The 136,383-nt window shown below is 47.9% G+C and overlaps 2 protein-coding genes across 2 annotated transcripts; one reads left to right on the forward strand and one right to left on the reverse strand.

Moving 5' to 3' along the window:
- Positions 1–4,027: 4,027 nt before the first annotated feature.
- On the reverse strand, positions 4,028–33,608 carry BPI (bactericidal permeability increasing protein). The gene is made up of 15 exons (XM_059897875.1): positions 33,479–33,608; positions 30,880–30,994; positions 29,487–29,615; positions 27,837–27,998; positions 26,293–26,356; positions 20,664–20,727; positions 19,201–19,292; positions 15,627–15,803; positions 14,546–14,605; positions 12,960–13,127; positions 11,784–11,851; positions 9,589–9,631; positions 6,714–6,777; positions 5,547–5,623; positions 4,028–4,066 (listed from the first exon to the last, which is right to left on the reverse strand). The coding sequence occupies exons 1-15, from the start codon at positions 33,606–33,608 to the stop codon at positions 4,028–4,030; spliced, it is 1,452 nt and encodes a 483-aa protein (XP_059753858.1).
- Positions 33,609–69,429: 35,821 nt separating this feature from the next.
- Positions 69,430–112,497, forward strand: KIAA1755 (KIAA1755 ortholog). Its single transcript, XM_059896979.1, has 14 exons — positions 69,430–69,535; positions 80,572–80,769; positions 84,434–85,757; positions 86,247–86,444; positions 94,146–94,269; positions 97,158–97,251; positions 98,167–98,253; positions 99,605–99,721; positions 101,626–101,724; positions 102,567–102,715; positions 105,736–105,874; positions 106,949–107,071; positions 107,723–107,941; positions 111,403–112,497. The coding sequence occupies exons 1-14, from the start codon at positions 69,533–69,535 to the stop codon at positions 112,102–112,104; spliced, it is 3,576 nt and encodes a 1,191-aa protein (XP_059752962.1). The 5' UTR covers positions 69,430–69,532; the 3' UTR covers positions 112,105–112,497.
- Positions 112,498–136,383: the final 23,886 nt, after the last annotated feature.

Genomic DNA, 136,383 nt, shown 5'->3' on the forward strand with positions numbered 1-136,383 from the left:
GGGCTGGCCACGAGGGCACACAGCCTCTCACCCCAGGGAAACTCTAAGGAACTTGAAAACCCTCCCATGTCTCCCTCCACCCCTTCTCCGCCTCTGCAATTGGCAGCATCTAAAATCCGAGCCATAGCCTCATTTCACCAGGTCTTAATAGCTTTGGGGACCCTAAGGAGCTTCTGTTAAAATGAAAATGTCTCAGCGAGAAAAGATTCTTTAGTATTTGCCAGAGTTCACTTTATTGGATTCCTTTCCTGGAAGTCCAGAGGGCCCTTGCTTTTACAGAAGGGGAGGCTGAGACGGAGGGAGGGAAGACCAGCCACACAGTGAATCCATCACTGAACCCAGATTTCCAGCCAGGCAGTGGTTCTGATTCTTGGGGTCAGGCCCAACCAGGCAGGCAGCCCTGGATCAGACTTTGAAAATCATGACAAAGTGGTTTTGGATTCAAATCCTAGATCATTTAAAAAATAAATATTTATTGAGTGTCACCCGTACGGCAGGCATTGGGAGAGAACTGTGGCAAGCCAGATATAGTCCGTACAGTAGAGTGAGAATTAGTGGGTTTATTAATATTTAGTGCCAACTCTGATTACTGCGTGTCAGATACTGTATCACAGATTTCACATAGATGTGATTCTCATAACAATGCTTTGAGATGGGTATTATTATGATCCTAATTTTACAGATGAGAAGACTGAAGGCCAGAGGCTTAATGGCTCAAGGTCACACAGCTGGTAAACAGCAGAGCAGGGATTTGAATCCACGGTGTCTGGGACCACAGCTTCTGCTTTTAACCACCATGGCATGAGCTCATCAATGGTACCACTCATTCCTCACAACAACCTCGCACCACAGAGGAGGGCAAGGTTTTACCTCTACTTTTCAGAGGAGGAAATAGAGGATTAGAGAGGTTAAGTACCATTTGGAAAGTTGTGCAGCCCAAGAGGGGTTGGGTTGACACCTCTTCTTCTCTCCCCCTGTAGGGTACCCCTCCTTCATATTTAAGTCAGCATTGCTAAAAGGAGCCCCAAGTGGGCAATGCTTAACCAGAAGTGAAGCTGCTCTGATGAGATTTTAGGCAGTCCAGAGTGAACAGTTCAATTCTTTTTCCTTTAACACCTTTATCAACATATTTCACGTACCATAATATCCACCCATTTCAAGTGTACAGTTCAGTGGGTTTTAGTATAGGGTTGGCCAAAAAATTCGCTCGGGTTTTTAATGGGAAAACCCGAACGAACTTTTTGGCCAGCCCTATATATTCACAGTGTTGTGCAACTCTCACCATAATCGAATTGCAGAAGATTTCCTGCACCCCCCCCCCCAAAGAAACCCTGTACCCGTTAGCTATCATTTGGAGTGAGCAGTGCTTAGCCTGAAGGGAGAAGCCGCTCCAATAGTGGTTTTGTAGGCAGCGCGGCAGATAATTGGGAGTGTGTTGGGGGGATGTTCCTCACATCAGACCTCCAAACAACTGCCTATTTCTCAGCCATTAGTAAGAGGTCTCCAGGGCACACTGTGTTCCACTCACCAGTCTTTTTTTTTTTTTTTTTCGTTGCTGTGCATGGGCTTTCTCTAGTTGCGGCAAGCGGGGGCTACTCTTTGTTGTGGTGTGCGGGCTTTTCATTGCGGTGGCTTCTCTTTGTTGTGGAGCACAGGCTCTAGGCACGCAGGCTGCAGTAGTTGTGGCATGCGGGCTTAGTTGCTCCGCAGCATGTGGGATCTTCCCGGACCTGGGCTCGAACCCGTGTCCCCTATATTGGCAGGTGGATTCTTAACCACTGAGCCACCAGGGAAGTCCCACTCACCAGTCTTTAGATCCAAGAAATAATTGCACTTTTTTCTATAGAAAGTGGGGCAGGGGCTGCCTGAATGTTTTGGAAAGTAGAGGGTAGGTGTGGGAAGGCCTGACCATCTCCAAAGAGAGGAAGTGAGGGTGGGAAAAAGCAGGGTTATGTCCCCTTACTTATCTGTTATGCTCCCACCCCAGCCAGAGGGGTCTTTAAAAAGTGTGAATTAGATTGTGTCCTTCTCCTGCTCAAAACTCTCCAATGGCTTCCCTTATTTTCTGGAACAAAATCCAGAGTCCTTAACAGTCTTCAAGGCCTCCCAGCCTCATCCCATGCTGTGCTCCATTCGCCCTCTTCCAGCCTAACAAGCTGCTTTTTTCTGTTCTCATTCAGTGCCTCCATTAGTCTTTGGCAAACAGAAAAAGTGCACCCTCTTGGAGGACAAATAAGAGAAAGGGTTTTGTTCCCTTAGCCTGGTGCCTTTTTACAGTGCACGGCCTAGGCAACTGAAACCATTAGTCCTGCCTTCAATATGCCAAGCCCCAAACAGGCAAGATTTGGACATCTGGGAGGAGTGGAAAGAGCATGGGCTCTGACGACATAAAAAGCAGGAATCCCAGCTCTGCCACTGACCAGATGTGTAATCCAGGGAGTGACTCAATCTACAAGGACTGAACAAATCTCACCCTGGGGGATGGAAAGTGCTGTGAGGATTAAATGAAATCATTAGTGTGCTATGCTTGATCAATGTCCCTCCCTTCCCCTGTGTGGCCCCAGAGTCTCTACCTCCATTTAACAGAGAATCAGTGGTGTTAGCAGAAGCATGTACATTTTTCTTTTAAAATTAAAAAAAGTATTTTATCTGCTTTCCTCACTGCAATATTTCTCTCCATTTTTACTAGCACCAGCCTGGATGAAATCTGAAGGACAACAGACTCCTAATTTGTGCCTACCCACTTCCACTCTTGCCCTTCTAATGTTTTCAGAAGTCACATAAAAAATTTTTTTAAATGAAATCTGGTCATGTCATCCGTATACCACTGCCTGCTTCAAACTCTTCTTCATTCTTCTGGTCTCAGACCAAATGTCAACAGCTAAGGAGGCTTTCCAGGAATGTTCAACCAGTTTCAAGTACAGTGCTATGAGGACCCATCTAATGGCCTGAGATAGCCACACCTGATGTTCCATGATAGGAAATGGCCCAAAGTCCCCAGGGAAACTCACCAAGAGTCCAACAAGAGTCTGGGCTGGTGATTGGGCTTCCACACCAGCCTGGAGAGTCATGGGGAAGTGTTAATTGCAGCTGAGAATGTGACTGACTAAAAACTCCAAAGGGCTCTGTCCCCTGGCTCAGTGCTCTGCTTTCGGCCCAATGGCTGGGCAGGAAAGCATGACTAAGAGAGCCATCAAGGTGGAGCCCAAGTGTGGGGCAGAGAAAAAGGGCTGTGCAGGATAAGCGCTCAACAGCGACCCTGTGTGGTGGTGACAGGAGCAACAGCCGCTGTAGATGACTACACAGGAAGACAATGGGCGGTGCGGAATCACTGTTCAACAGCGACGCCACGTGGCAGTGGCAGGAACAACAGCCCAATGGACAGAGCCACTCTACAGACCTCTGCCTGACATTAGGAAGCAAGACCCACTCCCTTTGGACTAAGTAAACCCCAATTATTCTTGGGGATTGTGGAATGAGGGATGCCCTCAAAAAGAGACAGTGGGAGTTTCTGCTAAGGAAGGCATGTTGCGGGGGGGGGGCTCAAGAAATTAATTAGAGAACTAAAAAGAGGTGATTGTATCTTGGCCACACTGGGTACAGCCAATGAACGAATGAATGGACATAAAACAAGAAGAAACCATACCATCACACAGAATTCCACAGAAAAAACAGGGTTTTTGTTTTTTGTTTTTTGTTTTTTTAATGTTGTGCGAAGCACAAAGAGAAATATTGTGATCACAATTGAAATGCAATTCCTGGAGGAAATGTCCATGCAGTCTTAGCCCTTGAAAGAAATTCATAATCCCTAAAATACACACCACACACTTTTCCAAGGAACAAGGTTCCCATGTTTAGAACATTTCTGAATCTGAGTTCAGGGAAGTTTGCAAGAGTCTCTGAGTCAAGAGCTAGAGAGGGAAGCCTGGAGGGAGGCAGCCCGTGCCCCATGGGGCCTGTCAGGAGCGGGTGCTGACAGCCCCTCACCTCCCGATGTGATTGACAGCCCCCAGCACCCATGCGGACTTCAGCCGTAGCGGACATCTGCACCGAACAGCAGGAAATCCTGGGGGAGAGATGAGAAGGCCGTCATCAGCCAGAAGAGTACCCCTCATTTGTGAATGTGGGTATGCTGGGTTTTTAGAAGGAAACTTTGGGAGCCTGTCTGTGGGGAAGGAGAGAGCGGAGCAGGCCTGTCTGCTGACAGAAAGGCAGGAGTGAGTGGGGCAGGGGGCACCTGGCATCCCACCCCTGGGGTCTGCCCATCAGTGGCTGCCAAGGCCCGTGAATCTGTCAGCAGCTTCTCTGCCAGCTGTTCTCTTCTCAGACGTGGAGACCCCCGGGCGGCTGGGAAGGCCTCCACTTGTCATCCCTGCCTCTTGGCAGCTCCAGGGAGCCCTCCTTGCAATCAAAGTTGCAAAACCACTTCTCTTTTGCTCCTTCCTGCCCTTCACTCAGGATTTTCAGAAATGAAGGAATTAAATTGTGCCTATGGGGTCATTTTTTTATTTTAAGGATGAACTTGGTAAAACGTGGGGAACGTGGGGATGCGTTTCCTCTGCTCGCTCGGCTATTTCTCTACTGTCTCTTAGCCCTGGTAGTTCTCCCATTAAGTTTAAAGAATCAGGGATTGATGGGCTGGATGTTGGGGGTGAGGGAGAGGGAGGAAGCTGGGTGGAGGTTTCCCAGGAGGGCCACCAGGTCATCAGGAAGCCATGGACAGCGGTAAGGAATGTAAGAGTGGGGGATGCTTTCCTTGCAGAGTTATCAGCTTTGTTGGGACATAGTGGGTTTAAGGATGGAGGCACCGAGGAAACCAGCGTAGGTACACTTCGGGCACGTAGAAGACACTGGAAGCACGGCCGTGTCACTGGGCGGCACAAAGGTGGCTGTTGAGCCTGAGTTGATGAAAGTGACCAGGGAAAGCAATAGTGGGGGAAGGGCGGAGGCCGGGGCAGGAACCCTGGAGAACTCCCACTGGTAGGGGAAGGAGAAACCAGCAAAGGAGACCAAACAGCCCAGTGAGAGGTGGCTGGAAAACCAGGAGAGGGAATCTTCAAAGCTAAGAGAAGAAAGCATGCCATGGATGGGGAGAATAGTGTCAGATGCTGTTGGGGGTCAGGCTGAGGGAAAGGGAAGAGGAGGCCGTCCATTATGGTATCTTAATCTGCCAGACCCTGCACTTTATACCCCAGGGCCTAGAAGGATGCTGGATGCAAAGGAAGGCATGTGACACCTATTTGTCAAGTATTTAAGTGCATCCACCTTATAAAAGAGGCTTTGGGGCCACCACATGAGTTCCATTTTTACCAAGTGGAGGGTGAGAGTGGTGCAGCCCATGGTTAAAAGCAGGGACCTGGCTTTGACTTTGGACTTCATGTAATGGCCGTGTGGCTTTTCTGAGTCTTAGCATCTGTTCTCTGTTTAGTAACAGCGCCCACCCTCTGGGATTGTTGTAAGGGTAGAAAGCGCTTGATCCAGAGCTGACATGGAGGAAGGTGGCTATTGTGATGGGAGATTTGGCGAAGGAGAGCTTGGGGACTCACCTGGTGAGGCTGAAACACCAGGTTGAAGAGCTGGATGGAGGCGGGCAGCGGGAGAGGGAAGCCTTTCTGCAGCTTCTCTGCATTGGAGGTTAAGGTAGAGGTTAAGGTTAAGGTACCTCCTCTGTAGGGAAGAGGGAGGTAGAGGGAGGGAGGGGCAGGGATCCGAGACAGCCAACCTGGCCTGCCGGCAGCTCCCCTGGCCCGGCAGCTCCCCTGGCCCCGCATGCCTGGCTCTGGGAAGAAACCTGTGATGAGGCTGCCTGGAGTCTCCCACTTTCTCCTCCACCGCGCTCCAAGCACCCAGGACTGGTGAATTCCCGCCCCCTCAGCCCCAGGACCACCCTCCTGAGGGTGGCCGGCACTGCTGGTGCACGCCCAGCCCGAGTGACAGCCAGGAGCGGCTGCTTGCTGGGCTGTGGAGGCCCCCTGGGGACATATGATGGATATGCACATGAAGCCCCTCGATGTTTAGGATGAAACCAGAAACGGGCTGTGGTCAGGGGCCAGCTCCCCCATCCCACCACATTCTGGTGTGAAACTCTGGAGAATTCTAAACTCCAACCTGGTCCCTCAGGTCATTATGAAGCTGCATTTGTCAAGGTAGGAGGAGAAGCCAGAGTCTATATGTAATAATTTGTTGTCTTCATTTACAATTTCTAAGTGTTCTAGTTACACAGCATGTGGGCCTCTATTTGTGCCCTTGCCCCTGGCTCTGCAAAGGTCAGGGGTTTCACCAGTGAGTGAGCTGAGTGGAAGCGTTAGCCCAGGTTCGTCCTTCTTCCTTGGTCCTTCTCTCTCGGAGTTGGAAAAAGACCTAGGGCTCTGGCTTCAGGGTTGGGATCCAATCCCAGTTCCATCTCTCACCTTCTCTGTGACCTGGAACAATCACTTAACTTCTCTGATCTCCCATTTCCTCCTACAAAAACTGATGACGTTGCTATCCCCTGTCTCTAGGGGCTGTCTCAGAGGCTGGATGGACACATAGGAGGAACTCAACCCTTTTTCCCGTCCCTTTTCTGGGTCAGGTGCCATTTGAGGTTCATTTGAGGGCAACACCTCCAGCTACCACAACTGGGGCTGGGTATTCAGTGGCTTCAGGACCGAACCCCCCCCCGCCCCGCCTCTTCCCCAGGACTGAAAATCAATCCTTTCTCCAAAGCTCCTTACTGTTAATCTTGGGAATCACGACAGTGGGCACAACGTAGTTCATGACATTCTGCAGCAATTCAACCTGGGGATCCGGAGGAGGATGGGACGCACATCAGGGCACTGTAGCATCAGCTGTCCTCCGTCACCCTCCCTCCCACCCAGAGCAACCTCGCAGCTGGGAAAACCGCTGAGAGATGGACACAGGGGTGAGCGAAAACTCTGAAGCTTGATCAAGGTCACCAAAGTGATCCCTTTTGCTTTAAAGGTTCCAGATGCAAATCACATTCTAGACTGTAGGGGGCAAGGCTGAGGTAAGGAAGGTCATCACAGAGCATTTAAATGTGAAAAACTTTGCATAAGAAAATGCACCCGCTCAGACACTGTGGGCTAGAGAGCAAATTAGTTCAAACTTTTGGAGGGCTATTCGGCAATGTTCATCCAAAGCCTTAAAAATGTGTGTGCATGGTGGGCCAGCAAACATGCCTCTAAGGCATTTATCCTAAGGAAATGAAGTAGTGCAATAAATAGGACCAAAACAATAAATTAACAGCAACCTACATGTCCAACAATTGGGGAATCATCTGGGGAACATGGTGGCACTTTGATACTAAGAGATACTATGCACCTATTAAAAATGATATTGTAGATATATAATTATCAGCACAAATTTTTTGTGATATATTTTTGAGTAAGAAAAAGCAGGCTAATGTATAACTGATTCACTTTGTTGTACAGCAGAAACTAATACAGCATTGTAAATCAACTATACTCCAATAAAAATTTTTTAAAAAAGAAAAAGTAGGCTACAGAAACCATGTAATTCCATTCTGTTATTAAATATTCATAGAAAAAAGTCAGGAAGGATGTACTCCAAATTATTAATTAAGTGGTGAAAACAGGAATGGTTTTTATTTTTTTTGTTTGTTTTGCAAATCTGTAGGTTCTGACTCTTCTATAATGTATATGTTTTGCTTTTGCTATAATAAAAAAAATTCAAAAATAATGTAACACCCTCAAGATGATTGCCTGTAGTGGTGGCATTTACAACTTGTAAATATGTACATTTTTGTTTCTAGAACAATTGAGTTTCCTTCCCCAGACTGTAATTCCCTGGGCTCATCAAATGTGGTGCCCTTTTTCTCATGAATCTGGGAACTTTAAATTTTTATTTTCTGTGGAAGCAGAAGTTAGTTACTGACTGAGTCCAGCTGCCACCATGAGAGCCTTGGCACCAGTAAATCCATGAAAATACAATGAGGGTGCTTTGGGCTCTTCTGTTTGTTGTAATCTTATCAGATGGAAATGGCTGGCTGGATTTCCATTGGATTTGGAGGGGATGTTGGGACTGACTTCAGTCAGTCAGTGGCTTATAAGGCACCCACTCGGTAGAAATCTTGGGGGGCATTTCAGAGATCTAAGGAAATGTTCTCCAGAGGTTTAGCAAGAGGCTCTCTGGAAGATTCGGGCCATGTGCAGTAAAACACTGTGGACAGAATTAGCACACTGTGGCTTCTAATGGAAGTCACAAGAGCGGTGCTCATTCAGGTCGGCTGTTGAAGTACACTTGACCTGCTATCTACAGGGGCAACTCCCCACCAGTGCCAGAGGGTGGTGATGGGGGAGCAGCAGGGGTGAGTCTATTTGATGACAGTCTGTGATTCCGGGTAGTGGAATCATCTACTTGGGCTGGCAAGACACCTGCCATCTCCCTCCCACCTGCCCTACTCAATCTCTAAGTGACTCTGCCATTCATTCACCCAGCTGCTCAAGCCAAAAATCTATGAGTCATTCTTCATTGCCTTTTCCCCCACTACACACATCAAATCTCTCACCAAGCTCTAATTCTACTTCCAAAGTGTGTCTCCAATCCACCATCTTTCTCCTTCTTCCTGGCCTAGACCCAGCCTCCATCATCTCTCACATGGGCAAATGCACCTGCCTCCCCAACGATCCACACGATCTGACTCTCGCCCCCCGTAATCCGTTCCCCCCATCCCAGCCAGAGGCATCTTTTATAAAGTATAAATCAGATCATGTCACTCCATGCATGAAACGTTCACCAGCTTCTTGCTGCCCTTTGAACACAACCTATTCTAGTCCAGAAGGCTCAGGCGAGCCAGCCCCTGCCTGCCTCTCTACACCCCCTACTTGCTTTTTCCAACCACACTGCTTCTCTGCATTCCCCAAACATTCCAAGCTTGTTTCACCACAGGGCCTTTTGCTCCTGCTATTCCCTCTGCCTGCAACAGCTCTTCACCTTGCAGGCTCCTTCAGCCCAAATATCACCTCCCCAGAGAGGTTTTCCCTGATCACATGGTCTAACCCTTAACCTCCCCCATCACTTTCTACCCCACCTCCACTTAGTTTTTCATAGCATTGATCTTGACTGAAATGATCTTCTTCATTTCTTATTGTCTGTTTCTCTACTACAACGTAGGCTCTAGAAGAAGTCACTTTCTTGTCTAATTCATCAGCACATTCCCACACCTGGGGAACAGTGCCTGCCACATAGTAGGTACTCAATAAAGTAATTAACTTGTTCATTCAACAAACATCTGTTGAGCAGATTTTCTGTACCTGACTGTGCACATTTAAGCCCATTTAAAACTCACCACACTAACTCAGGTGGAAAGGATCATCCCTGATTTGTGGGGAAGATATAAAGTTCACAGAGGGGGAGTGACTTGCCCAAGGCCCACAGTTAGTAAGCTTGGAGCAGCAATTCCAGCTCGGGTCTCTGTGCCCACAAAGCTCCCCGCATCATTACTTCACAGGCAAATTATATGCAAATGAACCAGTGGTCTGTTGAAATGATGCTATGAGCCCAGGTGCCCTCAGGACAGTTATCTCAAGATCAGAGGAAGGAAGGAGCCACCAACGGCCTCAGACTCACCGGGAAGTGGTCGATGTCTGAGTGCTTCAGTTTCAGGAGCAGCCTGTGAGAAGAGGAGGGGGAAGTTGAGACCACCATTAGCCTGACTCATATTAGAGTTCAGTTGCTGGGGAGAAGGGGCCCACTCTGGTGGATGCTGTCTGGTTTTCCCATCCTGTATCCATTCCCCCTTTCTATGGTGACCGCGCCCTGATTTTTCCTTTTGGACGGTCACCCATTCCCTACATTATTAATGCTGGGTTCTGGGGTGGGCTGGCCAAAGGGCAGAGTCTATCTCCCCTGCCATGGTGATTGCTTCAAGGATTGACCTCTAGCCCATGCTGGTCCAATGAGAGCTGGTCCCAGGACTTCTGCTGGAAATATTGGAAGTGAGGTATTCTCTTTTCTCCAGCAAAATTAGGGAGATGCTGGTAACAATTTTTGCCGTCACTTGGTGACAGCCTGCTGGGAAATGAAGCCAGAATAAGGGATAGTAAAGCCAAGAGATCAAGGGAGTCAGAGTTGTAAGGATATCATTTGAGCACTTGGATCCACCCTTGCCTGAAACCCTTGGACTTTTCAATTATTTGAGCCAATAAACAATCCCATATTTACAGACTTTATGGCATCTTAACAATGATCTAGGAGATAGGTAAATAAATGGCTATTTATTGAACCCCTATCATTCACTATGTTGGTTGCTTTATCCCACTGAATTCCTGTAATACCCAAGAGCCAAGGGCCATCACACTCCCATTTTACAGATGAGGTCCTTGACACTCAGAAAAGTCAAGCAATCTGCCCAAGGTCATACAGCTAGCAATCAGCCAAGTAGAATTTCAAACAGGTCTCCCTGATGCCAAAGCTTTTGTTGTCTCCAATACCCTACAAAGTTTGAAAACTCTTGCCCTATGGACTCTCACCACCCCCATCCCTGCATATTTTAGAAAGTCTGTGTTCAGCCATCACCCAGCTCTATTTTCCCCGGCTCCTCTACTTGAGAGGCCCATGGGTGTTTCCAGGAAAATTAAATCCACATGTTTCTAAAGCAGTAACACTTGTCAAAATGATGCCAGAAGAATTAAGTAGCACGTAAACCTCAGGAGCCAAACTCAAGGTTAAGAAGGACAGCTCTGTGCCAGAGAGAAGGCAGAAATGGGGAGGAATGCGGGTGAAGACTCAGGTTAAACAGTGTGAAAGTGATGAAGATGTAGACGCCAGGTTGGAATGCGGGGGTCACCGTATCGACTCTGTGCGTCTCCCTCACTCCTGATCTCTGTGTATCTCCTTGTCTCTCTCTCCTCTTTCCTCCTTTTGTGTCTCTCTGTCTCTCCTGTTAATGTGTCTCTCCATCTGTCTGTCTGTCTTGCTCTCACTCTCTCTTTCTCTGCGTCTCTCCCTCCCTCCCTTTGTCTCTCTCTGTCTCTCTGTCTCTTTCTGACTCTCCCTCATTTCTGGTTTTTTTTTTTTCTTTTTCTGTGCGCCCCTCTGTCTTTCTCTTTTCCTCTTGCTTATTGAGTGCTTATTGTATCCCTCGAAGTGTTCTAAGCACTGCAACACATATTAATACTTCATTTCACCCTCAAAATGATGCTGTTGGCAAAGAACAGTTATTGGGTTTATTTTACCAGCCAGGGAAACTGGCTGAAGTTTGGAGAGTTCAGTGCTTGCCAAAGGTGAGCTGTGTTTCCAAGGCAACAGGCTGAACCTCAGAGCCCACATCCCTAACCACAACCTCCTCTGCTGGGATTCCAACCCAGGCACGGATTCCAGGGTCTCCCAGCAGGAGATGGCTGACAAAGTCCCAAGGAAGGGTGTGAAGAAGTTGAAGTGTTCTCCAAGTGCCAAGGAAGGCCAGGGATGTGGAGTGGCTGGGGGCTGGAGCACGTTCATCAGCTGGCACTGCCCAGCCATGAGTGGGCCTAGGATGGGACGGGGGGTGACCTGGGCTGCAGGGCTTTCAGTGCTAAAACTGGGACACTGCAGACAAACCGAGATGGTCGGTCACCCTATAATGTGTGGTCTCAGGTCACTTCATCTCTGAGCATCAGTTTCACTGCCTGCAAAATGTGGATATTGTGCCCACCATGCGCTGTTTGAGGCTTAAATGGGATGGATAAACAGGAAAGCTTGGCACACTGTAAGGTCATTGCTAGCCCACGGGCACCAAGAACAGGTGGGCAGCCCCCTCCTCGCGTGCCCACAGGCCCACTTACTTGTCCAGCTTGAGCTCTCCAACAAGTCTGTCGGACCTGGCACGAATATCCACGGAAATGTTCATGTTCTGCAAAGAAACAATCCAGGAAGTGAAGGCCCCTGACCCAGGGGCTGGGGACTCTGCAAAGCCTCCAAGACCGGAAGGTAAGCTTCACAAAGGCTCGGCAGCGGAGCCCTCATTGTTGGGTCAGACCTGAGGGACCCACGGAGGAGAGGACTCTTCCTTTTGCAAACTTTGTGCTTGTTGATGAGTCCTGGCCTGTCAACCAATTACCATTTTCTCCCCCTGCTTCTGAGACCATTTCAGCGTTCCCAGGCCACTCCCGGGGACTGTGGGAGACAGGCTGTGGGGCTGGAGTCCAGGCCAGTCCTATTCTCACAGACATTCATTCATTCATTCATACAACGAATGTTTACTGAGTCAGGAAACCAAGACTCCCAACCTCAGCTTTCCTGCCTACTGTCTGTGTGGCCTTGGGCAACCCCCTCAGAACCCACTGAATCTGCAAAGTGGGGAAAATGGGCCTCAGCCTGAGACTGGGCAGACCTGAGTACCTCCTGGTGGGGAGAATCTGGCCCTCACCTTCAGTTGCCAGAGTGGGTGCCACCACATGTTTGCGGTGTGACAGAGTGATCAAATGAATGAATGCACGAGTCAATCATGGAATAAATACTTGAATAAGTGAAGGATTAAACTCACAAAGGACAGAATAAAGATATGCATGGATGAATAAATGATAAAGGAATGAATGAACAAACAAATATACAAATGAATGATCAATTGAACAAAGGTATAAGTAAATGAATAATGGAATAGATGAATGTATGTATGAACCAGCAAAGATATAGTATATTTCAAGATAGCAGTCAAATGAATAATTGAATGAATAAATGAATGAACAAATCCACAAATACATAATGGAATGACCAAAGATACAAGTGAATGAATTGGAAATAGTACGCATATTTCAAGCCAACGATGGAACGAACAATGGAATGAATGAATGCCGGTAGAAGTCAGAAGCAGTAGGACAGTGGCTCCAGTCTCAGGCCCTGGAAACACACAGTCCAGGTTTGAGTCTGGGCAGGACTCACACTGGTCCCTCTGACTCTGAGGGCCATGCTCTTGGCCCTGTCCAGGGCTCCCCATCTGCTCTCACCCGGGAGCAGCTTACCATCTCAAGCAGGAAGAGGGGGGCCAAGGAGGAGTCTGGGAGGACAGCAACGGCCTGGGTATTCAGGGAAAAAGTGAGGTCAAGGCCGGTGGGGCACACGGCGACGTTCGGTGGGGAGGGGGCCCAGATGAGGAGCTTCATCTTCATGTCAGGGAACATCTTAGCCACCTGCAGCCCCCAGCGGGGACAACCAAAAAAAGGGGCAATTTTATTAAAATGTTTCTAAATCCAATCTTGTCCTGGTCCTGCATAAACACCACCAATGTCTTCCCATTGCTTTTGGAATAAATCGTAAAGACTGCATAATTCAGCACTTGGTACCCTGCCAACCTCACGCCCCATGCTTCTACCTCTTGCCCTTTAACTCCATCCACAAGGGACTTCTCTTCCTCAAATATGACCTGCTCTCTTCCCATCTGAAACCCTTTCACTCTCTGTTCCCTCTCCCTGAATGCTTGTCCTGTATTCTTCCCTAGCTTCGCTCTTTTCCTTCCTTCAAGTCTAGAGAGCAGTGGTGGCTTCAAGGGGGAACAGAGGAGAGCTTTGGCAACACCCCCATCTCAGCTAGCCTCCAATCCTCCCCCAGGTAAACTCACAGTCTGAGTAAAAAGAATGCTATTGTTATGCAAATGAAGCTTCAAGACAATTCCCCTGGCTCCCTACCAGTCACTCCTCTACACCAGTACCTCCTGTATAGAAATTTCTGGAAGTGCCACCACCGAAGAAGAGGCCATTATGGACGGAAAGTTTGTGTCTCCCCGCCCCCCCCACCGCCCCCTGCAAATTCATATACTGAAGCCCTAACCCCCAGTGTGGCTGTATTTGGAGATGGGGCCCTAAGGAAGTAATTAAGGTTAAATGAGGTTATCAGACTGGGGCCTGGTCCAACAGGATTACTGTTCTAATAAGAAGAGACACCAGAGCTTTCTTGCTCCTTCTCCATGTGCTCAGAGGAAAGGCCATCTGAGGACACAGCAAGAAGGCAGCCATCTACAAGCCAGCAAGAGAGCCCTCACCAAAAACTGAATCTGCTGGCACCTTGATCTTGGACTTCTTGGCCTCCAAAACTGTGAGAAATAAATTTCTGTTGTTTAAGCCAGCTGGTCTGTGGCATTTCCTTATGGCAGCCCAAGCAGACTGAGAGGCCTTCCTCCGCGGCTTTGTCTGAAGTGACCTCATCAACTTCAGCCAATAAGTGCTGGCTTCACTTATCACAGTCTGCATTTTCTTTTTTATTGTTTTGGGTGTCTGACAATAATGTTCTCTCTCCACTGGACTGGAGCTCCAGGAGGGCAGGGATATGGTCTGTTTTGCTGGATGCCCAGCTCAGGGCCGCAGAAATGTGACGGGCCCTCAATGAATATTTGCTGAATGGATGAACCCTCAGCATCTACCCTCACACCTGGTCACGTGGGTGCTTGGAGCCTTCCTCTGCACTGGGGATGGGCTGCACAAAGCTATTTCCATACTCTCGGGCTGGGTTGCCTCTGGATCTGGAGAGGGGCGCTCTCGGCAGGCCACTCAGCGGAGGCCTGTCCTCCTCAGCTCCCCCAGGCCTGCCTAAAGGGGAGCAGATCCTTTCTTACCTGGGGTAGGAGGGTTCCAAAGAATTTTGTCGTCAGGAAGAACTTGGATTTCTTTGGAAACTGTAGCGAGAGAAGAAGAGAAAAGGATCTTGGAAGATTATGTCATAGATTCGGGGGCAAATTCCATATGAGGGGTGAGAGGCTGAATATACAAACAGACCATGGCCAGACCACATATGACAATAGAATGCTGACCCAGAATGGTCAGGGCATGATCAATGACCACCAGCTTCCCTATTTTTTGTATTGAAAAAGTCAAATATGCTCCTCAAACCAATCACATAGGATGCCCGGCTTCCGTTAGCCCACCTCCAGCTTCCCTGCACCAACAACCTCCATAAGAGCCTACCTGAAGCCCTCCCTTTTTTTCACTATAAAGCTTTCCTGCCCCCTGTCTGCCTTTGAGTCTCTGCCAAACGCAATTGATAGAGGTTGACTCCCTTGCCCTGAAGAGTTCTCATTCGGGTGGTCTTTCTTTATTTCCACAGGGGGGACATGTGGGGGTCAGCATTCCTTCGGTGCCTCTACAGAGAGGGAGGATCTGGCATCCCTTCAGCGAGCAGCGTAGGAGGAACCCTGTGTGGGTGGTGACCAGGGTGGGATCAGGTTGCCCCTAGACTCTGGAGAAGATGGTCACTTCCTCATTTTACAGATGGGTAAACTGAGGCCCAGAGCAGGACTCAGCCACAAATATACAATGAGGATGATGACGATAACGGTGATATGATGATAAGGCTGGATTACAGACCAACACCTGACAAGTACTCAGTCAACGTTGGCTGTTACTGTTAGTATTCAGAGGACTTCCTCCATGCTGATAAACCTGTGCTGGGGCTGCACCAGCATTCATATCTCATTTAACCCCTTTGGAGGAAATAGAGGAAACCGAGGCTCTGAGAGGCTGAATAACCACCTAAGGTCACCAGCTGGAAAAGAGGGGAGCCGGGATTTGAACTCAGGTCTGGTTGACTCTAGAGTCCAGACCTTGATCTCCCCAACTGTGAACCAAGACTCAGATCCAGACCGTCTACTGCACTCTGAGCCCAGAGCTCTTCACACATCTACCTCCACCTGGCCTTACCATGTCGTCGCTGAGGGTCAGATTCAGGACTCCAGCCTCTTGATACACGAGCCCGGCCGTGTTGAAAAGATATTCGGAGATGCCCAGGTACACCATGCGGTTGTGGTCGGTGGGAAGGGTCAGCGCCGGCGGGGCAAAGGGAGGGGGCCTGCGGTGGGCCAGCCTGAAAAACTCCCCCTGGGGGTGGAGGCGGCAGAGTGAGCCTGGGCATCCTTCAGGAATTACAATTCGATGTCTCCATTTCAAGAAAAAACGAGCTAAGGATACCAATCACGTATTCACAAAGGAGAAAGCCATGGCCAGAAACTAACAATAGCATCTCTCCTGGGGCTACTTTCTAAGTGCTTTTCCCACCAACCCTGTGAGGTAGGTGAGATTATACTCATTTTACAGGAGAGGACACTGAGGCTCAGGGAGGTGAAGTGACTTGCCCAAGGTCACTCAGAAGGGTAAGTGGCAGAGTCAGGAACTGAACCTGGGCGGCCAGGGTCCGGCAAGCACACTCCCAACCACGCCGTTGGCTCTGCCTCAACCTTGCAAAGAAGCGCAGAAATTCTCCTAAGAGAACAAGGAGGTTCTGTTTGTTTGTTTCCATCTATCAAATTAGCAAAATTTTCAAGAGAGAGGTAAACTGTTTTAAGTGTGTGTGTATTTTAAGCTCATACGACCCAGTTTTTGGTGAAAGCATTTACATGCTGCTGGGGATTATACGTTTATGTTTCTGAAGAGCAATTTGGCAACACATTGCAAAAACAGATCACTTATTTAGCTAAAAAAATAAGAATGTTGAGTTATAAAAAAGCAAATTGTAGATGGATACATATGTTAGAATACCATTTACATAAAATTTAAAGGCCTATAAAACATACTATATGGAGGATTACTGGACTGAATGTCAATACTATGACAGTATGAGTGTGTTTCGTGTTTGGTAATTGCAATCATTGTTGCTTTTGTTGTGGTCATCCATTTACAATGCTTGGTGTCAGTCTATTTATCTCTTGTAAAAATAGAATACAGTGTGTGTGTGTGAAAAAAAAACCATACTATATAAGAATTATTGACACACACAGGCAAGAAGGACACACAGGGACGTCATCCGTGTGATTCCCTGGAGGGTAGAGGGTCCCCAAGGGGGCCTCAGCTATTTATTTCTACAATGTTTCATTTCAAAAAAATCAGAGGTGAGTATGACAAAATGTGTAACATGTCTTAAATCTGGGTGGTGGGTACGTGAGAATGTGCAATATTCTCTGTACTTTTGGATCATTTCATTATTTACAATTAATGACTGTGACACCCATACTATAGAATAAATACCATATGCAACTCTTAAAAATATCAGGTGTAAAAAAAAGACAAAAAAAAAAAAAACATAAAAGACAAAAATAAAAAAAACAGGTGGACATATGTAGCAAACAGGAACCAGCTCTAATATATATCATTAGGTGAGAAAAGCAAGGGAAGAACAGTGTGTATTCATACGTGCGAACAGATTCTCAGCAAAACTAGATGGGCTTTCACATATGTATATGTGAATGCTTAGGACCAGGGGATTGGAGGGCTAAGACCCTCCAAGGCTGACGGCCATTACCTCTGGGCAGGAGCCCCGAGTGGGGACAGGGGGCAATAAACAGGACATTCTCATTCGCTAGGGATAAATAGGAATTGTTTTAATCTTTTATTCCATCGTATCACTTAGATTTTTAAAAACTATACTATTTGGTCCAGCAATTTCACTTCTAGGAAATAGTAAAAGATGGGCAGAGATCCAGCTATAAGGATATTCGAGGCAGCTCTGGTTAAACTTGTGGGAAAAATGGAAAGAGCACAGACACCCCAGAAGGGGGCACTGTCCATGTACCTTACCACAAGCTGTTCACCGAGAGACCCAAGAGCCAGTAAAAGGGCTACGGGAGGACATTTCATTGATAGATGTTCACATTATACTGTTCTGGTTTTAAAAGTTGTAAAACAGAATGTAAAATATGACTTGTATACATGCATGTGCGTGTATGTACTTCTATGTCTATATATGTGGTTTTTATGTGTATTTGTTTCTGCCTCTGTTACGCGTGTCTGTGTGTGTGTGTGTGTGTAATTTCCTGTGTCTCAGCAGAGACAAGGATTGGAGGGTTGGAAAACTGTAACTTGTGTGTCAACAGTGCATGTCTCTGAGTTGTAATATTAGGGTAATCTCTCTTTCCTTCTTCCCTTCCTTCCTCCCTTCCTTCCCTCCTATTTATTTCTCTGCTCCTTTGTGGTTTCTACATTTTCTTTTTGACATCAAATGTGCTTTAGAACAAACAAGTAAATAGTAAACAAACAAGCCAATCACCGATTGTGGAGGGACTGAGGTACATCCAGAGGGGATTCAGGGAGTGGGACTTATTCCAGCTGAGGAGGTCCGAGAAGGCTGCTTGGGGAGTGACAACCCAGCCCACATCCACTGGAAGATAAGAAGAAGCCAGTGGGGTAGAGGAGGGCATGGGAGGGAGGGGAGTCCAGACAGAGGGAATGCACAGGACGAAGGCCCTGAGGTGGGAACTAGCTGGATATGTTGAGGAAGTGCAAGGCCAGTCAGTGAGTTCGGTTGGAGGGTGGGGAGTGAGGGGGAAAGTGGCATGAAATGAAACTAACTCCATCTATCCATCCATCCATCCATCCAATACATATTTACTGAGCACCTATTATATGCCAAGCATAGTTTTAGGTGCTACACATACAGTAAAGAACAAAGCGGGCTTCCCTGGTGGCACGATGGTTAAGAATCCGCCTACCAATGCAGGAGACACAGGCTTGAGCCCTGGCCCGGGGAAGATCCCACATGCCGCAGAGCAATTAAGCCCGTGTGCTACAACTACTGAGCCTGTGCTCTAGAGCCCACGAACCACAACTACCGAGCCCACATGCCACAACTACTGAAGCCCGTGTGCCTAGAGCCCGTGTTCTGCAACAAGAGAAGCCACCGCAAAGAGAAGCCTGCGCACCGCAATGAAGAGTAGCCCCCGCTCGCCGCAGCTAGAGAAAGCCCGTGTGCAGCAACGAAGACCCAACACAGCCAAAAATAAATAAATAAATAAATTAAAAAAAAAAAAAAGAACAAAGCAATCACAGCCCCTTTTCTTTCATCACATTGAGGGAGACAAGCTTGCGACCGTGTGTACTAAGTGCTGCTGAGAAAAATAAAGCAGGATATAGGGGAAGAGGAGGGCGCTATTTTAGCAACAGTGGTCTGGGAGGACCTCTTTAGGGAGAGGATATTTGAGCAAAGACTTGAAGGAGGAAAGGGAGAGCTTCTGTGGATATCTGGGCCAGAGCCTCCTGTTTAGAAGGAGCAGCAAGTGCAAAGGCCCTGGGGAGGGAGCAGTCGTAGTGCATTTCAGGAATAGCTGGAAGGCCAGTGTGACTGGAACCGGGAGAAGATGAGGAGAGTGGACTGGGGAGAGCAGTGAGGATGGATAGGAAAGGGGTGGAGTCATAAGATCTGTCTCCAGGGATGATGGGGAGTCTGGGGGGGGAGGTGGTCTGAGGCAAAGGTGTGAGGGTGTATGATTCGTGGTGTAAGTCTTACCTTCAACAACCCATCCAGCCTATCAGCTGTGGCTTTTGGAGGTGCAACCAGAGAGTAATCGATCCCAGCCACGTTGTCTATTTTGGTTGTCACTAGGGGGAAAGAAGATGGACCATGAACTGGCTCCCCACGGCAGCATCTTTGGGGCCTGGGATGCAGGGGCAGCATCCCCTAAAGTTGAATCAAGACCTGCAGTGCTAATTCCGTTCCTACCTCCTCCAGGAAGCCCTCCCTGAGCTCTCCTTAAAGGAAAATGAGCCCACACCCCACATTCACAGATATCATCTCTCTCCCTTCTTCCAACAGCCCGGAGACGTGGCTGAAACACAGAGTCAAGGAACAGAAAGACCTGGGCTTGAATTGAAATCTATATGACCTTGGACAAGTCCTTTCATTTCTCTGAGCCACATTTTTTCATTTGTAAAATGGGGTACTACTAGTGACCTTGACGATGCCTTGTACCTGGTAGGAACTCAAAAGCCAGAAGGGATCATTATTAGCAGTGATAACATCCCAGGCTGAGCCCAGACTGGCTTCAGGTCTGAACGGTTTCTCTGTTTTCCAGCAGTAATCAATGAGGATTAAATAAATATTGGTTCCTCCTTTAGCCCTTCCTTCCCATGTTAGAGGGGAATAAACCAAGTCTCAGAAAAGGTAACTAGTCTAAGATGGCAAAGCTGGTGAGTGACAAGGCTGGGACTCAAGCCAAAATCTTTTTACTGCCTGGTGAGGCCAAACCTTGGACACTGCAACTGCACTGAACACGCCCAGGAAGGGCCCTGCGCCTGGAGGGGCTGAGGCGATGCCTGGGGAAGGGAATGTATCTGAAATGGACATGTGCCATGTGCCAGCCAAACCAGGCTCCACAGGGAGGCAACCCAGGCAGCAGTTTGGGGCACAGGCTTGCGATCCTGTTTCTGCATCTTACTGCCTCTTGACCTCAGGTAAGTCTCGGCTCCTTTCTGAGCCTCCGTTTCCTGGTGGTAAAATTGGGACAAAACAGTGATGTCAGCGGGGTGTTAGGAGGCCGAGAGGAAACCGTTCTGCTGGGTACATGACACATGGTGAGCACTTGGCCATACAGGTCCTCCCCCACCTACTGCAGCCCTTCACCGTTTACCAAGCATTTGGGGAAAGAGAAGATTGTCCCCATTTTAAAGATATGGGAACTGAGGCCCTGAGAGGGGAAGCGATCAGCCTCAGATCTCAGGCCAGCTATGTATCTCTGGCTCCAGAGAGCTGCAGGTATTTGTTGTTTGGCCCCTGCAGAGCTGCTTTTCCATTAAACTTCTGGACCTGCCACAAGGACCTGGCCCAATAGGGGATCTGATGCCAATTGCCATTTGAAAATAATCGTGCTACCCATTCCCACCCAAGCCCAGGCCTGCCTAGGAAAATTGCTGCCTCCATCACACTCTCCCTGTGTCCCTCACCCCCTCCCCCTTCTACCCCAGCCTCCTTACCTGGCAGTGTCTGGAAATAAGGTTGCAGCTTGGAGGATACGGCACTGGTCACTATCTCGCAGATCTGGGGAGAACAAAAGAACTGATCAGCAAAGCTTTCCTATAGTGGAAAATGTCCTCTGAGAATAATTATCCAGACATGTTTCGCTCTTCTTGAATGTTTCCTTGAAAATCATGTAACTACTCAAGTTTCCCTTTTCTCTTTGGCCACCAGGAAGCTCAGAGTTCAACATGTAACTTTATATGACTGTATGACTGGCATGTCTGCATTTTATTTCCTACTCTGGCATGGAGCTTTCCTGATGGGTATTTATGTTTTCTATTTTTTAATGTGAGATTTTGTTTGTTTGTTTTTGTTTGCACTCAGACCCTTTGTGGAATGAGGTGGTGAAAAAACGAACAGGAGGTGGTCAGATGTCAGCCTTCCCCTGTGTGTGCTTCTAGGAGCAAGGGGCAGACCCTCTGCTCAAGCCTGGGTGGGCACCCTCATCTTTGTCTTGTGTGGCCAGAGAAGACTTCCCAGCCATCCCCCTCCCATAACTCATAGGGGAACAAGCACTGGTCTGAGAAGCCCTGGATCACATGCTGATTTTGTCACTGAGGAAGTTACTCCATTTCTATGAGAAAAGAGACCCTTATTTTCTCATCTGTAAAATGGAGCGCTGTGGGTTATATTTTCCATTCCATTGCTCTTCTGGAATGTGGCCCTGTCACACCCATTGAGAGGTGGAGTCTGTGAACTCTCCCCTACAATCTGGGTGGGCGGGGTGGCTACTTGCTTCTAACCAATAGAACACAGTGGAAGTGACATTGTGTAACTTCCCAGGTGAGGTCACAAAAGGCTGTGCAGCTTCCACTTTGGTCTCTTGAGATGCTCCCTCTGGAACCCATTGATGAACTGTGCAAAGCCCCAGCCCCATGGAGGGGACACGGGTAGATGCTCCAGTCAACAGCCCCGGCTGAGCCGAGCATCACGTCTTCCCAGCCCAGGCATCACGGACGTGAGAGGAGATCCCGCTGGATGACTCTAGCCCCAAGCTTTGGAGTTTTCCCAGATGAGGCATAGACATCATGGAGCAGAGACAAGCTACGCTGGTCCCACTGTGCCTGTTGATTTCCTGATCCACAGAATCCGTGAACATTATCAAATGGTTGTTGCTGGATGACACTGTATTTGGGACTATTTGTTTCGAAGCAATAGCTGGAATAGAGGATTAAAATCACAGGCTTCCTTAATTTGACCCATTGGGGCTGATGGGGTAGGTGGTGCAGTAGGTGGTGGTGGTCAGATAAGCCCTGCCTTCACGATGTTGCTCTCCCCACGTCCTGAATGACCTCATTCATCCAACGGAGTCTCTCCTTACCTTTCTTGACTGTTGGGCGGCCCCTGGCATGATGTGCCACTCTCTCTGACTGAGGACCCTTCCTGCTCTCCACCTGGCCCTCTACTTCCTCTTCCTCGGACACCCTGTGAGCTCCTCTTCCCTCGTGAAGATGTTGATCTCCTGGGGCTCCCCGCTCCTTCCACCCACGAGCCCCTCTGGAGCCTGCCATACATGCCCATGGCCCCTGTGGGACATTGTTGGTCCACCCCGGGGGTCCCCTGGGCTTGGTGTGACAGCTCCCTACACACCCAGCAACTCTCCCTGCCTGAGGACTTTAATACCTGGACCTCGCTCCGAAGTGCCAAGGAGTTACAGCAGCCAGAAAGAGGGGTGAGAGTTGGTGGATAAATACCCAGCTTTCCCCACCCCTTTGGGACAGTTCTGAGGTGTGTGCCCCGAAGTCCCACAGGACTGGGCCCTAGCTGTCCAGAGCAGTAGCTCATTCAATAATGTTCCTGTCCCCAGCTCCCTTCCCCACCCCTCGCCCGGGATCCCCGCCCAATAAACCACTAGCACCTGAATCTTTGTCTCAGCCATGCCTGGGGGCGTGGGGGCACCCTGCTTGGGGGCCCCGCTCCACGTTCCCAACCTGTGGCCAGCACCCAGACCTTGGTTTGCAGCCAGACATCTCCCCTGAGCTCCAGCCTGAGGGTCCAGCTGCCTCCTGGACCAAGTCCCTGGATATCCCACAGGCCCCCAAGGCCAGCACATCTCAACCAAACCTGTCAGGTTCCCACTCCTCCGCAGTGCTGGTCCCCCATCTGCCCAGAGGGCAGATGGGGCACCTCCACACTTCCCTCCCGCCTTCCCCACTGTCAATCAAGTTATTTTATCTGGGGGGTGGGAGGGAGGAAGGAGAGGAAGGAAGGAGGGAGAAATTTTGGTTTTCCTGGAGTGTGTTTCTATCACATAAAACTCTGGTTGTCCCAAGGAGACTAAGAATGTCACTCTCGGAGAAACCCGTGCTTCTGCTCCAAGTGGCCCAAAGGTGAGAGCGGGCAGCACATCTGGCAGCGAGGGGCCAGCTGGACACCTGGGCTGCCTGCCCTCCGCTACTGCCCTCCAATGCCACTTACTAATGAGGGCCACCAGGGGGCTCCAAATCACAGCAAATCACACGGCAGCCTGGCGCCTGCCTGTCTGCTGCCACCCTCCTCCGCCCCCACCCCCATCCACACCCTACATAGACCCTTCCTTCCCTCAGACCCCCACTCTTCTCTCTGTATTACTGGGGAGTAGACTCCCAAACTCACTCCTCGCCATTTCCAGGCCTTCCTAACATCATGGACACCCTGATACTTCATTTATTCATTCATTCATCCATCCATCCATCCATCCATCCATCCATCCATCCATCCATCCATCCATTCATTCAGGCCCATACTCTCTTCTAAACAATATCTTGGACTGATTAAGAGCTTCACCTCTGAGGTGGGGCGGCCTGGGTTTGAAGTCCAGCACCATCACTTCCTCTATCTGTGTCTCAGAGTTATTATTGTTCAGTTTGGCTGCTCTCAAGGGGTCACTCTTAAGGCGTTAACAAGAAATAATCTGTCTTAATAGTCCTTTATGTTAAATACATGCTAACACTCCCCGCATACTATTACTTAATTACAAAGACGGTTGAGTTATGGTTGAGCCAGGCTGGTGGGGAGCCTTCACTATTTTAGTAATCCTTACAACGGCTTGGTGAAGAAGGTATCAATGTCCCCATTTTACAGACGGTGAAACTGAGGTTTGGAAAAGTCAAGTGATTTTCTCAACATCACACAGCTAAGCCCTGAAGCCACAATCAAAACCCAGAGACTCTGACTCTAAAACCTGTTTTATAATCTCCTCTGTTATGCATTTTGACCACCAGGCATGGATTTTTTTTTTTTTTTTAACTTTTGACAGAGTGCCTTCAGATAGATGATCTCATTTGATCGATGTCTCCCTACCCATGTTGTCAGTGCCTTTCACTGGGAGACCAAGGTCTCCCACCTGGAAGGCTGCACAAGCCTCCTCAGTGTCCCCGAGACTCCTGCCCCTGCTCTTGGTCCCTCCAGCCATTCTCACAGCAGCTAGAGAAATTGTTCTAAAGCACAGATCTGGCCAGGCCACCCCTTTGCCTAAAACCTTCAATGGCTCCCCATTGTCCTTTGAGAAAACTCAAGCTCACTTGTCTTGGGAGACAGGCTCAGGGGTTTCCTGGAGACTGATAGTTTATTAATGGAAAACTAGCCCAAGGAATGGCCCCTTTTCTCAGCTGAAGAGGTTGGCTTGTGTGGGGAGGGGGTTAGGGTGAAGGTAGGGTTGGGAAGCGCTGGTCCGTGTCTGTCTTTCATACCAGTTCCAGCCTCCAGCCTCAGGACATAGTTTGACCACACTCTAGTCTAGCAGCTTCATCAGCTGCACGTTTTCTGGGTGGGTATCACCACCAAGGGGGTTCGGGGGAGTGGATGGGGAAGGAGGCTGGAGGGCTATGAGGAGAGGGGCTCAGTGCGAGAGAACGGTAGTTTCTCTGCAGGGAAGAATGATGGGGGAAGAGCAGAGGTGGTCCAAGCACGGGGGAGTTTGCTGTGGGTGTATCACATGACCCTTTCTTAGTTTCTCACTGGATCCCCAGGAAAATTGACATGACTGATTTTTAGAGCTGGACATGTGCTTTCCAAGGGCTGTGGGGGACTGCTGAAGAGGTCTGGGTGAGAGCAGAGATAAACCCACGCACATATGGTCACCTTATCTTTGACGAAGGAGGCAAGAATATATGATAGAGAAAAGACAGCCTCTTCAATAAGTGGTGCTGGGAATACTGGACAGCTACATGTAAAAGAATGAAATTAGAACACTTCCTAACACCATACACAAAAATAAACTCAAAATGGTTTAAAGACTAAATGTAAGGCCAGACACTATAAAACTTTTAGAGGAAAACATAGGCAGGACACTCTATGACATAAATCACAGAAAGATCCTTTTTGACCCACCTCCTAGAGTAATGGAAATAAAATAAAAAAGAAACCAGTGGGACCTAAGGAAACTTAAAAGCTTTTGCACAGCAAAGGAAACCATAAACAAGATGAAAAGACAGCCCTCAGAATGGGAGAAAATATTTGCAAATGAAGCAACTGACAAAGGATTAATCTCCAATATATACAAGCAGCTCATGTAGCTCAATATCAAAAAAACAAACAACCCAATCCAAAAATGGGTGGAAGACCTAAATAGACATTTCTCCAAAGTAGACATACAGATTGCCAACGAACACATGAAAAGATGCTTAACATCACTAATCATTAGAGAAATGCAAATCAAAACCACAATGAGGTATCACCTCACACCGGTCAGAATGGCCATCATCAAAAAATCTAGAAACAACAAATGCTGGAGAGGGTGTGGAACAAAGGAACCCTCCTGCACTGCTGGTAGAAATGTAAATTGATACAGCCATTATGGAGAACAGTATGGAGGGTCCTTAAAAAACTAAAAATATAATTACCATACGACCTAGCAATCCCACTACTGGGCATATACCCTGAGAAAACCATAATTCAAAAAGATAAATGTACCACACTGTTCATTGCAGCACTATTTACAATAGCCAGGACATAGAAGCAACCTAAATGTCCATCGACAGATGAATGGATAAAGATGTGGCACATATATACAAGGGAACTCAGCCATAAAAAGGAACGAAATTGAGTTATTTGTAGTGAGGTGGATGGACCTAGAGTCTGTCATACAGAGTGAAGTAAGTCAGAAGGAGAAGAACAAATAACACACATATGTGGAATCTAAAAAAATGGTGCTGATGAACCTAGTTGCAGGGCAGGAATAAAGACGCAGACATAGAGAATGGACTTGAGGACACAGGGGGCGAAGGGGAAGCTCTGACGAAGTGCGAGAGTAGCAGTGACATATATACGCTACCAAATGTAAAATGAATGGCTAGTGGGAAGCTACTTCATAGCACAGGGAGATCAGCTCGATGCTTTGTGATGACCTAGAGGGGTGGGATAGGGAGGCTGGGAGGGAGGCTTGAGAGGGAGGGGATATGGGGATATATGTATACATATAGCTGATTCACTTTGTTGTACAGCAGAAACTAACACAAAACTGTAAAGCAATTATACACCAATAAAGATATATATTAAAAAAAGAGGTCTGGGTGAGAGCAGAAGTGTCCGGCGATGCGTGAGGTATGTGGACACAGAAGGCCCCACCCGCTCTGACAGGAGGTGAGACTCTTGAGCCCCTCATACCTTGCGGTTCATGCTGTTTCGGAGCGAAGACTCGATTTTTTTGTGGAAGAGTTGGATCAGCCACCTGGAGATTGACACGTGGGGACATGCATGAGGCTTCCCAGGTGTCCCTGGGATGCATTCCGAAGGCTGCCTCATCTGGGAAGCCTTCCTCCCTTTTCCAAATAAACCTAAACTCCCTCATCCCTGGGCTCCAACTCTGTACACCCCCATCAGACACTTCTTCCCCTGTGTGCAGTGACCTCATTCCTCACCACTCCCTCTCTCTGTACTCCAGCCACACTGCTTTGCCGTATCCTCCTGTGTCCTGTGCTTCCTCTCACCATAGGGCCTTTGCACATGCTGTTCGCTCTGCTTAAAACACCCATTGTCCCCAAGTTAATTAACTCCTACTTATTCTTTTCATCTCAACTGAAATGTCATTTCATCAAAGAAAATGAAATGGCCAGCCCCCAGACTAGGTCAGATCCTCCAGTTCTATGTGTTCATCGCACTTTGTACCTCTTTTTCTCAGTTCTTATAGCCTTTTGTAATTCTTTGGGAGCCATTCATTAATGCAGTGATTTGATTAATGTTTGTCTTCCCCACAGGCTGGAAGCTTCAAAAGAGCGGGGACTGTGTAGCTAAGACTCTGGGGCCAGCAAGTCCTGGGCTGAATCCCAATCCTTTCTCAATACTCACTAGGTATGAAAACTCAGGTTATATCCTATTCTTTCTGTGCCTTGATCTTCTCCTCTGAATATGGGGTAATAATTGACTAACTGCACAGAGTCATTGTGTGGATTGAATGAGACAAGGAACATGCTTGAAACAGTGCCAGGCATGCAGTAAGCCTCCAATCGCTGTTAGCAAGGCCAAAATTTTCAGTGACCACTGCTATTTCCTGAGTACAATGCACAAGCCTGGTGCATAGCAGATTCTTAGTCGATATTCGTTGGATGGATGGAGAGATGAATGCTTGAAGGCTTGTGGTAAGGATTGTATAACTTGGTGCACTTAAAGTGTTTAGTGCACAGCCTGGAGCATAATAAGTGCTCAGTAAAGTTTGCTGAATGAATATTGAATGAGCAAGTGACTCTTCAAGGCAGGGATGTTGTGTGTTCCATCTGTAGACCCCTGTCCCCTTACACCTGAGGCCTGGCATAGAAGTGGCATTTGGGATGTGTTTTCTGAATACAAGAATAATTAGGACAGGGACTGCCCTGGTTGGCACAGTGGTTAAGAATCCACCTGCCAATGCAGGGGACACGGGTTTGAGCCCTGGTCCGGGAAGATCTCACATGCCGCGGAGCAAGTAAGCCCGTGCGCCACAACTACTGAAGTCCGCGCGCCTAGAGCCCATGCTCTGCAACAAGGGAAGCCACCGCAATGAGAAGCCCGTGCACCGCAGCTGAGTAGCCCCCGCTCGCTGCAACTAGAGAAAGCCCATGCGCAGCAACGAAGACCCAACGCAGCCAAAAATAAATAAATAAATTTATAAAAAAAAAAAGAATAACTAGGACAATCCTGTCCCTCCTCCCATCCACAGCCCCAGGAGATCATACCCCAGGCTGCTGCGCGAGATGCGTACACGGACACTGTTGATGTGGCTGCTGCAGCTGGAGCAGGCGACGGTGGCTTGGCCCGAGGTGGGGTCATAACCCAGCTTGAGAGCAGCCAAAATGGAGATGCCCTCCACACTCAGGTCAAAGTTGCCGCTGACTTTGCTGAAGGGAAACAGAAAGAAAAGACTTGGAGCAAGCATTTTCTTCTCGCTGCCATTCAGACTTCACACCAATGCTGGAAGGCAGGTTTTGCTATTATCTCCACTCTGGGTGAGGAGATGGAATTCAGAGAGGGAAGGCAGCTTGCCCAAGGTCACACAGCAGCTGAGTGAAAGAGCCAGGATTCCAACCTGAAGTTTGAACCCATGTCTGCCTGGCAGAACCCTGCTCTTACCCACTGCCTCAGCCTCTGCCTGTGTGCTGTGTGGCACTGAGAGTGTTTCTCAACCTCTCTGAGCTTCAGTTTCCTTACCCAGACCCTGGACCAGCAGTGGGACACCAACTTTGCCACTAGAAAGCTGAGTTTGGGGGACCAATGACTTTAGTAAATGCCCTCATTCATTAAATGGGGTTAATAACTCCTCCCTCAGGGATGAAATGAGTTTGGGATAAGACAGTGGGTGTGAATGTAGTTTGTCAACTTTTCTATAATGTGAGGAAGTATTGTTATTATTTTGTGTGTGTGTGTGATCAGTAAGTGAAATGATAGATGTGAAAGAGCCCAAGTGAAGAATTAAGCAATTCTTGTTGTGGGGAATGGACAGACCCAGCAGTCCTTGTAACGGAAGGCAGACTCACGCCCCTCTCCTCACCAAAGTGTCTGTTTTCTCCCTGGATTCACCACAGAGGAGAAGTTGATAAACTGACAGGTCAGTCTGAGCCACTGTCACTGCTGCACAGAGTCACTGCAGTGAGAGCCCAATATTTAGGTTCAGAGCTGTAGTTTGGATGATCTGCCCCAATTTTCACCCCTCCCTGCATCCATACCCTCACCATTGCCTATCTTGGGGGGATATGTGTGTATTTCCATGTTCTTGACCTTGGACTTGACCACATGACTTGCTTTGGCCAATGGCATATGAATAGAAGTGATCATGGGCCAGTTCAGTCCCCCCCAGGCCTTAAGGGGACCTGCATGTTTCTGGTTGCCCTTTTTGCACCTCCACCATCACTAAGAATATGCTCTGGGTAGCCCACTGGTCCAGAGAGGAGGAGGAGATACATGTATAGCAGGGCTACCTCAGCTGAGGTCAACCTACATCAGGGAACCCCAGCCAACACATAGATATGTAAGTGATGATATATGACTTGTTTTAGGTCACTGAGTTTCGGTCACTGATGGTTTGTTACAGAGCGATAGCTAACTGATAAAGGGGTAAACTAAAGGTGCCACTTAGCCTTCCATCCTAAGCCACATGCACCAACTCAGCCTTGCCCATGCCCTGCATTGAGATGTGGGAAAATTCTCAGCTATTAACCAAGGGTTATGTTGAAAATTCTTCTGTGAAAAGTTCCCCCAGGAACTCTGAGGGGGCAAATGGTAATGGACCAGGCAAAAATTGGGCATTCGTGAGACCTTGGCTCTCATCTCCTCCAAATATCACCAAGAGCTCACCCACACACGCAACAACACTGAGCTTGGAAACGCACATGAAACTCTTTCGTGCCTTCCATTTTCCACTCATCTTGATACTGGCATCTTTGATGGAGAGATGAAGGCCTTGATTGGGCAACGGTCTTATCTGGGAATTGGGAAGCTTGAATCCATGAATAACCAAGCTGCAAAGAAGAAATGATCAGTTAGTCTCTAAGTGTCCCCACAAGGACTCAGTCAATGGTCAGTACAGACTCATTCCCCTCCATCCTGGCCCTTTACCCCAGTTATTCCAAAAGAACCCAGAAGTTATGAGAGCAGCCTGGGGAACTCTGTGACTAGGCTTTGAAGTCAGACAAATCTGCATTTGAACCCTGCTCTTCAGTTTACTATTGTGTGACCCTGGGCACATCACTTGATCATCCTGAGCCTCAGCTTCCTCATGTTGTAAAATGAGCACAGTAACCTCTGTCTTGAAGGGTGTGTGATGATCAGTGAAGATAACAAATGTTATCCCAGTGACTACAAGTTCTGTAAAGGGTGGAATGTGTCTGCCTTTTTTTCACTATTGTAGTGTAGCCTGATGAGTCAGACACATAGTAGGTGCTCAAAAATATTTGTTGAATGAGTGAAGGCATAAAATTCTTTAGAGGACATTTATGGATTTTTCTCCCCGCAACCCTCTCTTGTGATAACAGAACTGCCCTTTTACTTTGGAGGAACCCTTCCCCACATCTAGTCCTTGTTGCTCCAAAGAAAGTTGACTTCACCGCCATCTTCAGGGGGTGGAGCTTGAGACTTCAGCACAAGCTCATTCGTGTCTTCTATCCCCCTGACCACAGTGATTGGTCCAGGAGTGTGTACATAACCTAAGACGGACCAATCAGAGTGAATCTTAGGAGTTTTGCTTGAGCTGTAAGGAGAAGGTGCCCTCCTCCCACAGGGCTGGGAGTGCTGTGAAGATGCTGGTGGCCGCTTCGCGGGGAGGCCCTACCCAAGAATTAGCCCTCCCGAGGGACGCGGTGCTGAGAGGTGGCAGGAGAGAAACAGGGTCCAGTGACATATGAGCCTTCCTTCAAGCTGAACCTGAAGCCAGACAATTCCAGGGACTTGTGAGCCAATACCTTCTGGTTTAGGCCATTTTGGATTAGGTTTTCTGTCCTTGAAACCTCACCCCCACCCCTAATCCTAATTAACATGTGGGCTTGGCACAGAGTTTGGGGGTTCGTGACATCCCCGCAGGAGTCATGGTGAGTGCCTGAAAGACCGTTTGTGTGGTTTCCTCCACATGCAGCTTGGGGGATGGGCTCCCCTCGGGATGGTGTAAACATTAGCTTTGGGATCCTAATGTCTCTGAGTTTAGGAGCCTGTGGCTCTGTGAGTCTAGGTCTTGGTGGCCCCAACACACTACAGTCCTGCACACTGAGGACTGAGCTTGACGGACCTTACCTGTAGAAGCTGTACTTCCCTTTCCCAAGGGGCTTCACCTTAAAGCTTCCGGAGAGAGTGGGAAGTGTGATCTTCTCCAACTCCTTCTGCAGAGTAGCCACTCCCTGCTGGCAGGCTGAGGGGAAAGAGTGGGGTCAGTGGTCAGAGGTGTGCAGCCTGTTCATGGCAGGGACGTTGGGATTGGAAAGATCTAAAGCAGGGCTCAAGCTAAGGTTTTTGTCAAGGGCCCCAGAGCAAATATTTTCTGCTTCGTGGGTCTTACTGTCTCTGTCACAACCACTCAGCTTTGCTTTTATTGCACAAAAGCAGCCGTAGACAATACGTCAATGAGTAGGTACGGTTGTGTTCCGATAACACTTTATTGATGGACACTGAAATTTGAATTTCATATCATTTTCACATGGTGTGAGATAGGATTCTTCTTTTGATTTTTTCCAGCTGTAAAAGCCATGCTTAGTTCCTGGGCCATGCAAAAACATGTGTTGGTCCAGATTTGGCCTATAGGCTGTCATTTGCCAACCCCTAGTTTAAAATATCACCCCCTCCAAATACCCAGTCATGCATCCTGCGGGTGTTATTGAACATCTGCTCTGTGCTCTGCCCTCACAGATACTCTATCTCTCTGGCTTTTGGACTCTCTCGCCACAGGACCTTTGCATGTACCATTCCTGTTGCCTAGGAAACCCTTTCCTCTCATCTTCACCTGGTCGCTCTAGTCATCACTTCCTCTAGGAACTTTATCTGACTCATCAGATGAGAGCAATCCCCCTTGTTATCATTCTCATGATGCTGTGGGCATCTCTTTTGGAGCTCTCATTGCCGTTTGTAATTATGCATTTATTCATGTGATTTTTTTATTACTATCTCTCTTCCCTACTAGATGTAAGCCCCCCAAGGTCAGTGGTAGATGTCACGGACGTCCTCTATCTTTACCACAGTGACTGGAACTTAATACCTGATGGAGGAATAAATGAATGAATGTTCCAGGGTCAGTAATTCTGCCATCAGTTATTACGTGGTTAACAGCATCGAAAAACCAGTTAAAAGGCAAACACGTTAAATGAGAAGAGAAGTAGTAGGATGAGGGATCCCAGGAGCCAGTTAGGAAGTAGTAAGAATAATAATAGTAATAATAATAATAACAGTTATCAAGCTCTTACTCTGTTCCAGGCACAGTTCTGGGCTCTATACACGTATTAAGTTACTGAATCTGAACAATCCTGGGTAGTAGGTCCTGTTACAACTCCCAGTTCACAGATGAGGAAGCTGAGACTCAGAAAGGTGACCACACAGCTGGCAGGTGATGGAGGCAGGATTTGAATCCAGGCCTTCTGGTCCCAGAGCCTGTGCCTTGGGATAGGCCTTCTGGGGGTTCAAAAGTAAACAATGCATAGATTGTCACTGCCCGGAGGGAAAAGAAAATGTGGGATGGCCACGATCTGTGGGTCTGCAGCGGCCAGGTCTTGAAGGGTCTCTAATGCCAAGCCCAAGACATCCACTGAGGGCACTAGGGAACCACTGAACAGTGTAAGTAAAGAGGGGGAATGAGCAGCTTTGCTGTATTTCACAACTCTCACATGGGGTGTGAGTAGAAGGGAGAACCGAGGCTGCTGTGACAGAACATGAAGACTTCCGGGCTTAAAGGCCGAGCCCAAGCCTCTGCTCTCTGGAAGACTTCAGGACCACCCCAGCTCTGGGTATAGAGCAGGGACATAATCCTTTCTCCTAGCTCATGGGGAACCTTCCGTCTGCACCCCTGGGATTCAGAGGTGTCCTGCCTGGGCTGGGGTAGGAATTCAGGGGTGGGATACCAGGTCCCTTTGGTCCTGTCCTGATTCCCCAGGGGTCCACCACGGCTGTGGTTCTGCCTTCTGGGTCTGATTTCTCTGGCACTGGCTGTCCCCCACTGTTCTGCAGTTCATCTCTCTGCCACTGAGAGGCAGCATTGAGCAGCCCCACCCTGGTACATCTGACAAGACCAGAGCTCAGATCCAGGCCGCCCACTTCCCAGTCCCTCCTCCAAGTTTGTCTGCTCATCTGTAAAGGTCGCTAGTAACAGTACGTCCTTTCAGCGCAGTGCCTGGCACCGATCTGAGCAGGTCAGGGGGCTGCCTCATGCCAGTCTCTCCTCTGTCTGGGCCTGGATGCGTGGCCTGGGGGACCCTCTCTGGGTCACCCAGATGGCTAGTGTGCACAATATGGCTGCCAAGCCCCTGCCCTGGGGGAGGGCCTCCCCACACTGAAGACTGAGCCAGGGACCTTGAGACAAAAATCGGGGCTGAGAACCAGCTTGGAAGGAAGTGAAAGGCCTAGAAGCCCGAGTTGGGTATTGCGTAGAGGGAGGGGACCGTGAGGGACCTGAGCACTGGACTTGGGGTCCTCCAGGCCAGGGCTCCAACCCCAGCGCTGCCGCTTCCCAGCCCTGTGACCTTGGGCAGCTCACCTTACCTCAGCTTCTTCATATTAACACAGGGGTAAGAGGGCCTCCTTGGAGGAGCTGTGAGCAGGCCATACACTGGATTTAAAGGGCTGCACACAGCAGGTGCTCAATCAGTGCTCCTCAGAGGTTGGAGGGGAGAAAAGGAAGGCATCCAATTACCGTAGTCCAGGCCCTTCTGGGTGATCCTGGCCACGACGCCGGGGTTGGTGGTCGCTGTCACAGCTGTGCCCAGGGCGGCCAGCACCACCAGGGTCGCCCACCTCCACGTGTCATCAGGGCCCCTGGCCATGTCTTCGTCCTGCAGAGCTGCCAAAACCTCGAGGCCTTGGAGGGGAACCCGGGACCTATAAATGAGGCAGCTGGGGAAGCACAAGTCAGTGGAATGTAGAAAAGAGGAAGGAACACGAGCAGGGGCGGGAGAGGGGGTGGACGGCTGCCTGCCTGCGGTCCCCCACCATGGTCGGGGCCACAGCCCCAGGGCAGCCAGCAGCAGAGCCCGGGAGCCCTGTGTCTGTGTGTGCGGTGTGGCATGCTGTGTGTGTATGTATGTGTGGTGTGTGTGTGGTGTGTGTAGGTTGAGACTTCTGGCTCTGGGCATCATTCTCCTCTCTAAGCACCCCTTCTCCCTCCCTGAACCCTCACCCCAATCCCTTTATCTAAGGACTTCCTGGAAGCTGGGTGGTAGGTACATCAGTGTTCATTATATTTTTCTTTTCTTTTTTTTTAATGCTTTATTGAGGTATAGTTGACAAAATTGTATACAGTTGGCCCTTGAACAACACAAGTTTGAACTGCGCAGGTGCACTTATGTGGGGATTTTCTTCAATAAATACATAACTACAGTACTACACCATCCGTGGCTGGTTGAATCCACGGATGTGGAACCTCGGATATGGTGGAACCGCATATATGGAGGGCCGACTCTAAGTTATACGTGGATTTTCAGCTGCTGTCGGGGGGGTCAGTGCCCCAACCTCTGCATTGTTCAAGGGTCTAGTGTACATTTAAAGGGTACAAGGTGATAATTCGATAAATGTGTGTATTGTCAAGTGACTGTCACAACCACGCTCGTTAACTCATCCATCACCTCACGTAGTTATCATTCTGTGTGTGTAGTGAGAAGGTTGAAGATTTACTCTCTTAGCAAATCCCAAGTGTACAATAGAGTACTCTCAGCTATAGTCACCATGCTGTGCATTAGATCCCCAGAACTCATTCATTTTATAACTGAAAATTATATTTGTCTTTCTACTTTTGATTTCCTTGATGTTTTCCATAGTAAAACATTTAAGGAAACAGAACCTTTAGCATTTTTTTGTCCTGAGAGGCAAAAATGGTAATAATTAAATGCTTGAATTTTGGAGTCTGGTATCTTAACTGTGGTTTTAAATCTCAACTCTGCCACTCTGTGGTGGTTTGACCTTGGTCAAGCCCCTTAACCTCTCTGAACGTCAATTTCCTCTCTGTGAAGTGGGGATAAACAGAATACCCTCCCTCCCTGTGTTTTTGTGAAGACATAAAGGGCTTTAAACCACATAAAGCACCTAGCACAACACCCCTGCATGATAAGCCCACAAATGGTAGCTATTAATGTCACTCTGGCTTTAAAAGTAATCCATGTTCATTGACCAAAATTTGAGAAAGAACCAAAAAAATAAAAATTACCTGCAATACCTAATTCCAGAGAGGACAAGCAGAAGTGTATTTTAGAGTATTTCTCTCCCCTCTCCCCCCCTTTTGGTAAGCGTAGTAGAGTGTGTTTTTCAACAAAGAAATACAGAATCACACTGGTCAGTTCTGTGAAGTTCCCTTTTTTCAATGAACAGTATGTAGGGTTCTGTCTCCTTCTACCTGCACTGCACGGTATTTCATTGCTTCCTCATCCTACAGTTTTCTTCACCAAGCTTTTGTTTTTATTCCTTTTTACCCCTTCCTTTGACAGATGTGGAACCTGAGGGTTCGAGAGGGGAAGTGTTCTTCCCACAGTCACGCAGCTAGCTGCTAGCAGAGCTGGGATTCAAACGCAGATGCATCCCACACCATCCTGAGTCCTTCAGTGTCTTGGGGGTTGAGGGGGGCAGTGACCAGCACACACTCCCCATCTCCACACCAGCTTTCCAGAAGGATCTCTGTCTGCTCGACCCCTGCCCCTCCCTTTGCAGCAGCCTCAGGCCCAGTGTGGGCGGGAATCCCGCTGGGCAGCCGCACCGTCTCCATGGTGATTAGAGGAGGGGCGGGGCTGCAGAGGGGGAGGATGGCTTCTCTTCCGCTGAGTCCTCATCAGCCCCCTGGCGCCCTGTCTCCCCGACTCTGATTTCATGAAAGCCTAATGAAGCCCATTGAGCCAGGAGGACATCAGACCTGAGGTTTTTTTGGGTTTTTTTTTTTCTTTCTTCTCTTCCTCTGTATCTAAAAGGGTCTCCCTTCCTGCCCCAACCCGCCACAACAAGAATCCTTCTGGCTTGCTTAAGAATGAAAACAGTGACCATGTACAGAGCATCTACTATGTGGCAGACACTTTACATATATTGTCTCCAAGCCTAAAAACAACCTGTGAGGGTGGGATATTATTCTCCATTTTGGAGTTGAGGAAACTGAGTCACAGAGCGATTATGTCCCTATCAAGGTCACACTGCCTTTCATGGAGAGAAGAATTCTCCCCTCTACCTTTCCAAGAGGACTTGTCACCCTGGGTCCTCACCCTAGCTCTACCTTCCTGGGCCCCCAGACTCACATGTCTGTATCTGTACAAGGAAGATAGACGCCAAAACACATAGATCCATGACTTGTCAGAAAATTAGATTTTTGAAGAGTTATCTTACACAGTTTTGAACACCTGCAGCTCTAACTGCCCCAAATTCCTGAGTCCCCTGGGTCCAGGCAGATGTTGCATCTGTGAGGGTGTCAGACAGGAAAGAAGGATTAAGAGGAAACTCACATGACGATGACTTACACTGCCAGTACATCAGAATCTTAAAACCAACAGGCAAATTTTTGAAGCAGCCAGCCCCACTGGCTTCCCTCTGATGCTCGCGTTCAGTCAAATCCAGATGAGTCCATCAGCGACCCTCTGGCCTCCTCTTCAGCTCTGCCACTGGCCATGGAGGTGTCCTACTGCTTCAGGCCTGACTCTCTACACGGTATGAGTGACAATGTCTTCAACCCAAGGAATAGAAATCCCCAGCTCACTTTGGCTTCAACAATAAACACATATAATATCTCAGAGACCAAGTCCAGAGAGAGGGCAGGTTTGAGGTTCTGATTAATTCAACAGCTAACAGGACTTCCCAGAGGTCCAGTGGTTAAGATTCTGTGCTTCCACTGAAGGGGGTGTGGGTTTGATCCCTGGTTGGGGAACTAAGATCCCACATGCCGTGTGGCCAAGAAAAACAAAAACAAACAAATTTGCAATAAAAATGGGAATTAAAAAAAAAAACTCAACAGCTAACAGACATGTACCATCTCTCCACACCTGTCTGCTCTGCTATCCTAGTGTCTCAGATTTACCCTCACACTGGCTTCTTTCATGGTTGTGTGAAATCAAATTCACATTTAATGGCAAGACAAGAAAATTTAAACGTAAAAAATTTTCTCTGCCCTTTGGCCTCCTCTCTCCCCTCTACTGTGCATTGTGCATCTGCGTTAGGCATTGACCAAAACTTCCCCGTTGGCAGAAATACCTGCTCAGCCCTAAAGAGTAACATTTTCCTAGCATCACCAAGACAACTCCTTAAACATAACATTCCTTCTTGATCTTGTAAGGGGATCACATGGCCCATCACCTTGTACTTGCATATCTGGATTGTGTAAAATGTCAATAATACGTCATCTAATGTACAGCCCTCTGTCTCAAAAAACTTATGTAACTGTGTTTTGACTTCTGATGGGTGGAACAGTTCTCAGAGCTTTCTGAGATGCTGTTCCTGGGCTATTTTGTTTTTGTTTTTTCATTTTGTTTTGTTTTGTTTTAGATTGAAACAATACAAGCTTTATTCAGTGGCCAGAGAATGAAGAAGCAGGAACTAAGTTCACAGATTAACTTCTTCGGTTCCTGGGTTATAATCCTCAATTTGGCGTGAATAAAATGTTTCATTTCTTTCTTAGATCTACTGATTAATTTTTCATTGACAGTTGCAAGATGGTTGCAGCAGCTCCAGCCATTGCATCTAAACAGGCTTCTTCCAATGTCTCCTCCTCCTTTTCCTCCTCTTCTTCTTCTTCCTCCTCTTTTTTGGTCTTTTTATCATTATTGTAAAATACTTCAAACATATAGATAAGAATAGACTACCCAGGTTTATAAAATCTTAACATTATGCCATATTTACTTCTTATAGTTTCTTTTAGTTCTATGAATTGTAATGCATGTATAGCTATGTGTATGTAACCAGGATCACAATAAGAATACAGAAAAATTCTGTCATCCACTCAAATTCTCTCCTGCTATACCAACTCAGCATGGCTTAAATCATAGGAAAATATATTACCTCGCAGGAGTTTAGAGGTGGGATGGGTCAAGAGTGGTTAATTCGGGGGCTGGTTCTGTCTACCTTTCTAATCCGTGCTCCTTAGGATGTCGAGTTTTTCCAGAGGAAAAGTCCATTGGGCTTGGAGCCCTGGGTTCATAGTTCCAGCCAGGCTACCTGCTCTGGTCAAGTTATTTGATGCTTCTGAAATTTGGGTTCCTCATTTAAATATGGGGAAACAATGCCCATCATGGGGGTTGTTCTGAGGATTAAATGAGATAATAGGTGTGGATCAATTTGCATAGAAAAGGTGCTCAACAAATAGTCATAACTTAACCTTCATGGCTAGCTGGCTGGAGAGTCCTGGAGCCCCCAGGAAAACACACTAGGGGTACAACATACTGAGTGCTCGGTCCTCAGGTCTTTGGGTTTGGGCTGGACACGTGCAGAGGGAGAGGAATCCAGGGCTCCTATGGCCTCTGTGAGCCGCCACTCCCCGGCCAGGTGCTCTGGGGAGAAACACCCACTCCCAGCACAGCAAAGCATTTAGGAGCGGGAGTTGAAACCTTACTGATCTGGGTGCAAATTCCAGCTTGCCACTTACTCACTCTGTGAGTTTGACCTTGTCACTTAACCTTGCTGAACCTGTTTCCTCATTTGTCCCCACACTCCATCCTCAGGGGCAGCTCTTCATCAGGCTTCGATGCTCAGGTGTTACCATGAGGTCATCCTTGCGGTCAGTGGAGGCCCCATAAACTTCTCCCTCCCCCTCAGCCCCTGATCCTCCAGCTCTTTCCCTCCTGGTCCCAACTTCTCTGTGTGTCTGGCTTCTGGTGTATGTTGTCAGTTATTTTCTGATCCTGGATTGGGGATGCAGGAACAGGAAGGGGCTCATGGTGGGTCCGAGGGGTGGAGGAGAGGAGAAGAATAGGACCTCGTGGAGATCAGGCCTCAAGGTGTGTGGTATCTAAAAGGCAATCAGACTTTTTGTACCATGGAGAAAACCTCTTGAGAGGGTGTCTCCCTTATCTTGTTATGCTAAAAAAAATGTCTCTTTCTGAGCCTTAAATCTCAGAAAAAGACCCCTTTGGGTACCCTGGTCTTGGACGTGAGGGCAGGTCTTTCTCATGGTGCTGTTATTATTATTTTTTTTTTATTATTACTAGTGCAGTCCTGGAGTAGATCACAAGATATATTCAATAGTGAATAAATGAATACAACAAACTAGTAAATATAATATAAAAGAAGCAGACTCATGAGAACAAACTAGTGGTTACCAGAGGGGGGTGGGGAGACAATATAAGGGTGGGGGAGTGGCAGGTACAAACTATTGGGCGTAATGAGGCTCAAGGATGTATTGTACAGCACAGGGAATATAGCCAATATTTTATAATAATTGTAAATGGAAAGTAACCTTTAAAATTTTATAAAAATTAAACATTTAAGAAAACCAATGAATAAATGAAAGAAGGGTCAGAACCCAGAGCATAAATTCCAGACAATAAATGTATGTAGACTGAGAAGGACAAGCTCAGCCTGACAATCCCCCGAGGCTTCCAGGAGGAGGTGAGAATTGACCTTGGCCCTGGGGTGGCAGTCTTGGGGTTGAGAGAAGGAGGGCCACTTCTGAGTCTGAAGGCATTAGCTTTGCAAGAAGGACAGTTTTTGGGGAGACCTGAAGGCCGAGGGAAAGGGAAACAGAAAGCAATGTTGTTCTCCCAGGGGGCAGAGGGGAGAGAGAGTGTCACTCTTGCTTCTCCGTTCTCTCTGGAAGCTGAGAGTGTTGGCTCTAGCAGGCTGGGCCTCCTCCAGCCGCACGGCGGATCACAGGAAGTAAAGCAACACACAGTTGCCAAATGTCCAAGGAGCACCCAGAACCATTTTCCCTCAGCCACATTAGGAAATAGGTGTGTGCTCAGCCAGCCCCGGGGGACTGTGGCTGGTAAAGAGCAAACCGCTGCCAGCCTGGCCCTGCCCGATAGTGGTAAGAGCACGAAGATGGAGACACAGGCGGGCTGGGACCACGGAAGGCCTGTGAGGAACGGCCTGGCTTTGAGCCCTGGCTTGCCTCTACACGGCTATGTGAACTTGGGCGAGTCTTTGCTCCTCTCTGGGCCCAGGGTCCTCATCTATAAGAGCAGCCCCCTCTTTGGAGGGTTTAAACCACACTGGCAACCAAGCCAAACCCTTGGCTAACATTCCCTTTTAATAATCCTCACCCATCTCTGAAAGTAGGTAGCACTGGCTCCATTTCACAGGTGAGAAAATTGAGGCTCAGAGAAGTTAAGTAGCTTGCCCGAGGCCACACAACTGAGGAATGGCACATGGGTGTTGAGGGCTTCAAAAAGAGGGGAGGGAGCACTTCCTGTTGGGTTGCATGATGGAGTTGACTCTGCAATGTCAGGACTCCCTGAGAAACACATCCCCTTAGCCCCCTGAGCGTCTTCCATGGACCGTGTTGGGGGAGGCCAGGTGGAGGGAACAGGTAAGCAAAGGCATGTTGTGGTCTTGTTCTCAAAGCCCACTGACTCCCAAGTTTTTCAAGTATGAAGGTCCTCCGTGATAATAGTTAAAGTTTGCAACCAGGAGGTTGAGGAAAAGCCAATGCAAATTTAGCCACTCTTTTAAATGAATTTGCATTTTTCGAGCTCAGGGTTTACAGACATTTGAGATGAGGAGCCAGAGGCACATTCAGATGATAGTTGATAGTTTGGCAAAGGGACCTCTAAACGCCTAAAACTTCTGCTGCCAGCTCCCCGCCCCCTGGCCCCCACTACACCTGGGACTCTGAACTCAGAGACTGTCAAGCTCAGAAACAAAGTACTGATTCATTGTCAGCTGGGCCAGTGGCCACTGGCTGAGCCTGGCCAGGAGCACGGAAGCCAGGGGGACGGGTCTCTTCCCATGGCTCATCCCGTCCCCTCCCAGCCTTTGACTGACCATATGGGGGAGAAATCCCAACAATGGCTGGCTTGCGTGGAGAGAGAGGGGGGAGAAAGCCAGAGTGAGCTTGGGTTTGGCTTACTGGTCACAAGGCACAGAGCAAAAGAACAGAGAAAGGACACTTGGGTGTGTGGCCCTGTAGCCCCAGAGACTCCTGCCCACCAGCAAACAAGAACCCATCAGCATCCTGGAATCCAGCCAATTGGAGTAGCAATTCCAAATTCCTAGGGGAGGGGGAAAGATGGCGAGAGCAGGGAAGCTGGTGGGGTTGAGAGCATTTCTTACCCTCCTTGGGGATGTGAGCTGGCTTCCAGACAGCGCTTCCTGACTATCTGGGTTCACAGATCCTTTGAAAGAATTCAGATTCTCCATCCCCACCTGCACCGCAGCCCGAGGCCAGGACTACCTTGGTGACAGTAGGAGCCATTAAAGGATTTTGAGCAGAGGTGTAACGTAAGATTATTCTTATCTTAGATAACATTTATGGGGCACTAACTCTGAGAAAGGCACAATGTTATGTGTACCTCTCAATTCATTTTAATGAAGTTCACTCTGCCTTCACAGTAAAGGCCTGGAGATTCCTGTGATTCTGTGAAGCAAATTTTTTTTTTTTTAATTATTAGCACCTTTAATTTTTATTTATTTATTTATTATTATTATTTTTTTTGGCTGTGTTGGGTCTTCGTTTCTGTGCGAGGGCTTTCTCTAGTTGCGGCAAGTGGGGGCCACTCTTCATCGCGGGGCGCGGGCCTCTCACTATCGCGGCCTCTCTTGTTGCGGAGCACAGGTTCCAGACGCGCAGGCTCAGTAGTTGTGGCTCACGGGCCTAGTTGCTCCGCGGCATGTGGGATCTTCCCAGACCAGGGCTCGAACCCGTGTCCCCTGCATTGGCAGGCAGATTCTCAACCACTGCACCACCAGGGAAACCCGGCAGGCAGACTCTCAACCACTGCGCCACCAGGGAAGCCCTGTGAAGCAAATTTTTATCCTTTCCGTACATTTCTTTTCCTGCTCAAATCAGCCACAGTTGCCTTCTGTTGCTGTTAGGATCCCTGGTTAGAACAATATCCATAATTGCGTCGTGTGTGTGTGCGTGTGTGTGTGTGTGTGTGTACACAAGCTTGCATGTATGGATCTGCAGTGACCTCAGTGATAAGAACCACTAGAAGCAGTGTACTGGGTTCTGTTCCCGCATGTCTGATAGCCTGAAGGTGGAGGCTTTTTCTGAGAGAAAAGGGCAGACAAACATTAACAAAATGCATCTGTGTACCACCTTTCACTGAATCCTCTCCACCCAGGAAGGGGTTAACATTTGTATTTTTTTATAGAAGACACTGAGGGTCAGGAAGGTTGTCAAGGCTACAGCGCTACTGAGGGTGGAGCTGAGGACAAGTCCAAACCCTGGCCTCCTCCCACCGTCCCCACTGTCTGTCCCCTGGAGCTCACAGGTGTATCTTGAGGACTAAACGTGTGGCAGACTGGCCAGGTGGGGTCTTCAAAAGGGGCAGAGTGCTCTGCCGGCGTGGGGCACTGTGATTTCTGTAAGTGCACAGAAAACCCTGGCTGGGCTGGTGAGTCCCACCCCCTGCCCCACACACCTCCCCAGCGTATCAGTGGATTCTGACGTGGGCCATCCATGGCCTCTGAAAGACATCTGTCCATGGGGTGCCCTACAGGGCCCCGTTGGCCACCAGGAGCCTACTGCGTGCCTTGCCCTGTGGTGTACCTTCCCCGAGGAGTGAACAGCAGTGGGACCTGTCCTGGAAGTTGCTGTCAGTCCAATTGGGGTTGAGATGACTGCTGTAAAATGAGGCCACCATGGCTAAGCCTTTCCTGTGTGCCCAGCCAGAACTGGAAATCTCCATCTGTAATGGACATGGCTGTTGGTGACTGGAGGTGCCCAGGCTCTGCTTGAGCCCTGCCTGCTAAAGAGAGGCTGGCTCAGCTTTTTCCGGTCCTCCGCCCTCTGAAGAGGGAGCTGCAGGGATCTGGGGGTTCTGAGTGGTAAAATGATGAAGCAAGGATGGGGGAAGAAAGAAGGAAAATACCAGGTTCCAGGGCTAGCTCTGGGGGATGGCTCTGTAATCTACATATGGATAAAAGGATTCTTATCTGTTTTGCTCCTAAGTACCTAGACTGGCTTCTGGCACACAGTAGGTGCCTGTTGGCTGAATTCAGGGAGTTTGGAGAAGGGAGACCTCCAAAGAGATGATAGTGGTGGTGGTGAGGGATGTGAACCGTTGAGGAGAGGGAAATATTACGAAGTATCTCAGGAGATTGTGCCTATTCCTTTCTGGGTGCTCTAAATCACAATGAGTTGTTTAAAAATTATTTGGGGGATATCAGGACAGTGACCCTGTGAGCACCACGTGCCCTGAGATGGGGCCAGTAGGCTCATACATCTATCAGCGGGATTTTCACAGCAATCCTCCTAATCATTTGCCGAGCACTTAAATGGTGCCAGGCATCGTTCAAAGCCCTTTGCACATGTGTGCGTGCTCATATACACATACGACATCCTGATGAAGGAGGCACCATCTTTATCCTCACGTTACAGAGGAGGACAGAGAAGCTGAGTACCTGACCCAGGGACACACAGTTGATAAGTGATTAATTGGGAGTCGATCCAGGGGGCACCAGAGCCCACCCTCTTGACCTTATCCTCATGTACTAGAGCCCAGGGTGTAGGGCCCCTGCCTGGGAGACGGTCAGGCTGCCTTGTGGCAACTGAAGGGGGCTTCTGGGTCTGAAGTTCTGCCCCCCTGTCCCAGTCTCCTGCCTTGTCTGCTCAGGGAGGAAAAATAAACATTGACAGGACGGGGCTCAGGGTTCCTGTGAGGGCTGCTGTTTTCCCAGCTGTGGAATGGCCGCATCCTCCCAGCCTCCTGGAGCCAGCCCTGGACTCCAGTGGTTTCAAGGAGCCAGGACAAAGCGTGGTCATCGTGGGAAAATCAGCAAAAAGAGGAGCAAAAGAAAATAAAGATCAGCTGTGACCCCTCCACTCGGAGAGACGTGGACACCATTTCTGGTGTTGAGCCAGCAGTGTGTCTTCCTACCAGAGTGTGCGTGTATGTGTGCATTTGTGTGTATACACATTTGTGTAGACACACATATACACACAAGCGGATGGAAGTCTATTACTTAGTTGTGTGCCATGGATATTCATTTGACAATGTTGGAAATGTTTTTCCATATCATTAAATGTTCTTATACAGCGTATTTTTTCTAGCTTTCACGTGGTTGGCTTGTTTAAATTTATAAAGGTATTATACGCATCACATTATACGCATCACCTTTTATACTTAGCATTTTTTAAATTGAGGTGTAATTTGCATAGTTAAGAGTCACCCTTTTTAGTGTTTATGTCTGAGTTTTGACAAACCCATAGCTGCCTAATCACCACATAATCAACATACAGAACAGTTCCTTCACCCCCAAAAGTTTCTTTGTACCTTTTTGCAGTCAGCCCCTCCCACCAGCCCTACCCTGGCAACCTCTGATATTTTCTTTTTCTGTACACTTGCCTCTTCCCAAATGTCATAAATGGAGCGTATAGCCTTTTGAGCCTCGCTTCTTTTACAGAATGGAGCATGGAGGTATATCCATCTAATAGCAGTGTTTTGATTTTTTTTAATTTCTGAGTAATATTCCATTGTATGGATGTATTACAGTTTGTCCATTCACCAGATGAAGGAATCTGTTTGTAGTTTTTGGTGATTATGAGTGGATCCGCTACAAACATTCACATACAGGCTTTTGTGTTTAATTTTTTATTTCTCTTGGATAAGAACCTAAGAGTAGGATTTCTGGGTCCTACTAACATATGAAACATTATTTATTTTTTAACATAGGAAAAGCTAATTGTGTGTTATTTATGTTTGTCTGATAGCACTGTGAAAAACTCGAACAATACACATAAACTGCTGGTATTTTAACAGAAATTCTTCCCCTTCTTTGAAATGTATCTATGAACAGATTATATAAAGAGAATTATACTATATATGTGGTTCTACAGTCTGCTTTTCTCAGTATTTCTTTCCATGTGTGAACGAAAAATGTCACCTGCCATATCAGTGAACAAAGGAGGTTGTGGCCAGCAAGCCATCAGCTACTGCAGCGCCCCCAGCTGTGTACCCTGAGGGGCTTCAGGATGGAGAAAAACAGGATACTGGCCCTAGATAGATAAGGTGCATATCAAAGGAATGATTTCAATGAACCCAGACTCTTGCATCTTCCCATACATACAAAAGCACTAAATTCATTAAGTTGAGATGTTTGTTTTTTCTTTAATTAACAGTAATCTTTTGATGTTCTGACTACCTGGTTTTTGTTGCAAAATCTCCTATATATCCTGGCTTCTCCCTTACCTCTTCAGAGCAGTCCCTCAGAGCTATCTGAGAGGCTGCCTCCCGGGCTTAAGTCCTCAGCAAGTCTGCCAAATAAAACATAATTCTCAACTCTTAGGTGGTGCATTTTTTTTCAGTCAACATATGTCACCACATTAAAAACTACCACATCTTTTTAGATTACTATACAGTGTTCCAATGCATGGATGTACCATAATATATTTAAACAATCCCCTCTTGTTGGATATGCAAGTAGATAGTTTTCTTTTTTTTTTTTTTTTTTTTTAGGTCTTATGAACAACATCCTTGAGCTACGTGTTCTTTTGCATTTATAGTTGTTCCTTTAGGATAAATTCCTAGACGTGGACTTGCTGGGACAAAGACTTGCATGCCACTTTATTTCATTCTACTTTTTCCTTAACACTTTTTTTTCCTCATGCATATATGAAAAGTTGGTATACAACACAACCTGCATTGCAAATGCAGAAGGAAATATTGGTCTTTCCAATAAAGTGCCAGAATAATTGGCTATTCATAAGGAAGAAAATGAAAACGATTCCCTACCTCATGCCATATATTAAAAACCCATTCCAGATGAATTAAGAATTTAAATGTAAGTGGTAAAGCTTACAACTTTAGAATAAAATGTAGGAGAGCATCTTTATGGAAAGATCCTTTAACCAAAGCTTTTAAAAACAAGATACAAAAGGTTTAAACCGTAAAGGAAATATATGATACGTTTGACTACATGAAAACTGAGAACTTCCATTCATCAAAAGACCCCATTAAGAGAATGAAAAGACAAGTCACAACCTGCTATATTTGCAACACACATAACTAACCAAAGAGTAGCAACTATAATATGTAAAAACACCTATGAATCAATAAGAAAGAGACTAATAAATAACACAATAGAAAATGAGCAAAAATATGAACAGAAATTTCAAAAAAGAAGCAGAAATGATCCATAAACATGAGAAAAGACACTCCACCTGTTTTGTGCTCATCTCAGTCTATCAATAAGCAATGTGGTTGGACTGGCCTTTGTGGTTCTTATTATGATTACAAGATGTCCTTCAGAAATAGCCATCAGGAAACTTTGAGAAAATAAAGGTTTATTACTTACGGGATCTGAAAGTACACAGCACACCTGGGGCCACACAGCAAGGCTGCAAGTAGCAGGAGAGAGAACACATGTGAGGGCCTGGGGTTCTGCTTTTATTGGGGTAGAGGGTGGGGGCTTCGGGTTTCCTGGGCTCTCTCTCTATTGGTGAATTTAAAACATAAAAGCGGGAATGTAAAGTGCCGGAAGAGAAAAAACAAGTGGTCCATATGGTCAATTATTGAAATTAACCAGGATCTCTAAAACAAAGGAGCCTCAGTAGGGGATGTGGGCCTTGCTCTTTATCTAGTTGTTTATTCAAGATAGCCCTCTTTGAAGCGGATGCTTGGGCAGTCACAGCTTGTCAGGCACTTCCATTACAAAAAGAAAAGCCAGCTGTCAAGGTTTACACTACAATGTACCCTGTGATGTGGAGGCAACAGAGTCAACAATGAGTCAACTAACTGCCTGGACAGCTGGATGCTAAAAGTCAGGGGTAGGGCATGTTTCAACCTAGAAATTACACACCTAAATAGGATTATAGTACCAAATCCTACAATAATTATACAGCCAATAGTCTGAAATCCAGTTCGTGGCCATTGTCTCAAACTTGAAGGGCCTCATGATGGAACTAAGTCAGTGATCTGGGAGCCCTAGCAATCCGTTCAAAGATTTGAGTAGTATTATGAAATATTTTAACATCTTGGGCCATTTGGTATAAGTAGGTTTGAACCTGTCCTGATTTGGTAGATTGCTCCATATCTAATTGAATCAGTCTCTTAGTCCTGACAAAAGGTTGCTTCAGTTAAAGGGTTGTGTCTTCAGTTGGCTGTGATGCAGGTGAGTTCTCCAAGTTAGGCCAACAATGTGCAAGTACTTGCATAAGAGGCATTTCTATGGAAACAAAAGATTCTAAGTTTTGAAGGCAACCAGTTGAGAAGATTTCTAGATGCTGAGCTTGAAGCATCTACAGATGGAGTGAGGGCAGGCGGTGGTGGTCTGACAGATTTTCCTAGTTTGCAGTTTGAATGCCTCTGGTGATCTTTCTACGGGGCCCACATAGCAACAGTCATGAAGATCATCCATACATGAGCTGCTGTGGTGATTTCTCTGAAGTTTATTTCAAGTTGTTCCACTTTAGCTTTTGCGACTTTGGGAAAGGGCAGTTTTAGTTCCCAGTGGTTGCAAGTCAGAAAGGGCGAGAAAAATTGGAAACATTAGTTTGGAGAGTTGGAGCCAGATATCAGAGGAAATGAAAAGGGTTCAGTATCCATTCCAGTTTACAGGTAGAAAACAAAATCACAAAGACCACTAACAGAACTAGAATCTAGTATCCACAAGTGTGTATTATAGTTTCTACTGAAACATAATTTTTTCTCTACGGTCACCCCTTTTTCTATCAGAGACAATCAAAGTAAGACTAATTTGTTCACAAAAGAAATCTAGTCTCATTAAACTTGGCCTTATTATTCACATAAGTGCAGCAAGAATAGTGATTGACCATACGGACTCTTTTATGTCTGATTTGCTGGAACTTTTCATAAGGAATCTCAGATTGAACTCTTAAAGGCTAGGAAGCCAAGCCAAACATTTACCATCAGACTTTGCCTGCAATACCTATAGATTTAGATGAATTCCTCTCTTCTCAAGGTCTCCCAAATATCGTGAGGTTCCTGGGCCTGCCAGGAAGTGATCTTTCTTACCCACTTGGTAAGGCTGCCAGAAACCCTATAAGAAAGGTGCCAGGCTGATTTTCCAAGGGACTGTTACTGGGCAAGGGCTCATGTGCCCCTGGTGCAGAAAGCCAAACTCTAACAGTGAGTGTTTGCAACAAAATAAGGGTTTATTTGTCAGGCACCAAGCTAGGGAGTGGGAGACAAGTCTCAGATCCACTCCAACTTGGTCTTTGAGTTAGGGATGTATTAAAGGGGAAGAACAAAGAAACTGGGATTAACCATCATGTTGGGACATTTCTGTGACATTTCTTAATCATAGTTTTGGAAGTCAGGATGTCTTTGGTTTACAATTCTCAGGTCAGGTGGTCCATGGCTTGGGGGTCTGTTAGTTCATCTTGCCCTGGAGAAACAAACTGAATTTGTGTATTAATGATGATACTATAATGGCAATTTTAGTACATTAATGAAGTTATTGACCACAGCAATCTTAGTCATCTGACTCTTGTTGATTAGTGTTTGGTTAACACCGGATTGAAGTCAGAGGGGACGAGAAAGGGGTTGAGGTCAAAGGAGACAAGTAGGGGAATAAAGTTTTGGATAGAGAGGTTAATCATACACTCAGTAAGGGCACTCAATTTTAGGGAGACTTGGTATCGGGCTTTACTGGCTCAATATGGTCAGCCTTAGTTCCTTAAACCTGGTCGCGTGTATTTTTATGCACATTCTCAAACACGATGTTCCAGCCAAAGCCTTGGTAATACAACCAATAATTCCAATTGTATCCTGTCACAAGGAGAACAGATTCTTATTGAACTTATGCAAATAATTATACTGCTATGAATGTAAGAATACTCAATGAGAGTTTCTAAATTCTGGAGGGATCAGGTAGTGAGAAAAAAAAAGTACAGTTGACCCTTGAACAACACGGCTTTGAATTGTGTGGATCCACTTATAATCTTAAATTACCTCCTGGGGTTTTAAATTTCAAAGACATGGGGAGATTTATATCTTCAAGAGACAGAGAAAGAATGTAAGTTTTCTTCTAGAAGTTTTAGTGTCCTTTGGATGGTTTTGACAGTCCCAAAAAAAGGTAGTAGCATTGCCCTGCAATTAGGGAAGGCCCCTGTAAAAATAATTCCTTGGATTCAAGGTCAAATGGGGCCTCTTCAGGGTTGGAAGTGAAGAGGGGGTCTTTTGGCTCACAGTGGTCATGGAAATGATAAACCCATTGGACCAGGTCAACTTTGTGCACCAGGAGATAGGTCTCATCTTATGTTTTTCATTCACTGTGAGCCTTAGCAGTGATCCTCACTGGAGGCCTCAATAACCCTGCCAGCTTTTCCCTTGGTGGCAGGGACTCCTAGTGAGGCGTGTTTTTTAGTTTTGCCCCATTCAAGGGAAAGCCGAGAGGACTTAGGATCTGTGGTATCTTGAAGACAATGAGCATGTAGCCTGGATGGATCTTTAAGAAAATTATGGAATTTAGGGTCCTCAGAGATACAAACCAGTTGATGCATTTTGGCAGCCATGAATAATAATCCAGAGCCCGTTTCAGACAAACAAACAAATAAAACCCTACAATAGCCAATTAGTTCCTCTCTCTACTTCCTGTTGCATAAAATCTTTAAGAAAGGTTTGAATTTTGATTAAGGTACAGTTTCTGATCTCAGTTTCTACCTCTTGATTTCTCCTGTTACCTTAATCTTTTGTGTTGTTACTGGCAAATTTTGGATGACATCACTGTGAGCCCTCTTTCACTTCTTTTTTTCCCCCCTAGGGTATCCCAAGAGACCTCTTAGGGATTAGCTTTTGCCAGCAACATCCTGCCAGGGATTGAATCCATAGTAAACTGAAGAGCAACAGTTGTGAGTGAAGTGGTGACACAGAGGCCATAGGCCTCTGTTGTATGTTCCCTCTGGTGTTACCATTGGTTTCCAGTTGCAAGGCTATTTGACTCCTGGGGTAGGACACGTAGTCCAGGCACAACCCACTGACACAGTGGTTGCAGGCTGAGGTCTCCCACCCTCTTTGTCCTCCTTGCTTTTTCTTGGTGCCTTTAGCCCAGAGCATCTCCCTGGGCAGTGACAATAGCCTTGTGATCCAATCCACCCTCCTTAGCTCCCCTTAGTCTTGAGACGTGGAGGACCCTTATGCACATTTATAGCCAATTAAAGCCTTTATAATTAGTTGTCTAATTGTCTCTTTAAACCATATGTCCTTGATCACGCTGCTCTGGGGAGATCTTTGGATTATTATGGCGGCCGTTACCTTTTGGGTTGGATACTGCAGGCAACACACCACAGAGGCAATATGCAAAAGCACATAGCAGTGCAACAAGCCCAGCAAGCAGTGCTCTTTCCCAGATGGAGTCCCCACCTGAGTTAGGTGGTTAGTAAGAAGGTTGCAGGTAAAAGGGGCATTCCCCTTGATTAATTGCAAGGGCAATCATAGAATCCAGCCAACTTTACTAATTGTTGTGTGCTGGTCTCAGCCCATCAATAAACTATGTTTGGGATGGACCGGCCCTTGTGGTTCATATGATTGCAAGATGCCCTTCAGCATGAAAAAATAAAGGTTTATTACTTACAGGAACCAGAAATTACACAGCACACCTGGGGCCACACAGCAAGGTTCGAGCAGAGAGAGAGGGTGAGGACCTGGGGTCCTGCTTTAATTGGGGTCAAGGGTGGGGACCTAGGGTTTCTCAGGCTCTCTCTTTATTGGAAAATTTGAAGCATAAGAGTGGGAATTTAAAGCACAGGAAGAGGAAACAACCAAAAACAAGTAGCCCAAAAGGTCAATTACTGAAATCAACCAAGATCTCTAAAACAAAAGAGCCTCAGTTGGGGCAGGTGGCCAGGCTCTTTACCTAGTCCTGTGGCCAGCAATGTGTTTATTTGAGATAGCCCTCTTGGAAGTGGATGCCCGGGCAATCAGAGCTTAAGTCAGGCGCTTCCATTACAAAAAGAAAAGCCTGTAGTCAGGACTGACACCTGATTATCAATCAAAGAAGCAGAGAATAAGACCCAATCAGATTTCCTTACATACCCACTAGATTGGCAAAATTTTGAAAGTCAGACGGCACCAAGAGATGACGAGGGTCTGAAGGGAGCTGGCAGGCATGTAAACTTTGGAAAACAGTTTTCCATTATCTTCGGTAACGCTGAAGGTGCTGTGCTTTGATGTGAACGTATTTGTACGTTCCCTTCCACTCTGCTAGGTCTACCCAAAAGAAGCACATCTGTATATCAGCAATATCTGCGGGAATACTCAGAGAAACGTTGTTCACAACAGAAAAACAACAACAGCGAAAACCTGGAGAAGATGCAAGTATCCATCCACAATAGAACATACATACATTGTAATTTGCATTGTACAATATACATTGTAATATGCAGACAATGAAGTACTATACAGCAGTGAAGGCAAATGAAACTGTCTGCTGCTTGTGTTCACATGGATGAATCTTAAAAGCAGAAGGTCCGGGGGGATTGGGAGGAAGCAACTCACAGAGGAATGTATTCAGTATGACTCCATTTATATAAAGTTTGAAAACAGACAAAGCAAAAGAATATTTTGTCTAGGAAATTATATATAAAGAGTAAAACTATAGCGAAAAACAAGGGAATGGGTTTTCTGAGGTGAGGCAGCAGGAGCATGGAGGGAGGGGGGCATATTAATTGTTTTGCTTTCGTTTTGTTTTGGCCACGCGGCACAGCTTGTGGCTTGTGGGATCTCAGTTCCCGACCAGGGAATTGAACCTGGGCCACAGCAGTGAAAGCCCAGAATCCTAACCACTAGACCACCAGGGAACTCCCTTAATTGTGTTTTTTATTTTCTGTTATCTTATGGTGTTTTGACATTTGGAAAATCTTGCTGGCCCAAGAGAGATGGCACTGTAGGGTAGCCAATTCTTAGAAATAGCAAAGGGTTTCTCCAGGAGTGTGCTTTTTACATGCAAACCAATGCATCCAGAGTCCATACGCACCACTACCCACTTTATCTAACTCTCACACACCAAACCAATACTTCCCTGCCCTAAATCATCCAGCTAACCAGGCAACTAGAGACCACCCCTACAGCCATGGAAACCCCAGTAAAGGACCTTAAACTCCCTACATCCTTGCTTCTGCCTCCAATTCACCCAGATGTCTTTCTCATGTGACCCTGAGTGGCCTGGGGCAACCCCCTTCCCTTGGAAAGTGTAAGTAATCAATTCTTTTTTCAGTGACATTAGCCTCTCTGAGTCGTCACTCAGTCACCTCCATAAACTAAAATCTGTGGGTACAATCATTGAGACCGGGGGATTTGATCGGGGAGGGGCATACAGAGCTCTTCAAGGTAACAGTAAGGTTCTATTTCTTAAATGGACTCGTGGGTTCAAGGGCATTATTGTTATTCTTCAAACTGCACATATACGCCTTTGTATTTGTGGTATATTCCACAATAAAAATGAAAAAATCCATAAGCATTTTTATTTATTATACAAGTAATGCATCATTGCACCAACATTAATTTCTTAGTTTTGATAAATGTACTATAGTGAGGTAGGATGGCAACATTAGGGGAACCTAGGCAAAGGGTATGTTGGAATTCTTTATATTGTCTTTGCAAGTCTTTTGCAAACCTGAAATTACTTCAAAATGAAAAAGTTTTTATAAAGTACTACAGAGGGACTTTCCTGGTGGTCCAGTGGTTAAGACTCTGCACTTTAGGGACTTCCCTGGTGGCGCAGTGGTTAAGAATCCGCCTGCCAATGCAGGGGACACAGGTTCGAGCCGTGGTCCGGGAAGATCCCACATGCTGCGGAGCAACTAAGCCCGTGCACCACAACTACTGAGCCTGCGCTCTAGAGCCCGTGTACCACAACTACTGAAGCCCACGCACCACAACTAGTGAAGCCCACCCGCCTAGAGCCTGTGCTCCACAATAAGAGAAGCCACCGCAATGAGAAGCCCGCGCACCGCAACGAAGAGTAGCCCCCGCTCGCCGCAACTAGAGAAAGCCTGCACGCAGCAACGAAAACCCAACACAGCCAAAAATAAATAAATAAAATAAATAAATGTTTTAAAAAAAGACTCTGCACTTCCGTTTCAGGGGACGCAGGTTCAATCCCTGGTCGTGGAATTATTAAGATCCCGCATGCGCGATGTGGAAAAAAAAAAAAAGTACTGAAGAAGCCAAACCATGCAGGGCCTTCCTTGGAGGCCACTCTGAAGTGTTTGGATTCTGTCCTCTGAGCAACAGGGCGTCACTGGAGGGTTTTCAAAAGGTGGGGCAGAGTCCAATGGATGTGAAAAGACAAAACACAGCTTCTCATAAAAATTGAAGACAAAAAAACCCAAAAACAAACCACCGCACAGCTTCTTAAGAATTTCTGAATTGTCATCATGTGGAGGCAGAGCTTCCCCGCCGCCAGATGAAGATGGCCTTGACTGACCCTGGGCCATGTGGTCCCTGTGACGGTGGACACGTGGTGGGGGGAACGCCAGAGAGAACACAGCATCCGTTGATGCAGTGGACAGCGGTGGGGAGGGAGTGTCCCACAGCCGTGTCATAGGAGGGTCCTGGGGGAGATGGGGAGGAAATGGGAAGGACAGAGGCTGCTGGGGCTGGTGGGGGATTGGGAGGGAGGCCTGTGAACAGAGAGGGCTGGGGAGTCACCAACCTCAGGCTTCCTGTGTCCCTCAGCCAAGCCCTCAGCCTTCTCATACCCACCCTGCAGCTCCATCGGCTGTTCTCCTGCTTCAGCTCCCTTCCTCCGCTCCCTGACACTCATGCTGATACACCCGCCTCTTCACTCCCTCCCTCCCTTCCTCATAGCTCCCAGAAGAGGCCCAGCTCTCCACCTGGGGTCCCGCCCCCCTTTCCTGAATTTCTTTGAGTCTTCTCAGCTCATGAAATTCTTCCTCGTAAAATTCGATGAAACTTCCCTTTGATCCCAGGCCTCCCTCCAGCTATCACCCTCCACCCCCTCCCCACTCAGCCCCTGGAACCTTCCATCCCACAGATAAGAGCCACACCTTTCCTTTGGCCTACTCATCCCCTAGTGCTGCTGTCTCTCTCTCCATTACACCCCTCACCTCCTGAGGAATCATATGCTTATTGGCTTATCATCTGTCTCTCTCACTAGATCATAAGGTGATGTCATGAGCTGAATAGTTCTCCCTCCAAATTCGTATGTTGGAGTCCTAACTCCCGGTACCTCGCAGTGTGGCCTTATTTGGGGATACAGTCTTTAGAGACTTTAATCGTGTTAAAATAAAGTCATGAGAGGGGCCCCTAATCCAATAGGATGGGTGTCCTTATAAAAAGGGGGAAATCTGGACACACATATACACAGGGAGAAGGCTTTGGAACATGAAGATGGCCATTCATAAAGCAGGGAGAGAGGCCTGGAATGGATTCTTCTCTCAGAGCCCTTGGGAGGAACCAACCTTGCTGACACCTTGATTTTGGATGTCCAGCTTCCAGAGCTGTGAGAAAATAAATTTCTGTTGTTTTAGCTCCACAGTCTGTAGTATTTTGTTATGGTGGCCCTAGCAAACGAATCAGCTGACAACAGCAAGAACTTGTTTTGCTCACTTCACTGTTTCTGGTGCCAAGAACAAAGCCTGGCGCACAGTAGGAACTCAATACAAGTGTCTGTTGTTTGAAGGAATGAAAGAACTCCTTTCCAAACTCCATGGACACTTCTTCCAGTCACCTGATAATTATTGTTTAAAATATATTTATTAGAATAGGGGAAACATGGAAAAGATACAAAGGGATTAAACAGTGAAAAGCATATCTGCCCAGAGATGTTCTATGAAATAAGCATCACGTGCTTATGTAGATGGGTGGCCTTTGAAAGACTTCCACAAATCATTGTGTACCAAACACGCTGCTGGGCACTTGATGGTCTTACTGTCTTCACCTTGTGAAGCCAGCCTCCAAGATGACCCCCAGTGACCCCTGCCTTTATGTAGAGTCCCCTCCCACACTGAATAGGACTGACTCTGATAGGATATTGTGGAAATAACAGTGTGTGACTTCTGAGGTGAGGTCATAAGATATTGTGGCTTCCACGTGCTCTCTTGGATCACTTGCTGGCGGAGGAAGCCCGTCGCCATGTTGTGAGGCTGCTCAAGCAGCCCTGTGGAGAGGCCTGCTGGGTGAGGAACTGAGGCCTCCTGACAGTAGCCAGCACCAAATCATCAGCCATGTAAGTGCGCCAACTTGGAAGCAGGTCTGTCAGCCCCAGTCAAGCCTTCAGATAACTGTAGCCCTGGCCACCATCTCGACTGCAACCTCGTGAGAGACTCTGAGCCAGAACAGGGCAGCTAAACCTTCCCAAATTCCTGATCCACAGCAACTGTGAGACCCAATAAATGTTCACTGTTGCTTTAAGCTGCTGAGTTGTCAGTCATTTGTTACCCAGCAGTAGATAATGAATACAGCCTTGAAGACAGCTCCACATCAGCCCATTGAGAGCAGTGTCATTCTGTTTACTGCCTGACAAAGATCCCATGGGCATATTTTAGTCCCTGATTGAATGTGTCTCTGAGCGCCCTTAACATAGCCTATCTTTCTCCCAATGAAGCATCCCCTGGCTTTACCCAAAAGACTCTCTCCTCACTTCCTTGGGTCCCAGCTCTCTGGTTCTTATTCCCTTGTGGGTGTCTATTCCACCCCTTAAACGCTGGGGCTTCCTGGGGTTCTGTTCTGGGCCCTCTTTCCTTCCCATTCAACATTCATGAACCATCTCAAATGACCAATCTGTCCAGCCTCTCCCCAGCCCCTCATTATGCTGCCAACTCCCCAACCCCCTCTCTGTCTCAGATCTCTCTAGAGCCCTAGATCATCCTCCCTCTGGACAGGGGCATCCCACAGGAACGCCAGGCTCAGGAGTTAAAAAATTAAATGTATCTTTTTCCCCAGTCCTGCTCGTCCAGGTCCAAGTATACCTCCAACTAAGGGATGGTCATGCCTCCCACCTATAACCTGATGCCATCCAGGACACCTCCTTCTCTCCCAACAATAGCAACCAATCCAGCCTTGTGGATTTTGCTTCTTGGAGAGTTAGTTTAGCATTTCTTTTCTCTTCCTCATCAACCCCCTCAGTCCAGGCCACCGTCTCCTCCCACCTGGACAGCCATAGCAGCCTCCTCACTGGTCTTCCTGCTGCCATCTGCTCCATTCTCTAAATGACAGTCAGAAGGACCTTTAAAGTCTACATTTGACTTCGTCCCCTCCTCTGCTTAAATCTTTTGCTGACTTATACTTTCCATAACGAAGAAAAACAAAATTCTTAACATGTTGCATAAGTTCCTCCTTGAATTGGCCCGCATCAACATTTCTCCATCTCACTCCTGCCTCAGGACATTTGCACTTGCTACTCCCTCTTCCTAGAACACATTCCACTCAGATACTTTATGAGTCACTGCCTTGTTTCCTTTAAGTCTCCACTAATGGTCATTTTCTCCAGGAGGCCTTCCTGTCTGCCCCTCATGAAACAGGAACCCCCAGCCTCTTACCCTACTTTATATTCCTCCTCAGCACTTATCACCTCATGCATGTTATTTGCTTGTTTGCTTACCAGTTTGTGTTTTTCCCTCCTTCCCACTAGAATGTAAGTCCCATGAGCGCAAAGATTTTGTCCACTTTGCTCACTGTGCCCAAACCCAGTGCCTGAAAAAGGTCCAGCATACAGCAAGCACTCAATAGATATAATCAGTGAGTGAAATTCCTACTTCTTCCTCCCTCAGATTTTGGGCTTCAGCAACACTGAACTGCTTTTGTCTCCCTAAGCACACCATGCTGTTTATCACCTCCAAGCCTTTACTCATGCTGTTCCACCTTCCTGGAGGGCCCTTCCTCCGCTACATAGATATTTCATAAGATTCCTTGAAGAGTCTGCTTGGGTTATCACCTCCTCCAGGCAGCCTTCCCTGATTACTGCTCCTTTGCCTGGTTAGGTACCCTTTCCTGGGCTCCTGCAGTATCTTGGACATCTCAATGGTCAGACTTATCATTGTGCTTTTGGAGGACCCGTTTGTTGCTTGTTTGCTTATTGTCAGCATCTTGTTAGCAAACCTTCTTTCTGGTAAATCCTTAACATATAATCTGGTAGGGTCAGCGCTGAGTGAATGCTTTTATGACTGACTGAATGAGTTGGCTTGGGTCTAGCCATAAAAATCACTCTGTGACTGTGAGCAAGTCCACGGCTCTCTGTGGACCTCAGTTTTTCTCAGTCTGTGAAACCAGGTGTCTCACCAACCAGCTGTGTTTATGAAAATATACAATTTCCAGTCCCAGCCCTGGAGGTCCTGATTCTGGAGAAGAAAGGGACTTCTGCGTGTAATATACCCCATGGGTCATTCTGATGTGGTGACAGCTGGACACCATGGCTTCTGAGACCCCCTTCTCACTCTGCAGACCTGAGATTCTGCTTTGACAAGAAACCAGAAAGGGAAAGTGGCACTTGATAGCACCTGTAGAATAGTCCTGGGGGATTCCCTGGGGGTGGGGGGTAGAATACAGGCAGGAAGAAAGCGACCTTCCCCCCGACCCTATTAGCACTGCAGATTGAAAGAGGAGGAAAAAAACAAGCACAGCTGCACAGGACAATTTAGCCCTTTCATTAGGAGCTAAGTTCTTGGCTGGCTGGTGGGAAGAGGCCGCAGTATGACCCTGGCCCCCTCCCTGTCGCCATTGCCATAGCACCATCTGCCCAGTTTTTTCGCACTGCCCAGGCCGTTTTACCCTAGCAAGAGGCCTGGGGTGTCCTTGGGTGGCCCTAGAGCCGTGAAGTGGGGCCACAAGGGGAAGGGGTGTTCTCATGAGAAAAGAGGGAGAAAGAGCTAGAGATTTGGGGAAGGAGACATTTTAGGCCTGAGAATTCCAGGGATGAAGGTAAATCAGGCTAAGCTGTGGCTGTTGGGGGCATACATAACTTGGGAAGCCCCACATCCTATGTTTTTGCAGCTCTGCCACTCCAAGGTGATGCGGGAGAAATTCTACCAGCCCCTCGAGCCCCACTTACCTTCTCTGTGAAATGGGTGTCCCCATAGTGGCAGCTTGGGTAATATTGTAAATAGGCTTGTTGTGTGCCTCCCATTTCCAGCACTCTGGAATTTGGGGGTAGATTCCTGGGCTAGAGGTCAGGATAGAGGGTTTGAATCTTGATCTGCCATGGACACTCTGTGTGTCCTTGGAGAAGACTATTGCCCTCTCTGGGTATTTTTGCAAGGTAGGTGGGAGCAGAATCGAGGCTGTCTAAGGCAGTTTGTACCTCAATTACCTTATCCTTGCCCACATATCAAGAGTATTTACTACCAATAGGATTTTTCACTGTTGTTGTTGACCTTGATCACCTGGCTGAGGTAGTGTTTGTCAGGTTTCTCCATGTAAAGTTACTCTTATTTTTCCTCTCCACACTGTGCTCTTTGGAAGGAAGTCACTATGTGCAGCCCACACTTTAGGAGTGACAAGTTACGCTCCATCTCCTTGAAGGTGATGTATCTACATAAATAATTTGGAATTCTTCTGCAAGGAGATTTATCTATTTTCTCCCACTTATTTATCCACTCATTTATTTATATCAGTATAATGCTTTATATTCTTGCTCAGATTGTCCCAGCTTTGGTCATTAGAAGCTCTTTCAGTTGTTTCCTGTGTCCCTTTGACATGCTGCCATCATTGCGGGTTTTGTTTGTTTTTTAGCACTTCCTTACTTTCTGGCACTGCAAGATGATCCAGGCTCATCTTGTGTATTCCTATCCCAGTCCTAGAATAAGCCACTTTTCCAAGGAGCCCTGGTTCTTTTATTGGAGAGTGGTATTAGAAACCAAGTTGTGGATGCTAGATGGGCTCATTGCTACTGGGGTGTTGTTGTTTCTAAGCCCTCTCAGCTGATGGAGCAAGGAAATAAGTGTGTATAGGCTAAATTCTGTGTACACACATATCCATACATATTTTTATATGTATCTATCAATCTACCAATCTATCTACATCTGTATCTACGTTAAGCTAAGCATGATGAGTTCACACTGTCTCCAGCTCTAACCCATTACCACATGGACCAGTCTAGTCCCTTGCTTGTCTGTAACTTCTCACTCCAATAGAGAGAAACCTGCACCATTCTTCTTCTGACGGTCAAATTGTCTGAACTTTGGCTGATGGAAGTCCTTTTAAGCTGGCTTCTTTCACTTGGCTTCACCATTCTTTGAAGGCTTTCTTGCTTCCTGACACAAGACATTTCAGGTTCACCTCGCACCTTCCCCGCACAATCCTGGAATCAGCCATTTCTCTAAGAATGTGGGTCTCCTTCAGTGGGGAATGGTATTTAGGAGCCAAGATCTGAGCAATGGGTATGCTAATTGCTATGGGAGTGTTCCCTAGCCCTCTCAGTGGGCAGAGCTAGAGAATATGTGTGTGTGTGTAAAGCATGAGCTCACACTGATGTCTCCAAATAAAACTCATAGCCACAGACCCTTCCTCTGTTCCATATTTTAAACTTCCATTTCCCATAGTGAGAACCCAGGTTCCCAAATCATCAATATATTTACTCATTTCTTCTATCAGACAACAGATAGTAGTTTCAGAATTATAACACCAATACCTTTGCCAAGTACTGCTAATTAAAGTTTCTTTGTAGTTCTCTTTGTTCTTAGACTATATCCCACTAAGAGTCTAGGAATAAGAGTTCTGTGGCCAAACTTACTTAAATTAATTGTTTTCTTTGTGTGGTTATATTATGAATTTGACATACAATTAAGCTCATTTTTTTCTCTTTGTTTTCAAGCTTAGGGTCTAGGTTTTCATCTTCTCATTTAATTTTATTTTTGAAAATGTAAAATGTCTACATGGTTAAAAAATCAAAACTGTATAAAAATATATCCAGAGAAGTCTCACTCCCATCTCTTTATTCTCTACTGCATTGCCACAAACTCCTTACGAGTAACCTTTTGGGGTTGGCCAAAAAGTTTGTTTGGGTTTTTCCAAAAAACCCAAATGAACTTTTTGGCCAACCCAATAATAAGTTTCTGATTTATCCTTCCTGGGTTTCTTTTGCATGATCAAATAAATAAATACATGCAGAAATATATAATTAAAATTTTTTTTCTTAAATGAAATGTAGCATACTATATATACATAATCCTTTACACTTGTTTTTATTTTATCTTTTGGTTTAACAATGTATGTTTTAAATCACTCCATACAGGTTCATAGAGATCTTCCTCCCAGCTTTTATGGCTGCATAACATTCGTTGTATGGTACCAAAATTCATTTTGCTATTACAAACAATACCTCAGTGAATAATCTTGTATATAAGTTTTTAAATATTTGTATAATTATAGCTTTAGAATAAATCCTAGAAGTAAGAATCCTGGGTCAGAGGGTACAGCATGTCATTCTGCTGATATTACCAAATTCCCATCAATGATGTATGAGAGTGCTTATTTGCTCAAAGGCTCATCAACATGTGTTGTCAAGCTTTTGAACTTTTGCCAGTTTGATGGATGAGAAATGGCATCTCAGTGCAGTCTGATTTGCATTGAAACTTCTCATATGTGTCAGTCCCATTCGTATATACATTTCCCCAAACGGGCTGGGCCATTTCAAACAACCCCAGTAGACTAGATTTCAGGGTTGACCTAACCCCATGTTTGGTTGGTGGCCATGGCTCCCATCATGCCCAGGGCCAGTGGGGTCTCCACAGAGGATCGCAGCTCCTCACTCCCCCTCTCTGGTTCCTGAAGGCCACTGACCCTACCCTCGGCCCCCCACCAGGCAAGGGAGAAACTGCTTCCTCCACACAAAGAAGACTCTGAGTGAGAAGGATGACGAGGCCTCTGAGAAATGCTGACGTCTTGACCTCCTCCACAACTCAGAGGGCCAGCTGGGGCCGAGGAATAACGAAGCCAGGACCTCAGGGTGCAAAAGACTGGGGTGGGACTGCTTTTCGAGGAAGTTGGATTTGGAGACACAGGGCACCCAGTCTCCCCAGGATGATTGACACAGCCTCTTGCTTACCTCTCAGACTTAAGGCTCTCCCACTCCATCCTCCCCTACCTGGCTGCCTGTGTGACATGCCTAAAACTTAGAGATGACTACGGCACTCCTGTATCACAAACTTTTTTCGGCTTTCTAGTTCGGATCTGACCTCTACTCACTTTCTGAATAGAATCTCCCTCCCTACCTACACACCCTATATTCATCCATCCTCTCATCCATCCATCCATCCATTTATCCCTTCATTCATTCATCCATCCATCCATCTGTATTAGTTAGATGCACAACAAATTACCTCCAGCTCAGCATTTGAAACAAAAATAAATACTTATTTTTTTACACAGTTTCTGTGGATTAGGTGTTTGGAAGCAGCTTAGCTGGGTAGTTCTAGCTCAGGGTCTCTCATGAGGTTGCAATCAAGTTGTCAGCTGGGGCTGCAGCCACCCAAAGGCTTGTCGGGCTGGAAGGTCCACTTCCAAGACGGCTTGCTTGCATGGCTGCTAAGTTGAGCAACATGGTTATTGACAGAAGTCCTCAGTCCCTCGACACATGGGCGTTTCTGTAGAGCCTCCTGAGTGTCCTAACAACATGGTGGCTGGCTTCTCCCACAGCAAATGATCCAAGAGACAGCAAGGTGGAAGCCACAATGTCTTTTATGACCTACTCTCAGAAGTCACACACCGTCATTTCCTCCACATTTGATTCTTTCAAGGTAAGTCTCTAGATCCAGCCCACACTGAAGGGGGCTCCACTTTGGGAAAGGAGGAGTGTTAAGAAATTCGTGGAGACTTCCCTGGTGGCTCAGTGGTTAAGAATCCGCCTGCCAATGCAGGGGACAGGGGCTCGAGCCCTGGTCCAGGAAGATCCCACATGCCGCGGAGCAACTAAGCCCGTGCGCCACTACTACTGTGCCTGCACCCTAGAGTCCGCGAGCCGCAACTACTGAGCCCATGTGCCACAACTACTGAAGCCTGCATGCCTAGAGCCCATGCTCCGCAACAAGAGAAGCCACCGCAATGAGAAGCCCATGCACGACAACGAAGAGTAGTTCCCGCTCACCGCAACTAGAGAAAGCCCGGGCACAGCAATGAAGACCCAATGCAGCCAAAAATAAATAAATAAATAAATAAATTTAAAAAAATAAATTCGTGGGCATGTTTTAGAATCACCATGCTATCCATCCACCTAACTAACAAACATTAATTGAGCACCTGTTGTGTGCCTGGCCTTGTGAGCAACTCATAGTCCGGAACCTTGAAAAAAGCATATTATCTGGATCAGGGGTTCAAACGCAGAAGTCCGCAGGGTCCAGGAAGTAGCATGAACAAGTAAAGTGAACCAGGTGGGGACTCTGGTGAGCTGGCTACCAAGTGCCTCAGTGAAGGGAGAGGTTGCCGCCCAGCTTCAGAAGTTTATGTAAAGCCTCCTTATTTTTAGACATTGACAACTGATTTGCTTTGGTTTTTTTTAAACCTTCTATTTGCCTGGTTTGGCTCATATGCCACCAGTTTGCAGCCACATTGAATTTTCTCAGTGTTCTTCCCAAACATTCATTTATTCATCACAAACATTTGTATGCACGGGGCCCCTTTCACACATTACAGATATTACCTGCCATCAGCCCCTGCACACCTTGTTTCTTTCTCCCCACAGTGAACTCCTATTCTTCCTTCACAACCCCGGTGCCAGTGTCCCTCCTCTGGGAAAACTCCTTGGACCCCACCTCTAGGGGGTGTTACTGGTACCCTCCTCTAGGCTCCTAGCATATTTGTGTCCACAGCTCCATTCCAGCACTTTCCTGCTTCCTTTACCAGAAAGTGAGCTCCTGAGGGATGAATGAAAAGACAGGTGCTGCTGAGCAGAGCGGGGAAGATCGCCTGGGGCCACCAGGCAGGGCTTCCCGGAGGAGGTGGTCCTGGGAGGACGAACAGGACTTGCAAAAAGGGGATCCCCTGGTGAGGGGAAGAGGATGAGCAAAACGACAGAGGCAGGAAGGCATAGGTCATGCCTGAGGCTGACAGAGGCCCAGCTCCTTCCTCCTTGGACCTTCCCTCAGCTGGGGGGCTCTTGGCTGCCTCCCCAGATGGTGAGGGGCGAGGTCTGCAGGCCCTGAGGAGCTCCAAGTGGCCAGGGACGGGGGGAGATGGCTGGAACGAGAAACCCAACTCCTGGATGAGTCATCCACGGAGCCAATCCTACAATAACAAGAAAGAGCTGGACTAGGAGGAAAAGAGATGGGGGGTGGGGGGCTAATGGATGGACTGAGGGAAGCAGGATGGCCCTCAGTGCCCCCTGCCTTGGGGTCTCCAGCCCCAAGTTCCCCTGGGGCCTTGGCTCCTGGTTTCCACTGCCCTTGGAGCTAGACACTTCTCCAGTCCTCCATAGCCCCCTTGCTGGTGGGTGTCCCTTCAGCCCCTGCCTTCCTTCTACTGTGTTCTCTACCCAGCAGCTAGAGGAATCTTGAAAAAAAAAGCTGATCACATTACTCCCTCCTCAATTCCCTCCATGGCTTTTCAGGACTCTAAGGAGGCAATTCATACTCTCTGTGATCTGCAGAACCCTGCCCACCTCTCCCACTTCTCGTGTCCCTGTCCCCCTCACTCTGCCTCTTTTGTGCCTTCAACCTGCTCTCCTGCCACAGGACTTCTGCATGTGCTGTTCCCTCTGACTGTAATGCTCTTCCCTGCCTTCTTTCATTAGTTAATGCTTCCTCTCTTGTCAGATATCAGCTTAAGCATTCAGGACACCTCTCCCAGACCCCTAGAATCTACTGGGTTCCTTTGATATGTACTCTTTTTTCTCTTTAACAACAATACCCTCATTTGTATGAAGTGTTCATTATTAAGATTTGATCCCTTACCACACTGTGTGCTACACGAGGGCAGGGACTCTCTGTTATGTTCACCCTGCTACTCCAGCTCCCAGTACACACGCTGTCCCTGGAATAGAGTGGGCAATCAATCAGTGCATCTCAGGAACCACTATCCCATGCAGGACATGAAAAGTGCTTGTGGCTATTGCCTCACAACAGGCAAGGGAGGGAGCCAAAGCAGAGGCTACTGGTTCCATTGTACAGCCAAGAAAACTGAGGTTCAGAGAATTTAGGCAAACCCCCATGATCCCCCAGGGAGGTAGTGGGCAACCAGGGACTTGAACTCAGGGCCCTTACATATATATCATGGGCTCCTCTACCATGGAGCAGTTTTAAGAGCAGACCAAGTAAGAAAGATAGTAGTCCTGGCTGGGCAGTGTGACACTGCGTGAGTCACCCCTCTCTGGGTGGATCTCCCTGCTGTAAATTAGGACAGTTTAACAAGTTAAGTTTTAAGTTTCATGGGCCCTGAGAGGTTTTGTTCTCATGGATTTCCTTCTCTGTCCCTGCTACCAGATTGTGGGCATCCTAGGAGAAGTTGGGACAGTGTCTAGGGTACCTGTGTGTCCACAGGCGTCCTCCACTCCCAACGCAAGACCTGGTATCAGGGAGCTCACTTAAACATCATGTTTTCCCCTGCAAGAAGAGAAGGTCATTGAGGGAGAAAACCATGTCTTTTCTGTCTTTTTTCTTCCTACTATTTATGAAGTGGGCAATGATCATCAAAGCTTTTGTTGGCCTAACCTGCATTTCCATCTCCCTCCTTCTGGTTTCTTTGAGAAGTTCTCCCCACTCCATGCAGTCCTGGTAGAGCTACCATCATGTGTTCCCACCTGAGGGGGGGGCACAAAATCTATTCTGGCCAATCAGATTATCCTTGTTACCCTGACCATAGTGATTGGTTCAGGAATAGACATGTGACCCAAGCAAGGCCAATCAGGATCTTCCCTAGAATTAGTATATAGATGTAGGGGAAAAAATTTGTTGTCATTGTACTAGGACCTGAGTAAGCCTGGAGTTCCTGGAGGCCTTCTTCCTTGGCCACAGGGAAAAAACCACCAGAAGAATGATGACAGAGTTCTGGCATTAGTTCTCACTTTTAAGACCCTAAATCCCTTTTTTATTTAAGCTAGGTTGAGTTGAACTTCTGTCATTTACAGTCAAGAGTCCTTGATGGGTAAGGCCAATTTCATCCAAGGGAGGCCTGGGTTATGTTACTGTGCCCTTCAGCCTCCCTGTTCTGAGTCGCTCTTGGCCCCCAGCCTTCACAATCATCTCTGTGCCACCCCCTACTGTCACCATCAGAGAAGAGAAGCAAACCACTCCTTTCCAACCCAGACTTACGTAGCTCAGTGCTGTATTAGTTGCAGCCTCTGAGAAACAGAAGCCAGAGACAGAGTTAGAAGTGCAAGGGATTCATTGGGGGTGGTGCTTGTGAGGAGGATAAAGGGGAGAGGGAGCAGGGAGAGTCAAGGAAGAGCCTTCAAACCATGCCACAGGTTTGACATCTGTGAAAGGAAAGGGGGAGGAAAGAAGGATTGGGTAGAAAGAGCTTCGGCCTGTGCTAGAGCACTGAGGAAGTCTCAGCCAGCCCAATGGGGAGCTCTGGAACAGAGGCTGTTTACAGAAGAGTCCCATATCAGGCGGAAGGGGTAAACCCTTGTACACAGTGTGCTCAACCAGGGGCTGCCCAGGAAGCATGTGGTCTCAGTCACAAGCTGTATCTTGAGTCATCCACAGCTCACCGAACTTCCTGCAGCAGGCTTTCTGTTGAAGGGACATGTGAGTGGCACACTCCATGGCTGATACAATACCTTGGAACCTACTCATTTTAGTAAGGGTGTGTAGGGGGCAAGATTCAAACCCAAGCCTTCTGTCTGCAGAGCCTGTGTCTTCTCCAGTGTCAATCTTCCTTGTACTTAGGGACCACAGATGGTAAATAAGCCTTGTCTGTAATGCCAGCTCATATTGATTGGTAGCAGCTGCCTGGGCTCTGTGTTGAGGAGGATTCTGAGGATGCTTTTAGGTTCAGCAGGAAGTTCCATGATTGATTAATGATGTCTACTGTGGGTAGGAGAGGGGTGAATGTACACATGTGTGCCAAATATTTGCTATCCTGATAGTAGGAACAAATAAATATTCATTGAATGAATAAATTCTGAATCCCATGACATTTTAAAGAAATTAGGCAACTGTCTTCCCCCAAGTAAGACTGTCCCTTGATGAGATGTCCTGGCATCTGGCCCTGGGAATCTCGGAATCATAGGTAGAGCTGCCATTTGCCAGGGACCTATTATATGCCAGGCACTGTGTGAAGCCCTTTCAATGCATTATCTCATTAGATTCTCACTAAAATCTCATGAGGAGAGGATTATAACCTCCATTTTATGCTGAGGGTACTGTGGCCTCAATCTGTGCAAGGCTACTCAGCACATCAGTAGCAGAGCCCATTTTCACATCCCTTCGCGGTTTTCTCCACTCTACCATACATAAGACCGGTGATGGATTTTGTTATTTCTCCAAGTTCAGTGTAGCAATTGGAGCAAGATTCAGTTATTCATTTACCAAGAGAGAGGAAATGAATACTTGAATAGTCTTTGGAAAATCCTTTGGAAATTTCCTGAGAGATGAATCAAATCCAATCCAGCAGTTAAGCCCGTGTATTTAGAGGCTGATTTCACAGCCATTCGTCCCTAACATAAACACCACCATTTTATGTGTTGTATATTAATTCTGCTCTGTACCAGACACAATGCAAAGCACCTTACACTCATTAATTTACTTAATCCCCACCATGATCCTATGAGGAAGTAAATATTATTCTCTCTGGCTTACAAAGGATGAAGTTGAGGCTCAGGAAGGTGAACTTATTTGAGGTCACATACAATATGAGGCCAAGGGTGTATGGATATGTATGTGTGTGTACATTTTTGGTTGGATGTGGACTTGAACCATCTAAGTAGAAAGTATTTTTGGAAGAACATGTGCTAGTAATAAAGTTGCAAAGAATGTCAAGAGACCCAAGGAATGGACTTTACAATGAGCACTTGTGGTTTATATGCAATTTCAGATCCATTCCCACCCTTCATATGCAACCTAATTTCCTTTTGGATGACCAGCTGTTCCTGATATGTTCAGGGTTAGTGGAACCTTGGGCACGTGGCCCAATGAGCATCTCTCTTTTAAGTCTTTGAACCTGTCAAGGAGAGACGCATAGCTTGGGATTCATTGTGGTAGCACAGGAAGGTAGTTTGTACCATCATTTCTAGAAATGGATAGCCTTGTCCAATTTTGGACTCCACAGTTAACTCCTATCCAACTTTAGGCAAGCTACCTAACCTCTCTGTGCCTCAGTTTTTTTTTTTCTTCATCTGTAAAATGAGGACAATAATAGAATCTTCATCATAACTCTGTATTACACACTTAGAGAAGTACCTGACACAAGGAAAGTTCTGCTTTGGTGTGTTTGTCTGTCTTGATGTAATTCCATCGGTCATCAAGGGTTTACAACTCATTCCTGCCAATGAGACTCCTGGAGCATCTCACTTATCTTGTGCTTTTCAGAGGATGGACCCTAGCCTTCTCGCTGATTCTGTGAGCACCTGATACTCCACTAGTCCTTCATTTCTCTGCCTAACTAACTCACACTCAGTCCTGCTGCCTGCAAACCCAGAACACTAGATGTCATGTCAATTCTGTCTCACTGCAAAGCTGGAACTCTAGAACCTCCAAGTTACGATCCCCCCAACTCCCAGCAGAATTCTGCACCTGACATCAACAAGTCTGTTCTCTAGAAAACTCGGGTCTGGAGTAGTGATACCAAAACCATCCAGACCGGCTCTTGCATGTTGGAGAGGGTTTATTTGATTGCTGAATACATACCATCGAGGGATTCCCCCAGGCTGAATGGCACGGTGGAGCTAGTGAGGATTCTTAGTTCCGAATTAACAATGAACAAATGGAGGTCCAGGGATGTGAAGGGACTTGTTAAAAGTTACCTAGCAGGGGACACCGGTTCGAGCCCTGGTCTGGGAGGATCCCACATGCCGCGGAGCAACTAGGCCCGTGAGCCACAACTACTGAGCTTGCGCGTCTGGAGCTTGTGCTCCGCAGTAGGAGAGGCCGCGACGGTGAGAGGCCCGCGCATCGTGATGAAGAGTGGCCCCCCGCTCGCCACAACTAGAGAAGGCCCTTGCACAGAAACGAAGACCCAACACAGCCAAAATAAATAAATAAATAAATAGCGTTCCCTTTAAAAAAAAAAAAAGTTACCTAGCAAGATGGAATGGCTCCTAGCTCGGGTTCTATCTGCTAAAAGACTGGTTAACCTATGTGGGTTGGGAGGTGGGCTGTGAAGGTTGCTTGGACTTTGAACTTAAACCCTTACTACTATACTCTGCTTTCAGTTCTTCACTTACTCCCAATTTTTTTAAGCTTAGTACCACCTCAGGGCCTTTGTACATGCTTTTTTTTTTTTTGCCTGGAACTCTGATTCTCCCCCCCACCCCATCCCCCACTCTTCACCTAATTCCTTCCCCCTTTAGATCTAGGCTTCTCTCCTCCTTCCTAGACCACCAGCTCTAGGCTGATCCCCCTACTGTGCCCAATGCTAACATTTGTCTGTTTCCTTATTAGCAGTTCCCACACTCAGGTATTACTTTTTTCTGTTTTTCCGTTTCTTGCCAATCTTCCCCACTAGGTTGTACATTACCTGAGGGCAGGGGCTCTGTCTTGCCCTGGCTCAGTGCTTGGTACAATGTTTGATAAAGTAATGGGTGAATCCGAGAGTCATCCAACCAGAAATAACTTTAGTTATCGTCTAGTTTCCCAGTCTCCCTCCAAAGCTGAGGCCTAGCAGGGAACAATGGCTTGGCCACAGTCACACAGCCAGTCACTATTTGAAAGAAACAAGACCAGAGCTCACAAACAGCCGCCATCATCTCTAAGCCACGAGTTGGGTGGTCATGGTGGGGTGTAGGTGGGCTTCACAGGGGAAGGGCGTTGGGACATATGCTTACTCCTCGCCACCAAATCTAAGAGGCAGGTACTATCATCACCATCATCACCACCATCATCATCACCATCATCACCATCACCATCAGCATCCCCATCTTACAGATGAGGAAACTGAGACTTATGAGAGTTGGTGACTTGCTGGAATGTCCCAACAGGCAAGTGCATGAGGAAGAGATTCGACCCCTGTTCTGAATCCGATGTCAGTACGCGCTTCACCCAGTGTCTGGACTGCTCTGGAGCCTCGTTCTGTAAAATGGGCGCTTCCCGGGGATGGGCGGACTGCGAGACAAGGGAGGCGGGAGCGCGGGGAAGGAGAGAGGAGCAGCGCTGGCTCGAGTTCCCCTTGGCAGCCGCGCGGCCCTGGGCCGGGAGGGGGGCGTCTGGTTCTCATCACACGCCGCGGCGGGCGGGGTGGGGGAAAGGCGCCGGCTCCGAGGGGCGACCATTGGCCGCCGCCGGATCCCACGCGGGGAGCAGCCCCCGCCCCGCCCCTGCGGCCGCCCTCGGTGATGGCCCGGCCGGCGCCGCCCGCGGCTCTTCCCGTCTCTCCCTGTCTCCAGTCTCGGTCTCCGCGCGTCTCTCCCGCACCCCTTCTCTCTGTCTCTATCACCGTCTCCCCAGCTCCCTTCGGAGATGAGGCAGGGGTCGGCGCCCAGGGCCAGCCCGCTCCGCCCGCTCCAGGGCTAGGCGAGGGGCCGGGGGCTGCACCGGACAGACCGACGCGCGGACCGGACCCAGTGAGCCGTCGCCCAGGAGAGGAGCAGCCGCCGCCGCCGCCACTGCTTGTACCCCGTCACCATGGTAATGCCTGCCAAGGCCTGGACCACCTTGCTCTGTCCCCTTTTGATGGGGGACAGCCCTCGAGGGGGTGTCCAGGGCAGACCCCCTACCTTTGACACTGAGACAACCCTCAATTCCTGGCTAGGGGTCTGTGCTTAACTGCCTCCACCAGCAGGGGAAGGGTGGAGGGTGCAGGAATCCATCTCTGGCAACGATGTCCTCGCCATCTGTCCATGTGTGAAGTGGATGGAGTAAGATTGGATGTCTGGTAAACTTTGATACTGCCCCATCCCATAGCACAGATCAGAGCTGGAAACCTACCTCTGGACCTTGGACAAACTTGGGGTGGTGTTGCATTTCAGACTTGGGGCTGAGGGTCAGATATGCCCACTGTTGCCACACGAGTTTGGATGGGGATGGGGGTTAAAGTCCTCTCTCAGCCCAGTCAGGCAGCACAGGGCAAGGAGGGTTAGGGTACAGAGTGGAGAGGAGGGAATTGCTCACCGAAACTTGGGGTGGTGTTGCTCCTTTAGACTCAGGGCAGCAGTGTCAGATCTGCACATGGGCCCAACATGAGGTGCTCCCATGGGAATTGGGTGGGGAGGTAGGCCTAGGAGAGGGGGAGGACAGAGGGCAATACCCCACACCATGTCTTCCTGGGCTGGCACCTCAAGAAGGTTGCGGTGTTGTGTGTTTGTGTTTGTGTTTGTGTCAATATCTGGTAACAGAAAATGAAAGAAAAGCCTGTTAGCAGGGAATCTCAGCCCAGCTCCAGCCAGGCCGAGGAGCCCCAGGCCGGTTCACAGGAACAGTAGGGATTTGGAAAAGGGCTGTGGGGACAGGTCGTGGCTTTAGCCCCTTGACTGTGATCGACCAGGTTGAATTTGTGTCGGTTGAATTTGTGTCGGTTGAATTTGTGCACACGCAGAATTCTATACAGACATGTTCACACATACACACAGAGAGCATCCAAACATGCTCCCACTGACTCACACGGCTAAATACATGTGCCCTCTCACACACGAGCCGTGTCCACCTGCTCTCCCAGATTGCTGGAATATGAGCATACACCTGCATACATACTACAGACATAACTGCAAAACCAGGCTCCTAAATCCGTGTACCGCAGGGCAGGTGTACACACACGTTACTCTTGGAGCTGTTTGGCAGTAATCATCATAAGCTAATGGTTATTCACGTCTCACCACAGGCAAGGCTCTGAGCTGGGCAGTTTACCTGCGGGAGATCACGTAACTCACACCTACTCTAACAGTAAACCTGCTGGTGTCTCCATCCAACAGATGGAGACCCAAGGCTCTGGGAACTTAACTGGCTGCCCAAGGTCACTCTACCAGGAAGTGGCAGTTAGGACAGCCTGAATTCTGAACCTGACTCGGCTGTCGTGGCCACCCCAGAGCCACCTGCACCAAGTGGTGTTTGCCAAACTTTGCCTGGCTTCAGACTTAACCCAATTATTAGCTTTCGAATCCAGAAATTCCTCGCTGAACCCCAGACCCCTCAGATCAAGGGTCAGGCACTGGGTGGCTCCTCTCAAAGGGTGAACAACTCTTTTCTGAATGGGAGCGAGGGACAAGTTTTCCTCCCACCTTTGTCTTTAAATATTAAAGGTCGTCACCTGCCCATCTCTCTGGCATCACCTCTATACTCCAGCCACTCTGACTTTGGTTCAGAGCCTCTTGTGTTTCGTGCTCCCTCCTGCCACAGGGCCTTTGCACATCCTGTTCCTGCTAAGTGGAACACCTTCCCCTAATGAATTCCTATTCATCCTGTGAATCTCCACCCAAATGTCACCTCCTCAGGAAAGCCTTTCCCGATTCCCCTGACTTTCACGCTATCATGCTGTATATCTCTCCTTCATGGTACCCATCACAGTTGTAATGTTTGTGGGGCAATTTGATTAATGGCTATTTAGTGTTCTGGGGCAGCCCAAGGTCAGAGCATCTTATGACAGGGATGTAGGGTTTATCCCATCCCACATTTCTGAAATTTCAGTATCGTCATAACAAATTTTGCATATCCACTTACTGGATAAGGTATTATAAAAAAATTATAAAATTTACTACTTATTATTTGCTTAATATTTTTCTTTAAATCAACTTACTTTATAAACTGAAAAATATATTTAAATAGGAAATTTTATATCATGACCAGGAAAAATCAGTATTCATTGTCATAAATAGAAAGTAACTGTAAAAATACATACAATGAAGGCAAATATATGTTAGAAAATTCTGGCTCGATCAAGTTGGCTACGGATGATTCTAAGCCTAAGGACGATTTTCTTTTTCTTAAAAGGAGTAATAACTAAGTGTTTAAGAGGTGTTCAAGATATACTGGCACTGAACTTTCTTTTTGATGTCATCAAGAGGACTAGGAGAGAATTGGAGTAACTTTCTTACTGCGATTTCACGTCAAGTTCGTGGCCTCCCCACATCGTCTTATGGGCCACCTGTGATCCCATCGCATGCTTTGAGAAAAACTGATTGAGTCCAATTCAGTTCATTCAACATTGTCAAAGTACTTACCTCATGGTGGTCCCCCAAAGTACCTACTGTGTGCCAGGCCCTGTGTAAGGATCAGGGCCTGGAGATGAGTCAGCCCTGCTCCCTGCCTGGGGGGCTTGCAGTCCCTGGTGAAGGCAGACCATTCCCTGAGAATTCTGTGCTGTATGATGGGTAGTGGGAGTCCGTCCCTTTGCCTAGAAGCACATGTATCATGAAAAAGAGACGCGAGTTGAGCAGGGCTCTGAAGGGTGGGAAAGAGCTCACCCAGTCTGGAGAGGGGTGAGTGGGAGTTCAGGCAGTGCTTCCCAAAGTGAGGAACCCACCATGGGTCCTAGGAGGGGAGACTTTTGATGGCACTTAGATGCGCACTTTTTGTATAGCTTTTCATCTTAATGGGTGTTAGGAAGTGATTTAAACAGCACAATCACATGATAATAAATACAAATAAATTTAAGTTGAAAATGAAGTGACAAAAAGACTAACATGAAGTAGAGAATTAATATTACGGAAACAATAAATTAGGTTAGGTGAACAGCAAGAAAAACTCATGAATGCGACGCATGGGTCTTTGGGAAGCCCCAAGCTACAGTGTTGTGTGTATTAGACATAGGAAGGGTATGCTGGGTGTAGATTGATGGGCCACTAATGCCAGGCTGAGTTGCTCAGGCAATGGGGAGCCACTCAAGATCGTTGAGCAGTAGAGGGTCACAGTTGGATCTGTGTGTTAGAAAGGCTATTGTCGTGGCCAAAGGGGAGCCTGGCCTGGTGGCAGGGAGCCTGGGGAAGAGGCAGAGGAACTGGGAGTTATGTGGGCAGGTTCATACTCCAGCTCTACCATTTACTTGGGCTCAGTTTCTTAATCTGTAAAATGGGAATAAATATGCCCATTCCCGTAGAGTTGTTGGGAAGATGAAATAAAAGAATGTACAAAAAGTTCTTAGGATAAGGCATGCCACAGAAGCCTTGCTCAGTAAAAAGAAGCTCTAGTAAAATTGTTATTATCCTTATGTGGTTTAGGTGGGGGATGGTGAACCCCAGGGCAGAGGCAAAAGGGATAAGAGGAAAAGGAACAAACACAAAACTAAGGCCCAGAGAGGTGAACTGACTTGCTCAAGGTCACACAGATGATACATAACAAAGCTGGACTTGAATGTGGGTCTTCTAACGCCCACTTGCTTCTCAGTTCACTGCATCTGGGTTGTTTTTCCAGTTTCTGAAAGGTTTTATTAAGGAGCCAATTCTCACTCATACTTCCACCCACACAAAAAAGGATTTAAAGCAGGAGAAGCTTTAGTTGGATGTGAGCAATAACTTCCTGGCAGCCAGAGCAACAGAACGCTGGGTTTAGACTTTCCATCCTGGAGAAGTTCAAGAGGAGGGCCCCCAGTAGTTGAGCCTGGTGGTCGCAGCTTGACACCCACTGGGCTGCATCTGGCTCACAGATGTGTTTGGTTTGGCCAACCTTTAAAATTTTGGGAGGTTTTACTAAAATTTCAATAGACCTGGCAATGCTGGGCAAAGGCAACTCTTGGCTGGAGCTGATGAGATGCGGTGTGCGCCCCAGGCCCCACCACTCCCTATTGTTTCCCTGACACTGAGGCCGACTGTCAGGGGCCACTTACCAAGGGGCTAGAGGGGTTATTTTCTCACACTTGGACCAATTCCGTCTTCCGTGTCAACTCTCAGGCCCCCGTAGGCATTTGTATTTGTGGCTGCTGGTTTAGACCCTCCCTGGACCTGAGTAGGGAGATGGATGAGACAGACCTTTGTAACCTTTCTCACCAACTGTGAGTTAACTGATCCCATTTGGGAACCATCCCAGCTCCAAACCTTCCTGAACCTGATTGTACCTTGAATTCTAGAAAGGCCCCGCTTGGAAGGGACCTTAGAGATAGATAAGCCCAATGGTCCCATTTTACAGATGGGGAAACTGAGGCTAAGATAACCCAGTGAGTCAAGGGTGGAATCTCACCTTCCCTAGGCGTTTCTGCCACGGAGGAGAGCAGGGGTTGAAGGTAGTAGCCCTAGGACACTGCCTACCTCAGATTTCCTCAGTTCTCTCTCTTCCCAAGCTAGGAGGTGTCGATGCTAAGTGATGCTAAAATCTTTGCCTGTTGGAGAAAATGGATAAACCTGGACCTTTAAGAAGAGTTCAGCCCACCTCTCAGAAGGCCCAGCTAACAACATCTGGTGAGACCATTTAAAAAGGGAACCAGACTTAAAAACACACACACACAATCACACTTTTATATCCCCACCCCCAATTATAAGAGCTCTACAGTCTGGTAACAGAACGTTTGGAAAATCCAGCAACTATGAGGAAAATTAAAACTGTGACTTACAAGGCCCCTGTCCCTCACAGCCCTCAGGGGTAACTGCAGTTAACACTTTATTTCATGGCCTCTCGGCTTACACACATTTTTACACAGTGGAGATCACACTGCATGGGAATTTTTTTAAAAATTCCAATGGTCAGAAGAGTAGTTACTGCTGGACTGGGGGCTTGGCCTGGGAGGGGGCTTCTTTCTGGGGTGGCGGAAATCTTGTCTGTCCATCTGGGTAGTGGTTCCAAGGGTACATACAGAGGTAAAAATGCATCAGCCTATGCTCTTTATACTTGTTTATTTTACTTGATAAGACTTAAGATCACAATAATAATAGAGGCTCATCGCAAAGACATTGATCAGAAATTTACAAACACCTGTACTCCCACTCCTCCCCTGCCCAGACAGGATTGCTGGGAACAGACACTCTTCTGTGTCCTTTGGCACCATACAAGGTTCCTTGGGTCAGTCCAGAAGGTCTGTGAGCATCATATAGGCGCCAGCCCCCTTGGTGGGCTCCATCTCTGGCCCTGAGCCACAGGGGAGGGGGCTGAAGGGCTTCAGACTGGCTCTGGCCTGTGGCACCCTCTTCTTTCTCAGCTTCACACCATCTCTTGCCTCAGCTCCTGTCGAGGAACAGTTAAAGTCCCGGCCTGGCTGCGCTCATGCAGGAGGAATGGAAACATGTCGATTAAGTTTCACGGAAATCATATTGAGGGGCCCACGTCTGGCCGATGGTGTTTGGGTTCCTGTGGTCCCAGGCTGGGCTGCCCGTTTGATTTTGAGTGGAGAGTAGCCAGCTCTCCTCCCTGCAGCCGCCTGGGCCTCGTCACCGTGTGCTTCCCCCAAAACTTGGACAGCTTATGAGCCCCTGGGGCTCAGGCCTGTAGCAGCAGGTAATGCTCTGGCCAAGAGCTCGGAGTCCCGTTGACTTGGAACATTCTTCCTTTTTACTGGCTGCCCCTTATATGGTTACAGTGTGCAGCCAGCTGAGCCAGTGTGCGAAAGCCAAGACGTTCCAGGCTGCAAGCCTTGGTCTGTGAGAGGTAAACATCATTATTGGGCCCCACTTGAAACAGTGCAGGATAGACAGCTGGGAAGGCCGCCTCCAAGGCTGATGGCTGGTGGTGGCCCCAAGGCAGACACCCAGGGACAGAGGCAGAGGGTAGGCTTGACCCGTCCAGACCTGCATTGGATCCTGGCTCTGTCTTTCTCCCCTTCTCTGTGATCCTGGACCAAATAAAGAGTCTTAGTTTCTTTATCTGCAGAATGGGATGTTCCTACTTTGCCCCTAGGATGGTTGTGTGGCCAAGAAAGAGAATGTGAGTAGAGGGCCTGGTGAATAGCAGACACCTAGAAACTGTCATTATTATGGAGGTGACCCTTGTGGATTCAGGAAGGGACCAGGAGGGGAAAGATGTCTTCAAACAGAGGCTGAGACTTGAGCTTTGTCCGACAGGATGAGTAAAAATAAATAACAACAGCAAAAACAACAGCAGCAACAACTTTACTTTTCTTAAGACTCCTATATCTGTTATCCCCTTCTATCTCCAGAATAGTCATCTGAGCAAGGCAGGATGGGAACTAGAATCCCCATTTACAGATGGGGAAACTGAGGCAGGTCACTGTTTTCCAGAAGTTGGAATGCAGACCAAAGTTGAGACACAGGTGGTCACAGACCAAAACTAAATAACATGGAATCGTGTGGTAAGAATCGGTCTCTTTTGAACTGTCCTCTGATCTTCTGAGGACCCAGGGAGAAAGTCTCCCTCTGGTGAAAAGATGTCTTTAACACCTTTCTAGGGTGTGGCAATCTCCTTTTGGAAGAAAGAGAGATGTCTTCACTTTCAGGAGATCACCAGATGTCCCTACAATTTAATGGCAGTATTTCTTTTCATTGTTTACTTTTTCTTGTCAATATTTTTTTTACTGAAGTATAGTTGATTTACAATGTTGTGTTACACATCTTTTGATATTCTTTTCCACTATGGTTTACCATAGGATATTGAATATAGTTCTCTGTGCTATACAGTAGGACCTTGTTATTTATCCATTACTTTTTCTTTTAAAAATAGTTTATTTTTCTAGAAATTGAATGGTAAAAATAGATTTTATATAATAAATGTGTAATTATTTTATAGTTCTATATTAAATTATTTATATAAATATATACTTACATAAGATATATACATAGCTATTATAATCATACATATAAATATACTTATGAATAAATATAATATTTAAATATATTTAAATAAAAATTTAAAATATAAATATATATATTTAAATAAATAAAAACCACCCAATGCATCATTGATTTATTTTTGGAGTTACATTCTATTTATGCCAATTGATACTGATTTTTCCATTTAAAGTAGTGATATCCATATAATAGTAACTATAATCTGACTACAAAAATAGAAGTGATGGCTGTTGTTTAAAGGGCACCTACTAAGTTCTAGTCCTGTGCAGAGAATCTACATGTATTCTCTCACTCAACCTCACTCAACTCTTTAAGACAGGTACAATGACAGTCTCCAGGTTTTTCTTTGTTTTGTCTTATTTATTTATTTGGCTGTGCCGGGTCTTAGTTGCAGCGTGCAGGATCTAGTTCCCTGACCAGGGATCAAACCTGGGCCCCCTGCATTGGGAGTGTGGAGTCTTAACCGCTGGACCACCAGGGAAGTCCCAATCTCCATGTTTAAAGATAAGGAAACTGAAGCAGAGAGGGGCAAGTAACTTGCCAGGTCACATGACCAGTACGTGGCAGAGCCAGAATTTGAACTCGGGCAGTCTGGCCACATTCTCATAACCAGTATGGTGACATAGAGTCTCCATTTAGAATGCAATTATGTACATTTTTTAAAGTAAGTGGATTTGGGGAAAAACAGTAAGTGATAATAGTACAAAAGGTATTCAGCTATGCTAACATTCATGAAGGTGACAGTGAATGATTAAATTTCCAAAAACAAAACAAAATACAGCTAGCCCAACTCCATGTGCACACGAGGAAAGAGGCCCAGAGAGGGAAAGCGCTACTCAAGGCAGCACAATGAAGTAGAACCTAGGTGAGGGGAGGGATGTGGCAGGGGAGGGGTATTGACCTAACTGACTTAGTGTGTCTATGTGTTCACGGATGTCAGAGATGTCAGATAGGGTCCCCAACTTCCTGTCCTCACTGCTGTCCTCAGTATTACATGGTCAGGGAGGGGAGGTGGTATTGGGCATGCTTGGGGTTTGGCCTTGCTTGGAGGGAGGTGTGAGGCATTGGAAGAGGTCACGAGGCCAGATGAGCCTTTCCCTGTTCCGCCAAATTGAACCCGCACCCCGACTTCAATGTGAAAGTAGTCCCTCCCGGGCTTGTACACTTGTGTGTGTGTGTGTGTCCCCTCTGGGCTTACCAATGACAGTGCCAGGACCCTCTTTCCTTCAGAATGGGAGCTGTAGACATTCATTCATTCCTTCATTCATATATTCATTCTATAGATAGCGATGGAGGGCCTACCTTGTGCTCAGCTCTGTGTGGGTGCTGGGAACACAGCAGTGACACCAACATCTGTCTAAATGCCCTGGGCTAGCGTCTCCTATTTTACAGCCTCCTGGCATTAGAATCTTTCTGGGATGGAGACATGCTCTCTTCCTCTCCCTCTAAGTCTTTATTTCCCTGTCTCCAGGGGCCTCATTTATAAAAGTGATTTTTCTGTTCTAAATAAGCTCCCTTTATGCTGGATTCTTGTTTATTCTCATCTTCCTTTACATCCTTCAGCGATAGATAGACTCAGAACTTGCAGCCAGTCTGGGGCAACCAGAATGGCTTTCATCAGGCTTTTTTTTTTTTTTTTTTTTTAATTTTTATAGCTACTTTTATTTTATTTATTTATTTATTTTTGGCTGTGTTGGGTCCTCGGTTCGTGCGAGGGCTTTCTCTAGTTGCGGCAAGCGGGGGCCACTCTTCATCGCGGTGCGCGGGCCTCTCACTATCGCGGCCCCTCCCGCTGCGGGGCACAGGCTCCAGACACGCAGGCTCAGCAGTTGTGGCTCACGGGCTCAGCTGCTCCGCGGCATGTGGGATCCTCCCAGACCAGGGCCCGAACCCGTGTCCCCTGCATTAGCAGGCAGATTCTCAACCACTGCACCACCAGGGAAGCCCCATCAGGCTTTTTTAAGAGTCGAAAATCACAACCCTTGGATCCTAGTATTATAGCTGGTTGGGACCCTCTGGCCTTGTCCCACTTGCCTATTTTACAGATAGAAAAGGTGTGATTCAGAGAGGGACACTTTATTTATCCCTCCACATTTACTGAGCACCTATATTGTGCCAGGCACTGAAAACCCTAGAAGAATAGGAGTCAGTGCCGGCTGTGTTAGTTTCCATTGCTGCTGAAATTAATGACCACAAATTTAGTAGCTTACAGCAGCATAAATGTGTCATCTTGCAGCTCTATAGATCAGCTGTCCAACATGGGCCTCGCTGGGCTCAAATCAAGGTGTTGATGGGCTGCATTCTTTTCTGGAGACTCTCAGTGAGAATCTGTTTGCCTTTCCCAGCTTCCAGGAGTCGCCCACATTCCTTGGCTTTGCCTCCGTTTTCAAAGCCAGCAGCATTGCCTCTCTCTGATACTTCTTCCACAGTCACCTTTCCTTCTGACTCTCACCCCTTCTGCATTCTCTTCTACTTTTGAGGACCCTTGTGATTGGATTGGACTCACTTGGATAATCCAGAATAATCTCCCTACTTTAAGGCCAGCTGACTAGCAACTTTTATTCCATCTGCAACCTTAATTCTTCTTTGCCATGTAAGGTTCCAGAGATTAGGATGTGGGCATTGGGCGGGGGGAGCATTATTTTGCTTACCACTCCTGTCCTCAGGGAGCCCGGGGTCCACTGAGGGAGACAAAAATCAGCGTGGGATTTGCCATGGAAGCCCAGAAATGGGGACACCTGACCCAGCTAGGGTGGGAGTGGGAGATCAGAGAAAGTCTCCTAGAAGAGACGAGGGCTGACCTGGATCTTGCAGAACGAGGAGTTAGCCTGGTGGGAATGGAAGTAGAAGGCATCCCTGGAGGAAGGAACAGCATGTGCGAAGTCCTGGAGACAAGGGAGGGAACGTGTGTGTCATAGTGGCAGAAGCCTAGGGAGAACAGTGAGGCTGGAGGTGAGGCCAGGTGCTTTCTGAAGGCAGTGGCGAACCTTTGAGCAGGAGACTGACAAGGCCAGGTTTGCGTTTGAGAAAGATCACCCAGGGGTCCTGGTGGAGAAATGTTGGAGAGGAGGGAGACTAGAGGTGGGAAACCAGTGAGGAGGTGATTCAGTGGAAGAGGTGATGGGGGCCTGGATCTGGGCGGAGCAGGCGAACAGAGCGGAGAGAGTGGGTTGGTGAGCTGATGGAGGCGAGAAGACTGTATAGGATGTGGCTGAGGGTTGTCTGTGGGCAGCGGAGGCAGGAGGAAGGGGCGGAATGATGAGCAGATTTCTGGTTTAGGAGTCTGACTGGATGGGGAGGCAATCACTAAGGTAAGGATGTGGGGGGAGGAGTTGGCTTAGGAGTTAGATTTATGTATTGATGGTCTGTGCCCCATAAACATCTAGAGGAGGCATCCTGGATAGATGAAGATGGAGCTCGTATCAATCATATCAACTTGTATCAGTTAGTTACTGCTGTGTAACAAACCACCCCAACTGAGTGGTATAAAACAGCAATCACTCATTATCACTCATGCATCTGCATGTGGACTGGGGCTTGTCTCATCTAGGGTGGGCTTCGCTGGTGGCTCAGCTTCAAACTGCAGGTCTGCAGGTCTGCAGGTCAGCCAGGTGGCGAGATTTGGGCATGCTGACCTCTCCTTTCCCTCTGGCCCTGACCTGGATGCCTTCGCCTGTTCCTCTACTCCACCTTGGATCAGCAGATGACGTTTGAGCAAAGATCTGCAGGAGGTGAGGGAATGAGGATGTCTTAAGGAGGAGTATTCTAGGCAGAGGGAACAGCCAGTGCAAAGGCCCTGAGATGGGATTGTTCCTGGTATGTTTGAAGAACAGGAAAGAAGGCCAGTGTGGCTGAAGGGGGTGTGTGAGTGGTAGGGTGTAGCAGAGGAGTTCAGAGTTAGCAGGAGCCTTAGTTATCTGAGGCCAGGAAGATCAGGGGAAGTGGCCCCTACCCTTATTATTATTGCTACTATCACTTTTCATCCTCTCCTCCTGTCCCCCACAGGACCCCCCATCCTTGGATGCAGCCATCCAGCATGCCCTGGCGGGCCTCTATCCCCCTTTTGAGGCCACAGCACCCACCATCCTGGGTCAGGTGTTCCGTCTCCTTGATTCTGACTTCCGGGGCGATGGACTGAACTTCCTCCTGGATTTCCTGATCCCTGCCAAGCGCCTGTGTGAACAAGTGCGCGAAGCAGCTTGTGTAAGTCAGAAGGGATGTGGGACCGGGGGACAAGCTCTCCCAGAAGGCCAGGGGCTGGAGGTGAGCAGAGAAGGAGGTGGGCTGGTGAGTGTGTTGTTGAAGAGCATGAACTGGGGACGTGGGATGGCTTTCAGGTATCATTGCTTGCTCCAAAAAAGACTTCAGCCCCACAAATGGACAGGAAGGTCACTTGGCCCTTTACCCTCTGACATCTAGGAGTCAATCACGTTTGCACTTTGACTAACAGGGAGGGAGGCCAGCCTTGTGGGTTCTCTGGCCCCCCAGGAACTGGCATTGTGGGCATCATCTGGCTGTCTTGGCTGAAGTGGTGCAGCTTCAATGGAAATAGTAGGGAATGTCCCAGACCTTCCCTGGAGCCCTTGTGGCATCTGGACTCTCACTTTCTTCCCTGGAGACTCCTTCAACCCAGATCTCAGGGAGGCCTCTCCTGAGGCAAAGGGGAAAGAAAAGTGTTTTAGGCAGGACTCACTGGCTGCAAATGACAGATCCTTACTCAGACCAGGACAGGGTGATTTGGACCAAGGCCTGAGATGTTCCACTGATCAAACTCCTCGAGGACTCTTTCTGTCTCTTGTCTCTGCTTCTACTGCTTGCCAGAATCATTCTTACAGGCTAGGTGTTTCTCAAGGCTGGAGCCCAGGGCAGCAGTAGGATCAAAATCCTACTCTGGAGAGGAAAATGAACTCCTCCCCATCAGCTGCAGATAGAAAATCACAAGGAAGGATCCTGATTGGCCAGGCTCGGGTCCTGTGTCCCTGCTTGGACCAATCCCTGTGGCAAAAGGAATGGGGTACCAGGATCGGCCAGGCTTGGATCCTGTGTCCATGCTTGGACCAATTATTGCAGCCAGAGGAATGGGATACCAGGATTGACCAGGCTTGAGTCATATGCCTACCTCTAAGCTCAGAGGGTGGAGACTGTTTTAAGAAAGGGTGGGGAGAGGCCTTTGGAGACCAAAGCCTCAGATGCCCACTGCTAGAACTTACCCACACCCTTCACAGAGTTGCTGACTCTGCCCTACTCTTCTGTTATTCAGTGCCCACCCCTACTGCCCCAGCGTCAAGCATCGCTAACAGCATCTTAGGTCCTACTAGCCTTTCCTGAGTTGGTCATGCCTGTCGGGGACCTGGCACATCAGGAGGACAAATAAGCAGAGGGACCATGTGCATCATTTCAGTGATAGAAAGAAATTGAATGTAGCAGCTAAAAGTTCAGACTTAGGAGCCAGAATTAGAGATGGTTGGAACTGGAAGGAAATAGATCATTCATTTAAGCTACTTAGCACAGTGCCTGACACACAGAAATAGCTCCATACACATTTGCTGTTCTTTTAGGAGAAGGAAGAGTCTCACTGAAACATTGCAGCCAATTTCCACACATCCATGTTGACGTTATTTAACCCATATCCTCCCCATCCTTATTTCTTCTCCCTGACAAGCTGTACAACTGCCTGCTTCCTTTATTTGGCCATTAAAACTGCATTTGCACTGTCTCTTTCCCCATTTCTTCCAGGGACAAGGGTAACAACATTTAGATTTCTTTATTTTCAATTATCTTTAACTTTAATCACAATTATAAGTGAATTCGTGTCGTCTCAGAGCAGGGGGTAGTAGCGTGGGATTAATGTATGCCCTCAGGAGTCAGGTGCCCCAGGTTCAAATCCAGGCTCCATCACTATGAAGTTGGGGGATCTATGTCACCTCTCTGAGCCTCAGTTTTCTTATGTAGGAAGTGGGAATGTTAATAACACAGGATGTATGTACCTCACCGAGATGATACACACAGCTTAGCCCAGAGCCTGGCATGAAGTAATTGCTCAGTAGCTGCTGGCTGTTACTTTCCCACTGTCTCCTTTCTCCCTCTGGAATAAGAATGTGCCAGCCTCAAAGTCTGCCTTTATAGCCACCAGCACCCAGAAAGACAGCCACCATCAATGAAGTCTAGAGGGACTAAGGACAGATACAGCCGACTCCAAATGTGAAAGTCTAGGCACAAGTCCTGCTTTTGCTACTTTTCAGCTGTGTGACTATGAGGCAATTCTTTAGCCTCGGTTTCCTCATCTGTAAAGTTGAGGAACTTTCCTGAACTGCTTGCACCACTGAGTTACTGAGAGTCAAATAAGATAATCGCAACAGTCATTTCTATGGTGCTTTGCTATTTGCAAAATACCTCTGCGCTGTTTCATTTCGTTCACTGAGAAGGTGATGGAAAGGATGTTGTAAACAGCAGAAGGCTATGTGAAAAGGCTGGAGTAACACAGACTCATGGGGTTTATGGATATGAAGCTTCTTGGAGACAGCCGAATCTGCAGTGTAACTGAAATGAACTGGTTTATCAACATGGTAGGTACAAGTATGTTCAGATCACATTATCTCCCCAATTAATCATTCCAGGAAACACCTGCTTAATTAACAGGAAGTTTAGTGTCACCCTCTGGAGGTCTCCTGTATACACATCCAAATTATATGAGATTATCCAGGGTTTATTCGATCTGTAGGAATCAGATCAGACTCTTTTCCAAAAGTCAGGTAGAGAAAGACCTGTTGTCAGTCTGGTGGAGCTGTTGTTTCTGTTGTTGCCACATGGTGTCACTGTTGAACACTGGGTCTGCACAGCCCTGACAGCCCCCTGGAGAGGCCCCAGGATGACTTGCTGTGTCTACCTCTATAGAGAATTGCTGGCACCTTCTGTTTAAATTTTTTTTTTATTGTTTAGCCTCACCTGCCGTGTTGTTAACTGCTAATGGGAAATAAATAAATAATAAACAAACAGATAAATATTCTGGGTCTGACTTTCAGACCCAGAAGAGCGGAATGATTTTTCAGGGCCAGCTAGCAAGTTCGTGGCAGGGTCAGATTTCCTAACGTCTCACTTAGTAGCGTTTCTACTTCACTCTGTAATCTCTCTACTTTACAAATTAGAGAATGGAATAAAGGCAGTAAGTAACCTTTTTTAAAAATTGGAAATCCTACAATTTTTCAAAAGGTAAATATTGTCAAAGGGAGAGGGAAATAATATTTATTGAACATCTACTTATTATATGTTATGCATTGTGTTGGTTTTTAAAAAAACATAAATGTATTTATAATCTAACTTAATCCTCATACCAACCCAATAATACCACTATGTATCATTATTCCTATTTGCAAATAGGGAAATGGAGACTCAAAGAAGTTAAGTCATTTGCACAAATTAGTGATTCAGACCTTGGAAGCCATGTCTCCCTGGCTAAAGGGGAGGGTTTAGCTTGAGCTGGGTTGAGAGAAGTTTTGATAGATGGAGAGGAGAAGGGAGCCAGCAGGACGATCCTCATGGGAAAGGCGCTTGCTAACTGGTGCCTGGCACTCAGAGCTTTTCTTCTTTGGCCCAGTAGGCTAGCAAGTATTTTCAAGGTCAGGGCCAGGACTAGGGTGAGCCAGAGGCGTGGAAGGCACAACATTTAAGGAGGCGCTCCCTCTTGGGGCTGTGTGACTTGCAGGATGCTGAGAGTGGGGCCTCCTTGGATGCTGTGTCTTAGTCACCTTTCTTGCCTCACCTGAGTCCCCGACCTGTTCAGGGTTCCTTCTGGGAGAGGGAAGGAAGCAAACCCGTGGGCGGGGTTTTCAGGGCCAGATTCTCTGATGCCATCCCCTTCTCTTTGCAGACCCCCTACTCACACCACCTCTTCCTGCATGAAGGCTGGCCGCTGTGCCTGCGCGATGAGGTTGTGGTCCACCTGGCATCCCTCAATCCCCTCTTATTGCGCCAAGGTGACTTCTACCTCCAAGTTGAGCCCCGGGAGGAGCAGTCCGTCTGCATCATGATCAAGTGCCTCTCTGTGGACCTCCACACAGTGGACACGAAGCCTGTTCCCGAGTCATCCTACCCTATACTTTTCACCCAAGCCTGGCTGGAGGCCATCAACAGTGACTTTGAGGGCAGTCCCCTACACAACTGCCTGGTAGCTTCAGAAGGTGGGATTGCCCCTGTGCCCTGGACCAAAATAACCAGCCCAGAGTTTGTGGATGACAGACCCCAAGCAGTAAATGTCCTCTCCCCAGCCTGGAGATCCCTTCAATTAGAGGCACTGGATTTGAGCAGCCCCCAAGAGCTGCACCAGGCCAGGTCCCCAGGCAGCCAGGTGCTACTTGCCCAGAGTTTGGCCAAGGACAAGGGCAGGACACATGGGGACAAGTATCCAGGACTCATCAAAGTGGAGCAAGCTGGGCCTGGGCAGGTGGGCTTCAGGATGGACGAAGTGGCCAGCCAGGACTTGGAGGGAGATTATGTGTCTCTCCTGGACTTTTCCCAAGAGAACCGAGGAGGGTCTCCCAGTAAGGAGGTGGAGACATCCAGTGGCTATCCTTTTGGGGCACAGGAGGAGGAAATCCCTTTCTCTCAAAGGATACTGCCTCTCTCAGGGGCCAATGGGGGGCCTTCTTTGGAAAAATGGACTGGTGAGAAGCCAGCAAGTTCGGGGGAGAAACCCTGTGTTTGGGACTTGAGGAGAAAGGTTAATCATAAAGTTCCCACTCAAGACTCAGAACACCAGCCCCAAGAGCCCTACCTCAGCGTCCTTGTAAACCCACTGCACTGTGCCTCGGGCCTCGGGCCAGGTGTCTCAGAAGAGCCAGCTCCCTCCGAGACACAGGGACCTCTGGGAGACTCAGAGAATATAGTCCAGTTCAATCCGGGACCAAAACAAGCATCCTCTGCCCGGCTGCACCCAGCTTCCCCTCCTGCTCCTCCAGCCCCTGAAACCAAGATGGAAGAGAGGACCCAACAGGAAAATGGGAGACTTCCCAAGCCTGTGGCCAAGCCCCGTCAAAACACTTCCCCCACTCCTGGGCTCAAATTCTCTTTCTTAAAGTGGCAGAGGCAAGGCCCTGTGACCCAGGAGAAAGCCTCGTTCCAGCATGACGGGCCCTGGAAAGTCTTGTGTTCACTCTACTGTCCCAAACCCAACCGAGACAAGTGCTTGGGGAAAGGTAAGTTGCCCACTCGTTCAGCTGGACAGGGGAACTGTTCTCTGCATGTGATCAGGTGACAAGGTGGCACAGGCTGTCAGGGACAGAGACCCACCCGGCCTGGCTCAGTCTCAGGGATTTAGAGCATGGGGTGGCATGTCAAAAGACTTGAGGTCTCATGGGCCTGGAACTGAGCAAGGTTCTGTGATTGTGTTGAGATGGCCTGAGTCTACACCCCAGCTTGGCCACGCACTGGCTGGGTGACCTTGATCAAGGACGTAACCTCTCTAAGTCCAGATCTCCCTGTCTCTACAATGGGGATCTCGTCTGCCTCCTCAAGTTGTTTTGAGGGTCAAAGACACACCAGAAGTAAGGAGCTTAGCACGATGCCTGCCCCATAGAAGGAGATCAATATTGTAAGCTGTTACTATTAGAATGTGAAAGAGAAAACATTTTCCCTGGGAAAATCCATCTTCTGCTTAACACTCTTTGTTGTTTTTTTTTCCCCAGCTGGAACAACTCAGACCAAAACATCTGGTCCAGACGCTGACTCAGACCCACTGACCGAGGAAAAGCCTGGCTTCCCAGAAGCTTCTGCAGGCCCTCCAGAAAAAGGCCCCACTCTGAACGAGGAGCCCCCAGGGCCTGAGCCCAGGTTTGGGGCTCTGAGCATGGAGATCTTCCATTCCAGGATAGCATGCCTGCCAGGTCCTCAGGGATTGTAGGGGCAAGTGGAGGTGGAGGGGAGAGAGCTGTGGGGATGGGGAATGGGGCTGGGGTCCCTGAGTACCCTCAGATGCGGGTGGGTATAGGGGAGGCAGGGAAAGTCCTAGAGGCCTGTGTTCTGGATCAAGCCTCCCTGGGACTCAGATTCCATATGTTTCCAATGAAGGAGGTTAAAGCAATTTCTAGCAATCCATCCATCCATCCATCCATCCTTCCATCTTATTTCAGTGAGGCCATCAAGGTGGATGTCTTAGGTCAGGTTCCCTAGAAGCAGAGCCTAAGACAGGGATCCTTGAAAAAGTGATTTATTTTACTGAGGGTTGCTCTCAGGGGAAGGGGAGTAAGGGAAGTAGGGCAGGGCAAGGGAGAAGCTAAGCCTGGATGTGGCCTGATTCCCCAGGGCGGGGGATGGGGGATGGGGGCCAGTTCCTGGAGCATGAATTCCATCACAGAGATGGTTCCATCTTAAGGTTCAGGGGCTGACTTTTGTACCCCTGGATCTGTCAGTCATCAACTGCAGGCTGACCCTGGGATGGGGATGCAGGTGAGCCCATGATCCAGTTCAGCCGAGGGCAATTCTTCAGACAATGGGACGTCTCTAAGCCAATTTACAGCCAATAATTACTGTCTCTGGGGGATGGGTGCTCTGGCCTGATGAAGGGGTCTGGTTGGGCATTAACATCATCCAATACTGAGAGCATTATCACCCCTGTTTAATATTTATTCATCTTTGCAATTAATATTTACTGAGCACCGCTGTGTGCCACGCCCTGGGCTTAGCACTGAGAATTCAGCAGGGAACCAAGCCTGCCCTCAGGAAGCCTATATTCTAGTGGTGGAGAAAATTCAACAGGTTATTACAATACAGTGTAAAAAAATTGTGACTGTGGGGCAGTACAGGGGGCTGTGGGAGGACAGATGAGGCCCCTGGCCCAGGCTTGGGGTGGAGGAAGTAATGTGAAGCTCAGTCCTGTAGTATGAGTAGGTGTTATCCATGTAAAGTGGTGGGAACGGTGTTCCAAGCTGAGGGAACAGCAAGTGCAAAGTTCTGGCAGCAAGAGAAACCGCCGTGCTTTCTGGGAACTGACTGTTCTGCAATTCTGTTTTATTTCATAGACTTCTAAATCTCTGCAGGACACGTCTGTGGGGACATTGCTCTGTCATTTTGAAGCTCCTGGGGAGCATTGTCTGTCACCTTCTTGGTCATCATTGTTGAAGCTCATGCTGTCTATTCCCATATTAATGTACACAGAATCTCACGATCCTTTTAGGGCTGTCATGTTACAAGAGCTCAGATTTTATACATCCAAGTCCCTGTTCTTAGAGGCTGGAGACCTTCATTCTAGTTCCAGCTCTACCCCTAGCTCCCTGTGTGACCTTGGAAGAGTCACTTGCCCTCTCTGAGTCTCACGCTCCTCCTTGTGTAAGAGGAGAAGGAGAGGAAGCACATTGGACTTGACTCGCTGTCACTCTTTCCACAATTACTCTCTTGTAATTTGTTTGGCTTGCAACATATACTGATGGGTCCCAAGTGCCCGAACAGTGCCTGGCACATAGTCGGTGCTCAAAACTATTGGAGTGAATGAACATTCTCCACATGAACGTTCTTTCCATTCCCTTCCTTGACCTCCTCTTCATCAGCGATCTTGTCCTCATTACCCCAGCTACTCCTCCCATGGCCGTCCCCCATAACTCACTGCTCCCTCCCTCATTGCAATGTCTCTCTTCCCAGATCACACATTACCTCAATTTCAATAGCCCTTTTGTCCCCCAGAACTCTCAACCCATTGATCCAACCACCTTTTCACTGTCCCTCCCCACCCTCCATCATGTCCCCACTTCCTCCTTCCCAGCCTCCATTCCATGGCTCATCCATGTGATCACTTCCTTTTAAACACTCTCATGTCCCTTGCCTTTCTCTTCTGCCTTCGTACTTTCCTGGAGAAATCCCAACCTCAGTTAAATCCAACTCTCTGCCTGCTTTCCCCCCTTGCACCTTTACAGCTGAACAAAGCCAGAAAATCCACATAGCCACACCGACTGGTTGCCCATCTGATTCCTGACCACTGGCCTCCAGTGAGTACCACTGGTGCCCATGGATCCTGTTACTCTTCCAGAGTCTTGAAAGGTGCCCCACTGTCCTTCCTGAATGACGATTTCACACCTGCTCCCTCCTCTGACCTTCACCACCATCTCCCTCAGCCTTACTCTCAGCTGATGACCTTCCTTCTTGTTTCACTGAGCAAGTAGAAGAAATCAAAAGGAGAGTCCACAAACTCCTGCCACCCCATTTAGCTACCTACCTGCATCGGTACCCACCCCCTCAGCATTCTATTCCAGATACAGGGAACAGTCCCTCCACTGGTGCACTGCACCTCCCCACCTACTCAAAGACATCCCTCTGGCAAGATTCTCCTCTCTTCCCTACATAATCACCTTTCCTCCTCTCCATTGGACCATTTCCATCAGCATAAGAGCATGCCCAGCTTGGAATGACCCATTCTACGCCCCTATTCTCATCTTTCTCTTACATCAAAACCCCACATAGGAGTTGTCTGTGCTCCATATCTCAGTACCTCCTCTCCTCTTATTCTCTCTTCAACTCACTCTAATCAGAGTATTTCCTCCACCTTGACATTGGAGCAGGTCTTTTCAAGGTCACCAATGACTTCCATGTTTCTAGATCCAATGGTCAATTCTCAGTCCTCATCCTCCTTGACCCATTAGCAGCATTTGACACAGATGACTGCTCCCTCCTTACTGAAAGGGCTTCTCAACTTGTCTTTCAGTCTTTACTCTCACCTGGGTTTCTTCCTATTTCACCGGCCACACCTTCTCAGCCTCCTTTGCTGCCTCCTCCTCATCTCTCAACCTGGAAACCTTGGAGGCTCCCCAAAGCTCAGTCCTTGGACCCCTTCTCCTCTCCCCCTAGACTCACTTCCTTGGCGATCTCATCCCATCTCACTGGTGAATATTTGTTTTAAATGTTGTCTCTACACTGATAACCCCCACATTTATTTTTCCAGACTGGACTCTGCCCACGAACTCCATACTCATCCATCCGTCCGTGTACTTTATGTTTCTACTTAGATGTCTAACAGGCATCTCTAACTTAACATGACCAAAGATGGACTCCTGATTTCACTCCCCCCTGCACCCTTCCCAGGCTTCTAGTCTCTCCTAGAACACTAGATCCTGGAGGACTTTCTCTTACACCCTACATCCAGTTTGTTAGCAAGTCCTGTCAACTCTTCCATCAAATTATATACAGAATTTGATGACTTCACACCACCCAGGGCCAAACCAGCATAGTTGCTTGCCTATTACAGTAGTATCCTCACTGGTCTCTTTGCTTCCATTGGCGTTTCCTTGTAGCTGAAACAGTCCCCACAGTCTGTGCTCCAAGATCAAGACCTGCTCCAGGCCAGCCCGTGTGAAGCAGACATCCCAGGCTCCCCATTAAGATCTTTCCCTCACCTCCTTGCCTCCTTTCTTCTCCTCAGGTCCCTTCAGCTCCAAACTTTCCACAAAGATCTGTTCTCAGGAAAGAGACTACTCAACACTAAGGTGTGAATGACTGCTCCCATTCTGAGGATGAGAGTTATGTATTCATTTCCAATGGTGGTCATAGCAAATTACCAGAAACTCAGTGGCTTTAAAAAACATAAATGTAATATCTTACAGTTCTATAGGTTAGAAAGCCCAGATCTCCCTGGGCTGAGATCAAGGTGTCAGTGGGCTGTGTTCTTTTCTGGACACTCTAGGGGAGAATCCATACCTTGTCTTTTCCAACTTTTAGAAGCTGCCTACCTTCCTTGGCTTGTGGTCCCTTCCTTCACCTTCACATCCAGCAACAGCACATACCTCTGACCCTTCATCTATCTTGATATCTTTCTCTGACTGGCTGAAGCCAGGAAAGGGTCTCTGCTTTTAAGGATCATGTGATTAGATTGGGCCCACTTAGATAATCTAGGCCTAGATTATCTCCCCATCTCAAGGTCCTACCTTAGTGACATCTGCGAAGTCCCTTTGCCAGGTAAGCTAGCACATCCACAGGCTCTGGGGATTCCAGAATGGACATCTTTGGAGCCATGAGTCTGCCAACCACAGGCACAGAGCCTCTGGACAGGGCTTTTCACAAAAAGCCCCTGATGCAGAAGAGAGGGAACAGGGTCCCAGGGGTTGAGACCTCACCCTGAGCTTTCAGTTGCTCTGTACATATCTTTAAAATCTTTGTCTTTAAAATTTCTATACATTATTATAAAATTCTTATAATTAAGAATTATATTTACACTTTCATATAAAAATATATATCTCAATATTTTAAAAATGCTTTAAATTCCTTGCCAGTTAAATTACTAGCACCCCCCCCCCCACCCCCGCCAAGACTTGGAGTGAGTGCTTCAGAAGGTACAACAAGTTTTTCAGTGCCTTTGGGTAACACCACCCACCCACCACCTCCCAACCTGCTGTCTCCGTTTCTTCCTGAGATCATAACCCAATGTGAACAGCGCAGCTTCCAGCCAGGCTCTGAGATGTTAACGATGGTATTCCTGGCACCAGCTGTCAGATGAGGGCAGCATCTGGGGCAAAGGGGCCTCCCAGGTGAAAGCAGGTCAGGTGGACAGCTGTCCATCACTCCAGTGCACTCAGCCAGCATCTGTGTGCTCAGCCGGCCCTGGCTGTGTGCAGAGCCCTGTGCCAGGCAGAGCTTGGTGGGGGACCAGACACTTGAACTGGTCACTGTGTCCCAGTATGGAATGTCCTGAGTGCTTGAACCCTTTGCTACTCAAAGTGTGGTCCGGGGACCAGATACATCAGCATCACGTGGAGCTAGAGAGAGATGAAGAATCTCAGGCTTGCTGGACCACAGCCTGCATTGTAGCAAGATCCCTAGCACACCAAAGTTTGAGAGGCCCTACTCTGACCATTTATTCATTGGTCAATTCCTGACATTGATTATTGGCTCCCGTCCTGTGCTGAGCACTGGCATATAAAGAGTTTGAGCCAGTGAACACCCTTAAGGAGCCCTCAGTCTTGCAGGATCTAAAAGAGGCCTAGGCTTGCTGGGGGAACCTGGGGTGGGAGAAAGGTCTCTATAGAGGGCAGGGAGGATGTCTTCCTGGAGGAGGTGGCATCTCAGCTGGACTTTGAAAGTTGAGGAGAGTTTCACCAGATGGAGAGGGGAGAGGGAAGGGAACCTCTGGCAGAAGGAACAGTGTGAACAAAGGTGGGGAGGTGGGAAAGGGTCAGGCTCATTTACGCGATGACGGATGACCCATTCCAGCTGGGCCACTGGTGACAAGGAGAGACATAGTGTATTAGTCTGCTAGAGCCGCCCTAACAAAGTGTCATAGACTGGGGGGCTTAAACAACAGGAATTTATTTTCTCACAGTTCTGGAGGCTAGAGGTCCAAGATCAAGGTGTTGGCAGGACCGGTTTCTTCTGAGCCTCTCTCCTTGGCTTGTAGATGGCCATCTTCTCCCTGTGTCCTCACATGGTCTTCCCAATGTGTGTCTGTGTCCAAATTTCCTCTTCTTATAAGGACACCAGTCATATTAGATTAGGGCCCACCCTAATGGCCTCATTTTAATGTAATCACCTCTTTAAAGACCTTATCTCCAAATGCAGTCACATTTTGAGGTATTAGGGGGTTAAGACTTCGACATATGAATTTGAGGGGAGAGGACACAATTCAGGTCATAACCTAAAGTATACGAAATGAGGCTGGAAGAGTGTGCAGATCTTGGGGAGACTTAAGTGCCAGGTTGAGAAATTTGTGCTTTCTGCATGAGGCCATGAGGAGCCATGGAAGGTTCTAGAGCAGGGGAGTAGCACCACTGGAGCTGTGATTGAGCTCCAGTACAGCAGACAAAAACTCATCTCTCGGTGTGGTCCAGGGTCAAGGGCTGAATCAGGCATGACCCCCACCTTAACTGGCAAGTTGGGTACTGTGGCAGATGGGGAAGCTGCTTCCTCTCTCCAGGCCTCAGTCTCCTCATCAATAAAATGGGCTCCGGGACATAAAGTAGCATTTCCTGACCTGAGGGACCCAATGGCTCTGAGAGGATTTCAGAGGGATATGTACAAACATCTCTAACTTTGCAAGTTATGTATTTTCTTCATGATTTAATTATTTCACTTTTTAAAAACTTCCTTTTATGAATAATTTCAAACATAGAGAAAAGTAGAGACTATAGAATAATGAAAACCCATATACCCATTACTCAGATTTAATAAATCTTAACATTTTGGCATGTTTCATCTTTTTTTTTTCTGAAGTATTTTAAAGTAAATTACAGATCTTCATATTTTACCTGTAAATATTTTAATGCACATCTCTTAACTACAAGGACATTTTCCCTAATAACCACAATGTCATTAAGCACACCTAAAAAAATTAAAAATAATTCCTAATACTACTCAATACGCAGCTCATATTCAAATTTCCCATATTGTCCCCAACAAAATGTTTTCCTTTTGGAATTTAGTATAAATGAATATTAGGAAAAATCAAACCCATGATATCAAGAGGATATAAAAATATATATATACATATATATGCACATATATGTACAAATATATATATTTGTGTGTATATACAAATGTATATATTAATGTATATATTTTTGCATAAAATGTATATACAAATGTAGATTTTTAAATTTTAAAATTTTCAAACATATGTGAAAGAAAGAATGCTCTAGATGGTTGCACCCCTGTGTAAGGCAGCACTTGTGAAGGTGGTTAAGTTTGTCCAAGGCTTCATGAGCTACAAAGGGTCTCACACACTTATACACTATGGAGGGTTGTACCCACATGCAGTAGATCTTGCTCATTGCAGGGTGGCCTTGAATGAGTTGACTCTGGGGGGCAGGGCTCCGAGCCCAGGGTGCAGGACAGGCTCAGTTTCCAGAGGCCTGGGACTCTTTCCCCCTGTACTTCCCCTTCCCCGCAGCGTAGACAGGCTGTGCTGACCCCCTGGGACTCAGACTCTTGACCCCTGTGGGGAGCACGGGGCACCCTGTCCTGATTCCTGGAACAGGAAATAGTCGGTGGAGAACTCATGGCTGGAAGTCAGCAAGAATAAATAGTGAGCTGGCAGCCATGGGCTGCACACTCACCACACGGGGGGCTGAGATGAGGACAGAAATGATGATTGTTATAACGACTGCTGTTTATCAGGCCCTTGCCCTGTGTTAAGTGCTTCTCAGGAACTGTTTCATTTAGTCTTCAAAGTACCTTCATAAGTTCAGTATTGTATTCTCCCCACTTAACAGATGACGAAACTGAGACTCAGAGACACACTGACTTGCCTAAGGACACACAGCAAGTCAGTGTGTCCCTTAAACATGGGTTTAAGCTGGGACTTAAACCCATGTCTGTGTGACCCCAAAGTTCATTCCATGAGCTTCGTTTCCCAGGTTGCCCAGTACAGAGGGTGCCCAGAGGAGGGTGAGGCTGCCTCTGCATGGAGGAGTGTTTCAGGGATGACTTTTCTGAGGAAGTGGCTTTTGAGCTGGGTCTTGAGGGATGAATAAGAGTTCAGAGTTCACAGGGGGAGGAGAGAAAGCGTATTCCAGGCAGAGGGACCGGTACAGGCAAAGGCTTGGAGACCACAGAGCAGGTTCCCGTAGAGGGGGCTCCACCAGAATTCTCAATGTGTGTGCTTTCTCCTGTAGGAGGTCGGGACAGGGCAGGGCGGCCCCTGCTTCTGGTGTCAACCACCAAGGGGCCCTGGGAGGCACCATGGTGCACGGCCTCAGAGGTCACCAAGCTGTTCTCCTACCTGTGCACCATCCCCAGGTAAGGGGCTGGGCCAGCCTGACCACCCCATCCCACCTCGACCTCTCAGCCCAGAGCCCAGCACCAGGTAGCAGATGGAGAGATCCTTCCATCCAGTCATCTGTTTCCAGAGCTGGTCCTGAGCCAGATGCTGGGGGGAAAGCAGGACAGACTTGGTGCCTGCCATCAGGGCGTTCACAGGCTGGCGGGGGAGGTGGATGGTGTGCAAGAAACAGACATGGACAAGCAGCTCTCAGGGGTGTTAATGTGGCGAAGAAAACAGGGATGTCGTAGATCAGTGGTTCTCAAACTCAACAGGCATCAGAATCATCCAGAGGTCTGTAAAAACAGATGGCTGGGCCCTACCCCAGAGTTTCTGATTCACTAAGTCTGGATAAGGACTGAGAACATGTATTTCTAACAAGTTTCCTGGTGATGCTGATGCTGCTGGGCTGAGGACACATTTTGAGAGCCACTGTTGTAGAGTGAGAAGGGGGTGGGAGGCAGCTAATTTCAATTGAGAAATCAGGGAAGGCTTCTCTGAGGAGGTGATAATTGAGCTGGTATATGAATTATAAATATTTGTTGAACAAATGAAGGAAAAGGTGAATGGGTGAATGAATGAATAAGTGAGAGAGTAAAAGAATGAATGAGTGATGAGTGACCAGGCTGATTTCTAACACCTCCCCTTCCCTCCACACCCCCCCATTCAGACTTCATGTTGGACTGGCTGGGGAAGAGGCACCATCTTTCCTCTGAGTCCCAGCCCCCAGCCAGAGCGGTCTCAGAGGTGGTGTTTGCTTGGGACTGTGGCTATAGATCCCAACCTAGAGGTTCTGCTGCTGGGGTAGGGGGTGGAGGGACTGATGGAATCCTTTGGAACCTTCTCCACCCAACAGGAGCCATCGCCACTACCTGCTGGCCACTGAGATTTTTCTTCTTGTCCAAAGTGGAGTGGTTTTTCTGGTCTGAGGAGGAGATGGAAACCCCCATTCTGTGCTAAGTGGCATGGTAGACAGAATGCTGGAATCCCACCAACTTGCTGTGTTACCTGTAGGTGGTAACCTCCCCTCTCTGAGGCTTCCCTGAAAAAGGGGGATGACTAAGTGGGCTCTGAGGACCAAGCATGGTCACAAGAGGTGGGGGTGAGGTGCAGTGTGAACTATGCATGGGGTTCTCATATGCTGGGCTGGCTTCTCCACTCCATTGCTGGGCACCTGCCCTGGGCCAGGCTTCACGCTGGGCCACGCTAGGGACCCAGATACTCCTATATTGGGCCTTGACCTCTACGGGCATCCAGGCTGGTAGTGGAGGCAGGTGTAGAAATAAACCTCTCTCCCAGCATGGGCATAGCTAGAGGCAGGTGAGGTGTGGGGCACGAAGTCAGAGCTCTGGCCTCACCTCCGAGAGCCTCCTCTCACTGTCTGCTATGGCACCGCCGTGTACCTCAGTTTCCCCCCCTAGGATAGTGATGACAGCAGACATTGACATGCCTGTTACTCTGCGCGGTCCCTGAGTACTTTACAGTAATGAATTCATCAGTCCTCAACACAGCCCCCTGAAGCCCGCACAATTATTATCCTCCCAGAGAGGTGAAACAGCATGCCCGGGTGACTTCCATAGCTCCACTCCCCCCACTGGCCACCTCTGGTTTCGTCTATGAACTGGGTGCTTGTAAGTCTTGAAGGCGGTTGGGGGTTATTTTCCCAATTTGGCTGAATGGTCAGGGCACTTGTAAGCATAGACTCCCTGGCTCCACCTCCAGCCTGCTGGACAGATTTCTTGGGGGGTGGAGCGGGGGTGGGGGTGAAGAATTGGTATTTTAACAAGTCCTGCAATTGGGCCACTTTGGAAAATCCTAAGGTAATCACTGAAAAGGGCACTGTGAACCCATGAGGGTGTTTTGGTTGCAAGTAGCAAATTCCAATTCAAAATGTCTTACCTGCTAAGGAAATGTATCAGTCTATGTCTCTGCCTTATATCTCTTTGTAAGAACTTTTTTTTTTTTTTAAGGGGTAAATCCTAACAATTCTTTTTTTTTTTTTTAATTTATTTATTTATTTATTTATTTTTGACTGTGCTGGGTCTTCGTTTCTTTACGAGGGCTTCCTCCAGTTGTGGCAAGCGGGGGCCACTTTTCATCGCGGTGCGTGGGCCTCTCACCATCGCGGCCTCTCTTGCTGCAGAGCACAGGCTCCAGACGCGCAGGCTCAGCAATTGTGGCTCACGGGCCCAGCTGCTCCGCGCATGTGGGATCTTCCCGGACCAGGGATCAAACCCGTGTCCCCTGCATTGGCAGGCAGATTCCCAACCACTGCACCACCAGGGAAGCCCCGCCCCCTGTAAGAACTTTTTAAAGGAGAGAATATCTTTCCCAAAAGCCCCCAGCAAACATCCCCTCACATCTCATTGGCCAGAAAAAGTCACATGCTCCCTATCTAACCAATCATTGGCCAGGGGAATTGGGTCTACTGTGGGCCTCAACCAATCAGAAACCAGCCCCTGGCGGAGGGGGGACATGATTATTTGGAGGGAATTGGATTCTTGAACAAAGTGAACCTTCTGCCCACACAAAAGGGGTAGATGAAGGTTAGGTGACTCCTACTGCAACTGGGATAGTAGCTTATAGTTCATGATTATTAGGGTGTAAGAGAGAGCTGTGTGAGGTACTGTGGGAGCACCGAAGAGGGAATAATGGACTCTGCCTGGAGAAGAATCATGGAGGGCCTCCTGGAAGTGGTGTGTGTCAGGGGCACAGGGAGGCACTGGAACTTTGTCCCATGGGATGAAGAGTTCACCAGTAAATCCAGGCTTCTAGCAGCCAGTTTCCCTCAGCTTCCACTAGGTCCTTCCCCCTCGAGGGCCCTAGTTCATCCAGCAAGACTGCCAATTCTGTTTACCACCCACAGGCCTGAAGATAAAACCAAGGGGCTGGCGGTCGTGATTGATGCCAGGAAACAGCCTCCACATCCTGGTCTGGTCAGTGCCTTGCAGGCCACCCAGGTGAGTGGGAGGTGGGCAGCCTCAACCTCGCAAGTCTTGGGAGCACCGGGGGCCTTAGGATATTCACAGATCCTGAGGGGCTCAGAGCTGGGACCAGGAGCCCAGGTAGGGCGTCTTAGCTGCACATAACAGAAACCCCAGCCCAGCCACGCTTAAAGACAAAGGTCATTCGTTGGTTTATCTGACTCGACTGTCCGGGAGTTAAATCCAACTTCAAGTATGGCTTGATTCAGGGGCTCAAATATTGCCACCAAGATCGGGTTTCTATCTCCCTATTTCTGGCCCCATTCTCCTGGGAGAGTGCCATTCTCAGCCAGGTCCCCCTCTTGGTGGCAGTGTGGTTCCCGGCAGCTCTAACTTCATATGGGTTTTCATTTAAGTCCAGTAAGAAAGAGTGATTCTTTTCCCAGAAGTCTCAGCAAAAGTTTCTTTGTGTCTCCTTAGCCCAGGTTCGCTCAGCTGTCCATCCATCAGCCAGTCTCTGTGTCAGGGGAATGTGACATGCTGATTGGTTTAGGCTTAGCTCATGCACTGAGAATGGGGGAGGGAAGAGATTGCTAACTCACCAGTATGGGCAGCAGCATAAATGGGAGTTTGGCATATGCTCACCTCATGACCTCCACCCCCTCTTCCTCTTCCTTCTCCCTTTACAGATGGGGAAACTGAGACCCAGAGGGGGTGGGGCACCAGGGAAGTTTGCAGTCCAGCTTGAACCTGCTGTTCTCTTGACTTCCAATGACTCCCAATAAGTCATTTGACTCACCCTCCAAATAAGGATCCGAGCCCTCCATACCACATAAGGGTCCCAGCCATGGGAACCCTCACCCCATCCCTGTGGCCCATTTGCCTACACCTTAGCCGGGAGGCTCAGTGAAAGCCTAGGCAGATCAGCTCTGAAATGATTCTCTCTGACAGGCTCTGGTCCCAACCTCCATCCGTGCTCTGCTCTTCCTGGGGGAGCAGGAGGCCGCTCTCCAGCTGGAGGCATTATCTGACATCCAGGTGAGGGGGAGGCAGCATCGGCTGAGGCGGAGGGGAGGTGGGCTGGAGCTGAGCTGGGGTGAAGAATGGCAGAATTCACGAGCTAGGAGAGGCCCTGAAATAATCAAGTGTAGGTCCATTAGATACGAGTCCAGGATGCTACAACTCTTCTGCCCAGCCCCCATGGCAAGCATTGCCAAATCAGCCCCAGAATTATTTCTCCCTGGCAACCCTAGCAACTGCCGGTGGGCACTACCACGTGATTGAGAGCTGCGCACAGCGTGAAACCCACTAGAAAGCTTCATCTTGTCAACCCCTCCCCCCTTCTTCTCAGACGGGGAAACGGAGGTCCAAGGCCACACAGCAAGCTAGAGGGGCCGTTTCCACACCTTACCTGGCTCTTCCTGTATCTCTCTCCCTAGTTTCTCTCAGCATCTCCAACTTATATGCTAAGTTGATTCGGGACTTCACAGGAAAGAGCGCTGCAGCTCCCTTTAATCAGTGCCATGCACCACAGTCACGAGCGTGGGCACCCTGCCCTCTGCCCTGTTTCAGGAAATGATTTTAAAGGTCTCCTTCTACCTCCTGGTTAGCAAAGAGGCACATTGTAAACTAGATGTGTACTTTTCAAGCTTTTAGGTGCCTATGAATTTCTTGGGGATTGTCAAAGTGCAGGTTCTGATTAAGTAGTTCTGGATGGGAGCTGGGATTCTGCATTCTAACGTGCTCCTAAGTCATGCTGGTGCTGCTGGTCCGTGGACCACACTTTAAATACCAGGCATGAAAAATGGGCTCCAAAACGCCACAGAATTCTCCCCATCCCAAGCTTAGGTATCTGGAGCCATTCATAGCATAAGCCTCAAGCATCACTGCCTGGGAGATGCGGTCACCTAGTCCCTGCTCCATATCTTAGGGGATACTGTTAGGATTTGGTGACCTTTCTCAACAGCCCCAAGAAGATAGTACCTTGATAGGTCTCCAGAGAACAGTACAATGATTACAAAGAAGTTACATGACATGGGCCAGCTTCAGTTGGTTTGTTTGATTGCCTGGACAACTGAGCTGGGAAAGAGCCCAGCTCAGAAGGAAGGAATTCCGTGATTGATTAATATCTGCCTCGGGCACAAGCTAGGAGAGTGGCAGTACAAATGCTGTTTATTTGCCATTCCTTACCCAGGGTCTGGTTCTCAATTTTGATTTGTCAGAGTTTCCAGAGAAGATCCCTTGCCCAGACAGCAGCTCTTAAAGCCAGGGCCAGCCTTACCCATGGGAAGTGGAGTGGTGCTAGGATGTGGGTCTGGGCAGGACCTTCTCAGACATCTGTCTCTACACTGAGTCCCCTGGTCCTTCTGACTTGCTTCTTTGTCTGCAGGTAGAGGTGCTGACCTCACTGAAGGCCCTCAGCCACCACGTGGACCCCAGCCAGCTGCCCATGACCCTGGAAGGCCCCTTCCCCTACTGCCACGGTGAATGGGTGCAATTCTTCCAGGTGTCTACCATCACAGCCTTCACCCCACACCCTCACCCCTTCTGTTTCTCCCTTCACCGTCCTGCCCCATGGATCCACTGAACTTATCAGGTTCAAAGACAGTCATTCAACAAGTGTTTATAATGAGGGTGCAGAGTGGAGTGACTAAGAGCTCAAGCTCTGGGGCCAGAAGGCCTGGGTTTCAATCCCAGCTCTGCTGTGTGACCTTGGGTAAGTTATACACCTTCTCAGAGCCCTCTTCCTCAATGACAAAATGGGGCTGATGTGAGGCTTGAGTTAAGGTGTGTAAAGAGCTTAGAAGAGTGTCTGGCACATGCTAAGAGTGATGCTAGTGTTAACTGCAAATAAATTTACAGACATCTGCTTTGTGGACACACAGAACTCGGGGAGCTTGGGGTCTGGTGAGGGAGGCAGATGTGCTCCCTCCTGTAAGAGGGAGGAAGTAAGGAAACTTCCAGGGCTGGGCTCCTTTCCTGTGTGACCTCAATCCTTCCTCACCGCAACCCTGCGAGGGGGCACCTCATGCCCAATTTAACACGTGAGGATGCATAGGATGGGCACAACTTCCACGGCCACACACAGGAGCTTATGGGCTTAAACCGCACCAGGACCAGTGCCCGTAGTTGCCCGCCCAGGGCTTTCTCTAGACCAGGGCAGCTCGACTTCAGCACTGTTCACATTTGGGATCAGATAATTCTTTTCTGGGGGGCATTGTTTGTGCACTTTCATGTGATTAGCACCACCCTTGGCCCCTACCCACTCTGACAATAGCATCCTCCAAATTATGAGAACCAAGTGTCTCCAGACATTGCCAAATGTCCCCTGGGGTACGAAACCATCACCCACGGAGAACCACTGGTCTATAGTCTAACGTGGCTGTTTGCTTATTTGCTTTCGGCCTGGTGCTCTTGTTTTTAAGATTGGGTCTATTTTTTTTTTAATCAGTCATCAATTTTATACACATCAGTGCATACATGTCAATCCCAATCTCGCAATTCAGCACACCACCATCCCCACCCCACCGCGGTTTTCCCCCCTTGGTGTCCATACGTTTGTTCTCTACATCTGTGTCTCAACTTCTGCCCTGCAAACTGGTTCATCTGTACCATTTTTCTATTTTTGAATAGACCCTATGTTCAAAATTCAAATGGTACAAAAGGGTATATACTGAAAAAATCTCTTTTCCTATTTGTCCCACAGGCCCCCAGTTCCCCTATCCAGAGGCCTCCAATTAATCCAGGGGCTTTTGAACTATATTTTTGCTTTAAAACCTTCCCTTTAAATGAAATCTTACCTATAGAGCCAGCATATAAAACTGATAATGAGGATGAGTATTGGTGCTATTCTAAGTGCCTGGCACAAATAAACCCATTTAGTCCTCCCACAGGCCTCTAAGGCAGGAAATGGGGAAATGATCCCATTTTACAGAAGAGGAAGTAGAGGCACAGAGAGGTTAAGAAACTTGCCCAAGGCCTCAGAGCTAGTAAGTGGTGGAGCTGGGCTGAAGTGGGACCCGGAGAGGATGTCCTCTACCCCTGCCCTCTCACCCCCTCCTACCATTCCCTCTCCCACAGACCTGGGAGTAGGTCAGGCCTGTCTTCTCTCTTTTTCTCTCTCATTCCCAGCATGAGTGGTTCTCAAACTGTGGTCCCTGGGCCAGCAGCATCAGCGTCACCTGGGAACCTGTTAGAAATGCACACTCTCAGGACCCACCCTAGAGAAACTAAACCAGAAACTCAGGAGGAAGGCTCAGCAGCCTGCTTTTTAATTGACTTTCCAGGTGATTCTGATGCAGCTAAAGTTTGAGAACCACCACCCCGCGTGTCCTCCTGGTGGGAGGAGGGGAGAGGCACCCTCTTCACTGGCCCAGGCTAACATCCCCACTCTGGCCTCCTTTCCTGCAGAAGCTGGACCCTTTCCTTGCTGACCTCCGCCAGGCCTCCTCGCTGCTAAAGGCTTCCATCAAGGAGTTTGAGAAGGGTGACCCCCCTGGAGGGGTGCAGGTGAGACAAGAGCCTGAGGTGGGGAAACCACACCACATCCCTTATTTCATGGACCAAGGGCTCAGCGAAGGGGCTCTGTTTTCATTCATTCATTCAACCGATATTTACTGGACAGTCACCATGTGTCACAGCCTGGAGACCCAGCCTGGGGCAAATCGACTTGTCCCTGCCCTCATGGGGCTCATGGTACAGTGCGAGAGGTCATAATTTAAAAACTAAACAGAAATGGACATGTCATTACAAGTGATGCTGAATGCTGTGAAAGTAAGTTTGAGAAAAATGGGGAAGGAGGGTATAGAAGTTGAGCCTTGAAGGATGAGACAGAGCCATGGGACTTGGTCTGTGCTTGGTCTGTTCAGGAAGAGCAAGGAGGCCAGTGTGGAACAGAGTGGGGGAGGGGAGGATAGAACGAGAGGATCTTCTGGATCCACGGGGCTGTATCAGGGCGGAGTTGGGTTGGGATTTGATTCTAAATGGGCAGAGAAGCCGCTGGAGAGTTCTAAGCAGCGGCACTGGGATGATCAGATTGGCACTTTGAGATCCATCCGGTTGTCATTCAGAGAACAGACTGCAGGGGGAGCCAGAGTGCCACAGACAGATCAGTGAAGAGGCTGGGATGGGCGCCCCAGCAAGAGATGATGGTGCTTGGACCAGTGAGGTTGCCACAGTGATGAGAGGAAGCTCGGCTTGAGGAGGTGTTTTAGAGATGGAAAGGAGAGACTTTCTGTAGAACTTTGAACGCCAAACTGGGGAAGTCAGGCGTGATTGGGGTGTGGGGAGCCCTGGAAGGTTATAGAAGGAAAGTGGGGATTGAGCCTCAGGCCACCTCCCTACCCTGGCAGGAGGCCTCCAGGTGTCTGAGCAAGTCCAAGGAGCTGATGGAGGCTGTGCTGAGGGACCCAGGCCTGTTGGGCCTCCAGCGGGAAGGCGGAGCCACCCTGGCCAGGCTGCGACAGGAAGGCAGCAGGCTGAACTTCAACCCGGACGTCAGGTACGGACACCAGGCTTTTCCTTTCCCACCCCATCCTGTTCCCCAGGCTGGGACTCGGAGCTGGGGTCACTTCGCTGAGGGGACACATAGGGTGGGCATCTGAAGATGCCCAGGATGGGGTGTTTGCCGGGCCCATATCCTGGGCTGAGGCCTGATCACGGGCCCCCAGCCTATACCTTGGCAAGTCCCTTCCCTGCTGCCCCTCCTCAGCCCAGGCATCAGAGGACAGCACCCCCATTTCTGGTCACTGTCATGGACCAAGGACGCTCTCTGACCCAGACACTGGGCTGAGCCCCTTTAAGAGCCCACCTCTTATTCCTCAAAAGACCATGTGAGGGGGCTTCCCTGGTGGCGCAGTGGTTGAGACTCCGCCTGCCAATGCAGGGGACACGGGTTCGAGCCCTGGTCTGGGAAGATCCCACATGCCGCGGAGCGGCTGGGCCCGTGAGCCACAATTGCTGAGCCTGCGTGTCTGGAGCCTGTGCTCCGCAACAAGAGAGGCCGCGATAGCGAGAGGCCCGCGCACCGCGATGAAGAGTGGCCCCCGCTTGCCACAACTGGAGAAAGCCCTCACACAGAAACGAAGACCCAACACAGCCATAAATAAAATAAATTAAAAAAAAAAAAAAAGACCATGTGAGGCTCACATCCTCCTATTTGGCTGATGGACACCTGAGGCTAAGCGAAGGGAAGTAACAGCCAGACCAGCTGAGCACTAACCCCTGCACTGCCCTACCCTTCATGGCAGGGGCCAGGGGAACCTCGTGGTGTTCCAGGGTCACAGAACCACAGAGCAAGAAATACGCATTCCTAGAAAGAACCAATTTTCTTAAATTTAGGGGTGGGGTGGAGGAGGGGTGCAAATCAGTAATTAAATCAGCCGGTAGTTGTATGTATTTTATCTCTGTTAGAATGAGCACAATTACAAAGTTTGCATAAGCTTCCAAGAACATTTTATTTATTTGACCTCCCCCTCCTCCTCCTCCTCCTCCCAATAGCACTTAGTATGAACACAGCATCGTTCTGAGGGCTTTAAGAATATTAACGTGGTTAATTCCCACCCACGAAGGGGATCCTAGTATTACCCTCATTTTACAGTGGAGGAGCCTGAGGTTGAGAGAGAGGTTAAGTGACTTGCCCAGGGCCACACAGCTGGGATGTGGTGGGGCTGAGACTTGAACCCAGGCAGCCTAGCCCAGAATCTTGAACACACCACCCTGAGCTCTGCCCACAGGGAGATTCATGCTGATGTGAGCGCTGGGCAGCAGTGGACCCTGGTGCTCGGTGTGGAGTCGTCCTCACTGCCCCTCACACAGCCTGGTGGGGCTGGCACTGCCTTTCCCAGCATGCCCCTGCCTCACTGACTGGGCCCCCAAGCCCCTTTGGTCCAACCTAGGCCCCTCCAGACCGTTGGCCACCAGCAGCTCCACCAGGGGGCGCTGTGGTCCCACGTGAGCCACTGCGTGTTTCTTAGGCAGCTCCTGCCTGCCCGCCCATTTCTCCCTCCCTTTGCCAGACAGACTGGCATTTTCCATCCTGTTCACGCACCCTGGGTGCTCACCCCTTCCATGGAAGGGCAGTGACCTGTGGGAAGCTACAGTCAGATAAGGAGGCTTAGGGCAAGGCTCCCTCCAGGAAAACGGGCTCTCCTTCCATCTCCTCTTTTTCCTTTTCCTTCTAAATGACCCCAAGGGCAGAGGAGGGTGGGGTGGGATTTGAGGGGTGTTGGGAAAGCCCTGAGATTCCTCCCTTCACCGAAGTTTCTCCTGAAATCCCATCCTCACCCCCTCATTTATGTCTTGCTGGCTTTGATCATTTTTTTAAATCGTGCAGAAAAGGCCGTGGACTGAGTTCCAATTCAGACTGCCATGCTTGTGAGTCAGAACCTCTCTCTGCAGCATCAGTTTTCCTACGTGTAAATGTTTTCCTATCTGTAAAATAGAGGCCAGAGTGGAGAGGTGTGTTACAGCCATTTGTCATCATTACAATAGAAATAACAAGCGCTTTGTAAGTAAGTTCATTTGTACCATTTTTTTAGATTCCACATATAAGCAAATGAACTTATTTACAAAACAGAAATAGAGTCACAGAAGTAGAAAATAAACCTGTGGTTACCAGGGGGAAGGGGGAGGGAGGGATAAATTGGGAGATCAGGCTTAACATATACACACTACTGTATATAAAATAGATAACTAGTAAGAACCTACTCTATAGCACAGGGAACTCTACTCAATTCTCTGTAATGGCCTATATGGGAAAAGAATCTAAAAAAGAGTGGATCTATGTATATGTATAACTGATTCACTTTGCTGTACAGCAGAAACTAATGCAACATTGTAAATCAACTATACTCCAATAAAAATTAATTAAAAAAGAAATAACAAGCGCTAACAGCACCGCGGGCCAGGCACTGTGTTAAGTGTTTTGAGTGCGTGAGGGCGGGTTTGCCTGAGGAGCTTTGGAAAGCGCTGAGGTCCATGCCACACTCTGAGCAGGACTCCGGTGGGTCAGGGAGGGGCCTGGGCATTGAGATTTTTAAAGCTCCCAGAGCAGGTTCTGATTGTGTTGCCAGGGTTGAGAGCCAAGGGGTTAGATCATTTAATTCTCACAACCCCCCTGTGAAATGGGTTCTGTTATCCCCATTTTTTATAGCTAAAGAAACGGAGACACAGAAAGGTTGAGAAATTTGCACAAGGTTCTGTTACCGGAAGGTAGCAGGGCTGGGATTTGAACCCAGATCTCTCCAGCTCGGTTCATACCCTCCTGGGGAAAAGGAGGGTCATTTGGTTTCTCGCTGTGTCCTCTGGTCCTCCCAGTCCCACGGAAGGCCAAGGCTGAGGCCCAGAGAGGTGTAGGGACCTGCCCAAGCTCACACAGCAAGTCAGCAGCTGAAATACCCAGGCCAGGGCCACAGAGCTGGTGGGAGCCAGGGAGGCATGCCTATGCTGGGCGGGAGTGCTGGGGCTCCAGGGCAGGGGGTCAGCATCTTGGGTTTTCTCTCACACTCCTCGGCCTCCCAGGAGCCATCTGGCCGAAGCTGCTGCCCTGTACAGCCTCGTGGATGAACAGCTGCATGTCCTCGTCACTGTGTCCAACCACCTCCTGAGGAGGCTGGAGCTCCGCGTCCACCTGGGCCGCCTGGAAGCTGCCATCCACCAGGTGAGAGAGGAGGAGGAGGCTGGCCCTGGGATGCGAGGTGGGGTGGGCGGTTCCTGCCTCTCCAGGCCCCACCCCAGCCAGGCGCTTTGCTCTGTTATAATGACACCAGGCTGGCACTTCTTGGAGCACATGACAGGCACTCCATAGTGCTTGATAGGTGAAGACATAACTCCAGAAGCTGCATTTCTTAAACACCAACTTTGCGCCAAGCCCTGGGCCAGAGCCTTTGTGTCCATCGCCGCTTTCCAACCTCATCCCTTACCAGTGATGTGGGGAAGATGCTAGGATTTCTCCTACTCATCGATAAGGATACTGAGACTGGGAGACATTATGTCATCTGCCCATAGTCGCACACCTGGGGGTCTGATCCTGGAGCCCACACCTGGCACCACTCTGTCCAACTGTTGATGCCTAGAACCAACGCATCCCTTCATGCTCTGGGCTGTGGAGCACAGTGTGCCTGGAGCCAGACGGCCTTGTTCCAATGCTGGCTCTAGCACTTACTAGTGGTGTGACTCTAGACAAGGTATTTAACTATTCAGTGCCTCGGTTTCCTCACCTGTTAAATGGGGGATAATATTAGTGCCTGCCGCATGGGGCTTTGTGAGGATAAAGTGGGTGATGCTCTTTTAAGACACCCCAGAATATGAAGAAGACTTCTGCTCATGGGATCGAGAGCCATCTTACCCCCTCTGTCCTTCCTTGAATCCTCACGTCTACCCCATTTTGCCACTGAATAAACTGAAGCCCAGAAAGGGGAAGTGACTTGTGCAGTTCACACAGGGAGTTCATGGCAGGTCCGTGCACCTTCCTCTGGCGCTGTTTGGATGCCCCCAGGGACGGGGACCCCTTTGGATACTTGAAGAACATGACGGTGTGACCCCCACCCCACCCCCACCCCAAGCTGCCTCCTCTCCTCCCCAGAATTGGGAGGGTTTCAGTCCAGGCCGGTGGCATAGGCCCAGCCCCCAGATGACTGAGGACAAGACTTCAGCTTCCCAGGAAGGCAGCGAACTGGCCTAAGGATGTCTCCTCAGCAGCCCCTCATGTCCATACCTCCCTCCCCTGCCCCAGGTCAGCAACTGGATGGAGCAGGAAGGAAGCCAGTGCCTGCAAGTGCTGACCCCCAAGGACGGAAGCTTGGAGACAGTGGAGAAAGCCCACGCAGAGTTTGAGGACTTCTTCCTTCAGGCTGCGGTGTGTTTCTAAAACTGAGGGGTGGGGGTGGGAGCAGATAGAGAGGGCAGGAGACAGGGGTGGCACTGCTGGGGAAAAGTTGTGGAGGCGGAAAAGTGCAAGAAAGCTTCCCAAGACAGTGAGGAGAGCAACTTGGATCACAAAGCATTCAGCTTAGATATTGTCTCCTCCAGGAAGCCTTCCCTGACTACCAAGTCCAAAGATGACACATCTCAGAATGCCTGGAGGGTTTCTTAAAATACACATTCCAGGGTCCTACCCTAGCCCTACTGAGTCAGCCTCAGAGAGCTGGGGTTGGGGGAGAGAATCTGCATCCTTGATGTGCTGGGCCCTAGGGCACAGGGTGATTCAGCCTCTGTTTCAGCCCTCGGGGAACTTCCAGGCCAGTGGAGGGCGGAGACAAGATGGGGGGCTGGGGGCAACAGGGAAATAGCCAGAAAGGGAGAACTGTGGGGACACAGATGAGGAGCCTGTAACCCAGACCCTGGGGTTGGAGAATTTTGCCGGAAGAGGGTGACGCTAAGCAGAATCCCAGCAGGCAAAGTAAACCCTGGGTTCCCATTTTATAGATGAGGAAACTGAGGCTCAGGAAGTCTCATAACCCGGTAGTAAGGCTGGAGCTGAGTAGACACCCCTCCCCTCCCTGCTCAGGCCCAGTACCGCCGTGGCCTGGAGCTGTGCAAGCAGGCGGCCCAGCTGGGAGCTGCAGCCAGGGCCAGGGAGGCGGGAGGAACAGAGCTCCCGGAGCTGGCAGGCTTCACCTTCACCCAGCGGGCCTTCCAGGCTAAGCTGACCCACTTCTACATGGCAGCCGAGCGGCAACGCACAGACCTGGAGACGCTGCTCCACCTCCACCACTTCTGCAAGAAGGTGAGCCTGGCGACCCACCTGCATAGACTCCCCCCCCAACACCTAGGACGTAGGGTGGGGGCAAGGAGCAGCCTAGACACAGCACTAGGCTCTTTTCATTCCATAGTCCCGCGAGGGGGAAAACGCATTACCTGCATTTTCCAGAAGGGAAACAAGGTTTGCAAGGTTAAGTTACCCTCCTTAAACCAGGTCCGGCTAATCCCTGACCCCAGCTTGTCCCACTACACAGGCAGTCTCCCAGTGACCCGGATATCATCTCTCAAAGGAAATCACCTGCTTCTTAAACGTTGGGATTAGGGGAAGGATCCTGGGGATTTCTGAGAATCTGATCAAAGCCATAGACTTTCCCTCCACACATAGACCTCTGCAGGCAACTTCACAGGGTCAGGACCAGGCTCAGAACCTTGATCTCATCCCACCCCTCTATTGCAGTGTTAGGGAAACAGGATCAGAGAAGTGCCATCACTTAGCCAAGGTCACGCAGGAAGCCATGGCACCATTCTTGTGCTCTTTCCCATGCCCCACCTTGCCCTGCACAGATGGGTTGGAGGGGGACACTGGGGAAGGAAGGAGGGGACAGTTGGCTGAGGGTGGGCCCAGAGGCTGCTCTGAGCATCCTCGGAACAGAGGCCTCAGTCCTCACCAGGAACCCAGCGTTTGGCCAGGAGGGAGGAGGAGGGGGTAGGGCTACTGGGGCAAGGGTCGGGGGCATGGGCAGAGGTGACTTAGGAAGCAAGAATAACTCCATAACTTTGCATCTGTCATCTCTTGGAACCCAATGTGGCAAGGTTGACCAACTCCATTGTACAGATGAGGAAACTGAGGGCCCAGAGAGGGGCAGTACCTTGCCCAAGGCCACACAGCTAGAGAAAAGAAGAGCTGGAATTTGAACCCAGATGTGTCCATGTGCTATGTTCTTCTCCAAAGGGGAGGGAAATGACAAGCAGTTCTTGTGTCCAAGCAGACGTGATGACGATGGTGATGAGGGTTAGATGACTATTATGGGGTAGCCCACATTATTGACTGTGTTCTCCCCGCCAGACCCTCCTAAAGCACTTTGCAAACCTTGCCCGATTTAATTCTCATCATATCTTTGTGAGGGAGGGGCACCAACATTGTTTCCATTTTACAGATGAGGAAACTAAGGTCCAAAGAGGAAAGTGGCTTTCTTAACATCCCCTAGCCCGGTTGGTCAAGCAGGATTTGACTTCAGAGCCCCTGCCCCTCCTAAATCCATTTAGCCAAATCCTTCATTTTTCTGATGGGGAAACTGAGGCCTAGGGGGAGCAAGGGAGCAGCCTGAGAGAGCTGTAACCCAGATGAGACAAGAACCCACACCTCTGGCCTGGGCCCAGTGCCCTCAGCTGCCCCCGCACTGGCCACTGAGGATGGAGCATGGGAAGAGCCTGACCCCAGCCTCCCAGCTGTCAGGCCAGCCCAGCACACAGGGCACCAAGAACGCAGATGCTTCGGGGGCAGCGGGAGGGACTCGGTCAACTCACACCTGGGGCACTGGGAGGACAGGCCACTCTCTGTCTCCCTCAGGCAAGGGGGGTAGATGTGGGCAGAGGCAGCGAAGGGATCCCCCGCGCCCAGCTGTTCAGAAGTTAGAGAGCGAGACAGCAGCAGGATCTGAGACTTCGAGTCAGGGCTACACCTGCATGGGCTCTGTGATCTCAACAGTGGCCTTCACTGCTCTGGGCCTCAGCTCCTTGTCAAGAATAATGATGATAATAATAATAACCAGTGCTTACGTACGGAGTTCTGATTGTCTGCAGGCCCTGTTCTAGTCATTTCACATATGGTTTTATTGTCACACCAACCCTGTGAGGCAGGAAACACAGAGAAATCAAGTCACTCACCCAGGGTCACACAGCTAGGAAGTGGCGTAGCTGAGATTCAAACCCAGGTCATCTGGCTCTAGTGCAGAGAAGTGAGAATTAAATTAAACGTAAGTAACCCCTCCCCCTGCCCCTAATAATTCCAGATTTGAGCCCCGACTTTGCTCAAATCTGGAATTATTATTTTTAACACGGATATTATTATTATCATTAGTAGTAGTGGTAGGAGTAATGCCTCATGGATTAAGGGGATCTGGAAGCTTCTCTCCCTTGTTTACTAATTTTAGCTGATTTCAGCCCCATCGGCCTTCCCTGGAGAAAGCAAACTGGCTCCAGCACTGAGGCCTTTGCACTGGCTGTTCCCTCAGCCTGGAAAGCTCTTCCCCTCGACAGCCCCTTCTCCTCTCTGGCCCTGAATTTTAATCTGCAAAACAAGGGGTGGGGCAAGATGATTTCCGAGGTGTTCTCCACCTCTGTCCAGCTTGGCCTGGAATATCTGGTCCCAGACAGACAGACGGACAGACAGGACGGCTCAGCGCTGGGCTCAGCCCCAGGTGGAGAGCAGGCATGCGGCAGCTTTGGCACTAAATAATAATAACACGATTGTGTCGCTAACGGAGATTTATGGAGCCCTTTCCCAGCCATGAGCTCAGTGTGCTTCTGCAAATATGAAGCCATTTATCTAAAGACAAGTTCCCTTAATCCGCAGAAAGATGGTTTCCTCGGAGAAAACGGTTCTCCAATCCCCACCGCCTAACAGCTTGCTGTTGGCTTCTAAATTAATGGAGAGAAAGATGATGTTTTTCACGAGCTGCTGGGAACATGTTGGCTCCTTTGCAGCCTGCAGACATTTTGTGGGTGAAGTGGGGACAGGCAGGATCCTAAAATGTGGCAGAGGCCCAGCCAGAATGAGGGGGCCTCCGGGCCTGGGCTGGCTGACAGTCTCACTGTGTGACTGCAAGGGCAGGGCCCTGCCTGGGCCCGTTTCTCCTGTGCAAGGAGGTGCTTGGAAGATACCCTCCTGAGGGCTGGACAGAGCTGAGTTTGAATCCCAGCTCCTCCCTGACTTGCAGCGTGACCTGGGACAAGTGATTTCACGTGTGTGAGCCTCAGTTTCCTCCTCTGTAAAATGGGCTGCTGGTTCAGTGTGATCCTACATGAGATACACAGAGTCAGTGTTCAATAAATATTAGCCAGACTCCTCCCTCAGCACCACTTATGAGGGGTTCATACAATCTGAGAATCCAAATTTTCAGCACTCAAATTTTCATGATTATGTATCACAACCTCTACTTTACTGAGGGGGAAACTGAGCCCCAGAGAGGGATGAGTCCTTGCTGGCCCCTAAGTCTGTAAGGCTGTGCCTGAAGATCCCAAGGGTGCTGGGGACTGTTTCCCGGTGGGTAACGGAGGGTGGTGTTCCCTGGGGAAGAAAGGGAAATATTGTCGTCATCAGCAGTGGAGAAAATCACAGCTGTGCTAAGAGAGGCCCTAACACGGATTGGACATTTTTGTATTAATTCAGTCTAGCTATATTTATTCTTTAAGCCTCCTCTTGGCTCAGAGAGGCATATCCCTGCCCTCATGGAACCCCCATCTCCCTCTCTTCTTGTCTCCCAGATGACCTGGTTCCACATGGACTGCCAGGACCTGATGGCCCAGCTCAGGCTGGGCAAGGCCCAAAGGGCCAGCCCTGGGGACCAGCGCCGCCTCCACCGCTACCTGCAGCGCCTGGCGTCGGAGTTCCCTGCTGAGAAGCTCACGGCCATGCGGCTGCAGGTGGCCTCTCTGAGCTGGGAGGCCCTGGGCCAGGACCTGTGGGAGGAGGCCCGGGAGAGGCACGAGGAGATCCAGACCCTCCTGACGAAGGCACTGGCCCACTGTCCATGCCCGGCAGGTCCCTCTTCCCACCCGGCGGGCCGGGAACTCAGAGGGGCGGCCGCCAAGGGCCAGGGCCTGAATGGAGAAGTCACTTACAAGGGAAGACGGGACCTGCCCCTCCAGGACTCACTGGGTCTGGATCATTCGCCAAAATCCTGTTGGCCTCCTTGGGCCCCCAGACGCGTACAGAACAGAAATTTCCAAGCAGCCCGTCCACCCCAGGAAGCTGGCCAGGCTTTTGAGGCTGATGAAGGCAGAAGCCCGCATGGGCCCCTGGATCCTGCCCCTGAGCGTTTTCTCGCCACCCTCTTCTCCTGGCAGCGGCTCCCCAGGCAGAGTCAGATCCCCCGGCCCACTGGGGGCAGCTTCTCCTCGGAGGGGACAGACTCACAGACGTCTCTGGAGGACTCACCCCACACAAGTCCCCCTGCATCCCTCTAGCTGGGAGTTCCCGTCCATCACACCAGGCTCCGGCAGGGATGGGTATGGCTCGGGTGGGGCCCAGCTAAAGACAGAGCTGGGAAGCCCTGGACCATCCGTCAGGACGTGGCTACTGAGTTTGGCCCGTGCTCGGTGGACAAGAACGCACGCCTGCTCCCGGCCCCAGGAAGCTCTGGGAAGACGCGACTCACACATCCAGAATAGTGAGAGTGGAGGGCAGGGCAGGACGCGGAAGAGCGTGAGATTGGCTCCAAAACCCTGCAGTCTCATCGTGGAAAGAGCTGTTGGTACAGATCCTTCCAGAGATCTCCGACTTAGGCAGGCCAGATGCCCACCTGGGGTTCAGGGGTATGTAAGCTTCCCCTTGGGGCACAAGGGGCAAAGTTGCCCTCATAATAGAACCCAGGGTGGGGAGATTGGGGGAGTGGCTTCTTGTCTTAGGGTCCTACGAAACAGATCCCACAAGGATTCGAGTGCGCATTTATTTGGCAATGATCCCAGGAAACACTGGCGGAGGAGCAGGGGAGCGAGTCTGGGAAGGGAATAAAGGGGGTGCTGTCAAGTGAATTACCACATGTAATTTATCCACTGACGCCACTGGCCTCGGGCAAAGAGAATCACCTGCTGGAGGCCAGTTAGTGCACAAGGAAGGGGTAAGGGAGGGGGACTGTCTGCTGCACCTCTACTCTGTCACTTGGCTCCTCCAACAGACATGAGCATCAGTCTCAAGTTCAAGGAACCCCAGAGAGGACCACCTCCCTGTCCCATGATCCCTGCCTTCTTCCCCTCCCCACCACAGCTCCTCAGACCCACCCCCAAGCCCAGTCTCTCTTTGGGCACAGCCTCTGGGGCCTGGCGTCATCGGGTTCTGCTATGGTTGGGGCTGGAGGGTAGGGAGCCTTGTCCCCATCCAGCAGGTGGTGCGGGAGGACAGTGGGAAGAGGCTTGAGATGCTCTGATTTCAGATAGAGCATCTAGAAGACAGCCCAGAGTGACCATGGCTAGCGCCTCCCCTGAATGTCATTATCCTGAGAAAGTGCGCCCGTCTCTGCCCTGAGATGCATCACCAACATGGCCTCTGGTAGCCCAGCCCTGGAATTTTCCTGGCTCCAGGAAGAGGGTGGGGTGCACATCCTCCCACAAGATAAGGCTGTGGAAGGAGAGGGAGGCAGGACCGGAGCGGGCCTGGGAGGACAAACAGGGTTTCTCAAGAGTAACCTCGGGCCTGGTGGCTCGGTGGTTAAGCATCTGCCTGCCAATGCAGGGGACACGGGTTCGAGCCCTGGTCCGGGAAGACCCCACATGCCGCGGAGCAACTAAGCCCATGCGCCACAACTACTGAGCCTGCGCTCTAGAGCCTGCGAGCCACAACCACTGAGCCCACACGCCACAACTACTGAAGCCCGGGCGCCTAGAGCCCGTGCTCCGCCACAAGAGAGGCCACCGCAATGAGAAGCCCACACACCGCAACGAAGAGTAGCCCCCATTCGCCGCAACTAGAGAAAGCCCGCGCGCAGCAACGAAGACCCAACGCAGCCAAAAATAAATAAATAAAATAGTAAATTTTAAAAAAATTATTAAAAAAAAGAGAGTAATCTCAGCAGAGAGAGCCACACAAACCTCAATGCCCAAAATGTCTTCAGGAATCTTCCAGGACTTAAGATTTCGTCAAGAGTGGTCTGGGGCCTGTCTGCCTCAGAACCACGAGCAGAGCTGATCAAAGGCAATGTCTTAGGGGATCCCACCCCAGATAGTTAAAACCAGACCCTTGGGGCAGGGGTGGCTGGAGTCTGCACGTGTAACCGAGTGTTCATGCAACACAGTGAGGTGGGGTGCTGTTGGGAAACCCTTGTGGCTGAGAACTGAGCCGCCCCCAACCCCCACCTCAAGCCAGCTCTGATTCTTGCATTCCAGTCTCCTGCCTTCTGTCCAGACAGGCCTGAGGATGCAGGAGGCATTTGATCAGTCCATCTCCATCCAGGCCTGTTGACTCAGAGGGGGGCCGAAGGCTCTTAAAATGCTGTTGCCATAGCAACAGCATCTAGCCAGTAGGGACCACAGGCAGGGAGCCAGGGTACCCGGGGTGCAAGGATGAAAACTGACTTCTGAGAGACTACAGCTACTGCTAGTGCTCAGGGGGGCTGAGGAGGGGTATGGATAATCCAAGAATCCTTGGGAGGGAGGGGCCCCCAAAGCCATCTTGTACATCCCTCTGTCTCCAGAAAGAGCCGAACGCCCACAACTTGTCTACTCACAGCAGCCCAAAGGGGAGAAGGGGATGCAGAAATGAAATATAATAATGAATAATAATATTACTAGCCAACATTTATTCTGCATTTTCTTTGTGTCTGACTTGGTGCTAAGCCCTTTAAAAGCTTTGCGGGGCTTGTTGAAATGTTCATAACAATCCAATGAAGCCAATACTAGTTTCACCCCATTTTATTGAGGAGGAAACTGCTTTTCAAGCTCCAGGGGTTGGTGGGCAAGAGGTGATAGGAGGAGCATGGCCTGGGAGTCAGGGACCTCACGTGACACTTCCGCCCTGCTGCCAGCTGCCTGTGTGACCCCGGGCAGGTTGCTTCCCCTTTCTGGCCCTTGGTTTACCCTATCTGTACAATCAGGTCATTGAATGGATAAGGATCTTTCTTGTCTTTGGAATCAGAGAGCCTTTGAATCCAGGCTTAATAACCTGGTGACTCTGAGCAGATGGCCACCTCTCAGTTTTCCCATCTGTCCAATGGGTTTGTCAAGCCTACTGGGCCAGGATAATAAGATCCTGGGATCCCTGAGTTCCACACCAGGCCTCTTCCTCTCCAGAGGGGTGGCCATCTTGTAAAGTCTGAGAAACCCACTGGGGCAGTTGTAGGACTGAACTCAAATTGTAGTCTAGGCACTTTACAGACTACGGTGTATTTTTTGTCCATCCATTTCTTCATCCAATATTCCCTACAACCCTGAGGGCACAAAAGTCACACTATAGGATGTCTCCATTTTACAGATGAGAAGACTGAGGACTGGAGAGGGGAGGTGACTGGCCCAAGGTCACACAGCAAGGAAAGGAAGGACTAGAGAAGGGGAAACCTCAGAATCTGGACCTAGTTCTTGTCCATGCCTAATCCAGGAGAGCAGATGTCAGCCACTCTGAGGTGGGGACCCCACACCCTCATGCCTTCAAGTTACCCACATCAGACCCTGACAGGGCAGCAGGCAACACAGGCTGCCCTCCTGAAACAGAGATGTTCTGTTCTCTGCAAGCTGTGTACTGGCTTCCAGCCCAGGACAAACCCATCAGGCCCGAAACCTCCCAGCTGCAAAATAGCTCTCTGAGGCCAGAGCCAGTGGGCCTCCTGGAGAATAAACAAGCCCTCTGGCTGGGCGGCAGGATCCTTGGATCCCACCCACTTCAGTCTGGGGCATGACGGGGACCTGGGTGAACCACCGCACTTCCTCAGGCCTCATTTTCTCCATCTGTGAAGTGGGGGGATTGGGCAAGACCAGGGATGGCAAACGGGTGTCGTCTGGCCTGTGGAACTCCTGATCTGCCCTCCCAGTCCTGCCTCCCTCTCTGTGTACTGACCATACATCCAGGCACCCAGGCTGAAAACCTACAAGTTGTCCTTGAACTTCCCCAGAGCTCCCAGATCCACCCCCCTCATCTCTCTCTAATCTTCTTCTTCTTTCTCCCTCCACCTTCCCATCCTCATCCCAGTCTCCATCCTCTCTCCCCCTGGACAGTTGTAACAGTATCCTCAGTGGTCCTCCTGCAGCCACTTGGGCCCTTTTATCCATCCTCCACAGAGAGGTTAGAGGGACCTTTGCAAAATGTAAAATAATGCCACTCCCTGCTTAACAGAGCCCAGTGGCATCCCATGGCTCTCCAGATAACCCTCATCCTGCCCATCGCTGTAATCTACAAAGCTCTGTGGGGTCAGGCCTCTGCCCACCACTCTAGCCTCACCTTACTCCCCAGTCTCCATGGTCTCTGAGTTCCAACAACCCTGACTTCCTTTTAGTTCCTCAGCCATTCCAAGCTCTTTCAAGTTCCCCTAGAAGCACACCTGGCAACAAGGATTCAGGTACAGGTGATTTGCTGAAGAGGAGATCATGAGAGAAACCACAGGAAGGGGAAACAGGACAGAGAAGGGAAGGAAACCAATGTACAATTTCAGATCAAGACTCAGCCTCTGCCTGATCACATGGGGAATGCTGGAGGGTATTTTTACACCTCCCGAGGCACTGCAGGCCTCTGCAAAAGCCTGCCACACAAAGCAGGGTCCAGGAACCCTAGGGCAGTGCTTGCTTGGAGGAGGGTTGCTGGTGTGGGCCCATAGAAGATAATGTTCTGTATTACAAATATATAGAATGCTCTCACGACTAAATTATAAATTTTTAAAACTCCAACTTAAAAATAGGTAAAGGATCTGAATGAGCATTTCTCCAAATAAGACGCACAAAATTCTAATAAGGACATGAAAAAATGCTCAACCTCATTAGCCATCAAGGAAATGCAACTCAAAACCACAATGAGATATCACTACACATTTACTAGGATGGCTAAAATTTAAAAGTCCAATAATAAACGTTGGAAGGATGTGGAGAAATTGGAACCCTCATACATTGCTGGGGGAATGTAAAATAACACAGCTGCTTTGGGAAACAGTTGGGCAGACTTTCAAATGGTTAAACATCCAGTTACAATATGACCCAGCAATTCCACTTCTAGGTATACACCCAAAAGCAACAAAACCATATGTCCACACAAGAATTTCTACATAAAGGTTTATAGCAGAATTTTCATCATAGTTGAAAGGAAGAAGCAACCCAAATATTGGTCAACCAGTGAATGAATAAACGAAATGTAGCATATCCATACAATAGGATGTTATTCAGCCATTAAAAGGAATGAAGTCACTTCCTAACTTATTCTGTGAAGCAAGCATTATCTTGATACCAAAGCCAGATAAATATATCACAAGAAAAGAAAATTACAGGTCAATATACCTTGTGAGTATAGATGTAAAAATCCTCAACAAGATACTAGCAAACCAAAGACAATAGCACATTAAAAGAATTATACAGTGTGACCAAGTGGGATTTATCCCAGGTATGCAAGGGTAATTAAAGATAAGAAAATCAATCAATGTAATATACCACATTAATAGCATGAAGGGAGAAAAACGCGATCATCTCTGTTGTCTCAGAAAAGACATTTGATAAAATCCAACAGCTTTCATGATTAAAAACAAAACAAACAAAACAAAACAAAAAAAACAAGAACAACAGGAAAAAGTACTACTCTGAAAACAAGGAATAAAAGGGAGCTTATTCAATGTGATAAATGGCATTCATGAAAAACCCACAACTAAGATCAAACTCAATGGTGAAAGGCTGAAAGCTTTCTCCCTAAGGTCAGGAGCAAAACAGGATGCCTATTTTCACCACTGCTATTCAACATTGTACTGGAAGTTCTAGACAAGAAAATTAGATAAGAAAAACCAAATAAAAGGAATCCGATTAGACAAGAAAAAGAGCAGTTACCCTGCAAAAGAAAGAAAAGGCATCCAAACTGGAAAGGAAGGAATAAAGTTGTTTCTATTCACAGATGGCACGACTCTGTGTATAGAAAATACGAAATAATCCACAAGAAAGATACTAGAGCTAATAAACAAATTCAGCAAAGTTGTGGGTTACAAGATCAACACACAGAAATCTGTGTTTTTACACACCAGCAATGAACAATCTGAAAAGGAAATTAAGAAAGCAAGTTCATTTCCAAAAGCATCTGAAAGAATAAAATACTTAGTAATAAATTTAACCAAGGAGGTGAAAGACATTGTATTCACAGGTAGGAAGACTTAACATTGTTAAAATGTCAATACTATCCAAAGGGATCCTCAGATTCAACATAATCCCTATCAAAATTCCAGCAGCCTTTTTTTGGGGCAGAAATAGAAAAGCTGATCCTCAAATTCTTATAGAATTTCAAGGGGCCCCCCAAGTAGCCAAAACAACTTGAAAAAGAAGAACAAACTTGGAGGACTCTCAGTTTCCAATTTCAAAACTTACTACAAACCTACAGTAATCAAAAGAGTGTGGTACTGCCATGAGAATGGACATCTAGACACATGGAATCAAAATAAACCCATAGGTCTACAGTCAATTGATTTTCAACAAGGCTGCCAAGTCCATTCAATGGGGAAAGAGTAAGTTCTTAAACAAATGGTGCTGGAACAACTGGATTTCTTCATGTAAAAGAATGAAGTTGGACCTCTGCTTCACGCCATATACAAAAATTAACTCAAAACAGATCAACAACCTAGATTTAAGAGATAAAACTATAAAACTCTTAGAAGAAAACATAAGGGTAGATCTTCATGAGCTTAGATTTGGCAGTGAGTTCTTAGATATGATACCAAAAGCATGAGCAACAAAAGTAAAAGTTCATAAATAGGACTTCATCAAAATTAAAAACTGTACATCAAAGGACATTATCAAGAAAATGAAAAGGCAACCTACAGAATGGGAGAAAATATTTACATATCTTATATTTGATGAGGGCTTAATATCCAGAATATATAAAGCACTGCTACAACTCAGCAAAAAAAGACAAGCAAACCAATTTTAAAATGGGTAAAGAACTTGAATAGACATTGCCCCAAAGAAGATATACAAATGGCTAGCAAGCACATAAAAAGATGCTCAACATAATTAGTCATTAGGGAAATGCAAGTCAAAACCACAATGAGACACCACCTCACACCTACTAGGATGGGTATAATCAAAAAAGCAGAAAATAACAAATATTGGTGAGGATGCAGAGATTTGGAACCCTTGTACATTGCTGGTGGGAATGTAAAATGGTGCAGCCCCTGTGGAAAACATTTTGGTGGTTCCTCAAAAAGGTAAACATAGAATGACCCAGCAATTCCACTCCTAGGTATATACCCAAAAGAATTGAAAACAGGGACTCAAACATATACTTGTACACCAATGTTCACAGCAGCATTATTCATAATAGCCAAAAGGTGGAAATAATCCAAATGCATATCAAAATGTGGTATATACATACAATGGAATATTATCCAGCTATAAAAAGAATGATGTTCTGGTACATGCTACAGTATGGATGATCCTTGAAAACATTCTGCTAAATGAAATAAATCAGACAAAAAGACCAATATTGTATGATTCCATGAAATATCTAAAATAGGCAAATTCATAGAGACATAAGTAGGTTAGAGTATATCAGGGGCTGGGAGGAGGGAGGAATAAAGAATTAGTATTTAATGGATCCAGAATAGGCAAATCTATAGAAACAGAAATTAGATTAGTGGTTGCTTAGGGCTGGGAGTGTGGAGTGGGAGATGAATCCCTAAAGAGCAAAGGGTTTCTTTTTGAGGTCATGAAAATGTTCCGAAATTGACTATGGTAAAGGTTGCACGTATCTGAGAATATAGTAAAAGCTATTGATTTGTATACTTTATTTTTTATTTTTTTTTAATTTATGTATTTTATTTCGGCTGCATTGGGTCTTCGTTGCTGCACACGGGCTTTCTCTAGTTGTGGTGAGTGGGGGGCTACTCTTCGTTGCGGTGTGAGGGCTTCTCATTGTGGTGGCTTCTCTTGTTGCAGAGCACGGTCTCTAGGAGAGCAGGCTTCAGTAGTTGTGGTGCACGGGCTTAGTTGCTCCGCGGCATGTGGGATCTTCCTGGACCGGGGCCCGAACCCGTGTCCCCTGCATTGGCAGGCAGATTCTCAACCACTGCGCCACCAGGGCAGCCCTGATTTATATACTTTAAATGGGTGAATTGTATGGTATGTGAACTATATCTCAATAAAGCTTTTTCTTTTCTTTAAACAAACAAACAAACAAAAACAGATAGAAGCCAGAGGAGGGATGCACAGAAACAAAAAATCATCATAGGGAATCTAGCATAGCGCTGACAATTTCTGCTTACAAGCTCTTTCTTGTCTCGATACCTGGAAAGTCCTTCCCCTATCTTTTCAATTAGTTAAGCCCTCTTTATCCTTCAGATATCATCAACAGGGTCAGGCTTTCCTGGTCACTCTGAAGGAGTCAAAATCCCCCTTTATAAAGACCATGTAGTTCTTTCATAGCACTTATCTCAATTGCCATTTTGCAATATTTTATTAATGCTCATATCCCCCACTAAACTGTGAGTTTCACAAGAGCAGGAACTGAACCTGCCTGTTCAATGTATCCTTGGCACAGGGAAGAAAATCGACAAAATTTGTTAGACGAATTGATGAATGAATAAATACCAACTTTGATTGATTAGTAGGGACTGCCTAGAGCACCTGGCTGGCTCAGTAAGAAGGAATTCTATGACTGATTAATGATCTCTGCCATGGAGGAGGGCCGCTATAGAGATACTAGCCTTGTCCCAAATTTGCCATCCCTGAATTACAGAGGGCCATCCCTCAGGGTCCCCCATCAGAGGGCGCTCTACAAACAGTCTCATCTCTGCCAGCTCCCAGGAAGAGAGTGCAGTTGTCATCCCAGCTGGCCTTGATAATCAATCACACAGCCATGCGGCGCCATTAGGACTTGTCACTGAGCAACATCCAGGTGCACCAGGCAGGAGCAAGCAAGCTCATTTGCATTTCATCTGCATGGAAATTTGCATACGCCTCCACAGCTCTGTCTCCTTGCAATTTTCAAGTTAAAATGTCATTATCACTCCTGTGAAGCCTCTTATTTCTTGATTTCATTCTCCCTGCTCCTCTAACCTGACTCCCTCCTAAGCCTCAGACACTCAAGCTTGGGCTGGGAGAAGGAAATGGTTTGAGCTTTGGTTCTGCTGCTGATTCACTTGTGATTTCCCTCTCTGGGCCATGTCTGTGCCACTAGGCACAGAGACAGGGATGGTCCTATGGGAGCTGCCCTTTAAGCAGTCACAGGAGGGCTGCCACAAACTTAGCCACTCAGGACTGTCCCCATGAAGCCTCCAATTCCCCATCTCTAAGACTTTGACCTTGCTGTGCCCTCCTCCTGGAAAAGCCTTCTCCCTTTCCTACAGGGTGAATGTCCAACATCCGCCCCTTTCCTTCTCTGCTTATACCGTGCCACAGCCCCTCAGTCATAAACCGGTTGGATGAAAAGACAGACATGTGACCCAAGCTCACCAATAAGATTCCTTTTCCAGGATTTGGATTTGGGAATCAGAGATGCTAGGCAGTTTCTGAACTGAGCATGTGTAAACTTGAGTTCAGAGGGCCACTGTGTCCAGCTGTGTACATAGAAAGCAGAAAAGTAGTCCTGGGGGTGGACCAAAACTGATGCACCCAGAGCCAGCCTCAAGAGACCGAGAGGTAGCAAAGGCCCTGGCTCGCGGTCTAGCCCCCATCCCCAAGCCCCAACCCTGAGGCCTGGCTGTCCTGCTCAGTACTGCTTCCAGAACTCACCACCTCTGCTCCCTGTCTCTTTTCATGCTTCAGCAAGCCCTAGGGCCTTGTGTTCCTTGCAACTGGGATGAAACAATAGAAGATGAAATGTGAGCTCAAGGATCCCAAAAGGAAGTTTTTTTAAAAATATTTATTTACTTATTAATTTGGCCTGCGCCAGGTCTTAGTTGCGGCATGCGGACTCTTAGTTGCCGCGTGCAGGATCTAGTTTCCTGACCAGGGATCGAACCTGGACCCCCTGCATTGAGAGCACAGAGTCTTACCCACTGGACCACCAGGGAAGTCCCCCAAAAGGAACTTCTGAGGGAAAAGAATTTGATACTTGACGTCTCAAAAAGAGCATGGAAGTTGTTGTGAAGCTAGAAAGCAGAACTTAAATGAACTTTCTTTTTTGGTGTTTATACCGAGAAAAGGGGGCATCATTAAGTTCTTTAGAAACAGGAGCTATGACTTTTTCTTTCTTTTTTAAAATTTTTTATTGAGGTATCATTGATTTACAATATTATATGTTTCAGGTGTATAACATAGCTGTTCACAATTTTTAAAGATTATACTGCATTTATAGTTATAAAATATTGGCTATATACCCTGTGCTGTACAATATATCCTTGTAGCTTATTTATTTTATACATAGTAGTTTGTACCTCTTAATCCTCTATGCCTATCTTGCCCCCTACCCTTTCCCTCTTCCCACTGGTAACTGCTTGTTCTCTATATCTGTGAGCCTGTTTCTTTTTTGTTATATCACTAGTTCATTACATCTTTTAGACTCCACTTAAGTAATATCATACAGTATTTGTCCTCTGTCTGACTTATTTCACTTGCATAATACCCTCCAAGTCCATCCATGTTGTTGCAAATGGCAAAATTTCATTTTATTTATGGCTGAGTAGTATTCCAGAGATGCATGTAACGCTCAGCATTGGAGCGCTATAAATGGGAGGTGGCATCATTATTGACGATCCATTTGCAAGGGACTCTGAACCCTAAGAGACCTCTGCTGGACCACCTCAGTGGAAGGAGATGGGGCCCCAGGTTCAAGTCCCAGCTTGGCCACTGGTTTACCGTGAGACCCCAGGCAAGTCCCTCCCCTTCTCTAGGCCCCAGATTCTCCTCTGGTTACTGGGGAGAGTATCAGATGTGGAGGAGGTGGAAGTCTGGAATCATCTGGATCAGGGAGCTGTTGCTAATCTACCTGGGGGCTGGCCTGGTTCTCACATCTTGCCCCTGAATCTCAGCAACCCTGATCTCAGTGATTCTTTCTCTGAAATCTGTTCATGACCATGTAACCCAGGGGTGCCCTTGGCCTCTTAAAGGGGCCCTATTTCTACCATCTGCTCTCCAAGGGTCTCTGCTCTGTGGGTCCAGGCCAGGATCCCAGCTCCATCCTCCAGCCCTCAACACATAACCACGTCCTGTGGCTCAAGGAAGCATTTCCCAGCTGGTTGTGTCTCAGCATTTCCCTACCTGCTTGGCTGACCATCCTGCAAAGCTGGGGTCACCAGGGCTGTTGTGTGTGTGGAGGTGGCTGCTCTTGTTTCCTTCGTTGTTTGTAAGAAAAAGGCTTAGCAGCTCTGGTTGTTAATATGTTCCCGCTGAGGAAGAGACCCAGGATTAGCTCTGTAAGAAGATATAAGACTGAGCATGATCTGGGTTTGACCAGAAAAGGCATGATGTGGTCTGAGGGAGGGGTCTGAGCCATACGGGCTCCCAGTGACAGCGCCGATGCTGCCTTGAACCAGGAGATCTTGGGCCCAGACCCCACTCGGGGGCCCTCACACCACGTGTGTGGGGCGGGATGCATTTCCCAAAGGCGGCCGCGAGAGCCCCTACCATCTCATATGCTTTTCTTTTCTTTTTTTTTTTTTTAGATATGGAAATTTTTTTTTTTTTATAAATTTATTTATTTTTGGCTGCGTTGGGTCTTCGTTGCTACGCGCGGGCTTTCTCTAGTTGGGGCGAGCGGGGGCTACTCTTCGTTGTGGTGCATGGGCTTCTCATTGCGGTGGCTTCTCTTGTTGTGGAGCATGGGCTCTAGGTGGGCAGGCTTCAGTAGTTGTGGCTCGCGGGCTTAGTTGTTCCACGGCATGTGGGATCTTCCCGGACCAGGGCTCAAACCCGTGCCCCCTGCATTGGCAGGCGGATTCTTAACCATTGCACCACCAGTGATGCAAAGTTTACTCTAGGTTGACAAAATCCAGGCATTTAGTTGAGTGAAATCACGAGGGTCAGCAAAGGTCAGTATCTTCATTCCTTAGGCTCCAGTTAGTCTGGTGGTTGAGTGCTCAAGGGAGGTTGGATCCTGCAAAACAACTCAAAAATGTGCTTCAAGCTGATCTCTCCCTTTGAAACAGAACTGGGAGTCTTCACGATTGACTTATTACCTTTGCTATAGTTACTTCTCTTGCCTGATCACTGTCGTTTGTTCCTGCATTCTTTGTTCTTTTTAAAATCATTAATTACTGAGACCTATTTTTGTTTCCACGTGAAGACCTATAGGAGGCTATAGTTCACCTTTCTCCCAATCATCAGTAAAGAGAACACAGAGAGGTTCTGAAATTCACACTCTGGTTCTTAATTTAAGCTTGTCCAGCGCATGTTACACTTTCTCTTATTGCCTTGTATTCTACTTCGGCAAAATACAATGTAGTCTGGTTTAACACCATCCTTTCCTTATAACTGTCTTGCTAACATCTTGGAGCTCAGCCACCAGACTGTAATGCAGTCCAAAATTGTCCACATAGAAGGGACCACCAGGAGGGGCCTTTTGTAGGTGTTTTGGCGACAGCCCTGCTGAGCCCCTAGCTGACAGCCAGCATCAATCTCCAGACGTGCAAGTGAGGATGCTTCCGTGTGATTCCAGCCTCCAGCCACTGAATCACCCTTCGAGTGTTCCCAGCTGATAACATGGATCAGGGAAAACTGTCCCTAATTGTGCCATGTCCAAATTCCTGGCCCACAGAACCAGGGAGCATCATAAAATGCTTGTCTTGGGCTTCCCTGGCGGTGCAGTGGTTGAGAGTCTGCCTGCCAATGCAGGGGACACAGGTTCGAGCCCTGGTCTGGGAGGATCCCACATGCCGCGGAGCAACTGAGCCTGTGAGCCACAACTGCTGAGCCTGCGCGTCTGGAGCCTGTGCTCCGCAACGGGAGAGGCCGCGACAGAGAGAGGCCCGCGCACCGTGATGAAGAGTGGTCCCCGCTCGCTGCAACTGGAGAAAGCCCTCGCACAGAAAGGAAGACCCAACACAGCCAAAAATAAATATAAATTAATTAATTAATTAAAGAAACGTTTAAAAAAAAAAAGATCAACATTCATTAAAAAAAATAATAATAAAATAAAATGCTTGTCTTAGACCATGAAGTTTTGGGTGGTTTGTAATGCTGAGAGTGTACGAGAGCAGTGGCCTTGCTAGAGGGTGCCCACCCAAAGTCCTGAGCCCTCCCCCACCGTGTGGGTCTCATCTCCCTCTCCTTACTGAACCTCACCCAGAACATCCCCTCTTATTCAGGTGAAGAAACAGGTTCAGGAGGACCAGGGACTTGCCTAGGGTACCACAGACTTCAGTGGCTAGCTGCCCTGGTGCGGGGAAGCTCTGATTAAACAAGATCTCTTAGAGCAATTGCAAATGACAGCCATGGGGTTGGCCAACTGCCTGTTTTTATAAATAAAGTTTTATTTTAACACAGCCATGTCCATTTATTTACATATCTCCTGTGGCTGCTTTAACACTACAAGGGCACAATCAAGTATGGGCCACAAAACCTGAAATATTGACTGAGCTCTGCCCACCAAAGCAACAGCCAGCTGAACCCACCACCAGTCCCTCCCATCAGGAAACTTGCACAAGCCACATAGATAGCCTCACCCACCAGAGGGCAGACAGCAGAAGCAAGAAGAACTGCCATCCTGCAGCCTGTGGAACAAAAACCACATTCACAGAAAGATGGACAAGATGAAAAGGCAGAGGGCTATGTACCAGATAAAGGAACGAGATAAAACCCCAGAAAAACAACTAAAGGAAGTGGAGATAGGCAACCTTCTCGAAAAAGAATTCAGAATAATTATAGGAAGATGATCCAGGACTTCAGAAAAAGAATGGAGGCAAAGATGAAGAAGATGCAAGAAATGTTTAACAAAGATCTAGAAGAATTAAAGAACAAACAAACAGAGAAGAACAACAAAATAACTGAAATGAAAAATACACTAGAAGGAATCAATAGCAGAATAACTGAGGCATAAGAACGGATAAGTGACCTAGAAGACAGAACGGTGGAATTCACTGCTGCAGAACAAAATAAAGAAAAAAGAATGAAAAAAAATGAAGACTGCCTAAGAGACCTCTGGGACAACATTAAACACAACAACATTCACATTATAGGGGTCCCAGAAAGAGAGGAGAGAGAGAAAGGACTCAAGAAAATATTTGAAGAGATCATAGTCGAAAACTTCCCTAACATGGGAAAGGAAATAGCCACCCAAGTCCAGGAAGTGCAGAGAGTCCATACAGGATAAACCCAAGGAGAAACACGCCGAGACACATAGTAATCAAATTGGCAAAAATTAAAGACAAAGAAAAATTATTGAAAGCAACAAGGGAAAAATGACAAATAACATACAAGGGAACTCCCATAACATTAACAGCTGATTTCTCAGAAGAATCTCTACAAGCCAGAAGGGAGCGGCATGATATACTTAAAGTGATGAAAGGGAAGAACCTACAACCAAGAGTACTCTATCCGGCAAGGATCTCATTCATATTTGATGGAGAAATCAAAAGCTTTACAGACAAGCAAAAGCTAAGAGAATTCAGCACCACCAAACCAGCTCTACAACAAATGCTAAAGGAACTTCTCTAAGTGGGAAACACAAGAGAAGAAAAGGACCTACAAAAACAAACCCAAAACAATTAAGAAAATGGTCATAGGAACATACATATCGATAATTACCGTAAACGTGAATGGATTAAATGCTCCAACCAAAAGACACAGGCTTGCTGAATGGATACAAAAACAAGACCCATATATATGCTGGCTACAAGAGACCCACTTCAGACCTAGGGACACATACAGACTGAAAGTGAGGGGATGGAAAAAGATATTCCATGCAAATGGAAATCAAAAGAAAGCTGGAGTAGCTATGAAATACTCTCAGATAAAATAGACTTTAAAATAAAGAATGTTACAAGAGACAAGGAAGGACACTACATAATGATCAAGGGATCAATCCAAGAAGAAGATATAACAATTATAAATATATATGCACCCAACATAGGAGCACCTCAATACATAAGGCAACTACTAACAGCTATAAAAGAGGAAATCGACAGTAACACAATAATAGTGGGGGACTTTAACACCTCACTTACACCAATAGACAGATCATCCAACCAGAAAAGTAATAAGAAACACAAGCTTTAAATGACACAATAGGCCAGATAGATTTAATTGATATTTATAGGACATTCCATCCAAAAAACAGCAGATTACACTTTCTTCTCAAGTGCGCATGGAACATTCTCCAGAACAGATCACATCTTGGGTCACAAATCAATCCTCAGTAAATTTAAGAAAATTGAAGTCATATCAAGCATCTCTTCTGACCACAACGCTATGAGAATTTTTTCCCTGTAATTGATTTCTAAATCAATTACAGGGGAAAAAATGTAAAAAACACAAACACATGGAGGCTGAACAATCCATTACTAAATAACCAAGAGATCACTGAAGAAATCAAAGAGGAAATCAAAAAATACCTAGAGATAAATTACAACGAAAACATGACGATCCAAAACTTATGGAATGCAGCAAAAGCAGTTCTAAGAGGGAAGTTTATAGTTATACAAGCCTACCTCAAGAAACAAGAAAAATCTCAAATAAACAATCTAACCTTACACCTAAAGGAACTAGAGAAAGAAGAACAAACAAAACCCAAAGTTAGCAGAAGGAAAAAAATCATAAAGATCAGAGCAGAAATAAATGAAATAGAAACAAAGAAAACAATAGCAAAGATCAATAAAACTAAAAGCTGGTTCTTTGAGAAGATAAACAAAATTGATAAACCATTAGCCAAACTCATCAAGAGAAAGAGGGAGAGGACTCAAATCAATAAAATTAGAAATGAAAAAGGAGAAGTTACAACAGACACCACAGAGATACAAAGCATCCTAAGAGACTACTACAAGCAACTCTATGCCAATAAAATGGACAACCTGGAAGAAATGGACACATTCTTAGAAAGGTATAACCTTCCAAGACTGAACCAGGAAGAAACAGAAAATATGAACAGACCAAGTAATGAAATTGAAACTGTGATTAAAAATCTTCCAACAAACAAAAGTCCAGGACCATATGGCTTCACAGGTGAATTCTATCAAACATTTAGAGAAGAGCTAACACCCATCCTTCTCAAACTCTTACAAAACTTTGCAGAGGAAGGAACACGCCCAAACTCATTCTATGAGGTCACCATCACCCTGATAAGAAAACCAGACAAAGACACTACAAAAAAACAAAATTACAGAACAACACCACTGATGAATAGAGATGCAAAAATCCTCAACAAAATACTAACAAACAGAATCCAACAACACATTAAAAGGATCATACACCATGATCAAGTGGGATTTATCCCAGGGATGCAAGCATTCTTCAACATACACAAATCAATCAATGTGATACACCATATTAACAAATTGAAGAAGAAAAACCATATGATCATCTCAATAGATGCAGAAAAAGCTTTTGACAAAATTCAACACCCATTTATGATAAAAACTCTCCAGAAAGTGGGCATAGAGGGAACCTACCTCAACATAATAAAGGTCATATATGACAAACCCACAGCAAACATCATTCTCAATGGTGAAAAACTGAAAGCATTTCCTCTAAGATCAGGAACAAGACAAGGATGTCCACTCTCGCCACTCTTAGTCAACATAGTTTTGGAAGTCCTAGCCACGGCAATCAGAGAAGAAAAAGAAATAAAAGGAATACAAATTGGAAAAGAAGAAGTAAATCTGTCACTGTTTGCAGATGACATGATACTATACATAGAGAATCCTAAAGATGCCACCAGAAAACGACTAGAGCTAATCAATGAATTTGGTAACGTTGCAGGATACAAAATTAATGCACAGAAATCTCTTGCATTCCTATACACTAACAATGAAAAATCTGAAAGAGGAATTAAGGAAACACTCCCATTTACCATTACAACAAAAAGAATAAAATACCTAGGAATAAACCTGCCTAGGGAGACAAAAGGCCTGTATGCAGAAAACTATAAGACACTGATGAAAGAAATTAAAGATGATACCAACAGATGGAGAGATATACCATGCTCTTGGATTGGAAAAATCAATATTGTGAAAATGACTATACTACCCAAAGCAATGTACAGATTCAATGCAATCCCTATCAAATTACCAGTGGCATTTTTTACAGAACTAGAACAAAAAAATCTTAAAATTTGTATGGAGACACAAAAGACCCCGAATAGCCAAAGCAGTCTTGAGGGGAAAAACGGAGCTGGAGGAATCAGATTCCCTGACTTCAGACTATACTACAAAGCTACAGTAATCAAGACAGTATGGTACTGGCACAAAAACAGAAATATAGATCAATGGAACAGGATAGAAAGCCCAGAGATAAACCCACGCACCTATGGTCAACTAATCTATGACAAAGGAGGCAAGGATATACAATGGAGAAAAGACAGTCTCTTCAATAAGTGGTGCTGGGGAAACTGGACAGCTACATGTAAAAGAATGAAATTAGAGCACTCCCTAACACCATACCCAAAAATAAACTCAAAATGGATTAGAGACTTAAATGTAAGACCAGAACTATAAAACTCTTAGAGGAAAACATTGGAAGAACACTCTTTGACATAAATCACAGCAAGATCTTTTTTGATCCACCTCCTAGAGTAATGGAAATAAAAACAAAAATAAACATATGGGACCTAATGAAACTTAAAACCTTTTGCAAAGCAAAGGTAACTACAAACAAGACGAAAAGAGAACCCTCAGAATGGGAAAAAATATTTGCAAACGAATCAACGGACAAAGGATTAATCTCCAAAATATATAAACAGCTCATGCAGCTCAATATTAAAAAAACAAACAACCCAATCCAAAAATGGGCAGAAGACCTAAATAGACATTTCTCCAAAGAGGACATACATATGGCCAAGAAACACACAAAAAGCTGCTCAACACCACTAATTATTAGAGAAATGCAAATCAAAACTACAATGAGGTATCACCTCACACCAGTTAGAATGGCCATCATCAGAAAATCTACAAACAGCAAATGCTGGAGAGGGTATGGAGAAAAGGGAACCCTCTTGCACTGTTGGTGGGAATGTAAATTGATACAGCCACTATGGAGAACAGTATGGAGGTTCCTTAAAAAACTAAAAATAGAATTACCATATAACCCAGCAATCCCACTACTGGGCATATACCCAGAGAAAACCATAATTCAAAAAGACACATGCACCCCAGTGTTCATTGCAACACTATTTACAATAACCAGCTCATGGAAGCAACCTAAATGCCCATCGACAGGTGAATGGATAAAGAAGATGTGGTACATATATTACAATGGAATATTACTCAGCCATAAAAAGGAACGAAATTGGGTAATTTGTAGAGACATGGATGAATCTAGAGACTGTCATACAGAGTGAAGTAAGTCAGAAAGTGAAAAAGAAATATCGTATATTAACGCATATATGTGGAACCTAGAAAAATGGTACAGATGAACCGGTTTGCAGGGCAGAAATTGAGACACAGATGTAGAGAACAAACCTATGGTCACCAAGGGGGGAAAGCGGCGGGGGGTGGGGGTGGTGGTGTGATGAATTGGGAGATTGGGATTGACATGTATACACTGATGTGTATAAAATGGATGACAAATAAGAACCTGCTGTATAAAAAAATAAATAGAATAAGATTCAAAAATTCAAAAAAACCCCCCCAAAACCTGAAATATTTACTAACTGGTCCTTTACTGAATGTTTGCCTTCCTTAAAGGCCTGAGGAAACTGCAGCCCCTCCCAGAAGCTCAAACCTCCCCAAGGGATGAAACGGAAAATTTTCAGCAAAAAGCTCTAAGTTTAACCCCAGGAGACCTAGGTTCTAATCTCCTCCTTCTCTGCAGACCTCACTTTTTTCTTTTACAACATAGAGCAATAACTGTTCCTGCTCCTGACAGGTGCAGGGAGGATGGAGGAAAAGGGAGGGTAAAGACCCTTTGCCTACAAGCCCAGCACACGGCGCTCGGCAGGCCCTCAGTCCTGTGAGCGGCTGCCCATCCTTTTCCCTTCCACCCTGAGAAGTTTCTGGCTTGCAGGGAGGGGCAAGAACGGAGTTGGAGCTCCCAGAGAAATTAGTTCCTTGGCTCCCGTGGCTTCACCTCATTTGTGATGTTAATTGCAGAGATTTGCATAATGTGCTTACTGAGGTGTTATTTTACTTGCACATTTAAATCATTTAATCATCTGTCTTTTCCCCCCTCTTAATCTTGAGATGCTAAGATGAGGAGGGGGAGGTGAAAGAAAGACAGGAGACTGTGAGTCTCTAGGTTTCTCTTTCTCTGACTGCATCTCTGTCTCTGTCTCTGTCTCTGTCTCTCTCTCTCTCTCTCACACACACACACACACACACACAGAGAGACAAAGTGAACTCCCAGATGCAACCCTGATGTTTAACACTCTTTATCTCCATCACTGGACTCCAGCCACACTGGCTCTTGCCCTTCCTCATACACTAAGTACATTCCAGCCTCAGGACCTTTGCACTTGCCTTCTCCTCTGCTTGGAGGAGATATCCTTTCTCCAGATATCCACACAGTTCCCTCTCTCACTTTATTCACATCTTGCCGCTTCAGGTAATACTTCCTTGACCTCCTTGTCTTATTTAGTAGCTTCTATCCTTTTTGCATTTTTCTGCAAAGCACTTGTCACCACTCAACATTGTGGTCCATTTTTTGTCAACTCCTTTAACAGAATGTGAGCTTCACAAGGGCAAGGGTTTTATTTGTTTGTTTGTTTTGGCCCTGCAGCGAGGTATGTGGGATCCTAGTTCCCTGACCAGAGATTGAACCCATGCCCCCTGCAGTGGAAGCATGGAATCTTAACCACTGGACTGCCAGGGAAGTCCCAGGGCAAGCGTTTTGTTTTTGTTTTTCTGCTTGGTTTTTGTTTACTGCTGTCTCTCCAAGTGCCTAGAACAGTGCCTGGCACATAGTAGGTATGCAGTAAATATTTGTCAAATTAAGAAACTTACACTGAAGGTTTAAAAGCCCTAAAAGGATAAGATGTGATGACTGTACAGTCACAGGCTTCCAGGCCGTTGTCGGCTCTGAGTCCAGGACCCAGGTTTGCTAGCACTGAGCCCAGGCTTTCTCCAGAAATGGAGCTGTTTCTGGAAGGTCCCTTAAAGCAATGACCCCAGGTCAGCCTCCCCTGGGGGCTGACATTTCCTGGGCAGTAAGAACAGCTGTCTAGGGTCTGGGCAGAGTGAGTCTGAACTGGCAGCCTTCCAGAGAACTGGGCAGTTGTTTCACAACTCCAGGCGTCATATGTGGCGGAACTCAGCGGTCAGACTGATAAGTCCAGAGGTCACGGTCTAACCATAGAGGGCACAGGGAGGAAGGCTGAGGGCACAGGGAGGAAGGTGAGAGGTCACTGAGAGTCCTGAGAAGGCTGCTATTCCCACTTCCCGGTGGATGTTTTGAGCCAAAGATCAGAGCTGGATATCCAAGCCTCCTCTGCACCATTGTACAGATGAGGAAACTGAGGCTCAGCCTAGGGAATTGGCTTGTCCAAGTGTCCTGAGCAGGGCCCATCTCCCACAGGAGCTCCTGGGTGGAAAGACCCTGGTCTGGGAAGTGCCAGGCACGGTTCCCACTGCCTGTATTGTGCCCCTTCCTCCTCCAGATCCTCCTCAGATGTCACTTCCTCCAGAAAGCCCTCACTGATACCCTCAGTTTAGGTCAAGTTCCTCTGTTCTCAGAGAGTCACACACTCTCCCTTCAGAGCCCACATCTATTTGCAGTCATGGTCTGGTGTCTGTGTCCCCAGCCAGGCTCTAACCTCCACCAGGCAGGGACCGTGAGGTGCTATTCCAGTCACCTCCGTTTTCAGAGCCTAGCACATGGTGGGTATGTTATAGGGACTCGATGCCCATTGGTTGACTGAACACACACAACACGCGCAGACGCTTAGACAGTGCAGGAGCATATTATAGACGACAAGGCGGCCACAGGGGCTGGCCCGGGGACTGGGACCGTGGCTCTGCTCCCTCAGAAGCTCTCGGGCTGTGCTCTGCCCACATCCTTGGATCTCTTTCCTGTTTCCTTCACACCAGCTTCTGGTGCGCGCTCATTTCCGCAGCCTGAACCTGGGTCTCTGTCCTGGGCTGCCTCGGGCTGCCAGAAGCCCCATCTCCTATGCCGGGGGGGAGCTGGGAGTACCTGGGAACTGAGGCCCCCTGCCCACTCCTGGGGTGTGCCTCCTGCGTACAGGGTAATAAAGTCTCCAGCTCTCTGCCCCATCTGCCCGGCAGGGCACTTACCTGGTTGGTGCACCTTTGCTTGACCTCCTACCTTGCCCTGTCCCACTTCCCCACTCAGCCTCTGGTGTTTCCTGGAGACACTCCCTAATAAACCACCTGCACGCAATCCTGTCCCCGGCTCTGCTTCCTCTCACTCAGGACCCCGTTCACGCCTGGCAGAAGCTCGAGTCAGACACTCCTGGGTCCAGCCCCGACTCTGCTTCTGACCAACTGTGCAGCCCTGGGCACCTTCATCCGCCTCCCCAGCCTCCTCTGTAATACGCAACAGCAAGAATTAGAAACGGTGTTTGTGGGGTGCCTGACCCAGGCCAAGTCCATGTTGGGTCTCAGTGACAGTAAGTGTCCATCTCTGTCACCAGCAAGTTCTAACTCTAAACATCCTGGATCCCACCACCTGTTGAAGCCTCAAATGGGATATACAAGTTCAGAAAAGCAGCCACCCTGGCCCTGAGCTGTGCATGTGTCAGGAGCTCAGGGGTCTGTTCTATAAATTTCCAAAGAAACTGCCTGGCCTGCAGCTTCCTGTCCCTGCTGAGTGTCGTTGGCCCAGTCTCCAGCACGCCCACAGCATCCTCCTGCCCCTTGTCTGGGTCAGAGCAGGTCTTGAAGTACTCAGAGACCTAAGCATCAGGGATCTGCATGGGTTCCCCAAGCCTCACTTCAGGATGCCTGGCCTCCTACCTGTTCTTTAAAAAGCTGCACTCTCCTGCTCCTCCAGGTCTTTGCACCTACCGTTATCATTTGCCTGTCCAGTGAACTCCTAAACATCCTTTAAAGCCCAGCTCCGATGTCACCTCCTGCTGGAAGCCTTCCCTGACCATGCTGTTCCCCAGGTGGGGTTTAACGCCTTCTCTGGGCACCCACATCTCCAGTTCCTGACCCAATACAGAGCTGGCCACATATGTGCCTTTTTATAATTGCCTCTTGACTTGTCTGCCTCCAGGAGAATTGGGACTGGTTTGCTCATTACTGAATCCCAAACGCCCAGCACAGGGCCTGGAATACAGTAGGAGGTCAAACAAATGTTTGGTGAATGAATGAATGAAGACATCAAGCCACCACCAGATTTATCATCTAAGTTTGTAGCTCAAATGTCAGGGCTGGGGGTGGGTCTAACTGCTCATTGTGGGTTTGTCTGGTTTTGGATTTCATTTCATTTCACTTTTGGTTTTTCCTTTTCTAAGGAAACGGTTTCAGTCCCGAGGGGCCCTGTCTTAACTCTCTCGTTTCCAGGAAATCGTGGGCCCTGGCATCACGGGAGCATCTGGCAAGTCCAGGGGTAGCAACTGACGCCTTCCCCTTTGGGGGTTCCCACACACACTGTACCCGCCCAGCCTCTTCCCACCTCCTCTGGGAGGCCCTGCGGTGTGTGGAGAGCTGGACTGCAGAGTCAGACAGACAGATGTCTGGCTCCTTTTCTAGCTAACTGACCTTGGGGAAGTCACGTCCACACTCACTGCCTCAATCTCCCCAGTTGTAGAAGTCCTTGTGGGAGTTCTGGGGCTCCTCTCCCTGTCTCTTGGCCCTGGGGAAAATGAAGGGCCAAAACATGTGCTCAGGGAGGGAACAGGAGTCTGTTTTCAGAAGAGGAAGCCGGAGCTCAGGGCAGGGCTGGGAGCCTCAAACTCTTGGGGCTGAAAGTCCCACCAAGCACAGCCTCAGCCCAGGGGAGGGCAGCTTTGCCACCAGGCCCCCAGCAGGGCTGGGAAGGCTGAGCTGGCAGAGGGAGGAGGCTTGTTTTTCAGGGCCTGGCCTTCCCTGGGGGTGGCCTGTCCTTAGCCTCAGGGCTCAGCCCAGCCCCTGGCACAGCCAGGCCTCAGCTGGGGAGGGAGGTACCAGGGGGCAACGCTGGCCTGGCCCCACGTCGGCATTTCCTGCTTTTCAGCCTGGGCATATCTCCCCTGGAAGCCACCCTCAGGGGCCTGGCTCTCCCACACCAGAGACCAGCAGCAGTGAGGGCCAAGGGGGCTGCCTGTAGCAGTGACCATAGGGCTCGACCACGGTGAGATTTCTGGACAAGCAGAGCATGGTGGTTAAGTGCCTGATGGCTGCTTTTTAAAATCCCAGCTCTGCCTTCTAACTTTGCTAGGCCTCAGTTTACTCATCTGTAAAATGGGACTAAGAATAGTTTCCATCTCTTGGTGTTGCTAAGAAGATTGGATAAGCGATATTATATTCACTTGGCACACACCATAATAAGTTTGTACTTAGATTCAGGGACCTGTGGGAGACCCGAAGTTCAGACCCTTCCCTGAAAGTCTAGTCCCTGGAGACCTGAGCAAGGCCAAACAGATGGGCAGCAGGACAGACAGGGAGAGTGTCCAGGGAGGGAGGGAGGAGAAGAGAGGGAGGCTCCAGGGCAAGGTAGAACGTGTGGCAGGTGGAACCCATCTTTCTTTGACTGGGAGGATGGACTGCTTTACTTTAGGTTAAGAGACCCTGAGGGTGTGTGCATGTTGGGGGGGCGGGTAGGCTGGGGTAAGGGCAATGCCCTGGACTGGGGTCAGGAGAGCCAGGGTCCCAGCTCCAGTTCAGGCCTGTGCTGCTGGGTGACATAAGAAAGCCACTGCCCATTTGTAGGTCCTAGATTTCTTAGAGGCTGGGAGCTAGAACCATATGGTCTTGAGGGGTTGCTTCCAGTGCAATTGACGGTTGGGGCTGAATCCCAGAATCCTAACTCAGGAGGCTGTCTAACCCTGAGCTAGTGACAGGAAGACACGGTTCTGAACCTCACTGGGATTATTTCTTCCCTTCCACCCAGGAAAGGACATTATGGCCATTTTACAGATGAGGAAACAGGCTCAGAGACTCAGCAGCTCACTAATAATTCCTCACCTTTCAGCAGCAGGAATGGGTTCCAGAGCCCTTCTGCATTCACTACAGCCCACTTACATAAACTGTCTGTTACCATATCACACGAAAACAACTGAGTGGATTTTCACACGCCAGGGAGGGTATGTTTGGGACAGTCTGATGTTAAATATAGGCCGCGCTAGAGTATTCAGAACTCACGTTGGGGTTTCCAGGTCTACTCGGGGCATCTCAGGGAGAAAGCAGCTACCATCTAGCAGAGCTGGACCTGAGGCACAAAAAGAGACTGGTGGGAATTGAGGCAAGTATATCCAGGCGCAAGCAGAGAGAGCAAACAAGCAGGGGTGGAGGGGTGGATGTTCCAGATACAGACACCGATTTTTGACCAAGCTACCATCACAAAATCAAGTGCACACTGTCAGAGTCAAGTGTCTCTCTGGGAGAAGCATCAGGGCTT

This window comes from Balaenoptera ricei, chromosome 15, assembly GCF_028023285.1.
Source record: "Balaenoptera ricei isolate mBalRic1 chromosome 15, mBalRic1.hap2, whole genome shotgun sequence".
NCBI classification, from domain to species: Eukaryota; Metazoa; Chordata; class Mammalia; order Artiodactyla; family Balaenopteridae; genus Balaenoptera; species Balaenoptera ricei.

What these genes read in the sequence shown, in the direction of transcription:
- KIAA1755 (XM_059896979.1), top strand. An exon ending in GTGCCTTGCAGGCCACCCAG is followed by an intron (nt 97,252 to 98,166) that starts GTGAGTGGGAGG and finishes TCTCTCTGACAG; the next exon opens with GCTCTGGTCCCAACCTCCAT. An exon ending in AGGCATTATCTGACATCCAG is followed by an intron (nt 98,254 to 99,604) that starts GTGAGGGGGAGG and finishes CTTTGTCTGCAG; the next exon opens with GTAGAGGTGCTGACCTCACT.
- BPI (XM_059897875.1), bottom strand. Translation starts at nt 33,608, where the DNA reads ATGGCCAGGGGCCCTGATGACACGTGGAGGTGGGCGACCCTGGTGGTG. An exon ending in GGGAAGTACAGCTTCTACAG is followed by an intron (nt 29,616 to 30,879) that starts GTAAGGTCCGTC and finishes TCTTCTTTGCAG; the next exon opens with CTTGGTTATTCATGGATTCA. An exon ending in TGACCCTCAGCGACGACATG is followed by an intron (nt 14,606 to 15,626) that starts GTAAGGCCAGGT and finishes CTCTCGCTACAG; the next exon opens with TTTCCAAAGAAATCCAAGTT.